At 46.3% G+C, this 144,179-nt stretch overlaps 1 protein-coding gene and 1 non-coding gene across 7 annotated transcripts; both read right to left on the reverse strand.

The window, feature by feature from the left end:
- Positions 1-40,892: 40,892 nt before the first annotated feature.
- LOC119974288 (suppressor of cytokine signaling 5-like) lies at positions 40,893-93,528 on the reverse strand. 6 transcript variants are annotated; one of them, XM_038813075.1, is made up of 4 exons: positions 93,213-93,502; positions 61,197-61,330; positions 57,863-58,000; positions 40,893-49,748 (listed from the first exon to the last, which is right to left on the reverse strand). In XM_038813075.1, the coding sequence occupies exon 4, from the start codon at positions 49,731-49,733 to the stop codon at positions 48,144-48,146; it is 1,590 nt and encodes a 529-aa protein (XP_038669003.1). In that variant the 5' UTR covers positions 49,734-49,748; positions 57,863-58,000; positions 61,197-61,330; positions 93,213-93,502; the 3' UTR covers positions 40,893-48,143. The 6 variants fall into 6 exon arrangements, 5 of the variants coding, with proteins under 5 accessions (XP_038669003.1, XP_038668995.1, XP_038668991.1 ...); XM_038813067.1 differs by lacking the exons at positions 57,863-58,000; positions 93,213-93,502 and adding an exon at positions 93,511-93,528; XM_038813063.1 differs by lacking the exon at positions 57,863-58,000.
- On the reverse strand, positions 42,561-42,722 carry LOC119978778. The gene has a single exon (XR_005463569.1). It is a non-coding gene; the product is annotated as a U1 spliceosomal RNA (small nuclear RNA).
- Positions 93,529-144,179: the final 50,651 nt, after the last annotated feature.

The raw sequence follows: 144,179 nt of genomic DNA on the forward strand, positions 1-144,179 counted from the left end.
AGCTTCAAATTCCTAGGGGTACACATCTCCAAAAATCTGTCCTGGTCCACCCATGTTAACGCTACCACCAAGAAAGCACAACAGTGCCTATACTTCCTCAGGAAACTAAGGAAATTCGACATGTCCACATGAACTCTTACCAACTTTTACAGATGCACCATAGAAAGCATCCTATCGGGCTGCATCACAGCCTGATATGGCAACTGCTCGACCCAAAACCGCAAGAAACATCAGAGAGTCGTGAACACCGCCCAGTCCATCACACGAACCTGCCTCCCATCTATTGACTCCATCTACACCTCCTGCTGCCTGGGGAAAGCGGGTAACATGATCAAAGACTCCTCCCACCCGACTTACTCACTCTTCCAACTTCTTCCATCGGGCAGGGGATACAAAAGTCTGAGAACACGCACAAACATATTCAAAAACAGCTTCTTTCCTGTTGTTCCCAGACTCCGAAACGACCCTCTCATGGACTGACCTCATTAACACTTCACCCCTGTATGCTTCACCCGACGCCGGTGTCTATGTATTTTCTTTTAGTTTATTTTATTTTCATGTACTTAATGATCTGTTGAGCTGCTCGCAGAAAAATACTTTTCACTGTACCTCGGTACACGTGACAATAAACAAATCCAATCCAATGCTGCTGCAAAACCCACTGGCAGGGGTGTGCTGCCAGTGGGAAAAGAGAACCCTCACTGGGGAGAATTCCAGCCGCTGTGTCTTAATGGGAAAGAATAGCTGTAGTCGCTGGCTGTAAAGATCCACGGCCGGCCTCTGATGGCCCTTAACCACCTGGTAGCATGCATTGCAATGTCTCTGCATCTAAGTGATACTTACTTGATGATATTATGGATGGGTGTTGTGCTTGTTTTCGATTCGATCCACTGTCACCAGCGCAGATATACTTTACGTGTCGATCAACAAACTTTTTTCCACAGAGTCTCCTGGTAACCAGAGCCCGCAGTTACATCATGAGAGCTGACAAAGCAAAATTGAATATGAAATGTTGACATCAAAATTTACTATGGTAAATGCCGATAAAATAAGTGACCGCAAAATGGTCCTTATTGTAATAATATCGGTGCCTATATCATTATAAAAACGCAATAGCGATAAAAGGAAGCAATGCTATTTTTGTCAGTACGTTCAGGCCCATTTCAGATATTTAACAATATGTGGACAGATGGGCCGATTTTGTGCCTGTACTAGTCATGGGTGGGGTCAGCGATGTGGGTGGAAAATCTGGAGAGAATTGCATTTCCCAATTCCCCCCACCCCCCCACCTTGTCATTAACAACTCAAGCGAGGTTTACACCCATGTAGGGCATGAACCCCATTTAAATAGATTTTAATGTATTTTAATATCATTATGGGCGAAGGGGTTAATTTATATGTGGCGAGCACGGGGGGGAGGGGTGGTCAGACACTGAGGGGTTGGGGGTAGTGTGGTGGTGGTGGGGGGAAGGGGAAATCCAGTGATGATTGTCGGGGGTGGGGCGAGCCCCCAATACCTTTGTCGGGGGGCTAGGAGCTGTTATGTTTCAGCTCTGATCGGGGAGCCCTTTAAAGATAGCACCCCCACCTCTGTGGAGCCGGTTGCCGGCTCTATCAGGCCCCGCCCTGCCAGAGTAATGGCGAAAACCACGCCCTTCATTTTCTTTCTTTAAAGAGGCTGAATATCTGGAGAGAAAACTGGTCTGTGCACTTGGAGAATTACATGCCAGTTTCTAGTCTGAGCCAAACACTTTGACAAATTCTGATAAGATTCCGCCCATAAAGTGTCATGTTATTCCCTGTTAGACACCTGAAATGAGTGCAGGCAGGTTTCAATCTGATCTCCATTTATCAATCGCACAGTTCAAACCTCCAGTTAGGGTTAAGACAAATATGCAAAAAATGATTCACTAATTTATGCAAAAGTGGGTAGGGCTATCCTGTATAAAGTTTCCCACTGTAGGATCATGCAGACATCAAAGACTAAACATGTCCAATGATGAGGCAACTGAAGTGACTCGGGAGTGGATACAGGCATCAGTTCATTTAAAGGGCATGATGCTGTAAAATGCCTCGGATTATCTATTTTCTATTCTTACTGGCACATTGGCTTTGTCAGATGTTATAAATTAACTAATTATTACCTCAATAATGCCTTGCCACAATGGGTTTCTAATGGGACTCCTGTGAGCTAAGAAAGATGTCAGACAAGTCAGGCTGTATGAAAGGTGCTCTCTGCTGTTGGCTTGTACCTGCAAACCCATCTCTGCAGATGGAAGTGATGATGTGTTATCTGTGCTGGTCTAACATTGACTGCAACTGGATGCAGTAAAACTAGAAACAGGCTTCTGACACAGGAGATGGTCCAACACTGTTTTATTGAACCTGTTGATTGTTGTACATAATCTGCTGTGGGTTGACACTCTATTAACCTAACTGATAAACTCCTACTGGCTTGACCAGACTAGCTCTCTATCACATGGTGATGATGTTCATTGGCCTGTACACTGCGACTATCTCCCTAGCCGTGTCCTCTGAGAGAGGGAGAGCCTTAATGCCCTGTGGGCTTTATAGTGATGGTGTCCTGTCTGGTGATTGGTTGTTCTGTGTTGTGTGTGTTCATTGGTTATCCTGTGTGTCAATCACTGCCTGTCTGCATCTCATGATATACATGAGTGGATATTATGACAAGTGAGATTTCCTCCCTTAACAGATGTGTGTTATGTTCTGTGTGATGGCCGTAATACAGATGCACACAGAACATCTAGTTCTTTGACTAGTAAGATCAGTTATTAACAAGATCAACATGTGGAATGATAACTAGCAAACTATAATACAAACGGTAATTGCATTCTCCTGGAGCTACTTCTAGTGCGACTGTCCTCTAACGCGACTCACTACCGACTGCCAGATCCCTCCAGTCACATGGTGGATCTCTATCGCCACCTGTTGGTCGGAGGTCGTACCGACAACTATATACATTGATAGATCACTATATACATTGATGTATGCATATCACCACAATGTAGTGCTGGGGAATGTTTCTCTTCCCACAGCAAGCTAGAAGGGCAGACCCTTATTATGTCTTATTGAGTTTAATGTTTAGTATTTCCTCAGGAACAACCCACTCATGATATGTCCTGTGCTTTAAAGCAATGCATAAAAGAAAACATCTCGCAGCATGAGAAAAAACGAATGCAACCTCATTGTAGGAAACGGCAAAATGCCACCAACCATTTCTTTAGTCTCTCGCAACTTCCCTGGCACCAACCATGAAGAACTGTCTTTTCAGCATGTTGGTCAGAAAGGAGCTAGATGTGGAGTTGTGTCACTGCTGCCGGGACACATGTAGCTGCAATGCAACAGTTGGCTGGCACATACAGTGATGGCAATAGTCAGCTGCAAACTGGAACGTGGCTACATTTCCTTGCAGGTGTGCTGCAATGTTGAGCTATGAGGATGATATCATAGAGAGGCACATAGGGCAACTCTCTTCACAACCACCACAACCTACCAGCCATCAAACGGGGACTAAGGGTATTGGGCTATTCTATCACTTGCCCAAAGCATCATGTCTGCATGGACTTTTGTCACTGCTGTTTCTTTTGGTTTGTAAAATTCCGCTCACGGTTTGAGATGCCTTTACAGAGTCTGTAATGGTTTTCAGAACTTGTCCTCCTAACATGTCACAGCCCCTTATTTAGCTTCATTCTTTAAATTTTGCTGAGTCAGTTTTTCAATCCTTCCTCTTAGATGCACGTGTAAGTGACCTTTTTTGCCCAAGGAGAGACACAAAAGGTACTGGGGTTGGAAAAGGGTATGAGAATGTGTGCTGTCCAAGGACGCAATGAGGGACGACTTTCTTTTGATTGAGACACTGTATTAAATGGCAAAGTCAAGAAAGCGACATGTGAATGGGTAGGAAAAGGTTAGAAAGGAAAGAAAGGTTGTGAATTTGGAAGAGAGAGACAATGAGAGCTAAGATCAAGAGTGACGACGAACTGCTTGTATAGAGAAGAAGGATATCTCAGTGAGAGGAAGGGTGAAAAAAGATGCTTGAAGGAAGAACAGGTGCGGGTGGAGAGACCCAGGAGTAATTTGGTGATAAGGGCCACTCTGTGATGTCAAGGAATTTTGACCTATTTCTCACAGACTTCTTTTCAATAACCAGTGTGCCATTCTATCATGAAGCAGTATTAATGTAGAATTAAGCCAAATAATCTTAAAGCTCTAAACTACGCTGTGCCAATCTCAGAAGTGAAATGCTGTGAATCATGTGATTACTCAGCTGAAAACTTTCAAAAGCTGCTCAACCTGTGCAAAGTAAGGTCAAGTGACAAGTAATCTTAAGACTCAAACCTGTGACCTTCTAATTGAGAATCAAGTATTTCATTGCATGCACGACAGAAGGAAATGCATTGTGGTTCACACTTGGTACACTTTCATCATTTGAGACATTTTAATTAATTTGTCTATATTTGTTCTCCATTCTGTTCACTCACTTCGGATTCCAAGATGTGCAGCTGCTCAAGGAGGCTAATGATAATAAACATAGAATAATCAAACCTTTAGTAATAAATCTTGTCAGTGCCAGTCTTTGCAAATGGGATCTAAATAAAAAATTGTGTAAACCTGGAATATTCTTTAGCAGATGTAAAATTTCAAATATATTTTGATATTAAATAAATAACATTGAAAAATAATTAGTCCTTCCCGCCTCCTCCTCCTCCAAGTTTATCTAAAGGGCAGCCAATTGCTAATTTTATACAGTAGAATCTTGAGTGAGAACTTGGATACTATTTTAATCAAAGGGCTTATGACAAGTCCACACAGTGAGGTATATTTGGAACAGATTAAGCTGCATCGTTACTGTCACGTCACCGTAACCCTGATTAAAAGTTATCACACACATTCCCCCTTGCTACGATGTTCCATACTGCTCTGTCTCATTACTAAGTGAACATATTTATACTTCAAAATAGCTATTGCAAATGACCACGGTCAAAATAAGTGTCCATAAGTCTGAGTATTTGTGTGGAGCCAGCAAGTGAATAGAGTCTATCAATATGTTAAATGAAAAAATTATATTGGTTACAGTGCAAGCATGCGGCTCAGAATCTTTGACTTGAAAGATATTAAAGGGATTTGTATTATCCCCTTATTAGAAATAGAATCATAAAATCATAGAATTTACAGTGCAGAAGGAGGCCATTTAGCCCATCGAGTCTGCACCGACCCGAGGAAAGAGCAGCCCATTTTAACCCACGCTTCTAACCTATCCATGTAACCCAGTAACCCCATCCAACCTTTTTGAACACTAAGGTCAATTTAGCACGGCCAATCCATCTACTTGCACATCTTTGGACTGTGGGAGGAAACCGGAGCACCCAGAGGAAACCCATGCAGACACAGGGAGAACGTGCAGACTCCAGATAGACATTGACCCAAGCCGGGAATCGAATCTGGGATCCTGGAGCTGTGAAGCAACTGTGCTAACCATTGTGCTACCGCGCTGCCCTGATGCAATTATCCACCAGTAAGGTTTCTCCAATACACATGGCAAGGCACCTTAGTATCCATTAGCGAATAGTGTTGTTTGATTGTTCTCCAGAAATCTTTTTGATTATGTTACAAGAACAAAAAATGCTAGTTTAACTAAAGCTGGAAATATAACTTCAACATGCCTTGGAAAACCAAAAAGCAACAATAAAATTGAGAGCATTATTAATAATTCAAGTTCAAAAGTTTTAGCTCTAATCTTTGGTATTGTTTAATTAAATTGCAAGAGCTATTTTAAATGCAAAAAAAAAAATGCCAATCCTGATCACATATTCAGCATGCCCCATGTGCCATTCCTCATATACCTCCAAGATAGAGGAGACAGGAGGACTGTTTGTGCTTTCATGCTTTACCCTCTCCTGAAATAATATTACCTCATAAGATGGTGAAGATGAGGATTAACACCTTTTTACACAGCAACATCTGAGACATTGTATAAAATGCAACGCTAAGTCCAAAAATGTGCAGGTTAAGTGGATTAGCCATGCTAAATTACCCTTTAATAGCCAGGTCGGATGGGGTTATGGGGTTACGGGGATAGGGCGGGGTAGTGGGCCTCAGTAGAGTGCTTTTTCAGAGAGTCGGTGCAGACTCGATGGGCCAAATAGCCTCCTTCTGCACTGTAGGAATTCTATTGTTCCATGGTTTCCATACAACCAGCACCTTTTTAAAATATATCCATATTCACCTACAAAACTCAAAGGCTTGACAAAAGCAAAGAACGTGTGATTCAATAAAAAGCAATGGTCAAACCTCACAGCTTCAAATCACCTGAATGAGGTAAATTCCGTCATATTTCAGAATTTTTATTTGGGTTTTGGTGATCATATTCCACAATTTAGTTTGTTTTTCTGCGAAAATAAAACCCACTGGCCTCACACAAGCAAAAAATACTTACAATGGGAGTACAGTGAGGTGCAAAGCTCTTATGTTCTAAACTACATCCATACCCATATTTCTAATAGTGAATTATTTTTTAAATCATAAAGATCGATCGTTGTAAACATTTGCATGGCCAGACAACTATTTTACAGCTCCATTTTCATCACAGGTAAGACAGAGTTGGTTTTAAGCAACGATGTACGATGCTCCAGATCTTTCACAATATCCCAAAGTGGTTTAAAGTCAATGAAATATTTTTGAAGTGCAGTTGGAGCAGTCAATTGACAGACAGTATGGTCACACAAGATAACTCCCTTACTCCTCTTCATGATATTACCATGGAATAATTTACATCCACCTGAGAGGGTACTCAGTGCACAGGTTAATGTCTCATCCAAAGATACCAAGCATCCTCTTGGATTTTGTACTAACATCTCTGAGATGACACTTGAACCAAAAGTCTTCTAACATAGAGGTGAGTGTGCTACCATTGAGCTATATGGCAGACACCTGATAGAGGATAGTGGTACCAGGAAAATAGTGCATTACACCTCTCCTAAAACTGACACTGAAATAGGAGAGCAACTACAGACCTTCAAACCTTGCTCTCAGGCCTATATAAAGAAGTTATTGTATTGGTTTGGATCCTTCCTAAGACTTTAACATAAACCAACATTTTTTTTCTTTCAGATGCTCTCTGATTGGCATTGTTCTTTCTAACCTTCTCTTTCTTAATATTGGCAATTAACTTGGAGGTCGGCATTCGGCCCTCCACTATTTGTACAAATTCAGAAAGGCTTGGAACTGCCTGAAGGGCTTAGAAAATCTGACCTGTTTCAGTGTGTGGTGAATTATACTGCATTGTAATTCACACACTGTATTGCATTGCATTGTATTATGTCCTTGTGGGCTCTGTATGTGAGCCGTTGCACGGCTCTGCCCAAAGGGGGCGATGAGGAGCTTGTACAAGGCTCCACCCTTGGCTCCGCCCATGGCTCCACCCATGGCCCCTCCCACTGCCGGAAGTATAAAGTGCTGCAGCCGTAAGCCCTGCTCTCAGTTCCTCTGGTCGCAGGCTGGCTCAGTTGTAAGACTATTAAAACCACAGTTTACTTCCAATCATGTCTCTAGTGAATTGATAGTCAAATCAATTTAATAGTCTTAGAAAACTTGAAGAAAACTACTATGGAATCAGCCCTCAAACCTGATCGACTAGAAATTGACCCGCAGGCTGCTGAGGTGAAGGAAATCTTCCTACACTGGCTTCGATGTTTCAAGGCCTACCTGGCTGAATCAAGCACATCCGAGACTACAGAGGAGCAGAAACTCAGCCTACTGCACGCACGGGTGAGCCATCGTATCTCTACGCAACTAAATTGCACCACCTCATATACTGAGGCCCTGGCTATGCTCGACCGACTGTACGTGCGGCCGATTAACGAGGTCTACGCACGGCACATTTTCACGACTCGCCGCCAGCGCCCCACAGAGTCGTTAGAAGACTTTCTTCGCGATTTAAAAGCCCTTGCTCGGGACTGTAATTTTCAGGCTGTAACAGCCTCCCAGCATATGGAACTCGCTATACGTGATGTATACGTTGCAGGGCTTAGGTCTAACTATGTGCGCCAGCGATTGCTTGAAAAAGGGGCCCAGAACTTGGAGGACACGGTAGAGTTAGCTACAACTATGGAGGTTGCGTTCCGCAGTTTGAACTCATTCCCCGCGGACCAGGCAACCCCATTATGGGCCCCCGACCAGCGACTGCCCCAGGTCTGCGCCGCGCGGCCACCCACCCTCTATGGAGCTCCAGCGTGCCATTTTGGTGGCCAGCCCCAACACCCACGGCAGCACTGCCCGGCCCGCAACGCAACCTGCAGCAGCTGCGGTCGCAAAGGACACTATGCCCGAGTATGCCTCGCAAAATCTGAAACTCCAAACTCCCCCGCAGTCCAGAGCACTTGCCTCCCAAACTCACAGGCCCGCAGGCCCCGTAATGCTGCAGTGTGTCTGCCGACTACGCCCCCACCCGACATGTGTGACTCACGGGGGCCGCCATCTTGGCAACCCGCCTCCACGTGGCCAGCCACGTGCGATTCATGGGGGCCGCCATCTTGGATGCCATCTTTCTCGCCGCCCGCCACGTGCGATCCACGGGGGCGCCCATCTTGGATGCCATCTTCTTCAGCACCCACCACGTGCGATCAACGGGGGCCGCCATCTTGGCCATCAACCGAACATCACCTCGACGACTACGACCTCAGCGGACAGTCATCACGGGGCCACTCCAGCACAGCTGATCGAGCCGCCGACTACCCGCAACTCAACGCAGTCACGTTGGACCAGTCACGTCCGGAACACCTCCAGAGCTCGATGATGTCCGTTAAGATCAATGGGTACAGGACACCATGCCTCTTCGACTCCGGGAGCACCAAGAGCTTCGTACATCCTGACCTGGTAAGACGCTGTTCACTCCCTATCTTCCCTGCACGGCAAACTATCTCCCTCGCCTCGGGCTCACACTCGGTCCACATACAAGGGCGCACCGTCGCGACCCTAACGATTCAGGGTGCCAGCTACTCTAATTTCCAGCTGTACGTACTCCCCGACCTCTGCGCCCCACTCTTACTTGGACTCGACTTCCAATGTAATCTTAAGAGCCTCACACTCAGCTTCAGCAGACCTCTACCTCCACTCACTATCTGCAGTCTAGCGACACTAAAAATCGACCCCCCTCCACTCTTGGCTAATCTCACTTCGAACTGCAAACCCGTAGCCACTCGCAGCAGGCGGTATAGCCTGCAGGACAGGGTATTTATCAGATCCGAGGTCCAACAGCTCCTACATGAGGGAGTCATAGAGGCCAGTAACAGCCCCTGGAGAGCTCAAGTGGTGGTCGTCAAGACTGGGGAAAAGTTCCGAATGGTGGTCGATTGTAGCCAAACCATTAGTCGGTTCACGCACCTCTATGCGTACCCCCTCCCCAGAATTGCAGACATGGTTAACCAGATCTCCCAGTACCGCATATTCTCCACGGTGGATCTGAAGTCTGCTTATCACCAGCTCCCAATCCGCCCGGAGGACCGCCCCTACACGACGTTCAAGGCAGATGGCCGCCTCTTCCACTTCCTCCAGGTCCCCTTTGGCGTCACGAATGGGGTCTCGGTGTTCCAACGAACAATTGACCGAATGGTGGACCAGTACGGGCTGCGGGCCACGTTTCCGTACTTGGACAATGTCACCATCTGCGGCCATGATCAGCAGGACCACGACGCCAACCTCCACCGATTTCTCCAAACCGCCCAGAAACTCAATCTCACCTACAATATGGAGAAATGTGTTTTCCGCACTATCAGACTAGCCATCCTCGGTTATGTCATGGAAAACGGAGTCCTGGGCCCCGACCCGGACTATTACAACTCCCTCTCCCTCATTGTCCCAGGGCCCTAAAGAGGTGCCTGCTATTTTTCTCTTATTATGGCCAGTGGGTCCCCCAGTATGTGGACAAAGACCACCCACTATTTAAGACCACACTCTTTCCACTGTCGGCTGAGGCCCGCCAGTCCTTCAACTGCATTAAGGACATCGCCAAAGCCGCCATGCGAGCGGTGGATGAATCCGTCGCCTTCCAAATGGAGAGCGAAGCCTCAGAGGTCACTCTCGCCGCCACTCTGAATCAGGCAGGGAGACCGGTCGCCTACTTCTCCCGAACCCTCTCCGCTTCGGAACTTCGACACTCCTCAGTCGAAAAGGAAGCACAAGCCATTGTGGAAGCCGTACGGCACTGGAGGCACTACCTCGCAGGTAGGAGGTTTACCCTCATCAACGACCAAAGATCGGTTGCCTTCATGTCTGACAACTCGCAAAGGGGCAAAATTAAAAATGATAAAATCTTGCGATGGAGGATCGAACTCTCCACCTATAATTACGATATCATATATCGTCCGGGGAAGATCAACGAGCCCCCAGATGCCCTGTCCCGCGGCACATGCGCCAGCACGCAAGACGACCGCCTGAAGGCTATCCACAATGACCTCTGCCACCCGGGGGTCACCCAGCTCGCCCACCACGTCAAAGCCCGAAATCTGCCTTTCTCCACCGAGGAGTGCAAACCGCACTTCTATAGACCAGACAAGGCCCACCTGGTAAAGGCATCGCGGCCCTTTGAACACCTGAGCATCGATTTCAAAGGGTCACTCCCCTCGACCAATCAAAATGTGTACTTTCTGAAAGTCATCGATGAGTTCTCCCACTTCCCTTTTGCCATTCCATGCCCCGATATGACCTCCCACACAGTCATTAGGGCCCTGCACAGTGTCTTCACCCTGTTCGGGTTCCCCAGCTACGTACACAGAGACAGGGGTTCGTCCTTTATGAGCGACGAGCTGCGTCAGTACCTGCTCGACATGGGCATCGCCTCGAACAGGACTACCAGCTACAACCCCAGGGGAAACGGGCAGGTGGAGAGGGAGAATGCGACGGTCTGGAAGACCGTCCTACTGACCCTCCGGTCCAGGAATCTCCCGATCTCCCATTGGCAGGAAGTCCTCCACGATGCACTCCATGCAATTAGGTCCCTCCTATGCACCACCACCAACCAGACCCCTCACGAACGACTATTTGTTTTCTCTAGGGGCACTATCACGGGGGATTCGCTCCCATCCTGGTTGAGGACACCGGGCCCGGTTCTCCTCCTGAAGCACGTCCGGAGACACAAAACAGACCCGCTAGTGGAGAGAGTGCTACTGCTTCATTCAAACCCCCACTACGCCTTCATTGAATACCCCGACGGCCGTCAGGACACAGTTTCCCTCCGGGACCTGGCGCCTGCAGGATCCAACACTACCACCACCACCGCCGAGGTACCCCTCACACTACTTCCCACCCAACCCCCCACGCCCTATGCCCCCGCGCCTATAGGTTCTCTGCCTACGCTCGGCGTCCCCGCGCCTATAGGTTTCCTGCCCCCCCCCCCCCCCTCGCCCGTTGCACTGGTCAGGTATGAAGCTCGGACCGAAACACCCCCGGAGTCCGCCTTCGTACCCTCACCGATCGTCACCACCCACTCGAAGAGGCTGCAACCCCGGTGCTCCGCCGATCCCAAAGGACGACTCGGCCACCAGACCGGCTCAACTTGTAGACGCGTCACCCCCGCAGGACTTGATTTTTTACAGGGGGTGAATGTGGTGAATTATACTGTATTGTAATTCACACTGTATTGCATTGCATTGTATTATGTCCTTGTGGGCTCTGTATGTGAGCCGTTGCACGGCTCTGCCCAAAGGGGGCGATGAGGAGCTTGTACAAGGCTCCACCCTTGGCTCCGCCCATGGCCCCACCCATGGCCCCTCCCACTGCCAGAAGTATAAATTGCTGCAGCCGTAAGCCCTACTCTCAGTTCCTCTGGTCGCAGGCTGGCTCAGTTGTAAGACTATTAAAACCACAGTTTATTTCCAATCGTGTCTCTAGTGAATTGATGGTCACATCACAGTGTTGCTGCATAACATGACAAAATAATATCCCTGGAAGAGAGCAACAAAATCATTTTAAGTAAAATACCATTCCAACTGGCATAGAGATATGAGTTTTTGAAGATTATGGTTACGTATACAGCTGTCTAAGAAAGCAACAATAATAAAGTTTTGTATAAAATATAAAATTTATGTTTGCCATAACATTGGTGCTGCTGAAACTGCATATGAATTATACTGTGACCACCATTTAACTATTATGATAACAGCACTCCATCGTGCGTTGAATCTTACATTCAATACCTTAAATTCAATCACACCTCCCATTGCATATTTATCGCTAAAGCCTATGCTGGATTCTATATTTCATATCTCAGACCGTTTACTCATTTTGTCACGTCTCCTGCCTACATTCTAGGTTTTGTGCCAAACCTTCACTTACTCTACATAACTCACTCATGCATTCCTCTATTGCACACACACCAAGATTCTGGGCCCTTGAATGGTAAGCATTGCATGTTTAACCTGATGATATTTGGGCATCTCCCAAATAATTGCTTTCGTTTACGATTTTGCATAAGTGTTGCCTTCATTGATGCTAACCTATTCACATGTTATACATACATGCTGCAGCTGATGCTGTCCTTAACATTTCAAAATAAAAAGGAAAGGGAACAAGATTCTCCATTTTTATGTGCCTGGTGGGTTTAGAATTTAAAAAATTGAAATATGGCAATTCGGACTTTTTTAAAAATGAATAAAATGGTCAAATGCGCCACGTGATGATATGTTCATGCAGGAAGTTGGCAATGAGGCAGGTAACTCTCCAGTGAGGAGTTTTTAACCTTCTTTGCAAATTCAGAAATGATTTAGAATGACATAAGCAGTATAGTTGTCAACACCGATTCCTGCTGCTCCAGACACCACAAAATCTGTAGTCTGACAGCATCAGGAGAGTTCCTTTAAAGAATAAAGACGGCAACAGGCAATTTTAGATTTTGTTCAGGAAAGCTGTGCATGCGCGTGACCTTTATGGAGAGAGGGAGGATGTGTTTAAACAACATTTACTAGAATAGAACCAAACATTAGCTTTAACAATAAACTAATTTATCATTATATATGAGTCATTATAAATTATGCTTACCTCCCATTTTGATTAGATTATAACATGCGAACGTACGAATTAAGAGCAGGAGTAGGTCACTCGGCCCCTTGAGCCTGCTGTGCCATTCAATAAGATCATGGCCGATCTGATTCTAAACCCAACTCCACATTCCCACCGACACCTGATCACCTTTCACCTCTTTGCTCATCAAGAAACTTGCTACCTCTGCCTTAAAATATTCAGACACTGCTTCCACAACCTTTTGAGAAAGAGAATTCCAAGGATACACTACTCCTAATCTTTGTCTCAACTGGGTGACCCCTTAGTTTTAAACAGTGACCCCTAGTTCTATGTGACCCCTAGTTCTATGCTACCGAGGGCCTCAGTAGCATGTCCGACTTGCTGAGCAACATATATCTCCCAGTCCCAGGTGGACCTTTCTGAGGCGCTGCAGAGCATGTTTCAGTCTCAGTTGGGCATCTCCCTCCAGTTTGGGAGACTAAGGGCATGATTTAATGCAAACGTTTCTAAGTGTGGTAGCGAGCGGGAACTGCCGTGAGCTACCCGATGTTTGACCTGGTGAGGCTGTCACCGGTATCAAATGTTAATTTAATGAGACTCCATGGGATTCACGCTGCAGATGATGGTACCGCCGGCGGATTCGCCAGGACCTAATCCCACAGAGCAGACCTCATACAGCTCGCAGCCATGCCAATAAGGAGACCAGCCCCACGATTCAGAGAGGCCGACATGGCCAGATTGTTGGACACGGTTGAGTGCAGATGGGCTCGGAGGGTCAGCCATAGGGCAGCCAGTGTCATCTGGGAGGAAGTGGCAGCAGCCGTCATCTCGCAGAGCATCAGAGGCCCCAGGGACACCAGAGGACGGCCGGCAGGACCATCAAAGGCCAGGCTGCCATTGCTGGGATAAAAATACACATTGAATTGCCAAAAAGGAACATAACTGTTTAAGCCACATTTCAATGAGTCAGCTATCTGAAAAAACTTGTCAGCCTAATCATTTTCCTTTTCATCCATAATGTAATAACGACTGAAACATGTAGGGTGGGATACTCCGTCGGCCAAGACCGATATCGGGAAAAGCGATTAGGCGGAGAATCGGTCAAGAGTCCAAAATCGAGGGTAGCACAGTGGCGCAGTGGTTAGCATTGCTGCCTCATGGCGCCGAGGTCCCAGGTTCGATCCCGGCTCTGGGTCACTGTCCGTGTGAAGTTTGCACATTCTCCTCGTGTTTGCATGGGTTTTGCCCCCACAACCCAAAATATGTGCAGGCTAGGTGGATTGGCCATGCTAAATTGCCCCTGAATTGGAAAACAATTAATTGGCTACTCCAAATTTAAAAAAAGAGCCCAAAATCGTGGCCGGCGCCGGTTGCCCGCCAGAATGCCATGCTCCGGTGCCTCGACAGCGGCCTCAATGCACGGTGGGCCGTGGGGTCGGGGTGGACGGGCACGGGACACCATTGCCGCAACCGGCAAGGCAGCCATGTATCTGCGCATGCCGCTCACTTAGTGCCACGGGTTGTATGGGTGTCCACCCGGGCCATCCCCCTAGTTGGCTTCTTGCCCCAGCCGACCCTCCAACAGGATGGGCGCACTCCACTGCAACCAGTGCCATCCTGTTGGCTGGAATTGGTGTGTGGCGGGGGGAGAGTGCTGATGTGGGAGTTGCAGCTTGTCAGCCTCACGACTGTCAATCCCGACACCGACGAATCAGACACCGTTTTCCATTGGAATGGGTCATGTTTCACATGGCGCCAGTGCTAGCCCATTATCAGTTGTGAAATTGCTCTGGGAATGGTGCCAATTTTTCTATGGTAGAACACCTCCGATTCAGTCCCAGTGTCAACACTTGTTCACTCAAACGGAGAATCCAGCCCGGACTGTTCTTACTTTAATGACTTTGAAGTTACTGTGTAATTTAAACATGTAGACACTGGCATTGGACTATAATGCATTAGAAAGGTACTAATTACAAGTCTTTAATTTGAGGCTTGTATTTCATTGTTAAATATCACCTTTGGTTTGTTTGCTTATGATCCCAGGTGTAATTTAGTCAGCGTCGTCACATTACACATCATTTGATGTATTGCCAGGACTTGCTTTCTTGAGAGGTAAATATTGGCCAGGACACTGGAGCACACTCCTCTGTTCATCTTCAAAGTATTGCTGTGATTGTGTGAGAGACACGCAGCCACAGGGCAGACAGGTTTGTTTAATGTCTCGTCTGAAATATGTCACCTCCAGCAATTCAACACTCAGATGATTTTCTTTGAACCTTGGAGTGGGACTTGAATCCACAACTTTGTGACTCCAGCAATAGTGCTCAGTCAAAGTTAAAATTCAGTGGTTGAAAATGAAATGTTTGTTGCAGAAGACTACACTACCTAACTCGGTATATTGTGGAGATCCATAACAGGGGCAACCACAGCTGCAGCCTGTCTATCCTACCAGATTCTTCCAGGACGGAGCTCTGCTGTGGCTTTTATCCAGAGATTTCATTTCAGTCCTTTCGACTGTGAGCAGCCTCTACCTTCACAGCTAAAGGCTCTTTCAAATGAGGAATTAGCCTTGTTCTATGTGAGAGCACCTCCTCAAGGGCACATGTACCATGCCTCAGAGAATGATTAGTGCATTGCATGTCCAGCAACCTTTGATGCTTGAACAGTGTGCCAATACTCTCGGAGCATCAGCACCATAGAGGCAGCTGCTAACAATCAAGCACAAGAGCAGGACTTCAGCACTGAGGATCCTCGTGTAACCAAAGGGCGAGTGTGTGGATGAACGGAGAGCAGCTGAGCACATCCTCCCTAATCTTCCTGACCGAGGTCTGGGGTCTGAGGTCTCGGAGCTCCTGATGTGACTTGGGAGGGGGGGGGGGGGGGGGGGGGGAGTGTGCAGAGGAAGGCTTGCTAGCACAACAGGCTCGTTGAAAGCCACTCTGTTTTAATAAGGGTGGCAGAGGCTTGGAGAAGTTGAAGGTCTCGGGATGGAAGTCCTAACTGATTGTCGGGCTCTCTCCTTCTCCAATTCCTTCCAGATGTAACTATGTTTGCTGGAGCTGATCCCACGGAGTCATTTAAAGGTGTACTCCAGTAAGAGGACAGATGACACAAATTAGAACTGGAATGTAGAAGTTTGAAGAGTGATTTGAGGAGGGTGAAGAGCGGAGAACATGGGTGACTCACAGGAAACAAGGCAGAGGAATGATAGTTATTCTCACAGCACATTCAATGGATGCCCCTCACAATTTTTTGTTGCACGCAGCAGTGTACCGATTTCTGCCCATTCATTTGAATGGATGGAGAGTTGGTGGCAGCTTGCAACTTTCTGATCTGTGTTCCCTGGGCATGAAGTCACACCATCAGAATGTTAAAAACAAGCAACCAAATTACATCGTCTCCACCATCAAAATCGACAGAAATCTGGCTTCCTTGATGCTTTTTAAGTCTACTCACTGTTACGGCCATATCATTGAATGCCAGCACTTTCTGCAATTGTGGGAAGAAATCCAGGGTTCTCAGCGATGTGAAGTGGTTCACTACGATATTCTGGATAGCTCTCCAGCCTCCTGTGTCTAACAAATCCATGATTGATTGCTTCAGCAGCCTGGCAAATACTATCAACGTCAGCTTGCAACCAATGCCCACCTCTCACAGGCATTTGAGCAGAAGTCAATTGAACCTAGGCAGGTTGCTTGTGCACAGGCGTCATATGTGCCCATGTTAAAAGGTCCTGCAATTTTTCAACATTCCCTCTGTTTGAATCCTGTTTGTGTGTGTGTGTTTTCTATCAGCCCTCCTTTGAAGATATTGGACCTTTGTCTGAAATCCACCATGTTGCATTCCCATTTGGGCGGAAGAAAAACAAGTCCAGAGAGAGATCAGCAGGAGGCCCCATGAATAGAAATACTTCCGAGATCTGGAGGAATTAAGCGGTCACGACAGCGTCAATCAAGCCTGGATATCACTTCTTGGAACATGTTTCCCCCTGAGTTTTCCTGCAACCCACATAGGCAGGTGAGGGATATAAAACATGAATTGCAAGAACTGCTAAAACCTTCATTGCACACCCTGGTCACAGATTAGGCAACCTAACCATAAATTATTCTTGCCTTATATTAAAATAGTGCATTTCCTGTGATGTTTCACGTGGTGAGTTGTGGCATTGTATTATCGGCTTGGTCATCTCTGCCTCAGCCTTGCCACTTTTGCACCATTTTCCTGGAATTCACTGGCTTTGATCAGAGAATAATATAGTGTCAGCTTTAGAAATAGGTGTATTGCATTTGTGGGTGCAATCTAGAGTGTTGGGCTCAAAATCATTGACATTTAATTCAGCGCTGTTTTAATAGAATAATAATTTTTGTAGTCACAAGTAGGCTTACATTGCTGTGAAAAGCCCCTAGTCGCCACATTCCAGTGCCTGTTCGGGTACACAGAGGGAGAATTCAGAATGTCAAAATTACCTAACAGCACGTCTTTCAGGACGAGTGGGAGACACGGGGAAAACGTACAGGCTCCGCACAGACAGTGACTTAGCTGGGAACCGAACCTGAGACTCTGGCGCTGTGAAGCCACAGTGCTAACCACTGTGCTACCGTGCTGCCCTATTGCAGATATTGCATCTGTTATTGACAATTGTTACTGACAATAGGGCGGCACGATGGTTCGCACTTCGGCCTCACAGCTCCAGGGGCCCGGGTTCGATTCCGACCTCGGGTGACAGTGTGTGTAGAGTTTGCACATTCTCCCCCTGCCTATGTGGGTTTCCTCTGGGTGATCTGGTTTCTTCCCACAGTCCAAAGATGTGCAGGTTAGGGTGGACTGACCATGCTAAATTGCCCCTTAGTGTCCAAAGGTTGGGTGGGGCTACGGGGATGGGGCAGAGAATTGGGCCCAAGCAGGGTGCTTTTTCGAAGAGTCTGTGCTGACTCGATGGGCTGAATGGCCTCCTCCTGCACTGCAGGGATTCTATGACTGCAGAAGTGCACTGTTAACCAACCAAGGAGAAAACTTGCGAGCAAGTGCACCAAGCTCAGTCATTAGAGTAATTCCAGATTAATTAGCCACAGGGCTGCCACATGATGCTGCCAAGAGGAACAAACCCTCCTTCCCTACTTCACCCAGTTATGAACTTGGCAAGCCCGAGAAGTTTACATGTCAATCCAAGAAACTAGTAAAATCTGACACTGCCCTTGAAGTGCTGACAAGTTGAGAACAACCCTGATTGGAAGCCTCTGACATGTGAGAACAAATAGTTGCATGGAGTTTGTAACTTAAGCTAATGGTACACCCGCTATTCTTTCACTTGTATGGCAGGGAAAAGAATAGATACACCAGGAACTGGAAATCCAAATCATGAAGGTACTACTTTAGTGTGAGCATGCTCAAATTTTGATAATACACTTTTCATATGAATAAGATTTTTAAAACTAAAAAAGAAAAACTTTTTATGTGACACTTATGTTTTCAACAGGCCAACCAGCGTTTCACATCATAACAATAACTTTACTCATGGTCAGGAGTAGACTGATGGGGCAGTAATTGGCCAGGTTAAATTTGTCCTGCTTTTTGTGTACAGGACATACCTGGGCAATTTTCCACATTGTTGGGTGGATGCTAGTATTGTAGCTGTACTGGACCAGCCTGGCTAGGGTCGTGGCAAATTCTGGAGCACATGTCTTCAGTACTATTGCCGCAATAGTGTCAAGGCTCATAGTCTTTGCAGCATCCTGTGCCTTCAGTCGCTTCCTGATGTCATGTGGAGTGCATCAAACTTGCTAAAGACTGACATCTGTGATGCTGGGACCTCCAGAGGAGGTCAAGATTGATCATCCACTCAGCACTTCTGGCTGCAGATTGTTGCAAATGCCTTATCTTTTGTACTGATTTGCTGGACTCTTCCATCATTGAGGATGGGGATATTTATGGAGTCCCCTCCACCATTGAGTTGTTTAATTGTCTCTTGCCTGGTTCAGACACTGTCCCCCAACCAACTTCCCATCCTTCCACAGGTACACACTCTCCTCCAAACCCTTGGTTCATATTGGTTCTATAGCCCCTCAACTCGATCTGGACCTCCCCCTTTCCAATCTCGGGCTTCACCAGTTGTGCACCAGTTATGTGAGGACTCTAAACAATCCCAATCCAAACTAGAAGTCAAACCACGATCCAAGTTATGTATTTGTCGTAGGATGGTAAATCCCATCTATTGACCATCTTATGAATACACTCCCTTGCACTTCATTCTCAGGAAGGAGGGATGTTTTCGTCAAATTTCCCCACCTTCATTGCAGTAACAGTCATTGACTAAAAGGTCTGGATGATTAGCAGATAAAGGCGGCACGGTGGCACAGTGGTAAGCACAGCTACCTCACAGCACCAAGGACCTGGGTTCAATTCAGGCCTTGGGTGACTCTGTGTGGAGTTTGCACAGTCTCCTCGTGCCAGCGTGGGTTTTCTCCGGGTGCTCCGGTTTCCTTCCCCAGTCCAAAGATGTGCAGGTTAGGTGGATTGACCTTGCTAAATTGTCCCTTAGTGTCCAAAGATGTGCAGTTTAAGTGGGGATACGGGGCTGGAGTGGGCCTAGGTAGAGTACTCTTTCAGAGGGTCAGTGCAGACTCGATGGGCCTAATGGACTCCTTCTGCACTGCAGAGATTCTATGATTCTAAGATGATGGATGGAAGATAATGTTCGTATGACATTTGAGTGACAATCTAGTTGATCTTTCCTCAAACTTAGAAGAATATACGTTTGTTTCACAAAATCTAGTGTAGCGTTTAAAGGAAAAAAAAGAATCCCGAAATGTTGAAGCACCTCCACACATTTTTGTCTCCACTGAATTGCTTAAGTTTGATCATGGTTGTTGATCAATGTGGCATCCAATTGTGTACAGCACTGTTCTAGAGACAGGAACAAAGGTGGCTGACTAGTTGCTCTCTTAACCAGCATCACAAAATAGAAAAACAGAAAAAGACTCGCTGTCCCATCTCAAACATGGTGCAACATGTATGCACCATAAACCCAATAAAAATATTTCTCTGATGGTTGCTTGTAGCCATGCTCAAGAGATTTTCCTTTAATTCCTTGAAGGCCCAGGACAATCCCAGAGGATTCACAATCCTAGTCAAGTTCCAGGGGATTACAACGAATTGTATCACTTGGTGTCCATTAAGCCCAGTACTATAAAAGGTTTCAAATATCTTCCAACCAGGTACTTGACCAGGTCTATTTTGAATATCGCCAGAAAATCCAAAATACACCACAGAATGGCAACCTATTCCAGAGACCAGCCACTCTGTGAAAAGGGTTACCCACCATCGATCCCAACTGCTCGTCTAACATGCACTGGTGCTCCCTGCTCCTCCTCATCTTACCCATCTATCCTAAATAACCTATCCAGCTAGACAGAATCCAAGCTTATTATTTCAAAAGATCCTAATCACACTTCCTCAATGTTTCCTATTCCCACAGTAAGAAGTCCTAGTTTTCTAAGCCTGTCCTTTTAGATAATGACCCGTAACATAGGGACCAATCAAATGGCCTTCCACAGACTCCCAGGGTCTTGATGTTCATCCATATGGCGTGTTTTGAAACAGATCACAGTTGCTCAGAATTTGAGATAGTAAGGATGGTGAAATGGTCAACCTTTCCCTGATAGCGGCACGGGAGCACAGTGTTGCTTCACAGCACCAGCGACCCGGGTTCGATTCCCGGCTTGGGTCACTGTCTGTGCGGAGTCTGCACGCTCTCCCCGTGTCTGCGTTGGTTTCCTCCGGGTGCCCCGGTTTCCCCCCACAAATGTCCCGAACGACATGCTTGTTAAGTGAATTGGATGTTCTGAATTGTCCCTCACTGTACCCGAACAGGCGACGGAGTGTGATGACTAGGGGATTTTCACAGTTACTTCATTGCGGTGTTAATATAAGCCTACTTGTGACACTGATAAAAAGATTATAGCAAGGTCATTACTTCTCTGAAAGTGACAGCAACTTCTGGGAATGGCGCATGCAACGTTAAACACAGAAGTCCAGAAGCTACTGTCAACGATTCCACACTTCCTTACAGGATGCACTGTTGAAGTCCTCTAAGATTGCAATCAGTGAATTGAAAAAAAAATGTCCTTTTAATGCTATTAGTGTCACTGCAAGTTATACTGCCATAGTAGAATTAAATGTGACTTGGATTTTTAAAAGCATAATAAGCTCGTGATTACTGTTGGCCAGCCTTGCTTGCTGAAAACTATTTCTATATTTGTGGAATGTGAAACTTCATGATTAATTTATTTTTATTGATATTTTAGTTTCCAGCTTAATCCTGTGTGTCTTTACCATTAACTCTAACTGGCAGCGAGAAAAAAAGAATGCTTTTTATTGCTCGGTTTGCTCTCTGAAAATACTTTGATGTTTTCTTATGTTACTTGACAGCCTCTTTTTTGTGAAAGATTCTCTCTGACCTGACTCCTGGGAAAAGGAAGCCTATGCCGCAGCAATGGCTGGATCCTGGGGATGAATCCTTGTGGCCACCTTTCCCAGAGATCATACCGAACACCAGCCCTCCACAAAATCCAAGCTTTTATTCTACATGCAACCAGACCAGTCTTACATAGAAAAGGATTCTGCTTCGAATATGAAATCGAGTTATCCTAACTATAAATCTGTAAGCCCTATTCACTTTCACAACAATGATTCAGAAACTTTCTCCACTTAGCTGCCACAATCTTGTATGTGTAAATGCCTGATGTTGTCCTTGCTCATAAGCATCGCACTACTCTTGTCCATATTAAGAGACACCTGCCAGGCATTGTGCCATTCCCCATTTGTATCTACCAAAGTGTTGTTTTCACTCAAGATCCCAAATTCTGATTCTGGGGCTATGTCCCCATGCCGATGTGGGAACGGTGAACAGAGAAACTGGCGCAAAACGGCCACCGATTCCTCGTTTTGCTGGGGGCTGGAAGGGCGGCAGCGTAGAGCACGCGGCTCTAGCCACCAATCTGCCCCGGAGAATTGCCGGGTCCGTGGCCGTGCATGGCGGTGGCTGTTCGCGGACCTGGCCTGCAAAATAGTTCTCCCCCCCCCCCCCCCGCCCTCGGCTGGCTCGCACGCCCCGGGCCAGCCCTCCACAGTGCCCCTAGCCTTGAATAATGTCCCCCCACCGCCCACATATCGGCCCTCCCCCGACTGTGGCTCAAGCTGGACTGAGTCCGCAGCCGCCACACTGAGTTCCCGACAGGTGAGACCACACGTGACCCACGCCGTCGGCAACTCGGCTGGTTGGGGGCGGAGCATCATGGGGGTAGTCCTCAGGTGGTACATGCCATGCGTACTCCTAGAGTATGCCGCTTTGGAGGGGGCGGAGCATCGCGAAAGCGGCGCACCCCAGATTTGGTCGGGAACTTGGATTCTTCGGCCATTCGCCTAATGCGATTTCATTGTTGATGACTGGAGAATCCAGCCCCACATATACGATTTTGGATCCCCTCAATGTCCTTATCTATATGATGAAGAGAAAAACCCTAACACTGATTCTTTTGGGATTCCACTGGTGGCTAAACCCCACCAGAGACATGATTATTTGTCATTCTCAGTCTAAGTGAACAAATACATTGGGCAGAATTCTCCGTCCACTGACGCCAGAATCGGAAAACGCGATTCGGCGGAGAATCAGTTTTGACGCCGAAATCATGGCGGGCGCCAGTTTCACACCAAATCACAATTCTCCGGTGCATCAACACCGGCGTCAACCTGTTCCAGAACGCACGTACAGTAAGCGCTGTTGGCATATCATTAGCAAGCCTGACCCAGTATTCGCTGGGGCCTCCGCAATGCTCCACCTCCACTGGAGCAAATTCCAGATGGCGAGGTTCACTTGTGCTTTTAAAAATTGCGAAACAGGCACTGTGGTTGCTGAAAGAGAGAGAGGGATACAGAAAGTGTCTAATATTGCAATAGTTTTGCTGACAGTCATGCTGCTGGCCGAGGGGGTCTTCTGCCAGGGGGTGGGCTGTGGGGTTGGGGTGTACAGGCCTGGAGTACCATTGCCTCGGCCTTCCAGGCAGCCATGCAGCTGCGCACGCCGCTGACTGCCCACTGTGAACTTAGGGCCACAGGTCGTATGGACACCCCCGTAGGTGTCCTCTGGCCACAGCTGACCCATCAGCTGCATGGGCACGCTCCAGCATAACCAGTGGCATCTTATTGGCTGGGAGGAGTGTGTGTGGGGAGTGTAATGTGTATATGCGGCTGCAACTTGTCAGCCTCCCGAGTGTCAATCATGGTCCCGGCAAATCCTGCACCGTTTCTCATTGGAAACGATTGTGTTCCACGTGGCGTCGGTGCTAGCCCCTCAATAGTTGCTGAATCGGTCCAGACGTGGTGCCAGGTTTGCTGTCATGGAAGTCCATGAATCCTGCCCTAGCATCAACACTTAGTCTCAGGAACAGAGAATCCTGACATTTGTTATCTGACGATCTATCTGCGAATCTCAAAAGTGAAAGCTTTATTTAGTCTTTGGTGCAGCACTTTTTTCAGCAACTTTCAAAATCCATTACATGAGTTTCCATCGCCAACCACCTTGATTAGCTCCTTTGAAGAAATTGAATTGGAGAGACATGTCGCAATTCCCCAATTGCCCTTTCTCTTTCAAGACAATTAGACATGTTTCTAAACCATGCCTTCAAGCAACTTGTCGGTAATGAAATCAAGTCAACAGTTTTCTGGTTATGACTTACTGGCCAAGGAAAGAATATTGGCTAAGATTGAGGAAACTGCTTTTCAAATAGTATTGAAAGATTTTTTCCATCCACTTCACTAAGCAGACACAATTAAGAACTGGCACCTGAACAGTGCAACATTCCAGCCTCCCTGAACAGGCGCCGGAATGTGGCAACTAGGGGCTTTTCACAGTAACTTCATTTGAAGCCTACTCGTGACAATAAGCGATTTTCATTTAATTTTTTTCATTTTTTCCCTCTACATTATAGCGCCTAGATTCTGTAAAGAAGTCTGATATAGTGTTTGAGCCAACAATCCTTGCCTGTGAGGCACACACAGTTATCGGAGTCAATCCCTATAATTATCTCACATGGAAAACAATAATTATTTTGTTAGTTTTGGCTTGCAATAAGTACATTAGAAAACATTGTAGATCAGTTGTATTTAATTTGATATTTTAAAAGGGAAGCATTGAGTTTTTAAACCGAAAGCCACTTCAGTGAACATTGTTACAGGTTAAGGATATCGGGGCATCAATATCTTCACAATTGATTGAAACTGTTCAAACTGTCAAGTGTAATCTGCCATTTATTAAACATTAGTCTCCCCTCTTAAATTGTACCAGTTTGGAATGTGCCCATGGTCTTAGAAGAGAATCTCCAAGCCAAGCTTGACACCTTCGCAGAAGCATACCAAAGAATCGGTCTCAGCCTCAACCTCATGAAGACTTAAGCCCTTTACCAATCTGCCGCAGGGTAAGATCCGGGGCAGGATTCTCAATCCCCATGATGCCCAGAATGTGTTCCTCAATGGGAGGGAGAATCGGGCATTAGGGTAAAATCGTGGGTTGGCGCCCAATGCCATGCTCCGACCCTTCGCTGGCAATGTGAACGGGTTCCATGCCACATGCCAGCGGGAGCATGAAAATAAATGCAAATGGGTAATGACCCATTTGCACCTATTCAGTGGGCCTGGCATCTTATGCTCCACCCTCCTATGATTCTCCGGTCCCCGTGACCGGGAATCACGTGGGCGAGGTTCACAAGTGGTCTCTACAAACGTGGCTCTGATGTGGTGGACCTCGTGGTGCCTCCTTGGCCCACGGCGAGGTTCACCACACCAGGACCATGATGGTAGAGACCATCCGAGGCCAACCCCCCACCCCCGTGACCCAACTCGTCCCCCCCAGGGACTCCTGTAATAGGGGACTTCCTTCCACCCCGGGATCGTCTATCGAGCTGTCCACTCAAGATGGCGGCCCAATATCGGGAATCCCTCATATTCCACGCCATGCATAAATTTGAATGGCGTGGAACACTGAATAGTATCCTGCTTTACGACTACAAGGGATCATAAAGCTAGTGCAATCCGGCGGGGGAACATAGGGCTGGATTCTCCGATCCTGCGGTTATGTCCGCAGGATCCGTCTGGTTTTACAAACAGAAAGTCGGCGGCGCCCCCGCACTGATCCTCCACCTGGTGGGAGACTAGCAGCCACACAGCGTAAAGCCCTCCCCCCCCCTTTACCTGAGGATACGGTCACAGAATGGCCGGGTCCGTGGCCGCACATGCGCACTGTGGCAACCTGTGGCGGCGCCGTGCAACATGGCGCCGGCCACGTCCGGAATGGCCCACCAAATAATGCCCCCTGCAACACCCCCTCGAAATCAATACATGTGATCTAGAGTCTAAGGATCCCACTTCCCGGAAACACCTGCCAATTGTGCAGTTGAAGATGCAGCTCTAGGATAGGGCTCATCAGTCATGCAAGGGAAAAGCAGCCCGCTTGATTGCTCCGTCCTCCACAAACATTCAAACCCTCCACCACCGATGAGCAGTGGTAGCTTTGTGTACTATCTACAAGATGCACTGCAATAACTCACCAAATTTCTTTAGGCAGCACCTTCCAAACCCACGACCACTATGAGCACAATAAGAAGTCTTACAACACCAGGTTAAAGTCCAACATGTTTGTTTCAAACAGTAGCTTTCGAAGCACTGCTCCTTCCTCAGGTGAATGAAGAAGGTCAAGAGCAGCAGATATCTGGGAACCCCACCACCTGGACGCTCCCCTCCAAGTCACTCACCACTCCAACTTGGAAATATATCGCCGTTCCTTCACTATCGCTGGAGCAACATCCTGGATCTCCCTCCCTAACAGCAGAGTGGATGTACTTACACCTAAAGGACTGCAGCGGTTCAAGAAGGCAACTCACCACCTCCTTCTGAAGGGCAACTAGGAATGGGCAATAAATGCTGGCCTAACCAGCCACGCCCACATCCCGTAAATCAATTTAAATAAAACATTTGGCCAGTTCTAAAAATTGTTTCAACTTTTAACTCACTGAACTGTCTATCCATTTCTTCCACCTGCCTTGGCAGTCTATTCCCACTTTACTCCAGGAAACTAGGTAGTCTTTAGGACCAGTTTGTTTGACCCCCCTTCTTTGCAATGGCAAGAAGATCTCCTCCACCTGGCAATCCTCCAAGAACTCCAACACTGGACTCACTCCCACTCTCTTTGCCCCACGTAAAACCACTCTGACCAAATTTTTAGTCACTTGTCCTAAGATTTCCATTCTTGGCTCGCTGTCAATTTCTAAATCTTACTTTGCTTGGAATGTTATCCTACGTTAAAAAATGGTGACATAAATGTCAACTGGTGAAATTCCTGCATTTTCTCATTGGCAATTTAAGTGGTGTGCATGAATAAAGAATTATCAACTTGATTTATTCGTGCATCTTTTGCATTGTGTGGAGGCCCCAAAATGAAACGGTTACGTGCAAAGAATTTGTCGGGAACCAAGGTTGATTTGAAACTTTCAAATATTTCGACTATGATTCCTTTAAGACCATTTATTATATCTGAATAGTGGAAAACAGCATTTAACAAAGCATGAACAATTCTCCCTGAAAACTATGAATATCCTTGATAATTGTAAGCGACTCTCGGTGAAATCCTTCAATCAAAATAAACTGAACTTGGGAAACAATTGGACATCCCACACCACGTAGAAAGAAGGGTTCCTAGATTGCACATCACATGGGACGAATAAATGAGGTAGAGAAAGAACTTGCATTTATATCATAGAATTTCATAGAATTTACAGTGCAGAAGGAGGCCATTTGGCTCTTGGAAAGAGCACACTCCTTCAGTCCATGCCGCCACTCTATCCCTGTAACCTATTAACCCCACATTTTGGACACTAAGGGCAATTTATCATGGCCAATCCACCTAAGTTGCACATCTTTGGACTGTGGGAGGAAACCGGGGCACTCGGAAGAAACCCACGCAGACACAGGGAGAACGTGCAGACTCCACACAGACAGTGACCCAAGACGGGAGTCGAAGCTGGGACCCTGGAACTGTGAAGCAACTGTGCTAACCACTGTGCTAACGTGCTGCCCTAAATATATAATGCTTTTCATAACCATTGGATGTCTTCAAACACTTCAGAATTGTAATGCCTAATTTATGGTTAATTTACATCTGCCCAATTAAACAGACAGGTCCTTAGCTTAATGTCTCATCGAAAAAGTGGTATCTCTGATGTTGCACTGCTCTCTGAGCACTGCACTGAAGTGTTAAGACTCCAGATTGTGACATGAATTTATAACCATCTGATGCAGACTGACATTTAGCTCAGTGATCAGTTCAAGAATACCTCAATGGGTTGACAATCTATGACAAGCATCTAACACATAATATCCTACTGCAACATATATTGGTCCTGATTTGTAGAAGGGAATCCATGAATGCTGCCATGATACAGCAGAACAAGTCGATGGCCAAGGTAAGTGCAGGACAAGAGTTTGAAATGCTATAGTGTAATAGACATTTTCTTCTGTAACTGTAAGTGCCAAATAGTTTTTTTGTCTCCAACGTGCCAGGTTTAGGAACAAAGAAAAAAAGGTGCGCTGTGCAAAACCTCAAGTCACTTCCCCTCATCTGCCATACCAACCCACTTCATGCTAAAAAAAAGATTTTACTTCCCTTAACATGCAGAGTCTCCAGTTGTTTCTCACGTTCAAAGGAGAGGTGCTAAAGTTATGCTTCAGGTCAGAACCAAAAAAACTGGGGTAAAATAGGTGCTGTGAAGAGTGGTCCCAGATATTATCTCAAAGATTATTAGTGCAACAGTATGTATTAGGAGGAAAATGCATGGTTATACATATATAACCAAGGAGGAAAAACAAGTTCCTTGAAGCATTATGATTAGTAATGAATTTTTATGACAGGACAGTTATGGTGAGTAGAACTGAATCCAAGGCCCTGAAAAGTTATCTCTGTATATCAATATACATGATCAGTATATGTAATGCCATTACAGGCAATTGAACACTAGAGGTCTCACCATCAGGACCTATATTAATGGTTTTCCCGCTCTTTCTGAAGAGTGTATCAGAAGTGAAGAGAGAACAGTCATAGTAAAGCTAGAGAGAGAAGTTATTTGTTTTCAAAGTATTGCACTGTATAATGTAATTAGTTATCTCAACAATTATTTCTTTATTTTACTAGTTGAGTATTAAGTAAAAGAATTCACAATATTTATTTATATTACTCAATAAATTAGTTTATATTTATAAGACTACTGCTCATTTCAACAACTCGGCTGATTCAAAAGAGTAATATATATATATGTTACATGAGGTAATATAACAGAGTTGTCAGACACAGTTCAAAATAATAAAACAGGAGGATAAAGCATGAACATAAAACAGGAGGATAAAGCAACAACATAGGCACTAATTGATAATGAGCGGTCAAGAGTCGAAGCATGGGAAGTTAAAATGAAGGGAATCAAAAATTACAAAGTCACTGTTTGAAAAAGGAATCTATGACATTGCAGCAACATTTCAAAGTGCAACTGGATCAGCATTCACAGTTGACCTGTGCATTATTTTTGGGAGAGGGTAAACAAAATTGGAAAGATGTCACAAGAGTGCATGCAAGAAAGAGAGTGCAAGAGCGAGAGGCGCAGACGCGATTGGGGACCGGAGTGTGCTCCAGTCTAAGAAGATGACAAAGAAAAACAATGAAATCGAGACCACAGCAAGGCGAAAAGTTGATTGGTTTTAAGTACTTGATTCTCCCCAGATGCACAGCCGAATTTTCAAACCAGTTTTTTTGGCATTTGTGCAAAAATAAAATCCGGGGCCTGAGATCTGAGATGTGATTCTCCGCCACGCTGTGCCACATTTCTGCCTCACCCTGCCGGTGGAATGCTCCGGTCAATGGGCGAAGAATCCCGCCCAGATCTTTGTCAGGACTCCTCATCCCTCACTTTGATGTTCACTTCCTTTCAGTTTTTGATTCTGGAGAATCATGCGGCCAGTCGAGTTGGCTCGAGTTCTTATGATTGCCAGCAGCAGTAACATCGACATGCTGATGCATGTGGCCAGGACCACTGCCTTGCCGAGGAAAGGTAGGCTGGGCCCATTGCTCTCCCAGGAGCAGGGCATAAGATAGCAGAGCCTTGGAGGAGACACTGCAGGCCATGGGTGCTCCAATGTAGAACTTCCCATCTCCAGATGTCAGAGGGCCAGTGCTCGAGATGACTGCATTTGGCCTAGGGGGTGACTGACCACCTGCAGCAGGTGATGCAAGATTTGGCACCACATGGACTGGGATGTCACCCATTGCCTTGGCCCTGAGAGTCACTGCTGCTCTGAACCTCTATGCCAGCAACTCGTTTCAGGGCTGCACGGATGACCAATGCAGCATTTCCCAGTCAGCAGTGCATGAGTGCATAAGGGAGCTTTGCAGGCATCCCCTGGGGGCTGGGTCATGGGGGGGGGGGGGGGGGGGGGGGGGGGTTCTGGCCTGCCTTTGGGCAGCACAGGTGTTGTGGTGATGCCCTCTTTGGTCTGCAGGGCTGGAGGTGTGTCATTCACGGTGAAGGGGTGGGGGGGTGACAGATGGGCTGGACACCTACAGGGTTTCCTGGGTGGATGGATCTGGGTTTCACTCCTGCTGATCCTCTTCCCTTCAGATGCCCAGGGGCCCGTATGGTCCTCCATGGGATAGAGGGGCAGCAGGATTGAGATTTAAAGCCCCATTATCCTTTGCCGATGACACTTGTGGATTTGCACTAGTACCTGTACCAGACAGTTGAAACCCAGCAACATGGAGTTCATGCCCTCAGCCATGGAGTGGAGGTCATGAGCTGAATCATGTAGTTGACATCCCCCGCCATGGGGTGCACCTCCTACACCAAGATCTCCTCTGTGGAGGCCACCCTTGCGACATTGGCCTCGCTGCCTCGGACGGATGGCACCATTTCCTCGGATAGAAGATGGGACTTCTGTAGTTGGCCTTTCAGTCCGGTGAGCGATGCGGTCATCACTTCCTGATGTTCGCGACTCTGCCTTTACAGGTCCAGCAGCTCTGGGCCGACACGACTCAGGGGCCGTCCTCGGCCTGACGTTCAGCCGAGTCCTGGGCTCCAGAATCCCTCCAGGTCCTGGACCCCAGAGACGCCCCTGTTTCCGCCTGCTGTGGCTCATCATATTCAAGGTGCTTACTAGTGAGTAAACCAGAAGCCTGCCGACTAAATCATACTGAAGTGCAAGTTTCTGCGTTGGTGGAGGATGTGTGTAACCGGTGTGATTCCTCTTCAATGCTGGTCTCATGTCTGTCGCGGAAATGCTTGGGGCCATGGTGTCCAGCGGCTGCAAGGATGATCTGTGCTGGAATGCACAGTGACCTGCAGGACATGGGAACACGGATTGGAGAAAGGTAACTTACATGAGGTTTGAGCCATGCCTGATTGCGTCATTTGTGTCTTTGGCCCCAGCCACGCTCCAAGCTCTAGAGCCCGTTCCTCAAAGGGGTTAGGGTCTTGAGTTCTGACATCACTCTGGCCTGTTGTGCTCGGGTTTTTCCATCTGTTTCATTGCATTCAGTGTCGCCAGGAGTCATGCCAAATTATACGGGGATGAAATGTGGTAGGTGAAAGGGAGCAGGAAGGTTGAGGGTATTGGAGCTACTGGGAGGACAGGCCAGCCGGCACAAGACAAATCTGTGACCCCCAAAAGATGGGTGGAAGTGAGATCATCGTGGAGGGGTGTTGAAGTGAGACCACTGTGGAGGGGTGTTGAAGTGAGATCATCGTGGAGAGGTGTTGAAGTGAGATCACCGTAGAGGGGTGTTGAAGTGAGATCATCGTGGAGAGGTGTTGAAGTGAGATCACCGTGGAGGGGTGCTGAAGTGAGGTCACCGTGGAGGGGTGCTGAAGTGAGATCATCGTGGAGAGGTGTTGAAGTGAGACCGCCGTGGAGGGGTGTAGAAGTGGGGTCACCATGGAGGGGTGCTGAAGTGAGATCACCGTGGAGAGGTGTTGAAGTGAGATCACCATGGAGAGGTGTTGAAGTGGGGTCACCATGGAGGGTGCTGAAGTGAGATCACCATGAAGAGGTGTTGAAGTGGGGTCACCATGGAGGGGTGTTGAAGTGAGGTCACCATGGAGAGGTGCTGAAGTGAGATCATTGTGGAGGGGTGTTGAAGTGAGATCATCGTGGAGGGGTGAAGTGAGATCATCGTGGAGGGGTGTTGAAGTGAGATCATCGTGGAGAGGTGTTGAAGTGAGATCACCGTGGAGAGGTGTTGAAGTGAGATCACCGTGGAGGGGTGTTGAAGTGAGATCACCGTGGAGGGGTGTTGAAGTGAGATCATCGTGGAGAGGTGTTGAAGTGAGATCACCATGGAGGGGTGTTGAAGTGAGATCACCGTGGAGGGGTGTTGAAGTGAGATCATCGTGGAGAGGTGTTGAAGTGAGATGACCGTAGAGGGGTGTTGAAGTGAGATCACCGTGGAGAGGTGTTGAAGTGAGATCACAATGGAGGGGTGTTGAAGTGAGATCATTGTGGAGAGGTGTTGAAGTGAGATCACCATGGAGGGGTGTTGAAGTGAGATCATCGTGGAGAGGTGTTGAAGTGAGATCATCGTGGAGGGGTGTTGAAGTCAGATCATTGTGGAGAGGTGTTGAAGTGAGATCACCGTGGAGGGGTGTTGAAGTCAGATCATTGTGGAGAGGTGTTGAAGTGAGATCACCATGGAGGGGTGTTGAAGTGAGATCATCGTGGAGAGGTGTTGAAGTGAGATCACCATGGAGAGGTGCTGAGGGAGACATGAGGAAGTGGACATATCCTGGGTACACGAAGGTCATTATTCATCTTCTTAGGACACTGTACTCCAGTCCTCTTTTGGAATGAGCTGGCACTCATACTTACGGCCACAGCCTCCCGGGCAGAGTTGCAGTCACTTTGCTGGGTAGACGCCTGCCCAATTGTGGGTAGGAGGTTTCCTAACTCTGCTTGATCCAATTGGGAACTTTGGCGTGGGCTCCCTCCGTAAAACGTGGTGCAGTCTTTCTGGCAGCCACAAACCCCTCCCCCCCAGCCCCTCATTGGTGGGGAGGTGTTTAAAAAGAGCAGCCCATTGATTGCAGAGATTAGGTTTCCCCAAGGCAAGCACCCAAAAGTGCAGCATGGTTCACGTGGAAAGAAAACTTTGGGCACGATTCTCCGGAAAAATTCTAAGTATGGTAGCGAGCAGGAATTGCTGCGAATTTCCCGGCGCTTAGCCCAGCAAGGCCGGCAAAGCAACTTAGCGTTAATTGGTCCACTTAACGAGGCTTCACTGGCTTCTCGCCGCAAATGAAGGCTCGCCAGCTGCTTTGCCGAGACTGTGCTCGCCAGCCCCCACTAACAAGGTCGGGTAGCACTTGCTCAGCCAACCGCAGCCAGTTCACAATAATAGCGCTGAGGAGACCAGCCCAGCCCCAAGATTTGGGGGCACTGACCTCGAGAGCAGTCAAGGCCAGGAGGGGATGTCCTGTTCCCTGGAGGGTCATGGAGGGTAAGTCATAAGGCAGCCAGTGCTGCCTGGGATGTGGTGGCGGAAGCTATGAGTTTGGGGAGTGTGACCAGGAGGACTGGCCTCCAGTACTTTAAGAAGGTCAACGACCTACACCGGGCAGCATGAGTGAATAGATACCCATGCCCCTCCCACCAGCCAAGAGAGCATCCACTCCCCCCAACTCTCCACGCAACCCTCAACTTTCCCTCCACCACCCTTCCCAATACTGTGAACCACACATGTGGCTAACAATGCCCCCTCGGTGTCTCCTCAGGAAATGCTCTCCCATAATCATCGGGAGAGAGCCCAGACTGGCAGAGGACTTAAGAATCCTCACCTCCTTCAAGGAACATGCCCTGGAGGTGACTTGGGTGGCCAAAGACAGATCAGTCACCCACACGGAGGCTGGCGGATGCCACAGAGGTGAGGAATCACCAGGCTCCACCTGGAAGCACTGTCAAACGCGAGTTGTTGTCTTAACTGACTGATCCGTCCCTCCCACTGACCACATGTCCATTCTCCCGCAGGTCCTCCAGCCAATAGCTCCAGCCGATCCCGGGCGGCTCCCTCTCCTGCCTCCCAGGAGACCACCTCAGAGGAGAGCTCCAAAGATGCAACTGTTATAGTCACGGTGCAGCAGTCATCCCCATCTTCCACCTGCGCAGAAACACGCACCTTGGTGGAACATGTTAGTGGACAGGTTTCGGGGCACAATCTGGTCAGCAACACACTGCTGATGATGCAGATCAGGTGCAGGCAGGAACCCCCGAGTAGATGGCTGGATTCCAGGACCCAGCTTGGTCCCAGCCTGATGCTGAGCCTGTGGTACAGAGTTAGCCGGAGCTGATGGAGACGATAGGGAGCGGCCAGGACATTCAGAAGTGGATGGAGCGCCACTCCAGCAGATCCATAGCCACTTGGAGGTGTCCCAGCAGCTATGAATGCAAGAGGTGTCACCAGCAATGCGTGGCACCAAGGCCAACACTGCTAGAGTGGCTACAGAAGTGGAGAGCCTGGTGCACGACCTCTGCACCATTAGTGAAGGTGTCTAAGGCATCACATAGTCGGTGATGGGCCATGGCTGAGGATCTTGGCAGAATTCCCGCCTCGCTGTGGGATGTCACCCCCATACCAGACCTTGATGAGGTTCTACAGCAAATGTCCCACTCTCAGATGGGCATGGCGATGTGCTGCAGAGCTTGTCCCAATCGCAGATGGGCATGGCTAAGGCGCTGCAGAGCTTGTCCCAGTCACTGAGGAACATCGCTGAGGGCGTTGACGCAATGGTGCAGACCAGGGCTGGAAGAGCCAGATGATGCAGGGGCAGACGGGGCTCAAACCAGCTGCCCGTCTGGCCCAAGTTGAACCCCAGGGGCCTATGGGTAACAAGCGGAAAGAGGGGGCATTTAGTGCCAACCCAGACCCAACCCATGGAGTAGTGCCGGTGGCCACCAGCTCCCCCAAATTCCACCCCTCTGATCAGACCGCATCTCGAAGTCAGCGCACGGGATAGGACAGCACGGCTGTGCATGTGCCACCTATGGTGATAAGCACAGAAACATATATAGAATCATCGGCCATCCAGCCCTTGGAAAGAGCATCCCACTTAAAACCACACCTCCACCCTATTCCTGTAACCCCACCTAACCTTTTCTTTGGACACTTAGGGCAATTTAGCATGGCGAATCCACCTAACCTGCACATCTTTGGACTGTGGGAGGAAACCCACGCAGACACGAGAATTCGTTTTTAAAATAAATTTAGAGTGCTCAATTCATTTTTTCCAATTAAACGGCAATTTAGCATGGCGAATCCACCTATCCTGCACATCTTTGGGTTGTGGGGGCAAAACCCACGAAAACACGGGGAGAATGTGCAAACTCCACATGGACATGAGGAGAATGTACAGACTCTGCACAGACAGTGACCAAGCTGGGAATCGAACCTGGGACTCTGGAGCTGGGAAGCAACAGTGCTAACCCATGTGCTACTGTGCTGCTTGTATAGTTGGATGTATGACCTCCAACTAGCAGGTGGAGATGGTGATTCACCATGTGACTCTACAGATCAGTACTTGGTTGTAAGTCGTACTAGAGGACAGTTGCATTAGAAGTAGCCGAAGAATTCACTTATTCGTTACCGTTTTTCTTATAGTTCTTTAGCTATCTTTCCACGTGTTCATTTTGCCAATGAACTATCTTACCAGTAAAGAACTAGATGTTCTGTGGACATCTTTACCATGGCCACAACACAGTACATGACACCGCCGTCAAGTGAGGCGGGACCTCCGGCTTTGGAGGGCGCCCGCCTCAGCATCGAAGGCCACGGGACGAGGTAAGCAGCTGGCTGCCTCCACCTCAGATGTGCATCCTGGGGAGATGCCTAGACGCAGCGCTAGATCTAGCAGGGGCAAGCACGTTGAGGATCACTGAGGTCGGGGGCAGCGCGGCACCATCAGGAGAATGGGAACTTGTATTACACATTAAATACCCTTGTATACAACCGGTATGATGCCTCTGTCACTTTCTTCCACAATGCAGGTCGATCTCCGATTCCTTGGCCCATCTCTCCAGTCATCTCTCCATCCCCATGGTACCCGCCCACCTTCCAGCCGTGGACATGTGCCTGCCACAGTGTCCCATCCCCAGCGTGTTTAGATGTCGGTTGTTTGTGTGGTGTTGCCTCCTGCAGTGTTCAAGCACAGTGTCCAGGCATCAAGGTGTGACTGGGATGCTAGACAATGACTCCCACATGCTACATGGCTCGCCCACCCATGGGAATGTAGGGAGTGCTCACTTAACCACGATTTCCAATTTCCAATTAGGGATAGCCTTCAGCCGGAGTCCTCGGCTGGATGTGGGGGTAATGGGTGGTCTGTGGGGCAGGCAGGCACGGGAAAGAGTTGCCCCAGAATGGGTAAACATAATCTAGTGGTGTCGCCCCCAGAGCCGGGTGGCCCACCCCCGCGGAGGGTCCCCCACATCCGACCGAGCACTGGAACAGCAAACTCAGCTTCCCCGACTCTTGGCCTGTGAGCAAAGATGGCTACTCACTTCCTTGGCTGCCCACAGAAGCCTTTTCGCCAGATTCAAGAGGTACTAATCGGCGCCACTTGCCTGGGAGGTCACAAGAGACCATTGGATATGGGGTGGCTCTTGTTAATTGCATGGAAATTGGGCTTAAGGGTTAGAATTGGTTTCTCACCACGCAACAGCGAGATCCCGATTTCACCTATGGGATTGAGGCGGTTGCATCGCAAACTGTTTGCCACCTGGCACGGTTCTCGATTTAGCCTTTCCCATTATTCAACTGCATTGTTTCGCTTGCACCAAGACTGGAGAATCGCGCCCATTGAAGAGGCTGTATATGTGGTGAGATTTCCCACCATTGGATTCCACCCATAGAGGGACAAATCTGCAAGGAGATGAGACAGAAGTGCAAGAATTATAGAGTAGATATAATGGAAGACTTTAATTCTCCAAATACAAGAGGCGGGAGCCTCCAAATTTATGAAGCAGTTAGAAAAAGCCATAGCATACAAGGATCAAGGGCCTGGAAATGGGATTCGGATAGGTGCTCGATGGCCGGCACAGACACGATGGTCCAAAGGGTCTCTTTCTGTGTTGCAGAACTCTGACCTTATGGGGCGCGATTTACCGGCTGCGTCCCGTCAGAAAGGGAGCGGGTCACGGCCGGGAGAGGCCTCTCCCGGGATGCCTGACTGTCTTCGCATGGGACGTGATCAGGATCCCACTGGGCAGGACCTTGTCTCAAACACTTAAACCCACTTAACCGTGCTGACGCCAGATCTAACCACCATCTAACGGCCTCCCCAGGGAGATCCCAGCCAGGCGGCAATTGGTAGTGGCCCCCACAAATGTGGACCACGGAGAACGACACCAGGGGTGTCTCCCAGGCCGAGTGGTCAGGGACAGGGCAGTGGTCCTGACTCTCCGCACGGCACCTGAGCACAGCCAAGCTAGCACAGTGCTGCCAAGATGCCCAGGTAGCACTGTCAAGCTGGCAGAAGTACTACCCTGAGGGGAGCCATGCCCATGAAAGGAGTGATGAGAGAGCAAAGGGTGGATGTAAAGGAGTCTCTGAAATGTTTGGGGGGGGGGGGGGGAAGAGATAAAGGGTGGGGGTTTTGAAATGGGGTGCAGGAAGGCCTGAAAAGCAGGACCGCTCAAGGATCCCATAGCAGGATGAAATCACTTGGGGGTGTGGGATAATGCCCATGTGTGTGTGTGTGTGTGGGGAGGGGGGGGGGGGGGGACCACTGAATGTGGGCGAGGGGGACCTGCAAACTCACTTCGAGATCGCAGCACCCTTTCAAAGCAGTGGCCCGATCTAGAGGAGCTGGTCTGGCCAATGGGCTCAGCAACCCAGTGATGATGGAAGTGTGGTTAGATAGCAGCGGGGAACTTGCCAACAGAGGTAGAGGAACTCTCAGCCAAACCCACCTAAAATGATACTTGGAAACTTTTCTGTTAAATCACATCCATGTATACACATGCTGGGGTAGCAGTCGTGTAATGGGCGAAGAGCTTTCCTGGATGACAAAAGATAAAAATTAAGTTTAAAAAAAAAGTGTGCTTCTGGCAGATGTCAGGTGGATAACACAATTAAAACCAGGTTGAATCAAGAAACTTCAGAGCGAATGTGAAAAAACAGCTATTAATTGGATTTAATGGTGGTGGGATTTGAACCCATGTCCCCAGAGGATTAGCTTGTGCCTCTGGATCATTAGGCTAGAGACATTACCACTATGCCATCATAACTCCAATAATTATGGAATAAAAGGAACAGTAGCAACCGGCATACAAACTTGGCAGAGTGACAGGAAACAGTTGTGGCTAATGGCTTTTTCCCACCAGACTGGAGGAAGATTTATAGTGGAGTTCCTTGGGTTGATAAGACCGCCGTTCTCCCTGATGTATATTATTGACCTCGACCTTCGTATACAGGACACAGTTTTAAAGTTTATGGACAATACAAAGCTTGGAAGTATTGCAACTGTGAGGATAGTGCAGAACCTCAAAAAGACAGTTTAATGGAGCATGAGAGATGGCAGAAAGATTTGTATTTGATTGTCACACGTACCAAGGTACAGTAAAAAGTACTGTTCTGTGTAAAGTCCGACAGATCATTCCATACATGAAAACATAGGACATACATAAATACACAATGTAAATACATAAGTATTGGATAAGCATACGGAGTGCAATACTACTCAGTAGAGAAGACGTGTGAAGAGATCTGTTCAGCCTATGACGGTCATTCAGGAGTCTGGTAACAGCGGGAATGAAGCTGTTTTTTGAACCCATTAGTGCGTGTTCTCAGGCAGATCTCCGATGGAATAATGACCCAGTTGGGAGGGGTCTTTATACTGCCTGATTTCCCAAGGTAGCGGGAGATGTAGACAGAATGAATGGATGGGAAGCTATTATGTGTGAAGGCTGTGTTCACGACTGTAGTTTCTTACGGTCTTGGGCTTAGCAGTTGCCTACCAGGCTGTGATGCAAAGATAGTGTGTGAAGTGATTCATTTTGGTGGAAAGAACATGGACAGGCAATATCAAGAATACAATTTTAAATAGAGTGCAGGAGCACAGCCACCTAGGTGTATATGTGCATAATTCACTGAAGGTGGCAGGACAAGTTAGATCGTTAATATATCACATGCATTCTAGATTTGATCAAAGGGGCCATATGAGTACAAGAAGGAAGTTATGCTAAACTTGCCTAAAATATCAGTTCAGCCTCAACTGGAGTGTTGCAGCCAGTTCTGGGCACCACAATTTATGTGAAGGAGTTAGGGAGTGCTGTAAATTCACAAGCCTGATTCCATGGATGAGGAACTTGGGTACGTCGATAGATTGGAGAAGTGGGGAGTGTTTTCCTCTCAGAGGTGGGGATTTGACTGAGGTATTCAAAATAAGGCAGCGAGACAGACAAGGATAAACTGTTCCCACTGGTGGCAGGATTACAAACCAGAGGCCACAGCCCAGATAGATAGGCATGAGAGAAAGTGGTTAGGATCTGGAATGCACAGCCTGAGTGTGTGGTGGAGGCAAGTTGAATTGAGGCATTAATCTGATCATTATCAAAGGAGGAAGTGCAGGCAGCAGAAGAGGGCAGCAACAATATGTAAATTTCCCCTTGCAGCACAGACACACCACCTTCTATTCAGTAACTATTCTATGGTTTTGCAAACTACACAATATCTGGAGTAGAAACATGATTGGAGCAATGTAGCAGTGTTCTTCAAAGTGGGGGACGCAACCCACGGGCAGGTCGCGGAGCCTCTGTCCGTGGCGCTCCCAATCGCGCAAATCCCCGTGCAGCGGCTGGCTTTTCATAACGCCGGCTACAAGCTGCCGCGAATATGTTTTTAAAAAAAATTTGGCCACATTCATGCATACGATGATCGCTCGCGCATGCACATTCCGCGAACATGTTAAAAAAATTAGGCCGCATTGCGCATGCGTGCCAATAATCGGGCACACATGCGCAATGCACCGGCTATTTCTTTTTAAACAGTTGCAGCTTTTTGTTTTACAAGTTCTGTAGTGGTTTTTATTTATTTATTTTTTACAAGTTCAGTGTGTGTGTGTGGGGGGGGGGGGGGGTGGTTTATTTCTTTTTTCATTTATTTACTCTTTTTTTTAAAAACAAGTTTGGGGGGGGCGGGGGGTTTATTTGATAAATTTTACAAGAAAAAAATTCAGAACTTTGGACAGATGGAGACTCCATACTTTCTGACACCGGAAGGCTTCACCTTCCGGGCCACCACCTACAAGGGCCAAAGGGACCCAAAATCATTTCCTCCATTTTTGCCAGCAGCAAACAAGGAAAAAGAAAATGGTGGGTCACGCAGGTCGGCTGGCGTGGGTCAGGAAGGGCGGTTGATAAAAATGTTTGAAGAACACTGTCCTAGCGTGTTCATGTAGAGGAAGAAAATCTTATTCCATACTTCAATAATCCATCCAACACGGGAAGAAGTTTCATCCAAAACATATAGGTTGTTACAAAAGAAAGGATCGGGGTTTCTTAGCAAGGATGGCCAGGGAGTGGGGGGGGAAGAGACCTGAAATACACAGGTTGTTTTAAGGTTAGTAGGATTGTTATTGGTGGACCACCACAAGTACAATGTTGAGGCCATAGCCATTTACAATCTATTTTAATGACTTGCTCAAAAGGGACTGAATGTAATGTATTCAAGTTTTTCTGATTACATAAACAAAGTTGGTTAAGCAAGCCGAGGACCTCTCAAGAGGCTTCAAAAGGTTTTTGACAGGCTAAGAGTGGGCAATGTGACCGATGAGAAAAAGTTTTTGACCGGCTAACAGTGACCAATGTGTGAAATTATTCATTTTTGTATGAGTAAAATTAGTTTTTCAAAATGTTGAATGACTATTAAATGTTGGGTGGTCAGAGGTATTTTGGTGTACACAAGTTAACATGGAGGGAAAGCAAGAAATTAGGAAAGTCACATTGGCGTACCATGTGCAGTTTTGGTCCAGCCTTTTAGCAACTAAGGATCACAAAGCCGACTCCTGGGATGAGGGGTCCAATGAGAAAATGAGTAGAATGGGTCTATAACTATAATTGGTGTTACGGAGGAGATATCTCATTAAAACAGGAGATCAAGGGTAGATGCTGAGAGGTTATTTTCCTGAGCTGGAGTATCAAGAGTAAAGTATCAGAATAGGGATGGACCATTTAGACCGGTGACAAATTTCTTCAAGTAGTTGTGAATCTTCGGAATTCTTAGGCTGTGGATATTTGGGTCTGGAGTATTCAAAGCGGAAACAATAGATTTTTGGATACTAAACAAATCAAAGGATAGTGCAGGAAAAGTAAATTTGAGGGGTTCAGCCATACCCTAATGGAATGATGGGGCAGGCACAAGGGGCCATAAAGCCCCTTTTATGTTCTTACAGTAGGAGGTCTGAGATTTGTGCAATAGAAGTACCTAACAAAGTTCTACCTTATTTCCATCATAATTGCATGTGTGCACACTTAACTAATAATTTTGATTGAGACAGACTACGTACTGAGAGTGCAGCCTTAAGGTATTCTCTACTCAAAGCTAATTATAGTTCAATTAAACCCATGGTTTCCCATCTTTGATTTTAAAAAAAAAATCAAAAACTAGATTTGCATAATTTTCCTGATTGAACTGCGCAACCTCTTTCTCGTTTTTGAGAAGCAGCAGCATCATAGCATTGATTCTGTACAATGGTCCCCAATGAAGAAAGGCACAGCTACAAAAGGCATTTAGTGTGTGTAGTCTTTATTCCATATTAAGACAATTAAGCCAGAGTGAACACCAAGGACGTCTTCAGGGTGTAGAGAAAGGAAAAGATGGCTGCAATATTATAGCAAGTGAAAAGAGCTGATAATACAAATACACTGTATTGTACAACACACCAGAATGAGCTTTGATCTACAGCTAAGAGAATCATACATTATATTTATATGCAACATAAACAATACCCTAAACAGGTATTCCGAGTATAACATAATACATATTACAATAAATGCATTTATTGGCCATGTGTAAAAGCTGGATCTCTCGGAAAAGTAAATGTAGCCAGTTTTTATTTGAATTCAGAAGCACGAACATTTAGTTATAAACAAAGCATTACATATAAACTATACATATTATAGCAAGTAGCTTATGTCAAAGCATTTGAAAAGCTGATAGGCACACACACTTGGCCCTCAAAAAAGTAGATTTTTACAAATCTCAAAGTGCACAAATGTATTTGTTTGAGGGGTTGAACATATATGCAAATAATTACTTTCAGCTAAGCTGCAAAAATACTGTTTGACAGCACAAAAAGCTTTAATACAATATAAAGCACAATTAGAAGTGACCAGGTTATACTACCATATAATATGGGCTCTCATGCCCCAAGTCGTCGTTCCCACACAAAAAAGCTGTACATTTCCGTTGAAATTAAAAATATTTTTTCTGGTAACAGTCATAACAGATGGAAGTCAAAACCATGAATGTACTACATAGGTTAAGTAGCAGTTATTGTAACAAATGGACCTAGTCACCACCTTGCTCAAAATTGTTCTCTAAAAACAAAACACATTGGAAAGATGATCCAGCTATTAATTTCTTTAAATTAAATAAACAGTTTGCAACAAGCTTAAAATGTCATGAGACATGCCATGTACTTACTGCTCACATTTGTGGTGCAAATTTGATATTTTTTGACAATTGCTTTGCAAATAAATCAGGTTAAAACCTTCTCCACTAAGCTTTGGCTCTTCCTCTTGAAGAGACAATGAAATAGAAGTTCTAGCTCACGTCTCAATCCCTACAGTTTACTCAGCATTGGGGTGTTTTGGTGAAAAATAAAGGAACACTGGAACCCAATATTTATATAGCTTTAGAAACCTTGCAAATTTCTTCAGAATCCACGAAGCAAATTAGACCACAGCACACAAAAAAAGTGTTGAAAACGGCAAGATATTTTCCACCTACGTGCACACAAATAGACAACATTCATTCTGGCAGCATTCATATACAGCAGACATTAAAAGCATTCAGGAGAAATGGCAAAACAATTAAATTGTACCTTTTTGAGGTATAAAATAAGAGTTTTATTTTAATTTAAAGTGCCAATTCATTTTTTTCCAATTAAGGGGCAATCTTGCACATCTTTGGGTTGTGGGAGTGAGACCCACACAGGCAGGGGAGAATCAGCAAACACGAAGTGTGACCCGGGGACAGATTGCCCGGGTCCTCTGTGCAGTGAGGCAGCAGTATTAACCACTGCGCCTCCACGCCACCCTCAAGGTTCATAAGCATTAAGGTGTCTTATGGAAGTGCCAAAAATTGAAAGCAGTGTAATATTTTGCTCGAGTTTGAATTCATAATCAGGAATTCAGCTTCCACATCAGCCACCTTTATGGCCAGTGTACACCAGTTCAGGGACAGTATTGCGCTGAAGACCCACAAATTATGAAGTAGAGTATCCCGCATTTGGGGACGTTGCAGCCGACAACAGACCCGAAGTGCAATGGGCTAGCCTCGTCCTGGGCGAACCACCTTCTTGATCATGGTTTGAGATTGTCCTAGTTCTAAGTTTACAAAGGTGATTGAAAACAGGTGGTTTATTTTCAATCCAATCATTATGGGCATGATTCAGAGGTTAAAGGCTAGTGCGTGTTAACTCCATATTGAATTTCTATGATCTTACCTGCCCCCATCCAAGGCAATATTAAAATCACAGAATTAAGCTAACGTAAACACTGCCATTAACTTATTAAAAAAATTATCCTTTACGTTTGATGATACATGAACTTTGTTTCAAAGAGGAAGGAAATGCTCCATGGAACTTGGTTGACATTCACTTGTGGATCTATTCAACTGTATCAAATTAGTTGAATTATTTTTGATTTAAAACGTATTAAGTTCATTATATACCCAGATAAGCAAATAAATTAGGACACCACCTCTTTAAAAACAGTTTGAAAATTGTTTATGCAAAACACAAAAGTGCAATACATGGGCTAGATAACTGTATTTGGCTTAACTTTAGGCCAGAAAGAACAAGTAAGGTGGGGCAAGTTGCAAATTTGAGCAAACTCTCAACATGAGTACATCAAAATACATTACTGCAGCAATTTAGGCTTGGGAATCTTAGCGGACGTCACGGAAGTGTTCAAATGCTGTTCGATTTGCATGCACATATAAGACACCAGGTATCGCACTACGAGAATCAATCGGTACCACATCATTTTAGAAATTTGTAATTTGGATGGTCAAGTGATCTCCATTCCAGTATGAAGTAAGTGGCTCTGTGCCAAGCATCTTGGAGATCCAAAAGTTACAGGAGTACGAAATACAAAAAATAAAAATTGAAACCACCTCAAGAGACATGGGGGGTAGATTAGGATGGAGCTTAGTGTGAGAAGGTTGACAATATAAAAACATCCCTTACTTAAACTGATTTAATTTGCCCATTTGTTTAATCTCCACAAATATTAGAGCTTCAAATTCTGAAAAATTGTACAATAATGAAGGCACAAAAGACATTTCAAGAGTCTATTAGAAAAGATCCATTGGCAACCAATTTTGTTTTTAAGGAACTCGCACCAATTAGAAACCAGTGCAATGTGACTGGTGCAGGCCCCAACAGACCACTACTCATGACTGCATTGGTGTAAATATTACCAGAACATTGCAGATGGAAAGTAAATATTTACATTTATAATGCCTTTCAAGTCAAAATATCTTCAAACATTTATACAAGTTGTTTCTTGAAGTATAACACATACCCAGCAACCATTCTGCATTAGCACCATTTCACAAACACGCAGTAGATCAATGGCCAGTTAATCAGGTTCAGATAGTATTGAATAAAGAGGCATGTTGAGGACGCCAAGAGAATCCCCAATTTTTTGAATGTCGTAGAATCTGTAATATCCAGCTAAGGATGCACATCTTGTTTGAATCTACCTGTACAGCACCTTTTGAAAATTATTCTCCAACCAAACAGAGCAAGAGTGTCTTAATGGAACAATATCCTATTGATTTTTCTCTTTTGGATGAGCAATATCCTATTTGAACATGAAGGTTTCATTAATTAAAAACTGCTTTAAAATTATATTTCAGCTACGTTTTAAATTGATGAAAAGTCGACGGAGAAATTTTCCATCAGATTTATCTTTTCCTTTAAAGTCAAAGATTCCAAGCAGATTTAAACAGTTTGGGAGGAAAAGTTAATTATTAATTCTAGATAAGGGGTTTTAGACTGCTATCATCACCATGCCACCCTCAACAACCTGAGTAAAAAGATCAACTAGAAATTGAGAATCTGTCAATAAGATTTCTTTGAGCTGGAAAAAATAGTGTTGGAAAATATAATGCTTCAAGTTTCAGGATCATTAAAGAACATCTGACAGGCATGCTCTTTAAACAAGTTATTGCTTTCAAAAAGCACCTCATGTAAATCAGTTGCATGTGTTGATCAGAGGCCTATTTCAATTAACAATTACAGACACTCTGGAGAGAACAAATTTACATGGTTGAACCAATTCTATTACTTGGAGTATGCACCACTAGGGCTCAACAAAGCTGGTTGTTTTAATTAACAATCTTGCACTGGTACATAAATGAAAATAAAAACCAGGTGCAGTTGGAATATATGAATAATTGTGGGAGGTTAACTATGCTGGTGACACAAATGGTTACAGTCTGTGCAAATTCTACACATTTCATAAGACATTAACTGAACTACATTATCATATCTATGGCAAGAATCAGACCTCGACACTAATAATGGGAACAGACTATTAGAACAAACGTGAAAGTGGTTGCAAGCTTACTGAATAGTTCAGTTATCAGTTGAAATAAGCTAAGTCAGAATTATTTTTGATGCAATGAAGCTGAAGTTCAGCTTCACAGCACTTGTGGACAACATATCAAAACTAAGCATACAACTCTTTTATAAAGGTTATTCAGTGTTTAAGGATTTTCTAGGGTGCACTTGCGGAACACGGTAGAAAAATATCATGCTATTAAAGCAACCATTGCAAAAAGGTGATCACACCTTGAAAACTATAATAAGGAATAAAATAATTGCTGATGTTAATTTTTGAAACTGATTTCACAGAATCCCTACAGTGCAGGAGGCAATTCAGCCCATTGTGTCTGCTTTGACCTTCTGAAAGAGCACTCCACCCAATCCCACTTCCCCGCCCCACCCCAGTAACCTCTTAATCTACACATCCCTGGACAGCAAGGGGAAACTTCATAGTCACCCAAGGCTGGAATTTAACCCGGTCTCTGGAGCCGTGAGGCAGCAGTGCTAACCACTGTGACATGTCATCCATTTCACACGATAACACTATTTATTGACCTGGAAACGGTTTCTAGTATAGATTGAATTGTATAAGTTGGCACCTTCCAAAATAGTCAAGAGTTTTTACAGCACAGAAATAGGCCTTCTGACCCATCAAACAGTCCATTAAAAACTTAAAAAGCTAAAATCCTGGTTGCTTGAAGATTTTAAAATCAGCACAAGGACATGAAACAATTTGATTTAACAGAATAAGTTTGCACCTTGTTTTTTTTCCTAAAAAGCAACTCTGCCAGATGCTTTCTTTGTCACAGAGGATAGATGCACAGCATGCGATACAGAAGCTGCAGTACACATAGGACCAAATGATCTAGTCTTGGATAGGAATGGATAACCAAAATTGCAGTAGCTGCCGAGCATGGTTATTTTACAAAAAACAGATAAGAATCACATGGCATTTTATACAGCAACTATTGAGCTTCTAGTCACTGTCACAGCAATTTCAGTTGTGTTACAAGAACAGGACTAGATTTAAGAAATATCAGTTAATTCTTTTTGGAACTAATACATAAAACATTTTCTTTACATCCTGGATATTTTAAAAGATTTAATCCAAGAGAACGTGAAAATCAAACACGTCTCTGCGTGTTATCATTTGAAATTAAAAAGTAAAACTGGCCCTACAGTGAAAAAGTGGGCTAATCAAAAGGCTAAATGTGGTGAGATTATGGTTTTCACTTTTCTAGTAAAACGTTACTCCCTTCACAAGGTGTTCACTTAAATGCTTAGTCCATACTTGAAATTTAAATAATGCTTGGTTTTAGGTCCCAAATAATCTAATGGTCACTTTAAAAATGGGAACATATTCCCTGCAAAACCTTCACCTAAAACTCACATTAATACACAGCATAAAGCCACATAACTGTAATTAGTACAAATATGAAAAATTATCGACCTTACTCCCTGACCATATATTTGGAAGTGGCCCCATATTCAGCAAAAAAAGCGATACTAGGAGGGGAAATTAATTTGCACAAAGAGAGAAAGATAGTTAATTATCCGGTGTTTTGTGATGCCTCAGTTAAACAATAGCGGCAATATCGTTATTGTTGTCGTTAATTTGCAGCAAAAACTACTGTTAGAACTGCAGAAAAATTATCAGGGCATTGAATTTCCCAATCATAATCAAAACACAGGAAGTGAAATCTGCCCACCGAAGTTCATCCCTCCTCTACATTAACATCGGACCCAGCTGCAGTTTTGCAATTCCCCACTGTTTGAGTGTTTACTTTCGATCAAATTATTCCAAACATGACCCCTTGAAGTTTTTCAACCTGTTTTAAATGTACTCCTCAATCATTGAAATTTATATTCTCTGGTCCTATATACCCACCCCCGCCAAAGTAAACAGCTATAATCTGACTGCACAACTGTTAGCCTGGATTCCTGCTCACAGGCTGAAAAACATACCATTTGTATACTCTACCTGGATTTCTGAACTCAATATACGGATTTCTCCACTCAAATCTTATAGTTAACTGTTCAGACAGATTTTGCATTGGCAATCAGAAAGTAACAGCCACCAAGTGATAATCTAGTTGGTCACTCATTAATATCAATTAGCATTTCATTGGAGGACGTGGTGCAAAAACTGCAAGGCCCATCTTTGCCAATGTCCAGCATGACACCCAAGAAAAGAACAAAATAGCTGTCCATCCCCTTCAAAAGAAAATGCTTGGAAATGATTTCAAGGTAGTAATCTCAAGGGCCAGACAATGGTCATCAAAGAAAAAGACTTACAATTATATTAGTGCCGTTGTGAATCTCAGGACATCCTAAAGTGCTGTACTGCAAGAAACGTGGCAGCCAATTGTGTGCAGCAAGCTCCCACAAGCAGCAGTGTGATATTGACTACATCAATCTGTTTTTACTGACGTTAACTGAAGGGCAGATATTGGCAATGAGACTGGGGATAACTCCCCTATTATTCAAAATAGTGTTATGGGATCTTTATGTACACATGAGGGAGCAGTTACTCAATTTAACATCTCTTCTCAAAGAAAGCACCTCTAAGTGCAGAATTCTCTCAGTCAAACACTCAGGCTACACTGTATCATCTGGTACCCAATTATCCTGAAATTACTTCGCAGAATCTATTTTTTGAAAAAATGAACTTTGCAGATATCCAAATAAAAATACAATCCTTCCAGTTTGGCTACCATCCAGGTTAAATGCCAGAATGGTAATCCAACACAAATGGTGTTTAATCTCCAAATGGTGGTCTCATTAAAATTTGGTTTGAATTCCAACACATGATTTCCAAGATTCTATAGTGAATGTGCGTACGTTGTAGATTCTGCATCAGTTCCAGAGCCCCAAAGTTGCCCCGAACCAATGATCCTTTTTGACCATATCTTGCGCACACAACTTCAAAAGCTATCCCTAAATGCCAACATAATAAATACATGCACATTAATTTGTAGGTGGATTTGCAGTATCCACTGAAAATCAGACACCACAAAGTGCTCAAGTACCTGAAAGAGAAACCACACACTAAGTCAATTCAAGCCTTGAATAATTCAGAAAGGATTAATTCTTTCTGAAAAAATTTGCAACCATCATAATATCCCATGACTAAGCAACTTTGCGGCAACTTAAAAAGCGAAGAATCATTGGGTGCAATTCTCACTTGACCGTTGATGGTTCTCACTCCAACCATCGCACCCTTACTTTCTGCTTGTAGTGGTACTCTTTCAGATACTCTTGTAAAGGCGGGGGAAGTGGAAGTGCATCTATCCCATCATATGTTGTACAGTTGCAGATAGCTGCACGGCAGATGTACTGCAGACTGAAAGGAAGGGTCCTGGTCAGTGGAACAGTAAGCAATGGTTCAAAAAACATGCACGAGCTGGGATCCTTATAGTGTTCCAGAAGGCCGGTTACTGTGGTGGAGTGAAAAACACAGGGGTCATGGGCATCAAAACTAAAATTGTGATTCCACTGCTCGATCCTGGCATGCAAAGAGCGGTTATAACGGCGGAAGCTTACGGAGAAGAGGTAGTCCTCTTGTGCCGAGTCCCTGAGCAAAAAGGTGCCTTCACGCTTGCCATCAAGGAGAGCCTCAGCTTCGTAACGGTCCATCACTCCCCAGTAACATGAGTTACTTGTAATTTGAAGCAAATCTGGCACCAGGCAATGAATGTAATCTATTTGTGTGTGCACTTTCCAGGGCCCAGGTCTGGTAGAGTGACCAAGGTTTTCTCCTGGCATATGTCGTGGTTTCTGTTTGCGTGCCTGGAGACAGAGAGTTGTGGTGTCCTCTTCAGAGTCCCAGTCTCCATTTGTCATTGCTCGATTGTCACCGGAAATCTCACTCATCCCAGGTGCCAACTTTGGTCCCAACTTGTATGCCTGATTAATTTGAGCAGTGGATTCAAAAGTGTGTATAAGGGCATTGGGAGGGGGATCCACCCCTTCTTCGATGCTGAGCCTTCGTCTTTCTCGAAGCCGATCTTCTTCATCTTCCGCAGAAGCAAAAGTTGGGTCAAATGTCTCAAGCCAGCAGGCTGATTGTGAGCTAACAGGAGCAGTGTGTTGCTTAATAAGATGCCATTTTTGGGCTAAGTCTGACCCAGCTGGAAAAGGACATTTTTCAAGCATCAGCTCAGAGAGCAATATTTTTCTCCTGCTCGAGGATAAGTTCTTAGATTGTTTATTATGTGCTCGCAGTGGAAAACACAGACCTACAGTTTCTTGGAAACGCTGGCGTATAGATTGTCGTGTCATAGTTCGATTCGACAAATTATCCATATCATGTATGGAACTTACACCATATCGTCTTTCCCGTCTCTGTAACCCATACCGTGTCCGATTAAAGCGTTTATCTGTATCAAAAGACATTTGCATTTTTGCAGAGCAAGAATGTTTCTTCTTCCCACCCCATGGAGCATGACGAGAGTAAGAGTCTCTTCTAACAAGACGAGACTCTGGTACAGCACCCAAATTTTCATTCTCTTTATCTAAATCAGCTTCAACAATCTCTGGGGCATCAGAAACACAGTTCCTATTTCTTCTGTCTGCTTTTAGATGTGTGTCTGCAACCAATGGGATAGCTGCATGTCTATTTAATGGACTTGAACGTTGCGGAGGCAGATCACCAACTTGTGCACTTGCATTTTTACCCACTGAACTTTTTGGACAGTTTAAGTCATTTTCATTTCGGCCTCCATCTTCATTAACAAAAAGGTTCTGACATCTGTATTTTAAATTGCTCCACATCTTTCCAACTTTCTCCATAGGTTAAACACGTATCTAAGGATACAAGAAAAAATATTAAAACAAACAGAAATAACAGTTCAGAAATAAGGTTATATCCAATCCTGCACCACACTTAATAAACCAGAAATTAATACAGCCCATTTGCTTACATATCTAAAACAAAATGCAATTTTGCCAATGATTGAATAGAATTCCTGGAAAAGATTAAAAGATCATTAGATTTAGTTAGCACAGTGGCAAACCCCAGTAAATTTTGATTACTCCCTACATTAATTAATTGAATTATCTTTATTGTCACAAGTAGGCTCACATTAACATTGCAATGAAGTTACTGTGAAAAGCCATTGGCTGCATAACCAAAATTAAGCCACCAGTAAACCAAATTTGCATTCATTTGGTGTTACATCAAATCATGCCATTTTAAATTGCTCCAGGTGCAACAATTACTTTTGAAATGCAGTTAATTATGTTTTTAAACATAGCCACTAACTTGCAAACAGCAAGACCAGATAAACTAAAAATGGGAGGAACAGAGGTAGCTTATTTCTATTTGGGTTGATCGAGACAGGAACATTGGCAAGGTACTTTGAGAGTTCTCTACCCCTTTTCAGCTAGTACAAGGAGATACTTTATATCCACTTGAACTATTGGAACAGGCAGATAGGCACTGGGTATACTGGAGGACTTGTAAATTTTACTCACTTCTAAAACCAAATCACTGACAATGTGACTGGCCTGTAAAAGTTTGCAGGAGGTCAATTTGAATACCTCAATAAATAGGTGTTACACCTCCAAATCATTGCCCATCTTTCACTAAAATTGGTATTCTAAGTTTGTGAAATGCAGGCACAACTATTGAATCAAACCTTCAGACTGAATAAGTATCCTAGAACCTCAAGCCACAATATACATTCCTTTTACAGAAAGCCTTCCTTCAGCTAAACTTTTAAAGTTTGCAAGACAGTTCTAATTCATGAAATGAAACGAAGGAACGAGGGCAGCAGAGCAGAGCTACTGATCATCTGTTCTGGGGAAATTTGCATACGTGCAGTGCGGTCAGCCTAATTTGAAGGTGGTTTGTGGAGGGGCTGTTGTCAAGTGACAGTTAAACCCAAAACACTTCGTCAGTGTTTCCCACCCCACCTCCTTCTCTAACCAAAAAAAAACCACGGTCGTTGGGAAGCGGGAGCAGGGGCCTGTCGTGAAGGTGAGCGAGTGCCTTTAAATTTGCTTACCTTTCAGCGGGAGCAGGGTTTGAGGGAATATCAGGTAAGCTCTTCCTTTCTTTTTCTTGTTTTGTTTTTAATCTAGAGGTGATGTCAGGGAAGGCAGTACAAAGCTCCTCCTGCAAGATGTTTGAGGTGAGGGACGCCGTCAGTGTCCCTGCTGATTTCATCTGTGGGAAGTGCACCCAAGTCCAGCTCCTCAAAAACCATGTTAGGGACCTGGAGCTTGAGCTGGATGAACTTCGGATCATTCGGGAGGCAGAGGGGGTCATAGATAGAAACTTCAGGGAGGTAGTTACGCCAAAGAATAAAGATAGATGGGTGACGGTGAGAGGGGCTGGGGGTAAGCAGTCAGTACAGGGATCCCCTGTGGTCGTTCCCCTTAGTAACAAGTATGCCGTTTTGGATACTTGTGGGGGAGGATGACTTACCAGGGGTAAGCCATGGGGTACGGGCCTCTGGCACGGAGTCTGTCCCTGTTGCTCAGAAGGGAAGGGGGGAAAGGAGTAGAACATTAGTAATTGGGGACTCAATAGTCAGGGGCACAGATAGGAGATTTTGTGGGAGCGAGAGAGACTCACGTTTGGTATGTTGCCTCCCAGGTGCAAGGGTACGTGATGTCTCGGATCGTGTTTTCCGGGTCCTTAAGGGGGAGGGGGAGCATCCCAAGTCGTAGTCCACATTGGCACTAACGACATAGGTAGGAAAGGGGACAAGGATGTCAGGCAGGCCTTTAGGGAGCTAGGATGGAAGCTAGAGCGAGAACAGAGTTGTTATCTCTGGGTTGTTGCCCGTGCCACATGATAGTGAGACGAGGAATAGGGAGAGAGAGCAATTAAACACGTGGCTACAGGGATGGTGCAGGCGGGAGGGATTCAGATTTCTGGATAACTGGGGCTCTTTCTGGGGAAGGTGGGACCTCAGACAGGATGGTCTACATCTGAACCTGAGGGGCACCAATATCCTGGGGGGGGGGGGGGGGGAGATTTGTTAGTGCTCTTTGGGGGGGGGTTTAAACTAATTCAGCAGGGGCATGGTAACCTGGATTGTAGTTTTGGGGTAAGGGAGATTGAGAGTACATAGAGGTCAGGAGCCCAGATTTGACTTCGCAGGAGGGTGCCAGTGTTCAGGTAGGTGGTTTGAAGTGTGTCTACACATGGGTTGGTACCTGGGACTTCGATGTTGTGGCCATTTCAGAGACATGGATAGAGCAGGGACAGGAATGGTTGTTGCAGGTTCCAGGGTTTAGGTGTTTTAGTAAGCTCAGAGAAGGGGGCAAAAGAGGGGGAGGTGTGGCGCTGCTAGTCAAGGACAGTATTACGGTGGCGGAAAGGATGCTAGATGGGGACTCTTCTTCCGAGGTAGTATGGGCTGAGGTTAGAAACAGGAAAGGAGAGGTCACCCTGTTGGGAGTTTTCTATAGGCCACCTAATAGTTCTAGGGATGTAGAGGAAAGGATGGCGAAGATGATTCTGGAAAAGAGCAAAAGTAACAGGGTAGTTGTTATGGGAGACTTTAACTTTCCAAATATTGACTGGAAAAGATATAGTTCGAGTACATTAGATGGGTCGTTCTTTGTACAATGTGTGCAGGAGGGTTTCCTGACACAATATGTTGACAGGCCAACAAGAGGCGAGGCCACATTGGATTTGGTTTTGGGTAATGAACCAGGCCAGGTGTTAGATCTGGAGGTAGGTGAGCACTTTGGAGACAGTGACCACAATTCGGTGACCTTTACGTTAGTGATGGAAAGGGATAAGTCTTCCCCGCAGGGCAAGAGTTATAGCTGGGGGAAGGGCAATTATGATGCCATCAGACATGACTTAGGATGTGTAGGTTGGAGAAGTAGGCTGCAAGGGTTGGGCACACTGGATATGTGGAGCTTGTTCAAGGAACAGCTATTGCGTGTTCTTGATAAGTACGTACCAGTCAGGCAGGGAGGAAGGGGTCGAGCGAGGGAACCGTGGTTTACCAAAGAAGTGGAATCTCTTGTTAAGAGGAAGAAGGAGGTGGCCACGAATAGGAGGAGGTCGGAGTACTTCCGGCTTTACCGAGGGACCAGGCAGGGTTGCCCCCTGTCCCCCTTGTTGTTTGCACTGGCAATCGAGCCGCTGGCGATGGCGTTGAGGGATTCAGAGAGATGGAGAGGCTTGGTGCGAGGTGGAGAGGAACATAGGGTGTCGTTGTATGCCGATGACCTGTTACTGTATGTGGCGGACCCGGTGGGAGGGATGCCAGGGGTGATGGAGTTGCTAGCTGAGTTTGGGACCTTTTCAGGTTATAAATTAAATTTAGGCAAGAGCGAGGTGTTTGTGGTGAACCCTGGAGACCAGGAGGAAGGAATTGGTAGGCTCCCGCTTAGGTGGGCAGGGGAGAGCTTTAGGTACCTGGGGGTGCAGGTAGCCAGGGACTGGAAGACTCTTCACAAGCATAACTTCACCAGACTTGTAGATCAGATGGAGGAGGAGTTCAAGAGGTGGGACATGCTGCCATTATCGTTGGCGGGGAGGGTACAGTCCGTCAAAATAACGGTGCTTCTGAGGTTCTTGTTCCTCTTTCAGTGCCTGCCCATCTTTATCCCCAGGGCCTTCTTTAGGAGAGTGACTAGCAGTATTTTGAGCTTTGTGTGGGCACATGGGACTCCGAGAGTGAAGAGGGTGTTCCTGGAGCGAGGGAGGGATAGAGGCGGGCTGGCGTTGCCCAGCCTTCTGGGGTACTATTGGGCAGCCAATGTGTCAATGGTGCGTAAATGGGTGATGGAGGGGGGAGGGGCGGCGTGGAAAAGAATGGAGATGGCGTCATGTAGAGGTACGAGCCTGGGTGCCATGGTAACGGCACCGTTGCCGCTCTCCCCTAAGAGGTTTACCATGAGCCCGGTGGTGGCGGCGACCCTAAGAATCTGGGGACAGTGGAGACGGCATCGGGGGGAAACAGGGGGCTCGATGGAGGCTCCACTGGGTGGCAACCATCGGTTCATCCCGGGGAACAAGGATGGGGCATTTAGGGGGTGGCAAAGGGCGGGCATCAGCAAATTGAGGGACCTGTTTATTGGCGGGAGGTTTGCGGGCCTGGGGGAACTGGAAGATAAATTTGGCCTTCCCCAAGGGAACATGTTCAGATACTTGCAGGTAAAGGCGTTTGCTAGGCGACAGGTAGAGGGATTCCCTTTGCTGCTGTCACGGGGGACGATGGACAGAGTGCTTTCGGGGGTGTGGGTCGGAGAGGGGAAGGTGTCTGACATCTATAAAGGTAATGCAGGAGGTGGAGGAGTCGTCAGTGGAAGAGCTGAAGGCTAAATGGGAGGAGGAACTTGGGGAGCAGATAGAGGACGGGACTTGGGCGGATGCCTTGGAGAGAGTCAACTCTTCCTCATGTGCGAGGCTTAGTCTCATCCAATTTAAGGTGCTGCACCAGGCCCACATGTCCGGGACTAGGATGAGTAGGTTCTTTGGGGGTGAGGACAGGTGCACCAGATGTTCGGGGAGTCCAGCGAACCACGCCCATATGTTCTGGGCATGCCCAGCACTGGAAGAATTCTGGACGGGGGTGGCGGGGACGGTGTCGAGGGTGGTTGGATCCAGGGTCAAACCAGGGTGGGGACTCGCGATTTTTGGAGTTGCGGTAGAGCCGGGAGTGCAGGAGGCGAAAGAGGCCGGTGTCCTGGCCTTTGCGTCCCTAGTAGCCCGACGAAGGATTCTGCTACAGTGGAAGGATGCACTTGGGGAAGTGTGAGACCTGGATCAGTGACATGGCAGGATTTATAAAATTGGAAAGGGTCAAATTTGCCCTGAGAGGATCAATACAAGGGTTCTATAAACGATGGCAGCCTTTTCTGGACTTCCTGGCTCAAAGATAGGTAACTTTGTCAATAGCATAGGCAACCTTGGGGGGGGGGGTGTTCCTTATTGTAGTGTCTATTATGTAACTTTATATTGTGTTAATTTGCATTGTTGTTAAAATGCTGTGTTGTTCATGGAGGTGGGGCGAATGTTTATGATTGTTAATATTATTGTTATTTTTGGTATTTTACTATGGTGTGTTATTGTTGTGTAAATTCAAAATTTTTCAATAAAAATTATTTTTAAAAAAAAGAGGAAGAAGGAGGCCTATGTGAAGATGAGGCGTGAAGTTTCAGTTGGGGCGCTTGATAGTTACAAGGAAGCGAGGAAGGATCTAAAGAGAGAGCTAAGACGAGCAAGGAGAGGACATGAGAAGTCTTTGGCAGGTAAGATCAAGGAAAACCCAAAAGCTTTCTATAGGTATGTCAGGAATAAGAGGGTAAGAGTAGGACCAGTCAAGGACAGTGGTGGGAAGTTGTGTGTGGAGTCTGAGGAGATAAGCGAGATACTAAATGCTCACTGAGCTAAATCGCTGGCTTTTAAAGTAGACCAAGCAGGCCAGCAGCACAGTTCGATTCCCGTACCAGCCTCCCCAGACAGGCGCCGGAATGTGGCGACTAGGGGCTTTTCACAGTAACTTCATTGAAGCCTACTCGTGACAATAAGCGATTTTCATTTCATTTCAAATGAATACTTTTCGTCAGTATTCACTCAGGAAAAAGATAATGTTGTGGAGGAGAATGCGGAGACCCAGGCTATTAGAATAGATGGCATTGAGGTGCATAGGGAAGAAGTGTTGGCAATTCTGGACAAGGTGAAAATAGATAAGTCCCCGGTGCCTGATGGGATTTATCCTAGGATTCTCTGGGAAGCCAGGGAAGAGATTGCTGAGCCTTTGGCTTAGATTTTTATGTCATCATTGGCTACAGGAATAGTGCCAGAGGACTGGAGGATAGCAAATGTGGTCCCTTTGTTCAAGAAGGGGAGTAGAGATAACCCCGGTAACTATAGGCCGGTGAGCCTAACATCTGTGGTGGGTAAAGTCTTGGAGAGGATTATAAAAGATACAATTTATAATCATCTAGATAGGAATAATATGATTAGGGATAGCCAGCATGGTTTTGTGAAGGGTAGGTCATGCCTCACAAACCTTATCCAGTTCTTTGAGAAGGTGACTGAACAGGTAGACGAGGGTAGAGCAGTTGATGTGGTGTATATGGATTTCAGTAAAGCGTTTGATAAGGTTCCCCACGGTCGGCTATAGCAGAAAATACGGAGGCTGGGAATTGAGGGTGATTTAGAGATGTGGATCAGAAATTGGCTAGTTGAAAGAAGACAGAGGGTGGTGGTTGATGGCAAATGTTCAGAATGGAGTTCAGTTACGAGTGGCGTACCACAAGGATCTGTTCTGGGGCCGTTGCTGTTTGTCATTTTTATAAATGACCTAGAGGAGGGCACAGAAGGTTGGGTGAGTAAATTTGCAGACGACACTAAAGTCGGTGGAGTTGTAGACAGTGTGGAAGGATGTTGCAGGTTACAGAGGGACATAGATAAGCTGCAGAGCTGGGCTGAGAGGTGGCAAATGGAGTTTAATGTAGAGAAGTGTGAGGTGATTCACTTTGGAAAGAATAACAGGAATGCGGAATATTTGGCTAATGGTAAAATTCTTGGTAGTGTGGATGAGCAGAGGGATCTCGGTGTCCATGTACATAGATCCCTGAAAGTTGCCACCCAGGTTGATAGGGTTGTGAAGAAGGCCTATGGTGTGTTGGCCTTTATTGGTAGAGGGATTGAGTTCCGGAGCCATGAGGTCATGTTGCAGCTGTACAAAACTCTGGTACGGCCGCATTTGGAGTATTGCATACAGTTCTGGTCGCCTCATTATAGGATAGACGTGGAAGCTTTGGAACGGGTGCAGAGGAGATTTACCAGGATGTTGCCTGGTATGGAGGGAAAATCTTATGAGGAAAGGCTGATGGACTTGAGGTTGTTTTCGTTAGAGAGAAGAAGGTTAAGAGGTGACTTAATAGAGGCATACAAAATGATCAGAGGGTTAGATAGGGTGGACAGTGAGAGCCTTCTCCCGCAGATGGAGGTGGCTAGCACGAGGGGACATAGCCTTAAATTGAGGGGTAATAGATATAGGACAGAGGTCAGAGGTAGGTTTTTTACGCAAAGAGTGGTGAGGCCGTGGAATGCCCTACCTGCAACAGTAGTGAACTTGCCAACATTGAGGGCATTTAAAAGTTTATTGGATAAGCATATGGATGATAATGGCATAGTGTAGGTTAGAAGGCCTTTTAGTTTTTGACTTCCCATGTCGGTGCAACATCGTGGGCCGAAGGGCCTGTACTGCGCTGTATTGTTCTATGTTCTATGAAAATCACTTGTCACAAGTAGGCTTCAAATGAAGTACTGTGAAAAGCCCACAGTAATTATTCAGTTGGAGCTGCCTTGCTGCTGACCCAATCCATTAAACCAAAAATGTTTAACATGCCCGTTAGTGTTAACATGGCAACTTAGCTCAGTGATTAGATATCTCCCTATAAAGGACGTCCTTGCAAAATCTGCTATGGCGTTTAACACTTATGTACAAAAGAGTGCTTAGTTGCTATTAATTTGCAAATACCATAATACCATCTCATTTCGAATGGCTCAGTGATCAAAAGTAAATGCAGTGGGTTCCTTACAATGTAACCTTCATCTACAGCTCCTAAAGATAGCTGTGTAAAAATACACACCTTCAACAGTCATCCATTCACAATACATGTACAATATTGGAACTAAAATTTAAAGAATGGGAAATCAATAGGTTTTAATCCTAAACTATATTTTGCTTGAAAGTGCAAGATTTTATTTTAAAAGTGCATTTTTAGCTTCATGTTTGGAATCTCAAATTGCAGACAAAAGCAATCACCAGCTTAAAACAGGATACTAGATATTTGTATATAGGATAGTCTCTTATGCCCATGTCATAACATATCAAACAAGTTTCAAATGATGTACACAATTCAAGGTGAAAACTCACTCAATAAAACAGTATAGAAGGGCAAACAAATGAATGAAAATTAATTTAATTTACCTTGGGCTTTTGTCAATTGTACACGTACTGTACACAAAGTTGATTGCGCCGATAATTTAGTGCACAATAAATCACACCTTGATTGTATGCAGTATTTAATACTTGGTCATGTACATACTTTCCCCAACAATTTGTTAGCTGAAACCAAAATTTCGACAAAGCTACACTTAAAAGTCTTGTTTATTCAACTATGGACACATGTAGACTGGCCGCACTGTTGTAGAGCTTCAGATTAACTGCAAGATTCCAAGTAAAATTCCTCTAGGAAAACACAGAACTGTTGTTGAAAGGTCGTGTCAACAGATCAACAATACAGATATTTATTGCCAATACAAGTTCACATCAAGCTAACTGCAGTGTAATTTTGGTTTCTAATGGAAATAGAATTTTTGGTTAAAATTGATATTGAAACAAATATTCAAACAAAAATAAATCTAAAATCAATTTGGGAAATATTTTAAATAATGCTTGGAACCATCACACAAGCTTTTGTGGATGCAAAAATCAGCATTTTATATGATAGTATCATCATTCAGTTTCTGAAAGTGAAAACAGCTTTGCATTTCAGCAGTGGTTGTCTTTTTTCTCCCAAAAGCGCAGAAAAAGCAAAGCATGTCATATTCACAGAAAGACTAAATTTCAAAATTCTGCAGCTATGCATGCTCAGAATGTACATATACTTTTACTTTAAATTTTAAAAAAGTTATGTGCATTTTTGGGAAGTGTCTGAGCAACAAAACAGTGCACAAAGTAATATTGTCTCTTGAAAACGTTTAAAATTGAAGCCATTGTCTTCACCATAGGTTGGGTGTCACTGCGTGAACTTAGCAAGGCGCACTTTAAAATGTATCTAAATCAATATGAAACTACAATTTATTGGGACAACGGCAGATTGCCAAGTTAATAAGTCAGTCATTGAAATAATAAGGGGGAACAATAGGGGAGTGGATATTGTTTCAACTGCTTGCAATCATTGAGACTTTAGCACTGAGTTTTGCCTGAAGTCACGTTAGAGGTTTGGGTGGGTGGGCGGCGGATGAGAAAGTGTATGGTGCAGGCTTGTTTGGTAGTTATACTGACTAAACCGGTAGACAAGGACGAAAAGAAAACACAGTTTGGATAAATGGGTCATTTCCAGTTGGAAAACTGAAACTAATAGGGTTCCATGGGGATGTGCTGGGGCCTCATAGAACATACAGTGCAGAAGGAGGCCATTCGGCCCATCGAGTCCGCACCAACCCACTTAAGCTCTCACTTCCACCCTATCCCCGTAACCCAATAACCCTTCCTAACCTTTTTGTTTTGACACTAAGGGCAATTTATCGTGGCCAATCCACCTAACCTGCACATCTTTGGACTGTGGGAGGAAACCGGAGCACCTGGAGGAAACCTATGCAGATACGGGGAGAACGTGCAGACTCCGCACAGTGACCCAGTGGGAAATTGAACCTGGGACCCTGGCGCTGTGAAGCCACAGTGCTAATCACTTGTGCTCATCTATTCAAAATCTATATTATTGACTTTTATGAAGAGACCAAATATATTGCAGCCACATTTGCTGTCTTTACAAAGATACGTGGGAAAGTTAAGTTGTGAGGAGGGCAAAAATGCAAAGAGATATAGATAGGTTAAGTGAAATGAGTCAAATTCTGCCAGATGGAGTGTAATGTGGGAAAGAAGGAAAGAAATAGGAGGTTACCAATTGGTAGGAATAATAAAGTAAAATATTATTTCAATGGATCGAGACTATAGAATGCTGCAATAGAGAAATTTGGGTAGCCTTGCACATGAAACATATGCAGATACAGCAAGTGGGAAAGCAAATGGAAACTTGACCCTTGCAAGGGGGATAAGAGTATATAAAGTAGGGATATCTTGCTACAATTGCACAAGGCATTGTAAGACCAACATTGAATATAGTGTACAGTTGTGGTCTTCTTAATTAAGGGATATGTCTGCAGTGGATGCAGTTCAGAGAACTGCACACCCATCCTTGAATCAGACTTCACGCAAAATTCATTCAAAGTGTGAACTCGAGGCATCTGAAACAATACCCACTACCCTACTGTCCCCACTGGAAAATATTTTAATGTTTGACTTATTAACATAACAATTTGGGGGCAGCACGGTGTCGCAGTGGTTAGCACTTCAGGCTCACGGCACAGAGGTCCCAGGTTTGATCCCGGCTCTGAATCACTGTCCATGTGAAGTTTGCACATTCTCCCCGTGTTTGTGTGGGTTTCGCCCCCACAACCCAAAGGAAGTGCAGGCTAGGTGGATTGGCCATGCTAAATTGCCGCTTAATTGGAAAAAATTAATTGGGTACTCAATTGTTTTTAAAATCATACCAATTTGCCATTGTCCCAATCCCAATGGTTCCCACATATGGCTGTGAGGAGGATATCTAATTTTGATCATTAGAATTTGAAATTCAATACATGAGCATTAATCGCATCTAAATAATTTCTACGCAAAGTAGTCAGCAACCCAATTTTTAAAAATATAGACGGAGAAATAAACTACTAAAAGTATACAGTCGCTAGGTGCAGCCACTATTTTTTGAAATGGTGGACAGAGTGGGTTTATTTGAAATGCTACTAGGAATAGGTATGCTTTCCGTAGATTTGTCTTTGTTCCAATAAATTATTGATCCCTATGATGAACGGCCTGCCATAAGAGGAAAAAGGTGGAGCAAGTTGGGCCGATGTACATTGAAATTTACAAGAATGAGAAGTGGAGAAGTGATTGTATTCAAATATAAGATCCCGAGTGGGCTTGTCAGGATAGATGCTGATAGGATGTTCCCTCTCGTGGGAAATTCAGAACTGGGGGGGAATCTCAGGAGAAAGGGTTGACCATTTAAGATGGAGATAAGAAGACATTTCTTCTACGGGTTATAACTCTCTGGAGTTTTCTTCGAAAGAGCTGTGAAGGCTGAGCCATTGAATATACTCAATGCTGAGATTGACGCACTTTTGAAGTCAAAGTCTATGGGAGTGCGGGAGAGTGGTGTTGAAGCCAGGATCAATTTAGCCATATTCATATTGAATGGTAGAGCCGGCCGCATAGCCTACTCCCGCCCCCATTTCCTACATTCTTTTTAGGTGGGGTGGGGGGGAAATTAGGAGATTCAGGGACCAGGAGAACAACAATCTACACATGGGGACGTGAGGTCCAAAGGCTTCAAATGACATGGTAAAGATATAGCCAATTTTATAGCAGAGACTGACCGAAAGGAAAACAAAAATATAAAAACACTAGAATTGGTATTTAGAATGGTATTGTTACATGTTATGAAAGAATTAAAGTTTAAAACAAATAAGGAATTACTAACCTTATCACCTGCTGCCTGCAAATGAACTAAATTCGTAATTTTACACTGGCATGGTCCTAGAGTGCTCATCAATTCCCCCTGCTGGAAGACTTAAGTACACACAGGGGATCATCCTGGGAATTGACATCCAGTTCCTGTTATAGGGAGAGGGCATCATTATACAATTATCTAGTTAAGCAGTAAGCTGGGTGTAAGTGCTAGTGAATGACTGCATTTTAGAGCAGGACGATGAGGAGATAAAGAATAACAATGGCAAACTCAAACTGTTCTTGTTGAATAAACATGCTTCAGAAGCTCATGCCTGTTCCATGTAAATTAATTTGTTTTTGCTTCTATACAAGCAAAATGTGTCAAAATGTGTTCATAGTTAAATAACTCTTGCGGTTTATTTTTTTTAAAGAAGGGGGTCAAGGTGTGGACCTAAAATACAACCATGATCTTTAAGTTCTGATCTAGAAAAACTGAAACACGAAGTTAAAACATGCGAACGTTTAAAGAACAAGCATATGGCTTCATGTATGCGAGGTTCTGTTTAAACTGAACTACTGCAGGTTTTTTTGAAAATATTAGCAATATGGCATCTAAAGGAAACAGCTGGACAAACACTTGGATTCCAAAAAGATTTCCACAAAGGTTCTACATCGCCAATCAATGGAAAAGGTAATGAAGTCATGGAACAGGATGCAAAAGTAGGGCACTCAATGTAAAATTAACCAAGAAATATCTGAAGGATAGTTCAGGTGGATCTTTTCCGGCTGAAAAGAAAATACAAAAAGGGTAACCCAGAGGGGCAGTGTCAAGATCCTGGTTTTTAAATAAACAATTGTCAAATTACCTACATCCTTGCAGTGTCCCCAAAACTACATTGGTTACTGTGGCTGCTAGTTCTTTATTCATCTGAACAGTCTAGCAGCAGTCAACTCCAACGACCCTAGCAGTAAAGTAAGCCGAGGCACTGAATTCATTCCGTTCTCCGTTTCACCACCTATGACGTCAACTAATTAAAAAAATATCAGCAGCTCTAACGAGATCAGTACTTCAGAAAACATTAATGAGATTGCAGGAAGTGAGTAGATGCTGTCAATGGTGTTAGCCTCTGCAACCTGTGTCCCCACATTGGAGATCAGGGACGGTTTGCACAGATCTGGCAGCATAAATCAAGCAGACCTACCCGTGTTGTGATTCATTGTGCAGGACCAGTAAATTGTTGCCAGCATCAAAAAGGATGCTGAAAATAGCACCTTGCTTCCCATTCTTAGATACTCAAGATTCCATTATATATCGGCTTAATGGGACGTAAATATAAATATTCAGAATATACAAGAAATAGCTGACATGGCAAATAGTGAGCAATACAACTGGAGGCACTTTGGAGAAATTTGTGAATAACTGTCCAGTGTATTTCAATATGGATAGACAAAACATAGGTGAATAAGGAAGAAAAGCAAGTTACATGTTAAATGGAACAGTGATATTTTGCTGATCCAGAAACAATTTGGGACAGATAATGGTTAAATCTACTTGTACACAAAATTGGGAATGTAGGCAATGTCTACATTTTTGCAGTTCAGCTATCAAGGAGTGCTCCCCAACAGCTCTGTAGCTAGTTCCTTGGCATCCTGCATTCTTCAAGGTGCTTCAGCTCATATCTGTTGTGTAAATTTATTTGTTTTGCCTCCATACATGTTGCTCTATTTTCTTTAATCTAAACATACACTTACAACTCATCTTACCATTGGAAGAGAGTGTGCTAAAATCTGTTCATCATTAAATAACTCTACTCTTTTTATTATAAAGGGCCAAAATCCTTTTAGGACTGAGAATAGGAGAAATTTCTTCAACCAGACCTGTGAAATTCATGACCACACGAAGCAGTTGAGGCCAAAACATAGTAGGTTTTCAAACAGGAGTTAGATACAGCTCTTGGGGCGAAGGGGATCAAAGGATATGAGTTGAAGGCAGGGTCAGGTTAATGAGTTGGACGATCAGCCATGATCAAAATGAATGGTGGAGCAGGCTCGAAGAGTCGAATGGCCTCCTTCTGCTCTTATTTTCTATGTTAAGTTCTAATCCAGAAAAACTGAAATGTGAGATATAGCAAGTAAACATTTATCAAATAGACACATGGCTTCACGTAAGTGATGTCTTGTTTAAACTGATCTGTTTAGGGTCAGGGACTTGCACTTGCAGACTGTCTTGGGACAGGGGAGAAGAGAGCGTGCAAGAGAACCATGGAATAGGAAAGCAAGCAAAACGTTAAGCTGAGTTTCAGCAGCACTGTAGGCAAGATACAGAGGTCGTATAATTAGGGCTTGTTTGGATGATTTAGCGTTATCCAATTTGAATTTATATAGTATTTCTTATATTCAGACATTCATGTCATTTTGCTAGTGATTCCAGCTAGGAATGCTGAGTGCCACATGTAGGGTAAAGTATTTCAACTTCCATGTTGTTTCTTTCTAATATTCAGCACCCCGATATCCCCATACAACCTGGGAGCTGCAACTTGGGCAACTGCAAATGAGGCTTCTTTTTATTCCATACGAACGAGCTGATCACTCCATTGATCTCCTTTCAGACCGTAGCAGTGTTTTCCAACTTTTTTGTCCGGGACCCATTTTTACCAACCAGCCATCCTTCGTGACCCATCCCGATTAATCTTCGTGACCCACCATTTTTGCTTATCTTTAATATGACAGGTGAGCCTGCTTGGTCCTCATGATCTCACTTGCTTTGTCATTCAATGTTACATTTATGCGAAGGACTTTAAGATCTCACTGCATCCATTGAAACAAAATCAAGGGATTAGTCCTCAAACTCGCCATGTTTAGTCTTGAAAGCCTTTGAAGTTCTGATGGTTTGCCAGTACTTTCCCTGCATTAACACACATGAAGTTTGGATCCCGATTTGCAGTAGGAAAATGAATAAACCCATACCTCAAGAAATCATCTTCATACTGCTTTGTTCCTGTTTTCAGCTTTGTAATGGATTGTTCACCAGAGGCCCTGGAGCTCACGCCAGCACCGCTGGCAACTAGAAAATGGAGAATCGCTCTTGCATGATGTCAGTATATGAGGCATGCGACCAGCTCTCTACTGCTGCTTAGAGAGAGAAAACTTCCATCGATTTTTTTTAAAGAACCTTCTCCTGGGTCAACATGCTGACATCAGGGTGAGGCAGTGTGTGGGACTTAAGAGGCTGTGCACTGCTGAGCGGGCACACATGTATAGGATGGCTGGCATTCTGAAAGCCGGTCACAGCCGGTATTTTTAAAAACTGGTTGCGGCCATTGTGCACTTCTTCCAGTGATCAGGAATGCCGTGACCTTGCGACCCCCCCAAAACCCTTTGAAAGCGAAGGATCCAAACCCCACTCGAGGATCAGGTCGCCACAGTGAGAAGACTGCTCCACCCCGTTGCATCCGACGGCTCCGGCTTGGAGGGCCGAAGGGCCTGTTCCTGTGCTGTAATTTTTCTTTGTTCTTTCTTTTATCGCCAGCTTTCTTAGGATTCCTCGGCACATTTCCTCCAACACTCAGCCAAAAATCTTCAAGGAGCATTAACCCCCGGGGTTTCGCAAGCATGTGCCAGGCAAACAGGATAAAAGGATTAGAAAATGAGTAGCGCCCGAGCCTGCGGAAAAGCTGCGATGCCCAGGCTCACATCACATGCTGCAAGGCCAATTTTAATTCAGGAAGTGAATTCAATTTCAAATCAAAAATCTAACCCAGTTTTAAAAATGCAAATTAATGCTAATTACCATTAATTGTAAATAGACTACGAGAATGAAGTATAGCTTCTACAGTTAGGTTACAAAAAACTTTGCAGTCGAAATACAATTTTAGTATAAAGGTGCATAAACCTTCCTTTTAAAAAAAGGTATTTTATTCCAAACACACGCAACAACAGCAAAATACACAGTCCATAAAATCACAGTCCACAGTTTCTACAATTTCCCCTTTTTTATCCCGTCCTTCACAACCACACGACAAACAACTCCTCAAATATCATGAACAGCCCCCACCACAGCCCTAAGCTCTCCTCTGACCCCCTCAACTCGAACTTAATCTTCTCCAACTGGAGAAAGTCGTACACCCTCCCAGCCAAGCTGCCACCCCCAGTAGGGTACCTGACCCCCACTTAAACAGGACCCTTTGCCGCACATTAGAGAGGCGAAGGCCACAACATCGGACCCCTTCCCTTCCAGAAGCTCTGGCATTTCTAATACCCCAAAAAACTCCACTATAGGGTGTGACTTGACCCCCAACCCCACTATCTTAGATAGCGACCCAAACATAGCCTCCCAGTATCTCTCCAGCTTCTCACAGCCCCAGACATGTGCATGATTCGCTGGCCCCTGCCCACACTTCCCACACTCTTTGGTCACCCGTGGAAGAACCCACTCATCCTTGCGCGAGTCCTGTATACCCTATGCACCACCTTGAACTGAATCAAGCTCATCCTTGTGCAGGAGGAGGTTGAGCTCAGTTGCCGCATCACCTCGCACCATAGCCCCCAACCTATTTCCCTCCCCAATTCCTCCCATTTGTTCTTGATCCTCACCACTTACTCCCCCAATCCTGCCCTTCCCCCAACTCTTCCGGGAGAAGCAGTTGCTCCAACAGTGTACTCCGGCAGCTTGGGAAACTTCCTCCACTCTTTTTTTTTTTGCGCAAAGTCCTGCACCTGCATATACCCAAACTCACTGCCCCTCAGCAGCTCAAACCACCCCCCCAACTCATCCAGTCCCGCAAACTTCCCTTCTGAGAAAAGGTCTTCAGTGCTACCTCCCTCCATTTCCCATAAATCTTGTCCAGCTCCCCGGGTTTGAACCTGTGGTTCCCACAGAGTGGGGTCAGCATCGACATCCTTTCCAACATTAAATGCCTCCTGAACTAGTTCCACACCGTGACCATCGATTGCACCACCGGGTTCCCCATATACTTCCCCGAAGCTAACGGCAGCGGACCCGTCACCATGGCCCTCAGATTGCATCCCCTCATCCAACCTTTTTAAAAATATTTTTCCAATTAAGGGGCAATTTAGCGTGGCCAATCCACCTACCGTGAACATTTTTGAGTCGCGGGCGGTGAGACTCACACAGACACAGGGAGAATGAGCAAATGCCACACGGACAGTGACCCAGGGCCGGGATCGAACCTGGGTCCTCGGCGCAGTGCTAGCTACTATGACACTGTGCTGCCCAACTCCTCTTCCAACCTGACCCACTCCACCCTCTCCTCTCCTCCCCCCATGATTGCCTCAGCTTCTCCACATTTGCCACCCAAAAATAATACAGCAGGTTTAGGGGCGCCAATCCCCCTTTCTGTCTCTGCACCAGAACTACGCACGGCACCTTCCCCACCCATATGAACTCGGAGATCAATGCCTCCACCCTCCGGAAGGCGCCCTCTGGGAGAAAGATTGGAAGATTCTGAAAGACAAACAGGAACCTTGGCAGCACGTTCATCTTCACCACCTGCACCCTCTCTGCTAGCGCCAAATGTAAAGTGTCGCACCTCTTAAAATCCCCCTTAACCTCTTCCATTAAAGCTGTCAAATACCACTTGTGCATCGTGGCACACTCTCATGTCACCTGAATCCCCAAATACCTAAACTCTTTCTAGCTGCCTTAAATGGCAGTGCCCCATATTGGCCTCCCGCCCCATCACATTCACTGGAAACACTTCATTTTTCCCAACCATCGACTTGTATCCAGAGAAGGCCCCAAACGTCTCTAACAGTCCCATGATCCTGCCCATACTCTCCAGAGGGTCCGATACAAACAACAGCAGGTCGTCTGCTTACAATGACACCCAATGCTCCCTGTCCCCTCACAATCCCTTGCCACTCAGCAGACCCCCAAAGGGCCATCGCCAAGAGTTCAATGCCAATGCGAATAATAGCTCGGCCTCAGCACTTGCCCCGAGCCAAGCCTCATCTTCCAGCCAATGCGGCGCAGCACAGTAGCATGGTGGTTAGCATAAATGCTTCACAGCTCCAGGGTCCCAGGTTCGATTCCCGGCTGGGTCACTGTCTGTGCGGAGTCTGCACGTCCTCCCTGTGTGTGCGTGGGTTTCCTCCAGGTGCTCCGGTTTCCTCCCACAGTCCAAAGATGTGCGGGTTAGGTGGATTGGCCATGCTAAATTGGGGGGGTTGTTGGGTTACGGGTATAGGGTGGATACGTGGGTTTGAGTAGGGTGATCATTGCTCGGCACAACATAGAGGGCCGAAGGGCCTGTTCTGTGCTGTACTGTTCTATGTTCTATGTTCTAAGTCACAATTCCAACATACTCCGTCCCCACCATACTCATCAGCACCGCCTGACTCACCACAAAGAAATAGATTCTAGAATACACCTTATACACGTGCGAGAAGCAGGAATATCTAAATTCCTAAAATTTCACAGCATACATAAACGCAGATATGTGGATGAAACCTATAAACCAGCGCACTCTCTGAAATTATTGCTGTGTACTAAGAATTTATATCAGAATACACAGATTATTTTTTGGCCGTCTACATTTTGCTTTTTCCCTCAATCTTGTTACAACCATGATTTTGACAGACTGTTTTTCCCAAGAAGAGTGAATGGATTTATATTTTAAAAAAATTAAAATCAAGATACTTCACATTATGAACCTTCAATTTGGTGAGTATGTACAATTATGGTCCAGGAAAATAACAACAGTGTTGAAGACCAACGAGGGGTGTGTTGGAATAACAGAGTCCAAGGAAACAAAAGGCACGGATGTGCTTAGATGGGGCGAAGTTGAGAGATGTTATGGAGGTTGAAACAGGCAGTCTTAGAGATGTTGCAAATGAGGTGGGAAGTTCACCCCGGGATCAAAACTGACACCAAAATTGCAAACAGACTTGACTTAATTGAAACCAGCCTTTCATCTCTGGGATTGGTTTACAGCTGACCACTGTAATGATTGCTCTTTCCCCAACTGGTAAGGCAGGCCTAAATAAAATGATGCAGAGCAGAGTAAGTTTTATGCTGTAATTGGTAGTACTGTTCTTAACCTGGGGAGTGTGCAGTGCAGATACTGGGAGTTCTATTTCCCAGGACCACTTTCCATGCAGAGCACTGAAAAGTTATTTTTTTTAAAAAGATTTAGAAACAGAGCCAAAATTAATCAAAAGTTTCTATTAGAAGAAAATCAAATGTTTCAACCTGTGTGTGCAAAATGTCTTGCGAAGGGAATTCAGAAGAACCGACCTACATATTTAAATTTATACATGTAAAGCTTTCCTTCCTCAATCTTACCAGCAAGAGCAGAAAACGGTACCCTCCTGATAAACTACAGTCGTATTCAGTTTCCTTTCTAATGACAATCTTGACAATTAACTATCATGCTAATTTGTTTCTTTCAAATCTGTACAAATTTGCTTTTATAACAATTCTTCACTCAACAAATGAACTATTCTAGTGTCTGCTATGCCGGATTGATGCTGGATGTATTAAACAGAATTCAACAGTACTGAATGAAGTCATTCTGCAGAGCTCATGCATTGACAAAAATCAAAGACTTTTATTATATTTTATCTGCACATACAGTACAATGTGGGTGGGACAGTGTTGTGTATTTCAATTCTGAATTGCTAATTAAATTGATTGAACAGTTGGTAAAAACAAGTAAATGTGCTTGGAATGGATAGCTCCATCACAGAGCTAGTTTAAGCACAATAGATCAAGTGGCCTGCTTTGATGACAATTCTATTTTAATGATTTCATAGAACAGCATCAGTGTTGTTTCTAGAGACAACTGGTTGCTTTACGATTTGTCACTGAAGGAATGGAATTAAATGTTTTTTTTTAAATGTTGGCTCTAGAAATAATCCATTAAAAAAAATACAACCCTTCAGTGACAAATCAAAGAACCCCATGGTTCACTTATTTAACAGTATTAATTGTGCAATCCCACAATTCAAAATCAGAACCTCAGGACAAAAATACAGGCACACAAACAGCCCAATCCTAGAAGTAATCTTTAGGCAACAGTGAGCATCGTTTTGCTACAAGAATAAGGTGTCCATATGACATTTCTCTAGCATTTCATAAAATAGCACAAAACTCTTTTACAAAAGCACGATTGCAAAGTCAGAAGAACACAATCATAAACTCACAATCCAAAGAATATATTCATTCCTGAAAGATGTGCTGGCACTAAACTATTCCATTATTTTTTTCCATAAATGATCAATTCCTGATATTGAGCAACAGGTGAACGTCTGCACAATTATCAGAGTAAATGGAGGTGAATTTTGGAAGTAAAGACCCTCGAGCCTCACAGGGAACATTTTTAGCTTTGGTCAGAATATATGTTGGCCAGCTTTTCTTTCTGGATCATTCAACCTTTGGTACAAAAGCGAGCCAGAAGAAACAGGACAGAGGTTGAAATCAGCAGCGAACCATCATAATCTTTCACACTGCTGCATAAATTTCCCCCTTCCTCTTAAATTGATGCAAGATATGTTGCACCTCTCCACAGGCCCCTCACAACCGCAACTGAACTGATCAGGTTCATTTCATGGTGGAGGCGAGCATAATTAGATATTACAGCATGAGAGAAGTTAACCATACCCAGGCTAGGACTAGCCCAAATCAGAGCAACCTACTTCAATCCCATTTTCCAGTTTTTACATCTTTATATTTTTTTCAAATATCTGTGCAACTGCATTTTAAATTATGTTGTTTCTGCCAAGTTTCCTGTAGGTAAAATATTTATGCTGGTGTCCCTCCTGATGAATAGTTTATCTCTGGTAGCATTCATGATTTAATGCCCTTTCTACGATGTGGCACAAAATACAGGCGGCACAGTAGTACAGTGGTTAGCACTGTTGCTTCACAGCACCAGGATCCCAGGTTTGGTTCCCGGCTTGGGTCACTGTCTGTGCAGAGTCTGCACGTTCTCCTCATGTCTGCGTGGGTTTCGTCCGGGTGCTCCGGCTTCTTCCCAGAAGTCCCGAAAGATGTGCTTGTTTGGTGAATTGGACATTCTGAATTCTCCCTCTTGTGTACCCGAACAGGCGCCGGAATGTGGCAACAAGGGGCTTTTCCCAGTAACTTCATTGCAGTGTTAATTTAAGTCTACTTGTGACAATAAAAATTATTAGATTTTATTATTTCAAATACTCAACTGCAGTTTTAATATTGCTTTGAACATGTATAAAGGCTTAGTTCTGGTCTTCTCTCTACCCGCAGTTTCAAATTATTTGAACTCCAAAATCTCAGTTCCTCAATACCCTTCAACGTCGTTTTATTGAGTTTTGACTTGTATTCCTCGTTTCCCCTCTTTTATGCAATGAAAAGGCCAAAACAGCTGATAGGCAACAGGAGGGGTACATAAACGATCAGACTTGAATAAGGATCAGGATCCAGAAGGGCACAAAGAAGAGAGAAGTAGGAAAAAAGGCAAGATGAGGCCATGAAAGAAATAAAGGTCAGGGCAAGGAGTTTAAATTCCAATGTTGGGGTACAACAAACTGTAGATCAATCAAGTCAGGGGCAATGGGTGCACGAATGAGGAGATGAACAGCTAAGTTGAAACACAGCAAAGTTCATATTAGGAGAAGCATTCGAGGCCAGCAAGAAAGCCACTGGAGAAATTAAGGTTTGGGGCAACAGAAACATACACAAGGATTTCTGTTACAATGAGGATAGATGGGAACTGTGGGAAACACAAGTTCAGGTGTGGAATGAAGTTTCAAACCTCACCAAGATTACTTAAACCGAAGGTCCACAAGACCGGACTCAGCCTGAGCCATCGTTGGCTGTCCCTCAATTCGAGGATGACATCTACTCAGGGTCAACTCTGCCATGGGTCTTTAGGTGACTGAAAAGGCTGATTTTCAACCTGCAGATTTTTGGGTACATGGGCGTGATGGATCTGGATTGCAGGATTTGCTGCCTCTTCTTTCTCGGTCACTACTCTGCCTCATCACTGAAACATTAAGACTCAAAGTAGGAGGGTGGCACAGTATTTAGCACTGCTGCCTCAGTGGCATGGTCACGTTCGATTCCAGCTTTGGGTCACTGTCTGAGTGGAGTTTGCACATTCTCCCCATATCTGCACAATTTCCTCCAGGTGCTCCGGTTTCCTCCCACATTCTAAAGATGTTCTAAAAAAAATGCCCCTTAGCATCCAAAGATATGCAGGTTTGGTGGGGTAATCGGGATAGGGCGGGGGGTGTGGGTCTAGATAGGTTGCTCTTTCAGAGGACAGGTGCAGACTTGATGGGCCAAATGACCCCCTTCAGCACTGCAAGGATTCTATGATACAGCTTGATGGACAAATTGCTGCCATTCTGAATGATTGGTTATAAATTACTCTCAATAGTTCATGTCAATGCTGCCACGCTTCAAGGAAAGTTTAAGAGTGATTTTGAAGTGTTTTTCTTGTCCCCAGCTGTAACATTGGCCATTTGAGAGTTGAGTCAACCTAAGAAAATGCTTTGGGAACAGTGAAAAGTATGGGATGAGAGCAGGGTTTATGTTGGAGGCCAGAAACGGTAACTTCAATCAGCCTGATGTTCAGTCCAAGAATTTGACTCATTCAAAACTTAATGTCAGTAAGATACTCCAAAAGCTGGTGGATAGCTGCATTGACAAGGGAAGCAGTGTTGAAAGGAAGCACTAGAAACAGTCAGCATGAATTTAGAAGCTGGTCCCATGCTCACCAATGATGTCACTGAGGCAAAAACCTGCTGATCAGGAAGATAAAGGAGCCAATGACACTGGAGTGGACTGTGAAAGGCAAGTTTTAAAAAAAGCCATTCCTAAAGCCACAAAGGAAAATATAGCAATGGAAAAATGCATGCAGTGCCACAGAACTTGGAGACAGGAAAGAAGATGCAGAAGGAGGTCAAGGAAAAGAAGAAAGGGTAAAAGCACTGTAACAGAGGATATTATGCAACTCTACCCAGTGCAGTCTCCGATATGAACAGAGCTGTAGCAAGATAAGACAAAGGATTTATACAGGGCGCCTCTGGAGTAATACATAGAGCTGATAAATTACATATTTAAAGATCTTACAAAATAAAGGAGGTTAGAGATGAGATGGTATTTAGAGGTTTCAAAAGTACAGGGTAGATTTTTTTTTTTAATTAAAAAAAAATTAGAGTACCAAATTCATTGTTTCCAATTAAGGGGCAATTTAGCATGGCCAATCCACCTACCCAGCACATTTTTTGGGTTGTGGGGGCGAAACCCACGCAGCCACAGGGAGAATGTGTAAACTCCACAATAACAGTGACCCAGAGCCGGGATCGAACCTCGGACTTCGGCTCCATGAGCAGCAGTGCAAACCACTGCACAACCGTGCTGCCCCAGGTACTTTTCTGACATGCAGGCGATGACAGCAGCAGTTCTGAAAGCAGGCAGGTGCTGCCCGAACATATGGGAATTAATAGTCAACAAGTGCGGCAACTGGGAAAGGTGATTCTTTTACAGATGAGTGCAAGATGTCACCCCCCCACAAAAAAAACTATTAATTAAACTGTAGAAATAGCTGTTAGATGGACAGATTGGCGATGGAGTGCATGCTATCAGAATTTGACAATCAGATAAAATTACTGGCATGTCACATTTCACTTTGTAGAAGCTGTGACCCTCACATGTATAGGCACAGTGGCTTAGTATTTTTTTTAATATTCTGGAGAACTGCAATACTGCTGAACCCCTACATTAATCCACTCAAAAACAAGGAGTTATTATAACCACTGCAACAGTATCTTACTTAAGATACCATTTTCCAGGCCCAATTTTTGGTGAAATAAAAAATTTGATGGCTCATTCAAAAAGCAGAAAGACAATCTGAGATAGCTATTACAGTTACATGGAAAAGTACCTTACTTTGGTGTTTGATAAGAAACCAGTTTTTGAAATTACATGTGTTTGCAGTGAACAAACCAGAACTCAAAGGGTTAATATTGTGATTACTGGATTCTGGAGAAGGAATTTAGTTATTCTTCAATGCCTGCCTTCTCTTCAAAGAAAGCCAAGAGTATATTTGGACACGCTCAGTTCTATTTGACATTCCCATATTATGGCAAATGACGGTACTCCATGGAGCTGAAGCGCCCACGTAACATTCCTTAGAGTAAGCCCATGTAAAACAAATACAACCAGCTCTTTGCTGGATTTAAGGCCAAACAACTCATTTAGGCAAAACAATTAATGCTGTAGTTTAATTTGTGGTACCGCCCTCCACAAGACTCCCTGGGAGAAAATTAGAACTTTAAAAAAAAAACGCATCCAACTGAATTCTTCTCGAAATGAGATGCTTTTATGCCTAAATTACAGCAAAGAACAGAACAGAAAATTAATTTGAAGCCCCCATCGTTTACAGATATCCACTGCCAATGATACCTCCCGATTTAACTTACTTTACCTCCAATTGACTTTAGAACAGTTTACATTTTCATACATACAATTCCTGCAGTGCACAATCCCTGAAGTGCAGGAGACCATTCGGCCCATCGAGTCTACGTTTGGCACATCGAGTCCTTCAAAGCACCACTCTACCTACGCCCACTTCCCTACCCAACCTTTGGACATTAGCGCGGCTAATCCACCTAACCTGCACATCTTTGGACTGTGGGAGGAAACCGGAGCACCCGGAAGAAACCCACACAGACACGGGGAGAACATGCAAACACCACACGGACACTCAGCCAAGTTGGAATCGAACCTGGGCCCCTGGCGCTGTGAGGCAGCATGGCTAACCACTGTGCAATTGGGCCGCCTAATAAACTGCGGTGCCAAATTCTACCTTACTGAACAATGTTCAGAAATTCTCTTTACCAGCTCAGAATGAAGTTATTCAGAGGTCATTCAGCCTACCAGGTCTTTGCCAGCTCCTTTGAAAAGCATTTCAGTTAGTCCAAACGCTCTGGTACTCTCCCCATAACCCTGCATTTTTTTCCTTCTTCAGGTATTTATCCAATTCCTCTTTTGAAGGTTACGATTGGACTATTTTCATCATCCTACCAGACAATGCATTCCAAATGCCAACCTCTTGTGAAAAAGGTTTTCCCCATGCCTCCTCTGGTTCTTTTATCAATCACATTAATTCAGGTGTCCTCTATCAACATTTCAGCCACTAGAAACAGCTTTCCATTATTTTTTTCTTTATTTACTCTATTGAAACCCTTCACAGTTTTAAATACCTCAAATCAAATCTCTTTAACCTTATCTCCGAGCAGATAAACTCCAGGTCCCCAATCTATTCACTTAATTCTAATCTCCTATCCTGGAAACTTTTTCTGTACCCATTCCAAAGCCTTCATATCCTTCCCATGCCCAGAATTGACACACAACTCCAAGCTGGAGAAGAATGGTTTTATATATGTTTAGCACAACTTCCTGTTTTTGTATGCTTCCATTTAGAAAACCCAGGATCCCATATACTTTATCAACAACTTTGTGAACTTGTCCTGCCAGCTTCAAAAGTTATACACACAAACAGGAGGTTTCTATCTTGCACCCCACAATTTATATTGTCTCGTCTCACCTAAAACCTATCACTTCACACTTTTGTGCATTGAATTTAATATGCAACATATAATGATTGTAAAGTTACACCAACTTTTGCTAGTTACTTTAAAATTAATTATCTTAAATCATACTGAATACAAGGGGTGGGGAGGGGGAAAGAGAGAGACAGAGAGAGAGAGAGAGAAAGAGAGACAAAGACAGAGAGACAGACAGACAGAGAGACAGAGAGAGACAGAGAGAGAGAGAGAGAGAGAGAAAAAGTACCATATCTGTATGGAGTGGAACTCATGCTGCCAACATTGATCATTGATTCCATACCCTTAACACATAGCACAACTGGGCTTGAGGCCAGCAAGAATGGAAGAGGTGCCAATAATAATGCCCACAAACTTGTCCATCTAAATGAGGCTTCTATATCAGACCATGCCCACTTCCATTCCATCTCCACATTCGTTGCCCAGTAATAATTCAGCAAACTCGGCAGTGCCAACCCTTCTCAACCTGCCTCTCTCCAAAAACACCCTCCTAATCCGGGCACCTTACCTGCCCATATAAACTCTGAGATCATCCTATTGACCCTACCAAAAAAGGATTTAGGCACAGAAATCGAGAGATTAGAGAAGCCCAACAGAAACTTTAGCAACACCGTAATTTTAACTGTCTGGGCCCTTCCAGCAAAACATCCCAGCTCTTAAAATCTTCTATGCACCAGTTGCATCCCCAAGTATTGGAAATTCGACCCGACCAGCCAAAACGACAACTTCTCCGAGCCCTTCCCTTGCACCCATACATTGATCAGGAAAAGCTAGCTCTTTCGCATGTTGACCTTATACCCTGAGAATGAGCCAAACTCCACCAATATCCTCATGATCCTATCAAAGGGGCTGCACAGTAGCACAGGGGGTGGCACCGTTCCTTCACAGCTCCAGGTTCGATTCACGGCTTGGGTCACTGTGGGTGTGGTGTCTGCACATTCTCCGTGTCTGCGTGGGTTTCTTCTAGGTGCTCCGGTTTCCTCTCCCAAATCCCGAAAGGCGTGCTTGTTAGGTAATTTGGACATTTTGAATTCTCGGTGTACCCGAGCAGGCGCCGGAATGTGGCCACTCGTGACTTTTCACAGTAACTTCATTGCAGTGTTAATGTAAGCCTATTTGTGACAATAAAAGATTATTAAAAGCTCGCCACCGGGTTTGTAACATACAACAAGAGGTAATCCGTGTACATTCAACAACCTTCTAATATCAGCCGACAACTTCCGCTCTTTCACGAACCTTGTTAATTCCTCACCAATCACCCCCAACATATAGTCCTCTATACCCACTGCGGGCACCTTCCCGTCCATATGTAGCAGCAATATCAGATGGTATGATCCACATTCCTCTGGGTCCTTATTCTTTTTTAAAAATGAGCGAACTTCAAGCCTGAGATAATGTGGGCGGAAACTCCCCCTTACCGATCAACTCATTTCTCATTTTACGTCTCCACTAGTAGGGGTCCCCATGCCAGGAACATGTCCTGACCAGGGGTCGTCCCAGACTGCATTGAACCCATGCACCCAGTTACTTCCGAGGCCGATCGGCGCACCCAACCCTGGACCTCTCCCTCCTTGACCATCTGGAAATCCAGTCCATCCAAAAACCACCTCATGCCTTCATCCCCCATCAGAGGCTGTACAGTCTATGGTAAAAGAGCTCAAATAGCCTTTTACCTCCCACGCCTCAAGTGAAAACCTCCCCACCACCCCCAACCAGATCTTTCATCTGACCAATGCTTCTTGCCGCTGCCTCAACTGAGCATCCTACTGGCTTCCCCCCCACCCCCCTCCAAATCCCCCATGTTCATACATCGCCGCACCCCCCCCCCCCCCCCACACACCCCCTTCCTCGTACACATAAGCTCAAACCCCATCCGGAGCTTCTTCCTTTCCAGCGCCTCCTGTGGGGTTGCCAAGCATCTCCAATCCACCTCCAGAATGGCCTCCAATCTTTGCCTTTCTAACCGCTCCACCTTCTCCCTATATGCCCGAATAGAGATAAACTCCACTTTAACGTCCCTCTATCACTGCCTCCAACAATACGGAGGTGGAAACCTTGTACGTCCCATAAAGCTCCACAGAGTTTTCGATAGTGTTACTTTATTTATTTATCTCTGAATCACAAGCCTTCCCTTATATCGATCAAATGACCACACAACCAGTTAGTTAGTTCAAAAGATGGTTTATTTACATACACAAGAGTTATCTGAACATGCAAACACAATATCTATTACAAGTTAAACTACACCTATCAGCTACAATAACCTATACTTAACTTCAGGGCGACCGACACTCTGTAAATGGATAAAGGCCTTTATCTGGATTTCACTTGGCTGGTTCGAAGAAAGTGGCTCTGTCTCTGCTGGGCTCATCCGTCGGGTAGCGATCATTGGTCTTGAACTTAGCTGGCTGTTCCTGCTGCAATTAGGGAGGCACAGGCCAGATCCAAGAGAGACAGAACACATGGTTGCGCCCTCTTTTATCCCCTGGGATTTTGCGCTCTTTGGGGCGGTCCTTAACCTTGGACCCAATAGTTCGACAGGACTCTGATTCCTCTCTTCGATTTTGGTCTTGGCAGCTGGGCGGGTCCTTAGCTGTCATTGACCTTGGCAGTTGTGCTTTCTGAGGGGTGGCACCAATCAGTCTGCGGCTGTACCGGTTGCTTGATTGGAGTTCTATTGTCCTGGGAAAATGGGCCATTGAAATGTAAATGAGTGGGGGTTTCGGTCAGGTCTGGTGACCGTTGTTTTAGATACACATTGGTTGTGTATCTGCCCGAGTCCTGGGTTGGCCATAATTCCCATGGTCCTTTGCAGGTGGCCATCTTAGATGGCTACAATAGCCACTCCAATCTTTTTGCAGATCCCGTTATCAGCCAATAGGCCCACATGTAGCCTCCACTGCGGCTGCTGGGAACCCCCGCTTTCCACACACAGGTCCACTAGATGTGGCACATGGTCTGATACCAAGGTCGCCGAATATTCTGTCCCAACTACCCCCACCAGTAACATCTTGTTCAGAAAGAAAAGTTTAAAAATTGATCTGGGAATACACCCGCTGAACATGAAAAAAAAAAACGCTTCGCCCTCTGCCTCCCATACCGCCATGGGTCCACCCCTCCCACTCACTCCATGGCCGCCACAAGAGAAGACTGATTCTTCATAATGGCAATCCTAGTACAGTAGTCCCCAGTTATACCGCGCTCCGCAATATACGGCGGGGGGGGGCTTATGGACCCCAACTTACTTGACTCATTTTAAACTCTTTTTGAAACAGCACCTTTTTTAGCTGGGATGATTAGCCGCGATGATTAGACCGATTAGCCGCGATGATTAGACCGATTAGCCGCGATGATTAGACCGATTAGCAGCGATGATTACCCGCGATGATTAGACCGATTAGCAGCGATGATTACTGTAGAACGATTAGCCGCAATGAGTAGCCGCGACCGATTACCCAGCCATAAAAGGGATACCTTTTCCAGTGCAGGTATCTTAGAGTTCAGTTACTGTCGTTCAAAATGTTTAAGCGCAAGTCTTACACAGTAAAGCAAAAGATACATTTGATAGACCGGCTTCGAAACGGGGAAACAAAGGCAAAATTATCCAGAGAGACTGGTGTACCAGAGTCAGCCCTCCGTGGGTGGGTGAAAGATGAGCCCAATTTAAGAACATATGTTGGGACAGTTTCTCAGAGTGAAGGGCTTACCAGGAAAAAGGCAAGGAACGCTAGTGACATTAACTTGGAGAAGGCTGTGTTCACCTGGTTTGTCCAGGAACAGTCTGGTGGCACCCCCTATCTGGACCTATCATCAGGACTCAGGCTGAGAAGTTCCATCACCAGCTCCACCCAGAGGACAGCAATTTCGTAGCCAGCAAGGGTTGGCTCCATCGGTTCCAGAAAAGACATGGGATAGGTGCAGTTACCATCAGTGGTGAACAGAGATCCGCCGACTCAGGAGCAGCAGCAGCCTTTCCCGACATCCTCAAGAACTACATGGTGCAAGAGGAGCTGACCCCAGAGCAACTCTACAATGCAGATGAGTCAGGGCTCTACTGGAAGATGCTGCCTGACAAGACCCTAGCTGTCAAGGATGATGCCCACAAGACTCTGGGGTACAAGCAAGCCAAGAACAGGCTCACCATCCTGTTTGCCAGCAATGCCACACACAAGCTGAAGCCATTGATTGTGGGCAAATTCAAGTCTCCTAGATGCTTTCACCACATCAACATGGAGAACCTACCCATTACCTACCGGAACTCTGGCAAAGCCTGGATGACAGCTTCCTTATTTGAGGAGTGGTTCTTCAAGTTCTTCGTACCCAGTGTCAGGGACCACCTTAGTCCCGCAACTTACCGCAGAAGGCAACACTCCTACTTGACAACTGCTCAGCCCACCCTCAGGGAGATGTTCTCAAGACCAGGGATGGGCAGATCCAAGTGCTCTATCTCCCATAGAACACCACCAGCAAGATCCAGCCATGTGATGCTGGCATCATTCAGACCTTCAAGTCTGTGTACAAAAAGGAACTGATTGACTCTCCTCTCACTGTCCCAGATTACCTGAAAGCCATCACCATCAAGGATGCCTGTTATCTGGCAGGGAAGGCCTGGAGAGCTGTGACGGAGAAGACCATCGCCAACTGCTGGAACAAGGCCCTAGGAGCAGCACTCCCACGACCCCAACATTACCCGGATGAAGAGGACTTTGTAGGCTTTACTGAAGCAGAGACCAGGGCAGCTGAGGAGAGGCTAGAGGACCACCTGGATGAGAACCTAACACTCCAGGATTGGGTGAACAGGTGGTCAGCAGCAGAGGACGACATGGCACCCACAGAAACATTCACAGAGGAAGAGATCATCGACCAGGTCACCCAAGAGGAGGCAGCAGAAGAAGAAGAACAACCCCAGCCCACAGTGGCAAAGAGCCACTCGGATGCCATCACGCACCTGAAGTGGCTCATAGCATACACAGAGCAACAGGACTGCGACCCCATATACATCTACACCTGAAGAACCTCCAGAGGCAAGCACAAGTCAAGATGAGGAAGGGGATGTGCCAGAAGAAACTCAGACTTTTTAAAATGATTTTTAAAAATATGCTTGTAAGTACAATTTTAAGTATATTATTGTATGTATATATTATTGTATATATTTTAATAAATTTAAAACTTGATTTAAGACTTGAACGAACTTTGATGTTTTTTTATTTAAAACGCCCTTCCATTCAGCAATGTTCAGCAGTCAGCGATGTTTCCTCTCGTTCATTCATTCGGATATCCGCCATCTTGGATATCCGCGGCTCGGATACAACGCGGGTGGCTGTCTTGGACCCGAACACCCGCGGTATAACGGGGGACTACTGTAGTACAATGTAACCTTCACAGAACCAATTCCTGGGTTTGCTGAAAAGATTTTAAAAACGGCAGCAGAAGTTAAGAGCTGTGCCCACCTAACCACTGACCAACCCACCACAAACAAAGAAGTTTTGCAAATCTCTTATGTCAACTAGAGAAGATCAGCCATGTCGAATGTCAAAACTAACCATAACTACAATTAACCCGTCTTATCTGTGTGGCCAATTGCCTTCTTCACAACTGTTAGCTGGGCAAAAATGTTGTATGCAGAGCTGTTACTTTTACCCAGCAATTAACTAGATAAAAAGTAAGCACACAAAGATTCCCTCACAAATAGGTTCTGCGCCCATGCACCTAATTTTTACTCTTACTGAATGGGAAACTTTGAGGGAGAAAACAAATCGATTTACACAGCTACCTTTGTTAGCCCGAGTGTCTGGAGAGATATGGGGACAATATAGAACCTATTTAACCTCCCACACAGATCCTACAGAAACTTTCACAGACGACATTAACTGAAACTCAACAAATATTGATCGAAGGTATCTAAATAGTGTGCACTAACAATGCAGAGTAAACAAAATGATCCTACAATGTCCTTCGGTGTTGGACCACATTAAATATGGATTTCCCAGCCCAGATTTATTCATAGGTGTCATCACTCCCAAGCAGTAAATACCTTTCAATTTTTCTTATGTGAGTAGGCAGAGTGCACACACTGGTGGAGCTCAATTCCTTGCTGGTCGGAGTGCAATGAAATCAAAAAGAAGTGTTAATAACACTTTCCAATTTTCAGAAAGCTGCATACAAGGCAATAAAAAATTGCCTCGAGTTTCAACATTAATCAACTAGTTTTTAAGTAGGGCAAGTGAGGGATGGCTGCTCTATCAACTTGACTGCCCACACACAGGAACAAGTTCTTTGCAAAAGGTGACGAATGCCAAGCCATTAATTTTACAAGACATCAGCAGGTAAATGCGAAAAGCAGCTTCACTTCCTGCCAAGATTGTCAATTCCAACTGACAAGGGTCGAAGTCCTTTAGATAATACAAAAAAACACACAATGATGGAGACATGAAATTAGATGGGTGGGGTGGGGGGGACAACCCATGGCTCAGGTGTTATGTTCACACAATTCAAACTAGCATTAGGAAACACTGTCCCTGATGTTCATTGGGTTGATGGTTACAGTACCCACAAGTGCAGATTTCCCAAGGTCCATGGAGTTTTAATTCCATGGGGCATGCAATTTTTCTTTCCAAGTGTACCACACAGAAGCTAGCCTAATTGCCAGGCTGCCTGTCAAATAAGGATGGCTCCAGAAAAAAAAACACATCCAGGAGCAGGTAGGTTCAGTGGTTAGGGGCCAGAGGGGCAACACGTCGGCACAGTGGCTAGCACTGCTGCCTCACAGTGCCAGGACCCCGGGTACAATTTCAGCCTTGGATGACTGTGTGTGTAGACATTGTACATTCTCCCAGTGTCTGCGTTGATTTCCTCTGGGTGCTCCACTTTCCTCCCTCAGTACAAAGGAATGCTGGCGTGCAGGGTCGAAGGATTGGCCATGCTAATTTTCCCCTTAATGTCAAAAGCATGAGCAGGTTTGCTGGGATTATGGGGTATAGGGTGCAAGAGTGGGTCTGGGTGAGTTGCTCTTTTGGAGTTCGAATGACCTCCTTCTGCACAGTACAGATTCTATGAATTCTGAGGGGAGGTTTACAAAACAAGCTCATCAGGCTTGGAGGAAATCATCTTGCTCCTCCTAGTCCTCAAGCACTTGCCTCCTTTTACCTGCCATTTTTCTAAGGTAGAAGAAACCTAACCATCAAGTTAAAATGGAAACCTTGTTAAAATGTAGGTACCTAGCCATCTTAAAAAGCTTTCAATAGCCATCCCGAACTCCTAAAAAAGTAGATTGGTCATCAGTCTCTATTAGAACAGGAAGAGAGTAGGTTCAAAGAGAATTGGGTTCCCATTTGTATTTTGACATTTTCACTTTTCCACTTGACCCAAAACGTACCCATTTTTTGAGCCAGAAATCAAATGTAAGGGCTAACATGACTTGCAACCAATAAAGGTGAAGAACATACAAGGTCCATGTTTTCTTAGCAGCCATGGAGACTAACACAGATGGAGATTTAATGATTATGGTGACCTTGCCTGTAACATACTGTGGATAAGATCAACTTGCACACCCCAAATGGTTTCTTAAATTAGCCTTGCAATTTTGCGCAGGCAAATTAAGAGTTCTAATTTTTGAGATAGCTGACAAAATTCCAGAATTATTTAGCATTAAAAAAATTAAGGCATTTCGGATACAACATTATCAGTCATGTTCCAGCAGCAGTGTAAAATAACTAGATTTGTACATGTCTTAACGGATGAAACAGTCTGTTTTTTCTTTCCTTCCAGTCTTCTTGGTCCTGCATGCATAGGCTATGTAGCAAACAAAGAAACAGTAAGAAGTCTTACAACACCAGGTTAAAGTCCAACAGGTTTGTTTCAAACATGAGCTTTCGGAGCACGGCTCCTTCTTCAGGTGAATGGAAAGGCTTGTTCCAGAAATGTTTATATAGACACAGTCAGAGATGCCCCGGAATGCGAGCACCTGCAGGCAATCAAATCATCAAAGATGCAGAGAGAGAGGTAACTCCAGGTTAAAGAGGTGTGAATTGTCCCAAGCCAGTTCAGTCGGTAGGCCTCTGCAAGTCCAGGCTTGTTGGTGGGGGGTGCTCCGAAAGCTCGTGTTTGAAACAAACCTGTTGGACTTTAACCTGGTGTTGTAAGACTTCTTACTGTGCTCACCCCAGTCCAACGCCGGCATCTCCACATCAAACAAAGAAAGGCAACCTTTCAGCTTGGTAGCTGGAATGAGAGCTCGGAGGACATGAACAACAACCCAGATTCCACAGCAAATGTATGCAAGGCGGCCCTAATTCTCCATGAGCTAACATAAGCTGGGTGTTGACATTGCTGCTCTAGAAGAAACCAGACTCTAATTACGCCATTCATTGGCATGAAAATGGCACAGAAGACCAATGTCAGCAAGGTGCAGGCTTCCCAATGAGCAACAGGCTGACAAAGACAATTGAGTCGCCAGTAGCAACTGTGGAGTGCCTCATCTCATCCCATCTCATTCAATGCTAACACACCAACTCTAAATGCTAACGCCTCAGACAAAAGAGCATTTCTAGGACTCCCTCAGTGGCATTATGAAGAACATCCCAAATGACGAGAGGCTATTCAGCCTGAGTGGCATCAGTGCAGGTTTTGGGAAGATAATGATTTAATGCTAACGTGCCTCGGTTATCACGGGGTGGGAAAGATCAATGATAATGTACAATTTCTTCTTGTGTTTTGTGACTTGAATGAACTCCATCACCGACACCTTTCAGGGCAGACATCACCACAAGGAATTATGGCATCATCCAAGGTCCTGGGATTGTAACTAACTAGAGCTGGTTTGTGATGAGGGAACACAATCCGCCCAGTGTTCTCTGCACTTAGCACAGTACAGAGAAAATGGCAACAGTGACCACTCATCAGTAGCAGAGCGAAAAGTTTCATATTTTCAAACATGACAGCCCTTCGTCACAGGTCAAAACCCCTTATACTCACCAGTACAAGTATTGATAAAAGCTTGAGTCACCAATTTCAATAATTTACGAAGCAACAGAAGCATCATTTTGTAATGATCGAATGCGCAACAAGGACTCATTTGCGACTGACTCAGCCATATGTCATTGATGGCAAAACCAAAGTTGACAAAACATAGCCAAGAAGGCCATGCAAAAAATATGGAGATGCTGTGCAAACATATACTGGATCAACTTATGTCAAGAAATTCAAACCAACTTCATTAATGGAAATCTATAAACCATATATGAAGGGATCCTTACAACCAAAGTTGTCTTCAGATGGTGACACCTGCCTACAGAAGTAAACATATGACCCATTAGGCTGAACACAAGCTGTATTCCTGAGATGAGCATCTCCCAGTCTGCACACTTGGCATTAGGAACATAGAACATAAGAACACAGAACATACAGAAGGTGGCCATTTGGCCCATCGAGTCTGCACCAACTCACTTAAGCCCTCAATTCTACCCTATCCCCGAAACCCAATAACCCCTCCTTTGGTCACTAATTTATCATGGCCAATCCACCGAACCTGCACGTCTTTGGACTGTGGGAGGAAAGTGGAGCACCCGGAGGAAACCCATGCAGACACGGCGAGAACGTGCAGACTCCGCACAGACAGTGACCCAGCAGGTAATCGAACCTGGGACCCTGGCGCTGTGAAGCCACAGTGCTAATCATTTATGCTACTGTGCTGCCCACTGCCCATTCTCAGTTTTCTGTCATGGGTAAATTAGATGAAGAAGTCTCATCACTTAGCTCGAGAAGATCATAGGCTGTTGAGTAAACAAAGACACCTGGTACTGTCAGCATCCCAGTTGAACTGCTCAAGCATGGAAAATCAAATCTATCACAACAGCTTTATGGCCTTCTCCTTTTCTGTTGGAAATTAGGCTACATACCAAGATCCAAACATCACCACACTATTACAAAAACAAAGGAAACAGAGGAGACTACAATAACAATGGGGGGGGGGGGGGGGGGGGTCTGACTCCTTACCATCAGTAAAGGTCTTTACTCAGGCCATTGTTAAAAAGGGTTTCATAACTTGCAGACAAGTCTATGTGGAAGCACAGTGTAGTTCCGTCCCAACATATATGGACATTATCTTCTCCATACGCCAGCTATAACAGAAGTGGAGGGAACAAGATACCCTCTTTACCTTACTCTCACAGATCTCACAAAGGCATTTGATACAGTCAGTAGTGCAGCATTGCATGATTTGGGGGCAAATTAGTTGTCCACCAAAATTCCTCCGTCTCACCCACTCTTTGTAGGACAACATGGATCCACTTCCAACAGGATTGAGTTGAAGTGAAACAAGGCTGTGTCTTTGTCCCCACTCGGGTTGGCATTAGAACATAGAACATAGAACAGTACAGCACAGAACAGGCCCTTCGGCCCTCAATGTTGTGCCGAGCCATGATCACCCTACTCAAACCCACGTAGCCACCCTATACCCGTAACCCAACAACCCCCCCTTAACCTTACTTTTATTAGGACACTACGGGCAATTTAGCATGGCCAATCCACCTAACCCGCACATCTTTGGACTGTGGGAGGAAACCGGAGCACCCGGAGGAAACCCACGCACACAGGGGGAGGACGTGCAGACTCCACACAGACAGTGACCCAGCCGGGAATCGAACCTGGGACCCTGGAGCTGTGAAGCATTTATGCTAACCACCATGCTACCCTGCTGCCCCTATTGCTGCCTGTGCTCCTATTTCTGATCCTCGCCTTCCCTTCAATATAGAGGCAAACTATTTGCGCAGTAGGTCTGACAGCAAGCTCTACAATCTATCGAAATTGAAAGATTAAACACATTTCATCCTGATCAGTGAATTCCTCTATGCTGATGCTACTCCCCTGATCACTCATGAAACTCAGCAACAAAGGCTCAGACTGCCTCTCCCTTGCCAGTAACCTGCTCTCCCTGACAAGTGTGCGCAATGTTACACTGTTGAAAGTGAAGACGAGCAAGACTGGGCCAAACCTGTCTGGTTTATTTGGATTCAAGACTGGACAGGTTGAAGTAGTTTCTTACACCAAATCAAACAAAAATATATGTATTACTTTGGATGAGGACACACTCAGGATTTACCTGAAAAATCCAAAGAAATATATCCCAGGAACAAAAATGATCTTTGTAGGTCTAAAAAAAAGAGTTGAGCGTGAAGACTTGATGGTTTATCTCAAATCTACCATGGTCAAATAATCCAAGTGTTACGAAAATTGCAGTCATGGGACAAGACGTTACATCTCTGTCCCTGATCACACTAAATCCCCCCCATTGAACGCAATTAGAAAATTCTGCTACCTTGGGTTCATGGTGACTGACAATCTGTCCCTTGATTAAGAACTTCATACATGCATAGGAAAGCAGCTATTACCTTTGGTTGACTCATGAAATACTCGGAATATCAAGCTCACCCTCAGGACCAAGCTGACTGTTTATAATGCCTTTGTTCTCAGCACCGTGCTGTAGGACTCTGAAGCATGGACAACTTTAGAGTTAGCAGGAAAAGCTCAATTTCCATTTTTGCCATATATGTAGCACATTATGGGTATACTCTGGCAAGACAGAAATTATAAGTGCAACAGTCCTCTCAAAAGACAGAGTTTCCAATTTTGTTAGCACTCAGTTGGCTTGGTTAGCTCAGTGTGAAAGGCGGTTGCAAACCCAAGGGCTTTCTGTGTGGCAGGGCAGCCGGATGACCAAAGCTCTACTTCAAGGGGACTTGCAAGTGTGACACAAAGGCTTCAATTATTGCACCTTGGAATCACTAGCTGACAGAGGAAAATGGCAACATCTGCTGTGGGTTGATGTACACCACCATGATATCCAGTGACTACAATGGTTTGGAAACAGATGCCAATACTGAAAACATCAATCCACAACAACACTTGGAAGCTTCAGGCGTAGTACTTGCGGCAGAACCTGCCTCGCCTGGATTGGCCTCTTCAGCCAAGGGTGTTGCATGTGAAGATATCTGAAATGGGTTTGTTTGCTGCATATCTATTATCTTTCACAGATGCGCGGGGCTCTTTGGTCTAGGGGTATGATTCACGCTTCGGGTGTGTCGCTGTCGGAATTTGCGAGAGGTCCCGGGTTCAAATCCCGGACGAGCCCTTCGATGAGTTCGGGGGCCTCACGGTAGCATGGTGGTTAGCATCAATGCTTCACAGCTCCAGGGTCCCAGGTTCGATTCCCGGCTGGGTCACTGTCTGTGTGGAGTCTGCACGTCCTCCCAGTGTGTCCGTGGGTTTCCTCCGGGTGCTCCGGTTTCCTCCCACAGTCCAAAGATGTGCGGGTTAGGTGGATTGGCCATGCTAAATTGCCCGTAGTGTAAGGTTAATGGGGGGATTGTTGGGTTACGGGTTACGTGGGTTTAAGTAGGGTGATCATTGCTCGGCACAACATCGAGGGCCGAAGGGCCTGTTCTGTGCTGTAATGTTCTATGTTCTATGTATGAAGGCTGAACTGTATATGTAACATTAAGAAATGAGGAAGACAAGCAAAGTGCTATGGACTTTTACAACCATGTTAATAGACGGCTGGAGCTTCAATTCAACATCTCATCCAAATGATGGCAACTTCAATATTACAACACTCCTAAGATGGTACTGAAAGTATGCTTGGTTTATGTGTTATTTTGAGGTAATGTTCTTAAGTGAATGGCACCAAATTTGTGATTTGGACATTGTTTTACACTATGGCCATTTCTGTGGCTGATTAATAGATCTCAAGTACATATTAACTTCAAAGCTCTGAAATTAGGAACAGAAAATACTCTCCTATTCTAGTTACTTTATATTTTAATTAATTTGAATTTGGAATGATTTAAATAAATGCCCGAGGTTGATATTTTCAAATATCAACAGAGGATAAATATACAGCAGAAAACTGCAGATCTGTTTAAAATGTTACTGAGCTCAGGTTGTGTAGCTGATTAAATTTCCAATGAGTGCAGGGCAGCCTTCTAAAAAGAAATATTAGTTTGTGGGATAGGTACTTTGCCTGTGCCCCTGAGCAACTCTCCCCCACTAAGGGGGGACGCAAAACAGCTAATCCAACAATTGCAGCAATAAAAATCAATGTTGAATAGACACTATATCAATGTGTTTAGTTGTTCAACCACTACATTATCCATGGCAGCTAAGCTGACAGCGACCTGGTCATTTACAAACTCCCCCAGCAGAAAACCTTTGTATGTTTGTTCAGAAAATTAATTCACAAATTTTTAGCAGTATCACTGAATTGTGATTTTAACCACAATTCATTCTAACATAAAAGCTACCTAATCCTTGGATTGCTGACTGGTTGGGACCAATTCATCCAAATGGCCCTTAACGTTACCCATATTAATATTAACGTTACCCATATTAATCTTATTCATGTGTGGATTTTTCACAAGTCTGATTGGAGCATGTGGAACAGGAATTAAGAGGATTGAGAAATTGGAGTTACTTCTCTCCAGAAATATAAATGCTCACGATTGCTGCAAAAACACACAAAATAAATTACATATAAAAGGAAAGTTTAACAATCCTTGTAATTGATGATACAAAGGAGTCTAAACAATACCTTGAGTTACTTTGTTAGCAGTAAACAAACTTATAAGTATTTAGGTGTTGTGACCAGTTGAAGGATCTCCAGAATATCTGGAATAAACTGGTAAACCTTCTTTCTTGAATTGTGAAACTAACCAATAATTTGGAGAGAAACATTGCAGCCCCAGGATATCACTGCAGGACTGCTAGAACCAGGTCAACTCCAGGCTGGAGGATGTTAAATGGCGGATAACATTCATATAAAAAAATATTTTTATTCGAACAATTTTTTTCAATATTACAAAAAATAACCCCACACAACACATACCAACCAAATAGAATATCAAACCTCCCCCAGCAGGTAACATTCATAACAAGTGATTGGTGATGTCTACTTCCAACACGAAAGAGTCCAACCACAGCCCACCATATGATTGAAAACACAGTAGAACATAGAACATAGAACAGTACACCACAGAACAGGCCCTTCGGCCCTCGATGTTGTGCCGAGCAATGATCACCCTACTTAAACCCACGTAACCCGTATACCCATAACCCAACAATCCCCCCATTAACCTTACACTACGGGCAATTTAGCATGGCATAACAGTCATAACATCACCCAAGCAGCTCAACAGGGGTTTGCTTAAATCACCACCATCTTTTCCACTGGACTGTCAGTGGGACATGATTGCAGTACATACTAGTTACAGGCTGAAGTGCTGCAAATGATCTAATTTCAGCATTACACCCCAACCAACAGACTCCATCACCTAGACAGACAAGAGAAAACCAACATTTGAAGACTACCACCTGAAAGATTCCTTCTAAATCACACACCACCTGGACTTGGAACATAAAACATAATTCCTCCATCATCACTGGGTCAATATTCATCAGCACTGAGGGAGCACCATCACTAACTACTAGAACTTCAACATTACAAGACTGCTGTCCACCATAATCCCTGCAGGTAATTAAGTTAATAAATGGACAAGTTCAGCTTCGCTATGATGCCACACCTGTTTCCAACATAATAAAGTTAAATTAACAATTTAAATGAATTACCTACAAGTAATATAGGAATTATAAGCAGAGGTAGGCAATTCAGCCCTTCGAGCCTGCCCCGCTATTCAATCAGATCATGGCTGATCTCTTTCTGGTCTCAAATCCACCTAACCACCTGTTCCCCATATCCCTTTAACCCATTTTTAAAAAATCAGAAATATATCGATGTGCTTCTTGAAACCATTTAATGACTCAAATTCCACTGCACTATGGGATAGTGAGTGCCACAAACACACCACCTTCTACGAAAAGTAGTTTCTCCTCATCTCAGTTCGAAAACTACTGCCTCTTAACCTATATTTGTGACCCCTCGTTCTAGATTGCTCTACAAAGGGGAACATTTGGTGTACATTTACTTTAGCAATCCTTCTTAGTATTTATATACCTTGATCACATCCCCTCTCATCCTTCTAAACTCCAGCGAGTACATGCCCAAGCTCATTAATCTCTCCTCATACAGCAACCATTTCATCCTCAGAATCAATCAACTCCTCTGAACTGCCTCTAATGCCACCACATTGTTCCTCAAATAAGGAGATCAAAACTGGACCCAAAACTCCAGATGTGGTCTCAGCAACATCCTATACAATTGCAACAAAACTTCTCTACTCAACAGTCCTTATGCAATAAACGTCAACATACCATTTGCCTTTTTAATTACATGCTGTACCTGCATACCGACTTTCTGCGATTCATGAACAAAGACACCCAGATCCCTCTAGCCAGACACATTCCGAACCTGCTTTCCATTTAAATAACTTGCCTTTCTGTTTTTTCAGCCATAATGGATAACCTCACACTTATCTACTTTAAACTCCATCGGCCAATTTTTGGCCCAATCGCCTAGCCTATCGATAGTCATCTGTAAAATTTTGATCTCCTCTTCACTGCCTGTGTTCCCACCTATTTAGTATTATCCGCAAATTTTGCTAAGTTACACACTCTGTCCCTGCTTGCAGATCATTTATATAGCAAGTTAGGGTAATGACCAAATTTCTGCTGATGTACATTCAGCTTTTCACATCCCATTAGGGACCAAATTTCTGCTGATGTACATTCAGCTTTTCACATCCCATTAGGGTCTATGATTTGAGAGGTTTACCTGATGTACAGTACCATTTAACATACCATAATTATTCTAAATCATGATTCTCGCCTGTTGATTTTTAAGCAATTAATTATTCTTTGTTTGCATCAAGCAAGCATAGTCCTGGAATCGTTGCATAGATTTGGGGAATGAGATGCTGAAATTACACAAATATGGTTAGGTTTACTGAACATCAGTACGTGTAGACCATCACGTATTCTTAGAATTTGGAAATAGGTTGGACAATTAAGAGCTGATCCAATTTGGGTAGTTTTCAAATTTGTCAAACAGGACACTGTCATAAGCTAATGACAAAAAGCTTCCCCTCCTATTCATGCCAGGAAAATGAAGGATACAGTAACACAGCAACATTGACAAGTATAGAGCAATTTAATTGTTTATTGCACTATATAGCAAATGGTTAAAACATTAAGTCAGGTGAATAATTGCCACCGAGAACAAAAGAATGTAGGAATGAGGCCTTTCAGCCCAGCTATTTCACTCAAATTGGAGCCTGTCTCAGTGCTAGCCTTGACTTAGTGATATTACACTTTTGAATCATGAGCTCAAGTTCCAGAGACTTAGCACATAACCCATGCAGTCGGACACTTTAGGAACTTTCAAGCGGTTATTGGATAGGCATATGGAGTACACTAGAATGATTGGGAGTAGGTTGATTTGGTCTTAGTTTCAGACTAGTTGGGCACAACATCGTGGGCCGAAGGGCCTGTACTGTGCTGTACAGTTCTATGTGCTAACGATACTGGAAGACCACCTGGTCTCTGGTCAACATTTATCGCTCATTCAACATCATTACAGATGTTCAGTGCATTATTTCATTGCTGCTGGCCTGCCATGTTTCTTATATTTTACTTAAAAGTAAAGCACTTTAGGATATCCCAAGGTTACGAAAGGTGCTGCATAAATGCAAGTTTGGTTCCTTCTTACGATGTACCTACTTACAAAGCAGGAAAAAATTAGCAGGTTCCTCGACAAGTAATATTACATTCCCACAGTTAAATTTAAATATTTGTACTTATTGGACAAAGCATTTGGGAATTGCAGCAATATTTTTCCAGACTACCCCACGCTTTAAGATATACACACATATCTAGTAAATATAACTTTGTGCATGTAAGAGATACAAGATTAATTAGAAATTTGAAATTGATTCACTGTTCACCAACCCAATCATGAGTTATTTACCATTTCTCAGAGTAAAGACGAGCACAGGTTATTTTTAATTTTAAAAAGTTTTGCTTAGTTTTATAGACACTCGTTAAGGATGGCAAACATAACTTTAATAATCAAATTAAGAAATACATATTTTGCTACAATACTTTAGTGTCAGTCGTTACAAAGACACAAATTTCCATTTTAGCTAAAGGAAAACTTCAAATACTCTAAATCAGGGTATGCATTATTTGCCAAATTCTTAAAGCCAAGTTTCAAATCATTGGTCTCATCTCATCTAAGGCACGTATTCGATCTCGACCAACCACCGGACATAAAGTAAAAGGGCAGAACATGAAGAAACTTATTTCTAATACCATCACAAGTAATTCAACTGCACAGAGCATATTTCAACCCACACATTCAACTGTGCTGAAATGACAGGAAATTGACCAATAAATTCAGAGACAAAGCGAACAGGTTTATACAGAGAAATAGAATCATAGTTCCTATTTTTGGCTGATCAGGTGTAATTCGTTTTTGATCAGCCATCTGGAGAGCAAAGGAAATGAACTTGACCTATTTATATCAGGAATATTCACAAGTCACATTCTTCAGTTCAAGAAAATAACAGCGTTTTTAAAAAAAAATGACTTCATAGATTCATAGAATCCTTATAGTGCGGAAGCAGGCCATTCAGCCCACTGAGCCTGCCCGACCCCCGGAAAGGGCACTCCACCCAGATACTCCGCCGCCCATCCCACTCTAATGTCGTAATCTGCACATCCCTGGACATACTGGGGAAATTTAGCAAGGCCTATCCACCTAACCTGCACATCTTTGGGGGGAGAATCAGAGCAGGGAGGACACCGGCAGGGACAGGGAGAACGTGCAAACTCCACAGTCACCCGAGAGCAGAATCGAACCCGGATCCCACCGTGCCACCGACTTCTCAAATTTCTCAGATTTTTATTTAATTTAATCCCTCTTTTATGGGATTCCAAACGTTAACCCTTCCTCTCCCCACAGATGCTGCCAGGCCAGAGTCCCTCCACCCCCCCGCACCCTTTTTGCATTTATTGTAAGTGATACTGATTCAGGAATAGACAAACACTGGCCAGAACAAAAGGGACAGTTCTAGGCAAGGGGGATAAAAAAGCTGTATGCAAACAGGGGGGGATATATAATATACAGCTGGGCCACATACGTACAATAAATAGACGTTGAAACTCAGTGCATGCCCTGCATGTAAAAGACAGTAAGTTTCCCTGCTGGGGGCTGAGGGAGCTGATCGGAGCTCAGCAATAAAATTTCGGTTCCTTGTACCCCCCTCCCCTCCCCTCTCACCTCCTCCTCTCTCCCCTCCGACAAAAAAAATCCACACGTAGAGGTTGATGGGAGAAAACACTTGGGCGATTTGCACAAATGTCGAGTTTTAAAACACGCTGTAATTGTACACAGGCATCAGTTATTTCATCAGGAGGTAGTGAGCCCTGGACCTTTTCTTCTCTCCCCCCCCCCCCCCAAAAAAAAACCAACCCGCCGCCGGCGAGAGGTATCCACACCAACCCCCTCCCCCCCCATCCTCCGAAAGGCACTTACCTCAACTCCCCCGCAAACCCCTCGCTTTCAGAAACATCTCAACTCGCAACGCTGCGAAGAAAAAAAGATTGGGAGGGATGGGGGGTGCTGCTCCGGCGGAAGGCTCGACTCAAACTCCGACCAACCGAGGGGTGGGGAAGGGGCCCAAGCGTCAGGTCCCCTGGAGGGTTTTCCTAACGGGAAAAGCGTCAGACCGGCAGCGCCATAGCTCTCACTGGCTTCCCCGGACGGTTAATGGTGATCGGGCGAACATTTGGAGGAGGAGAAAGATGGGGGGGGGGGGGGGGAACACCCTAACCTGCTGGCGGAAACTCCACGACGACCGATGATTGACAGCGGGACCCGACCAGTCGCGCGGGAGGCGCCCGTGGCTGAGGCTCCTGGCAACCAGCGGGCCAATGGGAGGTGGCCAATTGGGGCGGGGCGGGGCCTTTTGGGGGGGGGGGGAGCTCGAGGAGCAGGCGGTGAGTCACTCCAGCCCGCCTGGGTCACTCGCTCGCGCCATCGAAGCGATGTCTGTAGAAATCGTCTAGCGTCTGCAAAAAAAAGGGGGAGAAAAATAAAATCTGGGGGGCGCTGATGGTGAAAAAAAAATTCGGATCGCACTTTGCATCATGCAAAGGAAATCAGACAGGGCCAACGATGACAATACCAATTGGGCAACAGCAGTCATAAAATATTCACCGTGCGCAGAAGCCTGTCAGAAAATCGTATTTACAGCATTTTCTGCTTTTATCTCAAAAATCAGACGCTTGGCAGGAATTATAGAAGGATTACAGCACAGATGGAGGCTTGTCAGCTCATCGGATACGTTCCAACCCTTTGCAAGGACAGCTTACCTCGTCCCATTCCCCAATCTTTGCCCTGTCAGCCCGCGGTTCTTTTTCTGTTCAGGTGCAAGAGCAATTAATTCCCATTGGAAAAGAATCTGCCCCCACAACCCTTTCAGGCAGTTCACTCCAGATCACAGCTGCACACCAAAAATCGCTTCTGCGTTCACTTTTGGCTCTTTTGCCAATCATCCAGTGGCAGAAGTGTCTCCCTATTCTATCTAGGTCTCTCATAATTTTGAACATTTCTATCATATCCTCTCAACTTCTCTGAGGAGAACAAGCCCGGTTTCTCGACTCTAACCAGGTAACTGAAGTCCCTTTGCATTCTCTATAAAGCCTCCAAATCTAGCATAAAGTGTGGTGCCCAGAATTGAACACCATGCCCCAGTTGAAGCTGAACCAGTGCTTTATAAATGTTCATTATAATTTATTTGCTTTTGCACTCTATGCCTCACTTTAACATAGATAACATAGAACATACAGTGCAGAAGAAGGCCATTTGGCCCAGTGAGTCTGCATCGACCCACTTAAGCCCTCCCATCCACCCGATCCTCCTAAACCTTTTGGACACCAAGGGCAATTTAGTGTAGCCAATCCACCTAACCTGCGCGTCTTTGAACTGGGAGGAAACCAGAGCACCCGGAGGAAACCTATGCAGACACAGGGAAAACGTGCAAACTCCACACAGACAGTGACCCGGGGCCAGGATCGAACCCGAGTCCTCAGCGTGTGAGCAGCAGTGCGAACCACTGCGCCACCATGCCCCCCCCCCCCCCCCCACCACCTAAATGGCCTTTTAACCATTTTCTCAACCTGCCCTGCACCTTCAGCAATTTATTTGCATATAATCCCAGGTCTCTCTGCTCCTGCACCATCTTTAGAATTGTACTCTTTAGTTAATTTGGGGTGCAATTTAACGGGAAATAAACAGTCCCATTTCTCAAACCCTGCAGCTCCAAGAATGACCCTACTATCGAACGGGACCTTTTTGGCATGGGTGAAGAATGCCCCACCGAGACCGCGCTTACCTTCATTTCCTGCACTGATGGCTCATCAGCGCAGGACAAGATCGGGGTGCCATTTTTAAATGTCACCCAATCTCTCAATACCACACCTCGGCCTCCGGGTCTCTCCCCCCCCCCCCCCCCCCCCCCCCACAATGCCCCAATTTACTTGTTAGGGGATCCTCAAGTCCCTCTCACCCTACCTCATATGGGCAGGGCATCCCCTGGCCTGATCATTGGCATGGGCAACCTGCCACCCAGGCACCTTGGCACTGCCAGGCTAGCAAAGGCACTTTCAGGCTGGCAGTGTCCAAGTGGCAGGTTGCCTGTGTTTAGGATCGGGGGAGGGGGGGGGGGGGGGGGTCGAGAGATTGGGGCGGCATTTAAAAATGGCGCCCTGATCTCTTCCTGCATTGATGGAAATTAAAGTAAGTGCGGCCACGGCGGGGCATTCCTGGCACAGCCACGGGGCTACGCGGCCACCCTTGCAGCGGGAGTGCCAGGATATTATCCTGCCCAGAGCCCAACCTCCCAATAGCCTGAAAGACCACCCAAAATTCCTCCTTATCTCATTTAAATGGGAGAACCATATACTTAAGTCTTCAAAAACTGTACCCTCCTAGTTCTTGTCTCCAAGAGGGGAAATATTTTCTGAGCAGTTATGCTGCAACTGTACGTGACCCTGGTGAGACCACATTTGGAGTACTGCGTGCAGTTCTGGTCACCTCACTACAGGAAGGATGTAGAAGCATTGGAAAATGTGCAAAGGAGATTTACCAGGATGCTGCCTGGTTTGGAGGATAGGTCTTATGAGGAAAGGTTTTCTTTTTGGAGCGGAGGAGGATGAGAGATGACTTAATAGAAGTTTATAAGATGATGAGGGGGATAGATAGAGTGGACGTTCAGAGACTATTTCGGGTGGATGAAGCTGTTCCAAGGGGGCATAACTATAAGGTTCAGGGTGGGAGATGTCCGAGGTAGGTTCTTTACTCAGAGAGTGGTTAGGGTGTGGAATGGACTGCCTGCTGTGATAGTGGAGTGGGACACTTTAGGAACTTTCAAGCGGTTATTGGATAGGCACATGGAGCACAGCAGATTGACAGAGTGGGATAGCTTGATCTTGGTTTTGGACAAGGCTTGGCACAACATCGAGGGCCGAAGGGCCTGTTCTGTGCTGTACTGTTCTATGTTTTCGGTGCCGTTACGCCTGGTCCATGTTTGTGTGGACCAGTGCTAAACTGTGCCTGGCGAGGTCTTCCAAGCGCGGACATTCAATCCTGGTCCTTGGGAGACTCTAGCACAGACATTTTTTTTTAATAAACATTTTATTGAGGTATTTTTGGTATTGTAACAACAACAAAATAAACAATGTACATGAAACTATAAACATAGTGCAAAAGCCGTCTCCCTTCCTTACAGGTCCCACCTTTATTAACCCCCTACTCTAAGCTAAACGACCACCCCTTCTGATGACGATTAATTTTCCAAGAAGAAGTCGCCGAACAGTTGCCACCTCCGGGTGAACCCTAACAGTGACCCTCTCAAGGCGAACTTTATTTTCTCCAAACAGAGAAAGCTAGCCATGTCCGATAGCCAGGTCTCCGACTTCGGGGGCTTTGGGTCCGTCCAAGCTAATAGTATCCATCTCCGGGCTACCAGGAAGCAAAGGCTAGAATGTCTGCCTCTTTCTCCTCCTGGATTCCCGTGTCTTCCGACACCCCGAAAATCGCCGCCTCTGGACTCAGTGCCAGCCTTGTTTTTAACACCGTGGACATGACATCTGCAAACCACTGCCAAAATCCCTTAAGCTTCGGACATGCCCAAAACATGTGGACATGTTCGCTGGTTCTCCCGCACATTTTGCACACCTGTCTTCTACACCAAAGAACCTGCTCATCCGGGCCACTGTCATGTGAGCCCTGTTAACAATCTTAAATTGTATCAGGCTGAGTCTGGCACATGTTGCGGACGCATTGACTCTACTCAATGCGTCCGTCCATAGACCATCCTCTATCTCTCCTCCCAGCTCCTCCTCCCACTTGCGCTTCAGCTCCTCGGTCTGCGTCTCTTCTGACCCCATAAGTTCCTTGTAAATGTCAGAGACGCTCCCTTCTCCTACCCACTCTCTGGAAACTACCCTATCCTGAATCCCCCTTAGCGGTAGGAGCGAGAAGGTTGACACCTGTTTACGTAGGAAGTCCCACACCTGCAGATAGCTGAATTTGTTTCCCCTCGCCACCCAAACTTCTCCTCCAGCGCCCTCACACTCGGAAAGCTCCCCTCTATAAACATATTCCCCATCCTCTCAATCCCTGCTCTCCTCCATATCCAGAACCCCCCATCCATACTTCCCAGTGCAAACCAGTGATTATTACAAATTGGGGACCAGACCGATGCTCCCTCTGCTCCCACATGTCTCCTCCATTGCACCCAGACTCTCAGGGCCACCACCACCACAGGGCTGGTGGAGTACCATGCCAGCGGGAACGGCAGAGGCGCAGTTATCAATGTCCCCACACTGGTGTCCTTGCATGAAGCCGCCTCCATACGTTCCCATGCCTACCCCTCCCCCACCACCCACTTCCTGATCATGGCTGTATTCACCATCCAGTAATAGTTACTAAAATTTGGCAGCGCCAGCCTGCCCTCTCCCGACTCCGCTCAAGCATTACCTTCCTTACTCGCGGGGTTACTTGCCCGCCCAAATGAAGTCAGTGATCACTTTGTTGACCCGTTTAAAAAAGGACCGCGGAATAAAGATGGGGCGACACTGAAATACAAACAGGAATCTTGGGAGGACCATCAGCTACACTGTCTGCACCCTCCGAGCTAATGACAACGGGAGCACGTCCCATCTCCAAAAATCGTCCTTCGTTTGGTTTACTAGCTGGGTCAGATTTGATTTATGCAGCCGGTCCCATTCCCGCGCCACTTGAATTCCTAGGTACCTAAAGCTTCCCCCTACTAATCTAAATGGCAGCTCCTCCAATCACCTCTCCTGTCCCCTCACCTGGACCGCAAACATCTCACTTTTCCCCATATTTAGCTTATACCCTGAAAACCGGCCAAATTCCCCTAGAATCCTCATGATTTCTTCCATCCCCTCTATTGGGTCCGATACATACAGAAGCAGGTCGTCTGCATAGAGCGAGACTCTGTGCTCCACCCCATCCCGGACCATAGCAGAGACATTTAAGTGAGGCTAACTGCTCACCAGTAAGGGCGAGATCCAAATCGCAATGTCTCATTAGATCTCGTGAGGCGTTCCGTGTGCGCCACGAGATTTAACGGCCTCGTCCCATCCTGATTCGGGTGCGATCGCCCAATGTCTCTCCTCATTTATCCTACCAAAATGTGTCACTTCACACTTCTCTGCATTTTAAATTTACTCTGCCATAGGTCTGCCCATTCAACCAGAATTCAATGTCAATTCTATTACTATCTTCCTCATTACTATTACTATCTTACACTTGAGATCACCACCCACCAGGTACGTGGTACATACTTGTGCAACTCAGCCAATGTTGTCTACCTCAGATGCTGCAGGAAAGGATGTCCTGAAGCGTGCTACATTGGCAAGACCATGCAGACGCTGCGACAACAGATGAACGGACATCGTGCGACAATCGCCAAGCAGGAAAGTTCCCTTCCATTTGGGGAACATTTCAGCAGTCAAGGGCATTTGCCTCTGATCTCCGGGTAAGCGTCCTCCAAGGTGGCCTTCAAGACACGCGACAATGCAGTATCGCCGAACAGAAACGTATAGCCAAGTTCCGCACACATGTGTACGGCCTCAACCGGGACCTTGGATTCATGTCGCATTACATTCATCCCCCACCATCTGCCCTGGGCTTGCAAAATCCTACCAACTGTCCTGGCTTGAGACAATTCACACCTCTTTAACCTGGGATTACCCCTTTCTCTGGATCTGTAAAGACTTAATTACCTGCAAATGCTCCCATTCAAAGCATTATCTTTGACTTTGTCTATATAAATATTTCTGGAACCTGCCTCTTCATTCACCTGAGGGAGGAGCAGTGCTCCGAAAGCTAGTGATTTGAAACAAACCTGTTGGACCTGGTGTTGTAAGACTTCTTACTATCTTCCTCACAGTTCACTATAGAACATAGAACAGCTTCCCAGTTTTGTAACATCCGCAATTTTGAAATTGTGCTCTGTACACCCAAGCCCAAGTTATTAACAAATATATCATGGAAAGAAGAAATCCAAGTACCAGCCCCTGCGGAGTGTGCTGCATACCTTTCTGCAGTCCAAGACATAGCAGTTCACGACAGCTCTCTACTTCCTGTCACTTAGCCAGCTACTTATCTATGCAGCTATTGCCCATGTTATTCCCCGGGCTTCAACTTTGCTGGCAAGCCTAGTATGTGGGTTTTTGTCTTTATCTTTTGGAAGGCCACATTAGCTACGTCAACCACATTACCCTCAATTAACCCTCTATGTTACATTGTCAAAAAGCAGTCAATCTAATTAACTACAATTTGCCTTTAACAAACCCATGCTGGCTTTTCTTAATGAAGCCACATTTGTCCAATTTGCGATTATTATTGCCCGGATTATTGTTTCGAACAATGTTTCCTTTTTCACAGTTAAATTGACTGGCTTGTTGATGCTGGTTCATCCTTACACCCCTTTTTGAACATGTTTTTTTTCTATAGCAATAATTCAAACCAAATGAATAATTGAAATAAACCAAACATCTGCTTTCAAATATAACTCACCTGCCGTCTCCAGCATTTGCTAATGTATTTGGAAGAAATGGCGGTGTGCAATTATTTATTTCAGCTGTTAGCACATTTGAAATAAATTGGATTATTTGCATTAATGCCATTATTGAAAATGAACAAGGTAATTCTGCTTTTAAAATGTTTTTCAAGATAATGTTCCCCGTAAAGAAAGACTTGCATGTAGAAAACCAGTCTTTCAGTCAAGATATTTAAGCTCTTAAGTGAGGCGTGGGATGATTCTCATCCTAGTTGTCCGGCAGAAGCTTGAAATCTGAAAATGAAACTAAAATGTTGTGGAGGCGCAACAGCAACATCAGCATCTAAAAATAGAAAAGAAAGGATAGATATTCCAAGAAAGGCTATTTATTAATCAGATCTGAAAAGAGAAGACAAGGAAGTTCTCTTGATCAAAACAGAGGAGAAGGCAGGTAGTAACAGCTAGGTGGCCAGATATACTGCATAATAATATAAAGTGACAGTTATGATGTGCAGAATAGCTTGTGAATGTTTTCTCTAAAAGTTGGACGAGCTTATACGTTCTGGATGATTCATCAAAGTATCTCGATAGCTTTGAAAAGGTGTTAGAAAGGCAGAAATTGAACAACAGCTCACCAAATAGTAAATAAAGTTGAATGTGATTGAAAGAAACTGACCAAGAAATAGAACAGATGGCTAGGGTCTGGAAGTGCTAACTGAAGTGTCAGAACAGGGGGGTTGCTGGTGGATACTATTTTCATGAAGTTAGCTTTCAGATTGGTGCTATTGTATACTGTTCCATCAAGCTCAACACACCTCACTTCATCCATCGCCTGTTGACAGTTATGCACAACCCGATTTTGGTGTTCACTTCCTGAGACGTGCTGATTGACTGATTTATTGTCATATGTACTGAAGTACAGTGAAAAGTATTTTTCTGCGGCCAAGGGGACATACGCAGTACGTACGCAATAGACAAAAAGAATAATCGACAAAGTGCATCGATAAACAAGTAATTGGTTGCAGTGCGGAACAAGGGCCAAACAAAACAAATACATGAGCAAGAGCAGCATAGGACATCATGAATATAGTGTCTTACACGGAGCAGATCTGTCCCAGGGAGACATGTTGAGGAGTCTAGTAGCTGAAATCTACTGCTAATTGTTCTAGTAACAGTGTTTAGTTTTATAAAAGTACTTTTATGTCAACATCGGCATAAACAAAAACGGGGACAATTGATTAATCAATTTCCAATTCTGAGCATGCAAAGTATTTATTGTAGGTTGACTTGCTTTTTTTTCCAATTGTAGCTATTTAATTTCCCTTTTAAAATGTTTAAGAATACATATTTTAAAAATGAACAATATTACTTCCTCCTCCCAATAATGCCATACAGCTGATTTCTCCTCCCCAATATTCTTCTCCAATCCACCCCCCTCATTTTATATTTTGAGTGGATCATGAGGTTATTTACAGCATGCCTCAGACTGATTGTTCACACTATTGGAGAACATTAGTGTACCCAAGTTCCCATGGTTGCTGAGAAACAGAAAGGGATTAGCAGGAAGTAATAACAGCTTTTAGTCTATAAGTGCTCAAACTGCTACTGAGTGTTTCTTCCCTCAGTGTTAATGGTATTTTTTTTTCATAGAATTTCGCAGAAGGAGGCCATTCAGCCCATCGAGTCTGCACCGGCTCTTGGAAAGAGCACCCTACCCAAGGTCAACACCTCCACCCTATCCCAATAACCCAGTAACCCCACCCAACACTAAGGGCAATTTTGGACACTAAGGGCAATTTATCATGACCAATCCACCTAACCTGCACATCTTTGGACTGTGGGAGGAAACCGGAGCACCCGGAGGAAACCCACGCACACACGGGGAGGTTGTGCAGACTCTGTACAGACAGTGACCCAAGCCAGAATTGAACCTGGAACCCTGGAGCTGTGAAGCGATTGTGCTATCCACAATGCTACCGTGCTGCATAAATCATAAAATATTACAGCACAGAAACAGGTTGTCTATCCCATCAAGTCTATACTGGAGTTCTACTCCACGAGCCATCTAGTCCAATACCACTCTCTTGTTTCTTTTCCCCACTCTTTAACCTTCCTATTTTTAAAGCAACCATCTGCTTTAACAATCGTCTCTGCAGTGCAATGGGTTGTAGCAGAAAGTTCTATACTATAATCTTTGTTTCTAAAGATTTAAAAAAAATCCCTTGCAATTCTTTTTATGATTATCTTAAATTTATGTCAAATTATTGTCATGTCACTAACAAGTGGAAATAATCAACCACTATTTATATTATCATGATTCTTTGTAATCTTCTGGTCATTTCTTAACCTTCTCAGCTCTAGTGTTCTTGTCTCCAATTGTACTTGCTTGAACTTAAAACCAAAGGACGCAAGCAACACCAGCACCAACATCGACCTGTTAGGTGAATGTTCTGTTTTGTTCTCCAAATTGCATGTTATACTATGTAATAGCTGAAGAGGACATAAGACAATGATCTCGACTGTAAATTCCAGAAAATGGTCACACCACAGGTAGAGAAATAAGATGAGCAGGAGGAGGGGCAGTGGATGGCCGTTCATTGTGAGCACAGACAGAATCAGTCTTCTTTGGGTCTGGAATTGGTTAACAAGTATATATTGCTGGATACCTGTGATATGCGTATAGGATCAGTGAAAATAGAAGGAATAACCATGCGCAGTACTACAGCACCGAAAACCACCGAGTAACATAGAACAGGAACATTGTAGTTGTTAAATTAGTGGAACCGATAGCCATTTTGTAGCAATGACAGGAGATCCTTAATTGCATATTACCACTCAAAGTGACAGAGTACTCCTGTACATTTCAGACTCTGTGGAGGGAATGGGGGAGGTTCTGCGGATCCTGAGGGATTTTGGTAGTTTTTCAGGGTACAAACTGAACATGGAAAAAAGCGAGTTGTTTGTGATCCAGGCCAAGGGGCAGGAGGAGAGACTGAAAGAGCTGCCACTCAGGATGGTAGAGAAAAGTTTACGTTACCTGGGTATACAGGTGGCCAGGAAATGGGATGCCCTGCACAGGCTCAGCCTGACCTGGTTGGTGGAAGAAATGGAAGGGGACTTTAAAAGGTGGGACATGCTCCCGTTGTCACTGGCAGGGAGGGTGCAGACTGTGAAAATGACTGTCCTCCCCAGATTTTTGTTTGTCTTTCAGTGCCTCCCCATCTTCATCCCTAAGGCCTTTTTTAAGCGGGTGAGTAGGATCATTACGGGCTTTGTGTGGGTGAATAAGACCCCGCGAGTAAGGAGATCTCTTTTGGAGCGCAGTTGGGGAGGGGGGATATACTGGGAGGCCAATATAGCTATGATTAGGAAGTGGGCGATTTTGGGGGGGGGGGAGGGTGCGGCGTGGAAGCAGCTGGAGGCAGCATCATGTAAAGGTACCAGCCTCCACGGACAGGCGCCGGAATGTGGCGACTAGGGGCTTTTCACAGTAACTTCATTGAAGCCTACTCGTGACAATAAGCGATTTTCATTTAATTTCATTACTAGTCTGGGAGCTTTGATAACGGCTCCTTTGCCGTTCTCGCTGACCAGTTACTCCACAAGTCCAGTGGTGGCGGCGACACTGCCGATCTGGGGACAGTGGAGGAGGTACAAGAAGGTGGAGGGACCGTTGGTCTGGATCCCGATATGCAACAACCACAGGTTTGTCCCGGGTAGGAGGGATGGTGGGTTCCAGAGCTAGCAGAGGGTAAGCATCAGAAGGATGGGAGATCTGTTCATAGATGGAAGGTTTCCCAGTTTGAAGGTGCTAGAGGACTGTAGCCACCTGGGTTGGTCACTTCCTCACACAAAATGGAAGAACGAAAAGGTTACAGGGGAAAATGGACAGTTGCAAAGAGACAAGCAGTTTGCAGAATCCCCGTGTATTCTAGCTGCTAAAGAAACCAGACAGCATTGTAACTAACGAGCTGCGCATATTAAGTGAGCGATTCCCGGTGATTCCAGGCACAATGGACACAACAATTAGAAGAGATTGAAACATTCTATAGAAGGTCAGACATCCCGGCGCCAGTGGAGTCTGAAACAAAGGACACAAATAAGGTGGAAGGAACCACCCGGTGATCGAGGAACAGCCCCGTTATTGGGGAAATTCAAATCAATCGATTGGGAAGAGACCCAATCGATTGCAAGTTTATAGAGGGTCCGCCCAGAAGGACGCGAAGCCCCTGGGACCTATAAAAGTCGGGTCCCAGGACTGATTCTTTCTTCTTGACCAGCCGGCCCACCCAGCAGAACACCTTTGCAGCAGAAGACCTTGAGAAGGAGAGGCCTGGTCAGCAGCCACCATCAAGTAAGTGTCATACAACGCACGCTACGAGAGTAGACACTCCTGACCCCTTTATTCCACACCAACTGGAAGCCTGCGGATCCAGGACAAAGCAAGAGGCCATTGCTCCCTGATCCGGCAGTTCCCTTATTCCAGATAAGTATTGGCCTGTTAGTGGCAGGAATTGCCTAGTCTTTTAGTGTTATATGCATGAGTAGTAAATAACTGTGTTATAATAAGCGTGTCTTGTTTTGAACTTACTAACTGGTGTATTGAGTCATTGGTCTGAACTTGAACTTGAATCTTGTGGCGGTATCATAATGATACCTGGCGACTCTAGAGCTAAGGAATAAAACAGAGCCAATTGAGTGTAAAGCACACTCACCCAGAACAAGCAACATTTAGTGGCGAACTCTAATGGGACTTGACTAGAAGTGGCCCCCCACTCCGAGAGAACCCAGCAATTTGAATCAGAAATCCAATTGGGAAAAGGAAAAACCACAAGTGTTCAAGTAGTTCACATCAATCCTCATAATTCAGAAGTGTGTTTTTGCATGCGTAACTAACAGGGTTATAAGGTAAAACCGAGAGATTTTTGTTGCGACAAACTGTCGGGAGTTTATAATTCGGAAAATAGCGAAAGCCGTACCCGTATTTTACAGCACCACCTTAAGATCCCTCGTTCCAAATTTAAAAGAGATCATAAGATAGGAGAAATGGCCATGCAGGCAATGGAACGCTTCATGCACCCCCAAGAGTTTGTGTTGCAGCGACCAGCAGAGTAGGACAGTGTCTTGTTTGGGAGCTGGAACTCAGAAAGTACCTCAAAGGGCCCTTTTGGAGTGAGTTTTGTTCGAATGAGGAGACAGGTCCCGGGAGTATAGGGCATACTTGGTGGGAGAACTTGTCTGAAATTCATAAGAATGGTTTGAGGGGGCAGCACGGTAGCATGGTGGTTAGCATAAATGCTTCACAGCTCCAGGGTCCCAGGTTCGGTTCCCGGCTGGGTCACTGTCTGTGCGGAGTCTGCACGTCCTCCCCGTGTGTGCGTGGGTTTCCTCCGGGTGCTCCGGTTTCCTCCCACAGTCCAAAGATGTGCGGGTTAGGTGGATTGGCCATGCTAAATTGCCCGTAGTGTCCTAAAAAAAAGTGAGGGGGCAGCACGGTAGCATGGTGGTTAGCATAAATGCTTCACAGCTCCAGGGTCCCAGGTTCGGTTCCCGGCTGGGTCACTGTCTGTGCGGAGTCTGCACGTCCTCCCCGTGTGTGCGTGGGTTTCCTCCGGGTGCTCCGGTTTCCTCCCACAGTCCAAAGATGTGCGGGTTAGGTGGATTGACCATGCTAAATTGCCCGTAGTGTCCTAAAAAAAAGTAAGGTTAGGGGGGGGGGGGGGGGTTGTTGGATTACGGGTATAGGGTGGATACGTGGGTTCGAGTAGGGTGATCATTGGCACAACATCGAGGGCTGAAGGGCCTGTTCTGTGCTGTACTGTTCTATGTTCTATGTAAGCCGATGGCAATTGTGTCCTGCTTGGCATAACTGCGAGGCACAGAAGAGGTCGTCAGGACGCTCCGAGCAGATTTAGAGGAGAGAAATAGAATGAGCAAAGTGGATGTCAGGGACATCGAAAGAGAGAATTTAGAATTAAGGCAAAAGTTGACAGATAAGGATAGAGAGGTGGATGATGCCAAGAGGGCACACCAGTCTTGTCTAGCCCATCTGAGCAGCTCCCAGGTACAATACGAAAAAGCCTATCAGGATGTGCAGCGTGCAGTCTTGATAAGACAAGAATCAGAGAAGCAGGTAGAGACACTGAAAAAGCAGTGTAGCGACCTGAAGGCAGCTTTAAGGGCACTCCATGCTGCCACCACTGAGCAAAGGCAAAGCACCGTGGACCATGCTAAGTGTAGGAAGCAGATTGCAGAGCTGCAATCTCTGCTTTCTGTGCAGAATGGCTTCCAAGAAACCTTTGGAACGCAATTGGAGGAAGAGAATGCACCAGATTGGCAGGAGTTAAGCGAGACAGCGCAGCGATATGTTCAGGGAACATGTGCGCTAGAAACGCAGCAGAAAAGAAAAGCGCCCCAACCCCCCACAGATCAGATAGCACCCGCACCAATGAACCCAGTCACCACCCAACGAAAAGCAACCGCAGACGGCGCACCCGAGATCACTTACACCACCCCCTTAACCGTGACTCAACTAAGGGACGGGTGTGAGAAAATCACCCCGTTCCTCCCCACTTCAGACCCCCACCAATTCTTTGCAAAAGTTAAACATCAGGCGACCATGTACGGCCTTGATGCGCGAGAGCAGGTTAAGCTCACAGTTTTGAGTTTAGACTCGACAGTAGTAGCAGCCCTCCCCGACCCACAGAACGTTGGAGGAGGCACCCTCGAAGAAATGCATACAGCTATTTTGGATGCAATAGGGTATAACAGAGGAGACCCAGTTGAAGACCTAAACAAGTGTAGGCAGAAAAAGACCGAGCACCCCACAGCATTTGCAGGAAGACTCTGGATTCACTTCACTGCAGTTTTCGGTGAATTAGACCACGCACATTTGACCCAAGATAACATGGTTAAATAGACCCGCACTATTATCTCCCACGCCACAGAGGCAGGACAGAAAGCCTGCTCTAATTACGACCCCTCAGAAGAGGCCCATAATGAAAAATGGGTCTTGAAAAGATTGTCCCGCGCCTGGGAGCAATCTATTCATGGTAAGACAGCATTTAAGAAGCCCGAGGAGGCGTAAACCGAGATAGACATCCAAGCAGTAAGAGCGAACCAAAACCCCGCATGGGTAAATGAGGAACAAAACAGCCCCCCACAGAAGTCACAGGAATGTTTTAACTGCGGACAGTTAGGGCATTTTGCTAGGGAATGCAATGCACCACATAAATCTCAGAGAGGCCAGCAGACAGGCACTCTGAACAGGAACAGAGCGAAGCTCTGACCGGTAGTCACAGCGAAAATTCGGGGACAGCCCATAGAATTACTCTGGGACACAGGAGGGTCCCGCACGACCATTAATTCCTCCACTACACCACAGGCAAACACGTGGCCCACTACAGCCACAATAACACTCAGCGGCTATACAGGACACTCACAGCAAGGAACCATTACAGCCCCTGTACCAATTCAGCTAGGGAATATCTCCACCAGACACCCCGTTGTTTTAGTGGATCTGCCCCACACAGCAGAACACATACTTGGCATTGATTTTATGAATGCACACAGCCTGTCGTTCGACCCAGTCAATCAGTGTGTCTGGCGAATGGCAAAATCAGACAGAGCACCCGCAACACTCACAGTAGGTGAGTATGAAAATAGGATTAGCGCAGTAGGCGACTATTGTTTCGACCCGACCACGCTCAGCATGGACAAACAGGTTAGTGCAGTTTTAAACAAACACAGGACAGCATTTGCCAGTCACCGGCACGACTGCGGAGGACCTGACCCGAGACCACAAAGACAGTATAGATTTCCCTGGAAGCGGAGGGAGAAATCGGAAAGGTAATAGAGAGCTTATTAGAGCAGGGCGTACTGAGGACAGTAACTTCCATTAATAATGCCCCTATTTGGCCAGTGAGGAAGCCCGACGGATCATGGCGCCTGGCCATTTATTATCGGGAACTCAACAGTTACCCCAGCAGTAGCCCCCATGGTAGCAACGAGTCCTGAGACCATGCTCAAGCAGGAACTCAACTCCAAGTATTTTATGGTTTTGGACATTAGCAACGGCTTCTGGTCAATCCCATTGGCAAAGGCGTGCCAGTACAAATTCGCATTCACTTTTATAGGTCAGCAGTACACGTGGACATGCCTCCCACAAGGATTCCACAACTCCCCCTCCATTTTCCACCGACAGCTGGCAAATGGACTAGCAAAATGTTCCCAACCCGAATGTCTGGTACAGTATGTGGACCACCTATTACTGGAGACAGACACCAAGGCAGAGCACATCATGCTTCTGTCTGAACTCCTACAACTCTTACAGTCAATCGGATATAAAGTAAATCCCAGAAAGGCCCAACTATTGGAGAATAAAGTGATGTATTTGGGTACAGTCATCACGCATGGCAAATGCGAGATCGAGTACAAACGAATTGACTCGATTGTCAAATTGCCCCTTCCACAGAACGTTTCAGCCCTCCGGTAATTTTTAGGACTAGTCGGTTACTGTCGGAACCATATCGATGGTTTTGCGACATAGGCAGCCCCACTTTCAGACCTCCTTAAGAAAGGAGCCACTTGGGAATGGCTTCCGCAGCATACAGAGGCTGTGGACAATTTAAAGAAAGCCCTTAGCGCAGCCCCTGCACTACAAGTTCCAGACCCGCTTTCCCCCTATGCGATTGAGGTAGCAAGCACAGATCTGACCCTCTCGGCCGTGCTCCTTCAGGAACGGCACGAGCAGCTACGACCAGTGGCTTATGCCTCCCAACTTTTAGACCCAGTAGAACAAGGATTTTCAGCCTGCGAAAGGCACCTACTTGCAGTATTCTGGGCAGTACAGTACTTTTCGTACATTACCGGACTAAACCCCATAACGATTCTGACCGAACACACCCCCACACAGCTTCTATTGGACGGACGACTGAAGGACGGTTCAGTTAGCCAAATTAGAGCAGCTAGGTGGACACTTCTTTTACAGGGATGGGACATCACAGTTAAACGAACTAAGACACACACCTTCTTAGCAGACAACCTCCAATACCCAGGACAACCCCATGATTGCGAGATAGTAGCCCCCCTCCACAACACAGGACCCTTCATTGCAAAGATGCCCCCCAGGAAGATAGGAAGTTCAACTCAAAGCCCCCAGCACACAGACACGTGTGCCCCCTTGAAGATTTATGTGGATGGTTCATCCACTGTTTTAAATGGTGAGCGCATTACAGGATGCAGCATCTATGTAGAGGATGCGCAAGGACGCGCATTAGAAGAGATATCTTTAAAGATACCCGGTCACTTAGGCGCACAGGCAGCAGAGCTCGCGGCCATAGCTTACATAGTGGACCACCCAGATTCATTCCCCAGCCCAGTAGATATATATTTTGATAGTCTATACGTCTGCAACAGATTGACGGATTTTCTACACCAGTGGAAGACAAAAGGTTTTGTTTCCGCAGATGGAAAGCCCCTTCCATCAGCCCCATTGCTCCGTCATATCCTGGAAAAGGCAAAGGATAGGATTTACGGAATAATTAAAGTAAGGAGTCACCATCGGTCATCCCCCCCTGGAAATGTGAAAGCCGACGCACTGGCAAAAGCAGGTTCCAGGCACGGACATTTTTGGACACCCCCAGCTAGCGCCCCTGTGAGTTCAGTTCAGGTCTCACAGACAAACATTGAGGACCTAGTACAGGCACAAAAACAGGACAGCAATCTCAGGGAGATTAGTTGAGGAAAGTTTTTGGCCCTGTATGACAAGTTTAAACACGCTCTGACCACACATGATGGTGTGGATCTCAAAGATAAACTGTATGTGGTTCCTGAGAAGGACAGGAATCAAATGATTGCCTTATTCCATGACAGTCATGGACATCAAGGGATAGACCCCACCACAGCCCACCTGAGTCAGCTCTGTTGGTGGCCAGATTTGAGAGAGGATGTAACACATTACATCGAAAATTGTTTGATTTGTGCACAGAATAACCCAGAGAGGTATTCGAAGAAGGCACAGCTCAGTCACACTCACCCCGTTAATGGCCCCTGGACTAACCCCCAGATCGATTTTATAGGTCCATTGCCCCCATGCAGGAATGGCTATAAATACGTTTTGGTGGTCATTGATACATTTACGAAATGGGTAGAGGCTTTCCCATCTCGAACTAACACAGCCAAAACAACCGCAAAGATCCTGACACACCACATCTTTACTAGATGGAGACTCCCCAGAAGTATTGAGCCGGACCAGGGATCTAATTTTATAGGACGGGTCATGAAGAACGTCCTGACCATATTCGGCATTAAACAAAATTTCCACATTGCGTACCACTCCCAGTCCAGCGGTGTAGTGGAACGCATGAATCAGACTCTAAAATAGACCCTTAGAAAGATGGTCCAGGAAAACAATATGACTTGGGATTCGGTGTTCCCATTCGCACTTATGTTTTTAAGGAATACTGTTTCAGCTTCAACAGGTTTCACCCCACACACACTCATGACCGGACGCCCATGAAAGGTTCTGAATTCCTTTTAGGACTCGACATGACCAGCCCAGAAGTGACGGCCCTCACACACGAGACAGCAGTAAAGCAATTACTGGAAAATGTAAGATCGGCTCAGTTAACAGCCGCAGTTAAATTGGGAAAGAAAAAGAAACAGAGCAAGGCTTGTTTCGACAGAACAGTACATTCCACAGAATTTCAGGTTGGACAACAGGTAATGTTGTCTGTTTATAATCCCAGCACGCTTTTGGCCCCAAAATTTTCAGGTCCGTACTCAATTGCGGACAAAGTCAGCCCTTCAGTATATAAAATAAAGTACCCTAACGGGAAGACTGCCTGGTTCCATGTCAACCAGTTAAAAGCATATGGAACACAGTCCAACCACACACACCATGTCCTGCTAGACGCAGCAGAACACCACGCCCCGCCCACAAGAGACGCATTTCCACCCTCCCCCTCACAGACCAGCACCTCATCGGACTCGACCACGACTCCGCCCATTGACTTCAGACCACGTCCCGAAACGCCCACAAGCTGCCACAGCAGAGACAGCGACTGTGACTTTGACGACAGCCACAGCACGCCTCTCTACTGCCCTGATACAACAGACCCCACACACACCAACTACGACCCCAACTCCAGTGATTTGGAGATCGCTTACATTAAAACACCAGACCCACACCCAGACCCACCGCCCAACTATGATGACCCCGACAACGTTCACACAAATTTGGACACGACCATTTGGCACGAAGACAACTCTTACAGGCTCGTCCGGAATGACGAGAGAGACCCTCGGTCACACAACTCACTCATAACATGCCTGATCCATACAAGGATATGGGATCCGGGAGAAGAGGATGACTTTAAGTCTGACTCCCGACACGGCAACCCCTTTGCGACCCTGTTCGCAGAAGATAATGATTGAGGTGTCCAGATGATGTAAAAAGAGAGATAAACGGTGTCCTTTTCTGATGGAACCTGCAGTATGTTTGTTGCATGTTTGTTTGTTTGTGTTTTGTTTGTTTTCCAGCAACAGTAGCTCTGCGGCCACACGCACAGTTTGTCCGCTGATACCTATGGGAACTTGCCAGGCTTTTTGGTCAGCTAGGACAGCTGAGAGTTTGCCCGGACCCCATCTCATAACTGCTCTTCTGTTTGGAGGACAGAAGAGGCAACCCCCATGATGACTACATTCTTGCCCGTTCGTTTCAGGTCGCTCAGGCAGTGGAGAAACGGCATTGAGGACCCACCCTGTCTGAGGACCACCCCACTGGTCAGCTAAGCTTGGGTACAGCACAGCACGCCCTACCCGGGGATTCTATCCAAATCTTACCCGTTGCGGCCCATATGCAACTCATTTGAAAGTCTTATTTCTAAAAAGTTTGGTTCTGTTTCCTTTGTTTTAGGTAGCCCTTTGGTTGCCATTTCACAAGCTATTTACATCCAGGAACATTGGGATGGTAAATTGCAAAGCCTACGCGATGGCTCGCAGTGGTACAGTATTTGAGTATATGCCTGATCCTAAATTCGTTTTCAAAAAAAAAAAATGAGGGGAGTCACAGGGAGTGACTTGACCATTCATAAAGGGGACAATTGGCACAAGAGGACAGATATACTATCATTCGAGGTATTAAGCAGAACACTAACAGACACTATGCTTGATCCCATAGCTTTCGGACGTTCGAAGGAGGGACCAAAGCAGGATCAGAGCAAGATCAAAGCACGAAAAGAGAACAGGAAAAGAGAATAGAAAGAAGATGAAGACCCCAGTTGTTGTTGGACTCTTCATTATGGGATCCATGTGGTTTCGCGCGGACGCGAACCCCCTTACCCCCACTCCACCGGCCGTAAATGCTTCCCCTCAACAGTTTACCCAGAGCCCAGTAACAAGCAGCAATACCCCGACCTGGTGTGCCAGATTTCTAACTTGGTACTCCTTGTCATATGTCGTAGAATCGCTTTTGGCGCTGGCGATTGTCTTCATCATAGTACAGACTTTTATGATGAGGAAATGGCGAAGGAGAGCATACCGCTCTCGTACCTTGACGGTATATAGGATGAGATGCCCTATCTTCGCTTTCCATCAGTCCTCCGAACCCCTTGAAATGTAAATAAAGGATTTTCTTTTCGTTGTTGCCATGCCATGTAAATAAAGGAATGTGTTTTGAATGATTATGTATCTCTGAGCTCGACTGCCGAGTCAGAGAAGTATATAATGAATATTGTTCTAATCTGTACTGATAGGAAGATAGAATGATGAAATGTTTGAGTGAGTTTATTTAAGGTGAGTTAGAGGTTCCCGTTGTGATTTTGATAATGCATGTCCCGTATGACATAGCGCCAAATAGAGATTGTAGGTAAGAATTTTCTACATAGTTGAGGAAAGTGCGGTGGCCATGGAACTCGCTGAGGTCAGGGAATGAAGACACCGTACTTAGGTGATCCTTCACGCTTTCGCGTCAGGATGACAAGGAGGGAGTGTAGCCACCTGGGTTGGCCACTTCAGCACACAAAATGGAAGAACGCAAAGGTTACAGGGAAAAATGGACAGTTGCAAAGAGACAAGCAGTTTGCAGAATCCCCGTGTATCTAGCTGCTAAAGAAACCAGACAGCATTGTAACTAACGAGCTGCACATATTAAGTGAGCGATTCCCGGTGATTCCCAGGCACAATGGACACAACAATTAGAAGAGATTGAAACATTCTATAGAAGGTCAAACATCCCGGCGCCAGTGGAGTCTGAAACAAAGGACACAAATAAGAACATAAGAACTAGGAGCAGGAGTAGGCCATCTGGCCCCTTGAGCCTGCTCCGCCATTCAATTAGATCATGGCTGATCTTTTGTGGACTCAGCTCCACTTTCCAGCCCGAACACCATAACCCTTAATCCCTTTATTCTTCAAAAAACTATCTATCTTTACCTTAAAAACATGTAATGAAGGAGCCTCAACTGCTTCACTGGGCAAGGAATTCCATAGATTCACAACCCTTTGGGTGAAGAAGTTCCTCCTAAACTCAGTTCTAAATCTACTTCCCCTTATTTTGAGGCTATGTCCCCTAGTTCTGCTGTCACCCGCCAGTGGAAACAACCTGCCCGCATCTATCCTATCTATTCCCTTCATAATTTTAAATGTTTCTATAAGATCCCCCCTCATCCTTCTAAATTCCAATGAGTACAGTCCCAGTATACTCAACCTCTCCTCATAATCCAACCCCTTCAGCTCTGGGATTAACCTAGTGAATCTCCTCTGCACACCCTCCAGCGCCAGTACGTCCTTTCTCAAGTAAGGAGACCAAAACTGAACATAATACTCCAGGTGTGGCCTCACTAACACCTTATACAATTGCAACATAACCTCCCTAGTCTTAAACTCCATCCCTCTAGCAATGAAGGACAAAATTCCATTTGCCTTCTTAATCACCTGTTGCACTTGTAAACCAACCTTCTGTGACTCATGCACTAGCACACCCAAGTCTCTGAACAGCGGCATGCTTTAATATTTTATCGTTTAAATAATAATCCCGTTTGCTGTTATTCCTACCAAAATGGATAACCTCACATTTGTCAACATTGTATTCCATCTGCCAGACCCTAGCCCATTCACTTAACCTATCCAAATCCCTCTGCAGACTTCCAGTATCCTCTGCACTTTTCGCTTTACCACTCATCTTAGTGTCATCTGCAAACTTGGACACATTGCCCTTGGTCCCCAACTCCAAATCATCTATGTAAATTGTGAACAATTGTGGGCCCAACACGGATCCCTGAGGGACACCACTAGCTACTGATTGCCAACCAGAGAAACACCCATTAATCCCAACTCTTTGCTTTCTATTAATTAACCAATCCTCTATCCATGCTACTACTTTACCCTTAATGCCATGCATCTTTATCTTATGCAGCAAATAAGGTGGAAAGAACCGCCCAGTGATCGAGGAACAGCCCCGTTATTGGGGAAATTCAAATCAATCGATTGGGAAGAGACCCAATCGATTGCACGTTTATAGAGGGTCCGCCCAGAAGGACGCAAAGCCCCTGGGACCTATAAAAGTCGGGTCCCAGGACTGATTCTTTCTTCTTGACCAGCCGGTCCTCCCAGCAGAACACCTTTGCAGCAGAAGACCTTGAGAAGGAGAGGCCTGATCAGCAGCCACCATCAAGTAAGTGTCATACAACGGACGCTACGAGAGTAGACACTCCTGACCCCTTTAGTCCACACCAACTGGAAGCCTGCGGATCCAGGACAAAGCAAGAGGCCATTGTTCCCTGATCCGGCAGTTCCCTTATTCCAGATAAGTATTGGCCTGTTAGTGGTAGGAATAGCCTAGTCTTTTAGTGTTATATGCATGAGTAGTAAATAACTGTGTTATAATAAACGTGTCTTGTTTTGAACTTACTAACTGGTGTATTGCGTCATTGGTCTGAACTTGAACTTGAATCTTGTGGCGGTATCATAACGTTACCTGGCGACTCTAGAGCTATGGAATAAAGCAGAGCCAATTGAGTGTAAAGCACACTCACCCAGAACGAGCAACAGGACAAATTCAATCTGCCGCAGGAAACGCCGTTAAATATCTGCAAGTACGAGCCTTCCTGCAAAAACAGGTAGTGGCCTTTCCGCCGCTGCCGCCACTGAGGATACAGGACAGGGCGGTCACCGGCACCAGGGTGGGGGAGGGGAAGTAGTCTGATATCTACCAGGAACTACAGGAGGCGGACGAAACCCCGGTGGAGGAGCTCAAGAGCAAGTGGGAGGAAGAGCTAGGGGAGGAGTTGGAAGCGGGTCTGTGGGCAGAGGTTCTGGGCAGGGTTAATTCCTCCTCATCATGTGCCTGGCTCAGTCTAATTCAATTTAAGGTGGTCCATCGGGCACACATGACGGCAGCGAGAATGAGCAAGTTTTTTGGGGTAGAAGACAGTTGTATGAGGTGCAAGGGCAGCCCTGCAAACCATGTCCACATGTTTTGGGCATGCCTGGAGCTTAGAGTGTTCTGGCAAGGGTTCGTGAGGGCAATGTCCAAGGTGCTTAACACACGGGTGGTGCCGAGTCCAGAGATAGCGATCTTTGGAGTGTAGAAGACCCGGGGGTTCAGGGGGCAAAAGAGGCCGACATCTTGGCCTTTGCCTCCCTAGTAGCCTGGAGATGGATTAATGTGGAGGGACTTGAAGCCCCCGAGTGTGGAGACCTGGGGTACCGACATGGCTGGGTTTCTCAGCCTCGAGAAAATAAAGTTTGCCTTCAGAGGGTCTACGCTAGGGTTCTCACGGAGGTGACAGCCGTTCATCGACTTTCTTGGAGAAAATTAAAATGTCAGCAGCAGCAGCAATCCGTGGGGGTCGGTGGGGGGGGGGGTGGGGGGGGGGGGGGTGAATGCTTAATTGGGATGGTATGGGAAGACTGGGTCGCGTGGGGTAATGTCTATTTAATTGTTATTGTATATTCTCTTTTGCACTATGTTAATGTTCACTCTAGTTTGTTTTGTTATTATGGTTACTACTGTTTTATTATGAAAAATTCTGCAAAATCTTAATAAAAATACTTTTTTTTAAAAAGTGACAGAGTAAGGGAAATAGTTGTGTTAATTGGGAAACCAGTAGAAAAAAAGAGGGAGAATGGCCAGAACTTGTGGATCACACGGAAGTCAATAACTGAGGGAAGAGTACGATGAAGGTCTTCTGAAGAGAAACATTGGGAAGCAAATTTTAAATTAAAGAGAAGGAAACGAGACTTTAAAAACATTCATGGGCTGTGGGCTAGGCCAGCATTCATTGCCCATTCCTAATTTGCCTTGTTTAGAGGGCATTGAAGTTTCTGTGGATCTGGAGTCACATGTATGCTAGACCAGGTAAAGGCAGCACATTTATTTCCCCAAAAGACATTGACCAGATGGGTTTTTATAACAATAGGCACTAGTTTCCTGCTCATCATTAGTCTTTTTCATGCCAGATTTTTAATGAATTCAAATTTCATCATCTGCTGTGGTGGGATTTGAACCTGAATCCCCAGAGGATTGCTCTGGGTCTACCAGATTACTAGACGAGTGACAATACCACTATCCCCCTTACTAATGTAAGGATTACTCTTGGGGCCACATGCTTGATCAGCTAGAGGGCTACATCAGGCACAACAAAGCACCATTTGGCTGATTATATGGGAAGGAAAGTTTCAGATTTCTGGGACTTTAGAGCCATATCTGGGAAGCTGCAAAGGTCACACCGTGGTGCCTTGCGCCTCGTTGTTGCTGGCCTGCCTTGGTTGAGTTGCAAACCTGCTCACCCCACCTGCTCCACTTGGTGGCTGGCCTCACCTTGCGGTGGATTTCGGCACTCTGCGCATCACTGTTGCTGCTCTTTCAGAAAAGTGTCTGACTTTGTTGAGCACTGCCTTGGGCCTATCAGCAAATGCAGAGTAATCAGGCTCTGATTGGATGCCCAGTGCATTGGCTGGCGGGGGCTCTCGAAACTAGAGGGCACAGATTCAAAATAATGGAGTAGAAGTGATGTGAGGAAACAAATGTTTACCCAGAGAGTAACTGGAGTCTGAAATGACCTTCCTGAAAGGGTGGTGGAGGCAGGTTTGAGCAAGGTATTCAGAAGGGAATTGGATTTCAACCCGAAAAGAGATAATGTGCAAGGTTATGGAAAATAAGACAGGGGAGCAGGATTGGGTAAAATGCTCCTTCACCAAGCCGAATGGCATTCACGTAATGGACCGACGAGCCTCCTTCTGCACTGTAAAGATTCTGTGATTAAATACAGGTTGTTGTTGAATTGACACCGTGGTTGACCTCACCTCATGGTGGCTTGATTTTGGTGCCTGCTCTGGTTGAGTTGCAAACCTGCTCGCCTCGCTTGCTCCGCTTGGTGGCTGGCCTCACCTTGTGATAAACCACTGTTGCACCTATATTAGGTGATGTTTGGTAGGACCTGTACTACAGGTACGTCGGTAGTCCCTGCCTGCTGGCTCCGGAGTATAAATGTGTGTGTCCTCCATGCTGCAGCCATTTTGCCAGCTGCTGTGGGAGGCCACACATCTTAGAGCAATAAAGCCTCAGTTGTATCCAACTCTCGTATTTGTGCAATTGATCGTGCATCACACCTTGTGGTGGATTTTGGCGCTTTGTGTCTCGCTGTTACTGCTCTTTCAGACTCAGAGTCTGATTTTGCTTTGCTCAAAAGCCTATCAGCAAATGCATTTGGCTTACTATAAGAGCATTCTATCCAATCTTGCTCCTCTTCCAGTCTAACAGGTCTGTGCCGGTATTCATTCTCCACACAGGTTGTCTCCCAGGCTATTTCGTCTTGCCCTAACTGCACAACCTTCTATTCCTTTCTCCCTCATACACCCATCCTGCATTCTCTTCACTAAATCTATGATATTTGTATCAATTGCTTCATGTGTGAATAAATAAATTATTGATGACTTTAGCTAGCATTAAGGAACAGAAGTTAGTGAAATGCTAGTTAGAGTATTTTATACACCTCCTAACTGTAATGATTTTTAACAGGAAAGCATGTATGTGCTGACCAGGGAGGACTGGAAGAAGAAGAAAACTGGGAGGTAAATCAGCAGGAAGTATTCTTCTGTTTACATTCCTAACTGACTCTTAATTCCTTTGAGTTTGGCAATAAAAACATGGGATTATGGAATTGCCCCTTGTAGAAATAATTGAAGATTTTAATCCACATATAGATTGTGAGAGAAGTAGCAGCACTGTAGGAAAGGGAAAATGTTTGTTGAACAAATGGATTATCGTTCCCTAAAATATATATATATTTTTTTTAAATAATTTTTATTGGAATTTTTTACAGAAAATATAAAAATATAACAACAAGTATAGTAACAAGCAGTAATATGCAACTAACAGCCCCATAACACCCACAATTCCCCCCAAACCGTAACATCACATGTATCACACTCCCCCCACCCCCCACCCCCCCCCCAACAAGAGAACTTAACCATAAATTTAAATTAAATAAATCAAATTTAAATAAAATAAGCAAACATAATCAACGTCCCCCCCACCCCCCCGGGTTGCTGCTGCTACTGTCCCAGTACCCTATCGTTGAGCCAGAAAGTCGAGGAAAGGTTGCCACCGTTTAAAGAACCCTTGCACCGATCCTCTCAGGGCGAATTTGACCTTCTCAAGCTTAATGAAGCCCGCCATGTCATTGATCCAGGTCTCCACGCTTGGAGGCCTCGCGTCCTTCCATTGTAGCAAAATCCTTCACCGGGCTACTAGGGCGCAAAGGCCAGCACACCGGCCTCTTTCGCCTCCTGCACTCCCGGCTCTACCCCAACCACAAAGATCGCGAGTCCCCATCCTGGCTTGACCCTGGATCCCACCACCCTTGACACCGTCCTCGCCACCCCCTTCCAGAACTCCTCCAATGCCGGGCATGCCCAGAACATATGGGCATGGTTCGCTGGACTCCCCGAGCACCTGACACACCTATCTTCACCCCCAAAGAACCTACTCATCCTCGTCCCAGTCATGTGGGCCCTATGCAGCACCTTGAATTGAATGAGGCTAAGCCACGCACACGAGGAGGAAGAATTTACCCTCTCCAGGGCATCAGCTCATGTCCCGTCTTCGATCTGTTCCCCCAGTTCCCCCTCCCACTTCGTTTTCAGCTCCTCTACTGACGCCTCTTCCACCTCCTGCATAAGCTTGTAGATATCGGATATCTTCCCCTCCCCGACCCAGACCCCCGAGAGCACCCTGTCACTCACCCCCCTCGCGGGGAGCGCAGGGAATCCCTCCACCTGCCGTCTAGCAAATGCCTTTACCTGCAGATATCTAAACATGTTTCCCGGCGGGAGCCCAAATTTCTCCTCCAACTCCCCCAGGCTCGCAAACCTTCCGTCGATAAACAGGTCCCTCAGCTGTCTAATGCCCGCTCTGTACCATCCCTGAAATCCCCCATCCATGTTCCCCGGGACGAACCTATGGTTCCCCCTTAACGGAGCCTCCATCGAGCCCCCCACTTCTCCCCTATGTCGCCTCCACTGCCCCCAAATCTTGAGGGTAGCCACCACCACCGGACTCGTGGTATACCTCGTGGGAGGGAGCGGCCACGGCGCCGTTACCAGGGCCCCCAGGCTTGTATCCTGGGGACACAAGGCCCACAGGACGCTCTCTCCATCCGTTTCCATGCTGCCCCCTCCCCCTCCATCACCCACTTATGCACCATCGACACGTTGGCCGCCCAGTAGTACCCCGAGAGGTTGGGCAACACCAGCCCCCCCCATCTCTACTCCGCTCCAAGAAGACCCTCTTCACCCTCGGGGTGTCATGCGCCCAAACAAATCCAATGATGCTGCTGGTCACCCTTTTAAAAAAGGCCCTAGGGATAAAGATGGGCAAGCACTGGAAGAGGAACAAGAACCTCGGGAGAACCGTCATTTTGACGGATTGCACTCTGCCCGCCAGCGATAGCGGCACCATGTCCCACCTTTTAAATTCCTCCTCCATCTGTTCCACTAGTCTGGTGAAGTTAAGCTTATGAAGAGCCCCCCAACTCCTGGCCACCTGCACCCCCAGGTACCTGAAACTCTTCACTGCCCTCCTGAAGGGGAGCCTCCCAATTCCCTCCTCCTGATCTCCCGGGTGCACTACAAATACCTCGCTCTTTCCTAAGTTTAGCTAATAGCCCGAGAAGCCCCCAAATTCCGCTAACAGCTCCATCACCCCCGGCATTCCCCCCTCTGGGTCCGCCACATATAACAGCAGGTTGTCCGCATACAGCGATACCCGGTGCTCCTCCCCACCCCGCACCAGACCCCTCCATTTCCCTGACTCCCTCAACGCCATGGCCAGCGGTTCAATCGCCGGTGCAAAGAGCAGGGGGGACAGGGGACACCCCTGCCTGGTCCCACGATAGAGCCTAAAATACTCCGATCTCCTTCCATTTGTGACTACACTCGCCATTGGCGGCGCGTAGAGCAGCCTCACCCATTTGATGAATCCCTCCCCAAATCCAAACCTCTCCAGCACCTCCCACAGGTACCCCCACTCAACTCTATCAAATGCTTTCTCTGCGTCCAGCGCCACCACTATCTCCGCCTCCCCCTCCACTGCCGGCATCATGATAACATTGAGCAGTCTCTGCACATTCGTGTTGATCTGCCGCCCCTTGACAAATCCTGTCTGATCTTCATGAATTACCTCTGGCACACAATCCTCTATCCTGGTAGCCAGGATCTTCGCCAGCAACTTAGCGTCTACGTTAAGGAACGAGATAGGCCTATATGATCCGCACTGCAAGGGGTCCTTATCCCGTTTTAGGATCAAAGAGATCCGTTCCCGCGACATCGTCGGGGGCAAAGCCCCCCCCTCTCCCACGCCTCATTGAAAGTTCGCACCAGCAGGGGACCCACCAGGTCCGCATATTTTTTGTAAAATTCTGCCGGGAACCCGTCCGGCCCCGGGGCCTTACCTGACTGCATTTGCCCGATCCCCCTGACTAGCTCCTCCAACTCTATCACCGCCCCCAGCCCCTCTACCAGCCTCTCTTGAACCCTTGGGAAACATAGCCTGTTCATGAAGCTCTCCATCCCCTCTCTCCCCCTCGGAGGTTCCAACCGGTACTCCCTCGTAAAAGTCCCTAAAGACCCCGTTTACTTCTGTCCCCTTCTGAACTACATTTCCACCCCCATCCTTCACTCCCCCAATTTCCCTAGCCGCATCTCGCCTACGGAGCTGATGCGCCAACATCCTGCTCGCCTTCTCTCCATACTCATATATAGAACATAGAACATAGAACAGTACAGCACAGAACAGGCCCTTCGGCCCTCGATGTTGTGCCGAGCAATGATCACCCTACTTAAACCCACGTAACCCGTATACCCGTAACCCAACAATCCACCCATTAACCTTACACTACGGGCAATTTAGCATGGCCAATCCACCTAACCCGCACATCTTTGGACTGTGGGAGGAAACCGGAGCACCCGGAGGAAACCCACGCACACACGGGGAGGACGTGCAGACTCCACACAGACAGTGACCCAGCCGGGAATCGAACCTGGGACCCTGGAGCTGTGAAGCATTGATGCTAACCACCATGCTACCGTGAGGCCCAAAATGATAGAACATAGAATGGGATATACCGCGCCCTGCGCCCTCCTCCACTGTGTCTCCGCCTTTCTGATGGTCAACAAGTCAAAATTGGCCTGCAACCTGCGCCGTTCTCCCAGCAACCCTTCCTCCGGTGCCTCCGCCTATCTCTTGTCCACCTCCAGAAGCTCTCCCACCAGTCTCTCCCTCTCTTTCCTCTCCCTCCTTTCCCTGTGGGCCAGATGGAGATCAGCTCCCCCCGGATCACTGCTTTCAGAGCCTCCCAGACCATCCCCACCTGGACCTCCCCCGTATCGGGGCAGCAGGGTAGCATGGTGGTTAGCATAAATGCTTCACAGCTCCAGGGTCCCAGGTTCGATTCCCGGCTGGGTCACTGTCTGTGTGGAGTCTGCACGTCCTCCCCCTGTGTGCGTGGGTTTCCTCCGGGTGCTCCGGTTTCCTCCCACAGTCCAAAGATGTGCGGGTTAGGTGGATTGGCCATGCTAAATTGCCCGTAGTGTCCTAATAAAAAAAGTAAGGTTAAGGGGGGGTTGTTGGGTTACGGTTATAGGGTGGATACGTGGGTTTGAGTAGGGTGATCATGGCTCGGCACAACATTGAGGGCCGAAGGGCCTGTTCTGTGCTGTACTGTTCTATGTTCTATGTTCTATCATTGGTATCCAGATACCCCTCAATGCTTCTCCAAACCCTCTTACACACCTCCTCCTCCGCCAGCATCCCCACATCCAGGCGCCAAAGCGGGCGCTGGTCCTGCGCCTCTCCCATCTCTAGATCAACCCAGTGCGGGGCATGGTCCGAAATCACTATGGCCGAGTACTCGGCATCCTGCACCCTCGGAATCAATCCCCTGCTCAGGACAAAAAAATCTATCCGGGAATAAACCCTATGGACGTGAGAGAAAAAGGAATACTCCCGCGCTCTCGGTCTCCCGAACCTCCAGGGATCCACCCCTCCCATCTGGTCCATGTATCCCCTCAGCACTTTGGCCGCCGCCGGTCTCCTACCCGTCCTTGAACTGGACCGGTCCAGTGTGGGATCCAGCACTGTGTTAAAATCTCCCCCCATGATCAGGCCCCCTGCCTCCAGGTCCGGGATGCGGCCCAACAATCGCCTCATGAAGCCAGCATCATCCCAATTCGGGGCATATACGTTCACCAGCACCACCTTCTCTCCCTGCAGCCTACCCCTCACCATGATATATCTGCCCTCCTTGTCTGACACCACCTCAGCCGCCTCAAACGCCACCCTCTTCCCCACTAGAATCGCCACCCCCCCCCGGTTCTTCGCGTCCAATCCTGAATGATAAACCTGCCCCACCCACCCATTCCTCAGACGGACCTGGTCCGCCACCTTCAGGTGGGTCTGTTCCCTAAAATATTAAGGCCCCAAAATTGCTCGTTGTTCTGACAAATTCCTGCCATATATTTGACAAGAGTGAAACAACCATGAACGAGGGTCTGGATATGCTGAGTCATCACCTTCAGTCAAAATGCCATGTACGACCTTGTAGACGTGGGTGTCTCAATTCAGGGCCATTGAATAAAGGGTTCAAATCAGGTTTAGTACGGGGCTATATAGCTGTCTTTTAAAGCAGACCATGCCAGGCCAGCAGTGCAGGTTCAATTCCTGTACCAGCCTCCCTGAACAGGCACCGGAATGTGGTGACTAGGGGCTTGTCACAGTAACTTCATTTGAAGCCTACTTGTGACAATAAGCGATTTTCATTTCATTTCATTTCATGTTACTGTACTAGGCTGCAATTTCCCATGCCATGGCCCTCAGTTAGGGGACGGGATTCTCCCAGCCCTGCGCCAGGCCGGAGAATCCCCGTGAATGGGCCATGCCGTCCCAATGCCAGCACGCGATTCTCTGCAGTGCGGTTGGTGCGGCGCCGGTCGCAGGCCGCTCTATGTGGCCGGCCCGCCGATTCTCCGGCCCGAATGGACCGAGTAGCCGTATGAAAAGGTGCCGAGTCCTGCCGCCACTGTTCTAACCTGCTCTGGGCCAGCGTGTAAGGGTCGGGTGGCGGCCTGTGGGGAGGGAGGTGGGGTCCGACTCGGGTGAGGCCCGACCCTAGGGGAGGCCTCCACTGTCGCCTGGCCCACGATCGATCCCACCGATTGGCGGGCCGGCCTCTGTGGCCGGGGGCCTCCTTTCCTACGCGCCGGCCCCCGTAGCCCTGCGCCATGTTGCGTCGGGGTCGATGCATTGAAGGAGGCCACTGTGCATGCGCGTGATGGTACCAGTGCCACTGTGCATGTCCTTGTTGGCGCCGGCGCAACTGCGCATGGGCGGATCCCACGGCACACAGTTCACGCCGGGATCTGCAGCTGGAGCGGCGCGAACCGTGCTGGCCCGCTGTAGGGGCCAGAATTAGACGTGGGAGCGGGCCGTTCACGCCGTCGTAAAACGCGACCGTGTTTACGACAGCGTGGACACTCTGCCACGGGCTTGGGGAATCCCGCCCAGGACCTTTTTATGGCATGAATTCTGGAATACCACCAAAACTGGCAGAAGCAGTGCCCATCAGGCACCTTGGGTGAGATTGTGGCCAGTTGGGTGCAATTATGTTGTACCTTTTAAAGTACGGGAATCAGAGGGGACTACCAGGTTGTTCTTCCGAGGGAGGGAGATCCAGATACCCTCTATGCTGGTTGTCATCTGCCAATGCTTCTGGTGTCTTCGACTGCTGGAGCACACCAGTGCTTCAGCTGTGCATTCAAACTGCTGAAAAAGCCCATTCCTGGAGGCCTGTCCACGGATGTTGTTAAAGTGAGTCACAGTGTTCTGTAACAGTCGAGAACCTGGTATATTTTCCGTGATTGTGTCCTCGCAGTTCCTTTGGGCCCACTCTTCAATCAAGAACAAAGCAGGCAATTTAATTATGAATACCAACACTCTGATGACAAAGGAGAGTTTTGTGATTAGTGATTTTGTGATTCCTGAATTCAGTGACTATAATATGACTGAAAGAGATATAAACCAATGCTTTCTTTGGAAACAAACAAATTAGATGTAATCCTTCAAAAACTTGATGGTTTCAGGAATAGTACCAAAGTGTTGTCAAGCATTATAACTTTTGTTACATCGTATAAAAATCGAAGAAAAAAGGAAATAGCAAGAATAGGCTTTTTAGCCACATTAGTCTTCTTCACCATTCAATAAGATCATGGTTGATCTTTTACGTCAATTCCACTTTCCTACCCAAATGTCATGACCCCAAGTTCCCTGAGTGTGCCAACAATCTACTTGAATATATTCAACAACCAAGCAAACAACTGTCTGGGGCAGAGAATTCCAAAGGTTCTCAACCCTGAGAAAATTGTCAAAGAAATTTCTCTTCATCTTAGCCCAAAATAACGGACCCCCCTTATCAAGAGACTTTGCCCCAAGTTCTAGAATCTCCAAATAGCAAGCTGCAAAGCTTCATGAAATTGAATTTCCTGGAGCTTGGTCATGAGGTTAGAGCAGGTTGGGGTGTGGCCTTGTCTTGGTTAGGAGTTCCCACCTTCAAGGGTTCCTGGTTATTATATTGGCTGTTTCGATGGCTTACAGCTACGTGAATAGCTTTTGGTGGAACACTTTCTGCAGAACAGCTTCTGATGTTTTCAAACGCAAACATAAAGTATGGCTTTCTCATCACATGACCTTTTACAAGTCCAAAGTCCTTTTCCAAATAAGCTGAGTGGTTAAGTCAATTATACCATCTGGATGAGGGATTTCACAACATTAGCGTGTCTTTGTGTTTGACTGATCTATTCAATTAGTTCAGGAAAGGACATTGATACCACAGCAGTCTGGTAAGGTCCTTTTATTCCCTCTTGAGACTGGGGTGTGGCGACAATCCACAAAATAAGACTCGGACAGCCATCTTATTACAACCTTTTGTGGTCAGTTTTGAAATATAAAAATAGTTTGAAGTTCAGGATGTACCAGGATATGAAAGTAAATAAATTAGAGAGATATAATGTATTCTTCAGTTTTCAGTAAAGATCACTATTGCATTCAAAGTCCGAAGTTCTAGAACATAGAACATAGAACGATACAGCGCAGTACAGGCCCTTCGGCCCTCAATGTTGCACCGACATGGAAAAAATCTAAAGGCCATCTAACCTACACTATGCCCTTATCATCCATATGCTTATCCAATAAATTTTTAAATGCCCTCAATGTTGGCGTGTTCACTACTGTTGCAGGTAGGGCATTCCACGGCCTCACCACTCTTTGCGTAAAAAACCCACCTCTGACCTCTGTCCTATATCTATTACCCCTCAATTTAAGGCTATGTCCCCTCGTGCTAGCCACCTCCATCCGCGGGAGAAGGCTCTCGCTGTCCACCCTATCTAACCCTCTGATCATTTTGTATGCCTCTATTAAGTCACCTCTTAACCTTCTTCTCTCTAACGAAAACAACCTCAAGTCCATCAGCCTTTCCTCATAAGATTTTCCCTCCATACCAGGCAACATCCTGGTAAATCTCCTCTGCACCCGTTCCAAAGCTTCCACGTCCTTCCTATAATGAGGCGACCAGAACTGTACGCAATACTCCAAATGCGGCCGTACTAGAGTTTTGTACAACTGCAACATGACCTCATGGCTCCGGAACTCAATCCCTCTACCAATAAAGGCCAACACACCATAGGCCTTCTTCACAACCCTATCAACCTGGGTGGCAACTTTCAGGGATCTATGTACATGGACACCGAGATCCCTCTGCTCATCCACACTACCAAGAATTTTACCATTAGCCAAATATTCCGCATTTCTGTTATTCTTTCCAAAGTGAATCACCTCACACTTCTCCACATTAAACTCCATTTGCCACCTCTCAGCCCAGCTCTGCAGCTTATCTATGTCCCTCTGTAACCTGCAACATCCTTCCGCACTGTCTACAACTCCACCGACTTTAGTGTCGTCTGCAAATTTACTCACCCATCCTTCTGCGCCCTCCTCTAGGTCATTTATAAAAATGACAAACAGCAACGGCCCCAGAACAGATCCTTGTGGTACGCCACTCGTAACTGAACTCCATTCTGAACATTTCCCATCAACTACCACTCTCTGTCTTTCAACTAGCCAATTTCTGATCCACATCTCTAAATCACCCTCAATCCCCAGCCTCCGTATTTTCTGCAATAGACGACCGTGGGGAACCTTATCAAACGCTTTACTGAAATCCATATACACCACATCAACTGCTCTACCCTCGTCTACCTGTTCAGTCACCTTCTCAAAGAACTCGATAAGGTTTGTGAGGCATGACCTACCCTTCACAAAACCATGCTGACTGTCCCTAATCATATTATTCCCATCTAGATGATTATAAATCGTATCTTTTATAATCCTCTCCAAGACTTTACCCACCACAGACGTTAGGCTCACCGGCCTATAGTTACCGGGGTTATCTCTACTCCCCTTCTTGAACAAAGGGACCACATTTGCTATCCTCCAGTCCTCTGGCACTATTCCTGTAGCCAATGATGACCTAAAAATCAAAGCCAAAGGCTCAGCAATCTCTTCCCTGGCTTCCCAGAGAATCCTAGGATAAATCCCATCCGGCCCCGGGGACTTATCTATTTTCACCTTGTCCAGAATTGCCAACACTTCTTCCCTACGCACCTCAATGCCATCTATTCTAATAGCCTGGGTCTCAGCATTCTCCTCCACAATATTATCTTTTTCTTGAGTGAATACTGACGAAAAGTATTCATTTAGTATCTCGCTTATCTCCTCAGCCTCCACACACAACTTCCCACCACTGTCCTTGACTGGCCCTACTCTTACCCTAGTCATTCTTTTATTCCTGACATACCTATAGAAAGCTTTTGGGTTTTCCTTGATCCTACCTGCCAAAGACTTCTCATGTCCCCTCCTTGCTCGTCTCAGCTCTCTCTTTAGATCCTTCCTCGCTTCCTTGTAAATATCAAGCGCCCCAACTGAAACTTCACGCCTCATCTTCACATAGGCCTCCTTCTTCCTCTTAACAAGAGATTCCACTTCTTTGGTAAACCACGGTTCCCTCGCTCGACCCCTTCCTCCCTGCCTGACTGGTACGTACTTATCAAGAACATGCAATAGCTGTTCCTTGAACAAGCTCCACATATCCAGTGTGCCCAACCCTTGCAGCCTACTTCTCCAACCAACACATCCTAAGTCATGTCTAATGGCATCATAATTGCCCTTCCCCCAGCTATAACTCTTGCCCTGCGGGGTATACTTATCCCTTTCCATCACTAACGTAAAGGTCTCTTTACGTCTCTGTCTCTGTCTCTGTCTCTTTATAAAAGTGAAGTTTTACCTTTCCACATACCTTTTCCAATTATGCTAATGTCAATTTCTGCAAGAGTTTACACATTTACTCACATGTAGAGAATCAAACCAACGATTGGGATTTTCTGCTTCGATTTCAGAGGCGGGAATGGCGGCGGGGTGTAATTCTCGCAGGAGTAACTAAACATCTTTTCTGCCAGCTGGATGTCTTGGATCAATTGTCTCCACCCCCCACCTGTGATGTAACAGGAATCCCAACTTTCAATGTCGCGATCCTCAATTGAATAGATTTAAATATCATTGTCAGGCCTTTGTGCCTGATAATTCCCCCCCCCCCCCCTTGTAGAACTGTTCGTTCACGTTGGCGTGAGGGCACACTGGTGTGATTAATGACAGGTCATGAATGACATGCACCTGACAAGCAGAACCCACCCGAGGCATACAGGTGAGTTCAGCCCCCAGAGGGTGAGAGGGTTATGCTTGGACAGCACCCTGGCACTGCCCCGGCACCGCATGGACTCTGCTCCTTGAGAATGCCCAGGGACTGCCAGAGGGTAGAGCCACAGGGGTGTTCTATGGTGGGGTGAGGGGAGTTAATTTGTGGGCAGAGCATTTGTGAATCGGTTGGTTGGTGTGGGGGCGGGGTTCTATTTTTCTTAAACTGGGGCACCATTTTAAAATCTTTTCAAAATAACCAGTGACACCCGGCCTAACCAGCGACACCCGGCCTAACCAGCGACAACCGGCCTAACCAGCGACACCCGACCTAACCAGCGACACCCGGCCTAACCAGCGACAACCGGCCTAACTAGCGACACCCGGCCTAACCAGCGACACCCGGCCTAACCAGTGACACCCGGCCTAACCAGCGACACCCGGCCTAACCAGCGACCACCGGCCTAACCAGCGACAACCGGCCTAACCAGTGACACCCGGCCTAAACATCAACACCCAGCCTGACCAGTGACACCCGGCCTAACCAGCGACACCCGGCCTAACCAGCGACACCCGGCCTAACCAGCGACACCCGGCCTAACCAGCGACAACCGGCCTAACCAGCGAAACCCGGCCTAACCAGCGACAACCGGCCTAACCAGCGACACCCGGCCTAACCAGTGACACCCGGCCTAAACATCGACACCCGGCCTGACCAGGGACACCCGGCCTAACCAGCGATACCCGGCCTAAACATCGACACCAGCGACATCCGTCTCCGGGTCATCAGGGAAGCACAGGCCGGAACGTCTGCCTCTTCCCAGATCTTCCGACACTCTGTAAATCGCCACCTCTTGGACTTGGTGCCACCCTTGTTTTTAACACCGTGTTCATGACATCCGCAAACTCCTGCCAGAATGCCCTAAGCTTTGGGCATGTCGAGAACATGTGGACTTGGTTCACTGGCCCTCCCACACACCTTGCACACCTATCTTCTACCCAAAAGAACCTGCTCATCCGGGCCACTGTCATGTAGGCCCGGCGAACAAACTTGAATTGTGTCAGGCTGAGCCTGGCACATGTTGTGGACTCGTTGACTCTATTCAACGCGTCCGCCCAGAGACCATCCTCTATTTCTCCTCCCAACTCCTCTTCCCACTTGCGCTTCAGCTCCTCAGTCTGCGACTCCTCCGACCCCATGAGTTCCTTGTAAATTTCAGAGACCCTCTGTTCTCCCACCCACATTCTGGAAACTACCCTGTCCTGTATTCCCCTTGGTGGTAGGAGCGGGAAGGTTGAAGCCTGCCTACGTAGGAAGTCCCGCACCTGCACGTACCTAAATTTGTTCTTCCTCGCCAATCTAAATTTCTCCTCCAGCTCCCTCAGGCTAGGAAAGCTCCCCTCTCTAAACATACCCCCCATCCTCTCAATCCCTGCTCTTTGCCATCTCCGAAACCCTCCATCCATCCTTCCTGCGGCAAACCGGTGATTATTACAGACTGAAGACGACACAATGCTCCCTCCGCTCCCTCATGCCTCCTCCATTGTCCCCAGACCCTCAGGGCCGCCACCATCACGGGGCTGGTAGAGTACCATGCCGTCGGGAATGGCGGAGGCGCTGTTGTCAACGCCCCCAAATTGGTGCCCTTGCATGAAGCCGCCTCCACACGCTCACATACCGACCCTCCCCCCACCATCCACTTCCTGATCATGGCTATATTCGCCGCCCAATAGTAATTACTGAAGTTTGACAGCGCCAGACCGCCCTCCCCCCCCGGCTCTGCTCAAGCATCCCCTTTTTTACTCGCGGGGTCTTACCCGCCCATACAAAGCCAGTGACCACCTTATTGACCTGTTTAAAGAAGGACCGCAGAATAAAGATGGGGAGACACTGAAACACAAACAGTAATCTTGGGTGGACTGTCATTTTCATTGTCTGCACCCTCCCAGCTAGTGTCAACGGGAGCACGTCCCACCTCCGGAAATCGTCCTTCATTTGGTCCACTAGTCGGGCCAAATTTAGCTTGTGCAGCCGTTCCCTTTCCCGCAACACCTGGATGCCTAGGTATCGAAATCTACCCCCTACCACTCTAAACGGCAGTTCCCCCAGTCGCCTCTCCTGCCCCCTTGCCTGGACCACAAACATCTCACTTTTCCCCAAATTTAGTTTATACCCTGAAAACCGGCTGAACTCCCCCAGAATCCTCATAATTTCTTCCATCCCCTCTAAAATGGGTCCGATTCATACAGGAGTAGGTCGTCTGCGTAAAGCGAGACTCTGTGTTCCACTTCCCTCCGACCAGCTCCTTCCAGCCCCAGGGGGCTCTCAATGCATTTGCCAGCGGCTCTATGGCTAGTGCGAACAACAGTGGGGAGAGGAGGAATTCCTGTCTCGTCTCCCGATGCAGCCTTAAATAGTCCGATGTTGTCCTATTCGTCCTTACGCTTGCCCCAGGAGCCTGATACAACAACCTGACCCAGTCAATAAAGCCCCGCCCAAATCCGAACCGTCCCAGTACCTCCCACAGATATTCCCACCCTACTCAATCAAAAGCCTTCTCTGCATCCATTGCGACCACTAACTCCACCTCCCTACCTTCCGGGGGCATCATGAACACATTTAACAACCTACTTACATTAGCCACCAACTGCCTTCCCTTAACAAACCCCGTCTGATATTCCCCAATAACATCCGGAACACAATCCTCAATCTTAGAGGACAAGATTTTGGCCAGCAGTTTGGCATCCACATTCAATAGGGATATCGGCCTGTAGGACCCACACAGCTCCGGGTCTTTGTCCCGCTTCAGGATCAATGAAATCGTGAGCTGTGACATCGTCGGAAGAAGCACCCCACGCTCCCTTGCCTCATCAACAGCGGCCCCAATATCCCAGAGAACTTTTTATTGATCTCCACTGGGTACCCGTCCGGCTCTGGAGCTTTACCTGACTGCATGGCCTTTAGACTCCCCGCTATCTCTTCCAACCCGATTAGGGCCCCCAGCCCTTCTACCAGCATCCCCCCCCGCCCCCCCCCCCCCCCCCCCCCCCCCCCCCCCGTCCACCTTCGGGAAATTCAGCCCCCCTAAGAAGTGCCTCATCTCCTTCGGCTCAGCTGGGGGTTCCGACCCATACAGCCTACTGTAGAACTCCTTGAACGCCTTATTCACCCCCGCTGAGTCTCCAACGAGGCTCCCATCCCCATCCTTTACTTTCCCAATCTCCCTGGCTGTCTCCCTCTTTCTAAGCTGCTGTGCGAGCATTCTGCTGGCCTTCTCTCCATGCTCAGCTGCTCTACTGCCCTCCCTGTAGTTAACAAGCCAAACTCCGCCTGTAGCCTCTGCTGTTTCCTTAGAACCCTACCTCTGGGGTCTCCGCATACCTCCTGTCGACTTGCAATATCTCCTTCACCAGTCGGCCCATCACTGCCCTGTCTACCTTCTCCTTGTCGGCCCATATCGAGATCAGCTCCCCTCTAACCACCACCTTCAATGCTTCCCAGACCACCGCTGCTGAAACCTCCCCTGTGCCGTTGACTTCCAGGTAGTTCTGAATACATTCCCTCAGCCGCCTGCACACCACTTCGTCAGCTAAAAGTCCCACGTCCAGCCTTCAGTGCGGGCGCTGGCTACTGTTCTTGCTAACCTGTAGGTCAACCCAGTGCGGGGCATGATCTGAGTTTGTCAACACCGAGTACCCCGTGTCCACCACCCCCTCAGTGGAGCCCTGCTCAAAATTTTAAAAATCAATCCGGGAATACACTTTATGCACGTGTGAGTAGAAGGAGAAGTCCTTCACCTCGGCTGCCCAAATCTCCATGGATCCCCCCCCCCCCCCCCCCATCTGCTCCATGAACCCTTTAAGCTCCTCCGCCATTGCTGGCACCCTACCCATCTTTGAGCTTGACCGGTCTAAACCAGGGTCAATAACTGTGTTGAAGACCCCTCCCATGACCAACGTATGCGAATCCAGGTCTGGTATCTTACCCAACATCCTCTTTATAAACTCCACATCATCCCAATTTGGCGCGTACACAGTTACTAATACTACCTGCACCCCCTCCAGCTTCCCACTGATCATAATGTACCCCCGAATGGGGGCCACCAAATGTGCGACCTACTTCTTCATAGCCGCCACCGGAAGTCGGCAATGTAGGCTTAATCAGAGTCCGTTCCGCCAGTATGACATTTACTATTTCTTTGCCTCAGTGGCTAAATAAGGCAGAGGAAGCCATCCTTGGGGCCGACGGATTCCACCTGCTGCACCATTCTGCCTAACAACCTTATTTTACATAATATCTTTAACACAGTGAACTATCCTGATGTGGATCATATGCGCATTATAAAGCACTATTAAGTGACACCAAGCCACTTAAGACAATGGGCACGATTCAGCAAGCGTGTGCACGCTCCACGCCGGGCATGAAACGTTGTGCAGATCACCTGACTCGCTCCGCCTAGCTCGATCTGTGTCTTGCTCATTTAAATACCCGGACACCGGATTCATCCAACGCCTGAGACTCAACAGCCGTACCGACGAGACCTTGCCAGAGTGCTGTTTAATACTGGTCAATACAAACGTGGACCAGGCATAATGGCACCTCGGTGGGGGGGTTTCCCAGGACATTTTGGCCCCTTGGGTGGTTGGGGACTAGGCAGGGTGGCACTCTGGCACTGCCAACCTGACACCTGTACATTTTGGCATCGCCAAACTGGCACCCTGGAACTGCCAGGGTGCCTGGGTGACATTGCCAGGGTGCCAGGATGTTAGTGCCAGGGTTTGCATGTGTCAGGTTGGCACTACCAGGGGTCGGGTCCAGGAAGGCCTTGCCAGGTAGAGAGGGTTGAGGCAGGCTTCCTGAGAATCTCACAAAGGTTGTCAGGGTAAGGGGGGGGGGGATCAAAACCATGGGGGACGCAACTGAAGGGAAGATCAGGGCTGCAGGATAAAATGACACGCTGATCTGTGAGGAGCCTTTCCAACTGGTGGGCTTCTAAGTGCGGCCTTGGTGGGGAGAAATTCCCTGAGGCACAAAGAAACGGCAAGGTACTGTTGGATAGCGGGATGTTTCTTGGCACTGCAGAGCCAGGGGAAGTGCCAGGGGGCAGTGACCAAAGGGGCATTGCGTGGGTTGGTGCAGGAGGATTACATTTTTACTTTTGTGTACTGGAGCAGCCTTTACAAATGGTGCCCCAACTTAAGTTGCTGGTAGGGTTGGTTCTTCCACAAGTTTCACATCGTGGGACCCACCATTTGGCTTTTGTTTCTAAGACACTAGCAGTACAGCGGAGAAAGCTGCTTTTGGGCCCGGCGGCTTCTACTCTGCTTTTCCTGCCCACTGCGACACTCTAGCCCCAAAAAAGAAAGATTCCATCCAATAACCTTAGTCACCCTAATATTTCATTGGAAGAAGTTTCTGGTCATCCTGTATTGGATCTTTAGAGACAATGGAGAGGTCGAGAGAGATGGTGTTGAGATAGAGCTGGGTGTCATCAGTGTTCGTGTGAAAACTGACAATGGGTTTTCAGGTGATGTTGCCAAGGTGTATCATGTTATTGAGAAACAAAAAGGTGTCAAGGATCGATCCTTGGGAACTACGCAGGAAGACAAGGTGATTCTCTGGTTATAATTAGATATCTATGAATGAAACCAACAAGTGCAGTTCCACCCAGCTAGACAATGGGTGTTGGAGGAGGATGGTGCGGAAACTGAGTCGAAAGTTGCAGACAGGTTGAGAAGGGTGAGCAGCTTACCTTTGTCACAGTTACCGTGTCATTTTTGGTTTTGACAAGGCCTGTTTAAGCACTATGGCAGATGTGGAAACCAGATTGGAGATAGTCAAACATTGTATTCTTCAATGCATGAGCAGGGATTTCGGAGAGGGCAAAATGCTTGAGAAAAATGGGGGTTGGAGATGGGACAATAGTTTGCAAGGACGGGAGGTGGGGGTCAAAGGTTAGTTTTTGATGAGCTGCGGCTGATTATGGGAGATTTGAAGGAGTAAGGAAGAAGAAAGGGAACCATTAATGATACCACCTAACGTATGGAACAAGCATGAGGAGGTGAGTGGTGGACAGTCCAATGAGAAGAGGACCAAGGAGGCAGGAGTTGGGTCACCTGGACAGGAAAAGCTTGGAGTGGGCGTGAAACAAAATAAGAGAGAAACAAGCTAACAATGTGCATTCAGATCTAGGGAAAGACAAGACCTTAGAGGAAGTTCGGTCCATGGAGGAAGGAAGTGAAGGCAGAGGCAGCTAATCAAATGGTCCCACTCAAGGTGACAAAGAGGTCAATGAGCTCCTCATACTTGAGGATGGAGGGGATGGGTAGAGGAGTTTAAGATGACAGTTTTATCCAGGCAAGCGACCTTGAGGAAGCAATAGCGGATGGGAACAAAAAGGTTGCATGGATGAGATGTACATGTCTGGGTCATGGGTAGAATTGGGAGAGAAACAGGAGTGAAATGGAGGTTCCCGAATAGAGCAGGAAGTCGTGGGGGGAGGCTCAGCTTGGCGGACAAGAGGAAGGGATGAGAAGCAACAGAAACAGCTGGACAGGTGATGTATACTTGGCAATGAAGAAGCCCATGCTCTTTTTGCTCTTGTTATTGTAGTTGAGGATTTTTTCAACAAATACCTTAAACTTGGGTGGGATATTTGTTGAAAGGATCAGTGCCACTGCTTTCCATAAGACTGACCACTTATTACTGCAGCTTCTGTGGGTAATCTGGGAAAGAAATATCTGGTCTATGCCCAGCAAAATAATCCTTTCTAGTGTGAGGACTTGGCAGCGGAGAAGTCGCATGCCTTTGTGTTTTCCCAGCTCCGGTGGGTGTTTTGTGTATTGTTTGCTCTGAATGGCAAAAGGTGGAGAGATTCTGTTGTGCCAAAACTAAAGAATGCCAGGAAAAGAAGCTGGGCAACCCTTTGAATAAAAGATATTCCTTATTCTGCTGGCAGTAGGTTGAATAGGAGTTTGATTGGGAAATGGTGAGGTTAGCCATGACGTTGGTAGCTGCAAGATTTCTGCCAAAGAAGGGAACAGAACCGGAATGTATACTGGAAATTATATTTTCATGTTACGGTAACAGCAGTGGAGTTGAAATCTTATACGATGACTCATCGACTGAGTGTACCGATAATTCCATTGAGGACAAAAACTATCAGACATGGTTAAAGAGCTGACTTTAATTGGGAACCCAGAGGACACAGAAATAGTCTGTTGGAGAACAGGCAGGAGTGCCCATATTTTTGTCACTGCTTTTAGCTATTTTTGTTGCCTCAACGTAATGCTTGTTAGCAACCCTGCCAAAATGTCTTGTTTTCCAAAAGCACCATAAATGATTGGTGTAAACAACACTCCAAATCTTTAGTGTACCAGAGTTTCCCATCAATTTCTAGGCTCTATGCAAACAATAATAATAATAATCTTTATTGGCACAAATAGGCTGACATTAAGACTGCTATAAAGTTACTGTGAAAAGGCCATAGTCGCCGCATTCTGGCGCCTATTCACGTACACGAAGGGAGAATTCAGAATGTCCAAATTACCTAACAACAGGGGCTGGTTTTCCCAAAATGGGGCTATGTCCCCTCGCCAGTGTAAAAGTGCTGCCGTTGCACTCCTGAGTTTCATCATAAAAACAACAGTCGATTCACTCACCTTCAAGGAGCTAGGAAGGGCCCGGAAGTGCTTTATGCAGCTTTAGCTGTGGATACGGGCCCCCGCCCTTCCTGTCTTGAGTCTCTGCATGTGCACGGCGGCGGTTTCCAGCGCCGAGCGCCATGGCGGACTTGGACCGTGGATGCAGCTGGAAGATGTAGCCCCCCCCCCCCCCCCCCCCCGATCGGCCGAGCGCCCGAAAATCTGACCGCCCACAAGCACTCCCTGGCCACCCATAAGGACCCCCCCCCTCCGGTACCCGATACCCCCGCCCCCCACCAGGCGGCCACGGACTGAGTCCGCAGCCGCCACGCGAGCATCCCGACCGGCAATACCATGCTAGTTTCACGCCATCGGGAACTCGGCCGGTTGGGAGCGGAGGATCGCTGGGCGGGCCTCTGACAATGGCCCCCCCAGCCGCGCAGAATACTACGCAAATGTGCCAATTTACAGGGCCCAGAGAATCGCCGGACCGGCACCGGGCCTGATTTTGGAGTGAAAGTGGATTCTCCGCCCCCGCGCCAAACGTGATTTTGGCATAGAGCTGTGGAGAATCCAGCCCCATGTCTTTCAGAACATGTAGGAGGAAACCGAAGCACCCGGAGGAAACTCATCCAGACACAGGGAGAACCTGCAGCCTCCACACAGACAGTGACCCATGCTGGGAATCGAACCTGGGACCCTGGCTCTCTGAAGAAACAGTGCTAACCACTGTGCTACTATGCGACCCAATATTCTAGCAAACTCAGTTTATGAACAGTCAGTCAACAAGAATATTCTAATTGCAAAAGGAAAATAAGCCATGAATGTCTAACATTAAATCCTCACCCATAAATGCACCCTTTGCAAATTTCCCCGAGGCATGATATTCGTGGCTGACAGAACCAGTTGGATTACTGACCACCCGATGCATAAGTTTATTAAAATATTCTCTCATGTTCTACAGGTTATTTCTGTGCCTTAGTCTAAGGTTTACCACTCAAGATGAACAGCAGAATAAAACAAGTTTTCAGGAATTCTTAATAGCTTACGTCAGGTAAGAATACATTTAAACAATTGTGTCCCGAATTTGCTTGATGTCTTTGGCTAGTTCCTGCCATCCAATCAATACAGCAAGAATTTTGCGTATGCATGCTGGGGATGAATTCTCCCAACCAGATTTCTGATGGCAGTTCTCCAGGTGTTTTGCGGTCTTCCCTGTATGTGCTTATCCATGCTATTGGAATCTTGTCGTCATATATTAAAATGAGAAGAAATTCGTTTGGAGTTTCTAAAATCCATGACTTGAACTCTCATTGTCCCATGGGTGAATTAGAATGACATAGAAGTGAAATAGAACTGCTGCTGAAACCACTGATGGCAGTGCTTTACTTTTCGATCCGGAAACAAGCAGAAATTTTCAAGAGAGATTGCAGGAGTTGTAAAGAAAACTTTTATATCGTGGTAATTTTTGCTTTGCACTTCAATAGAGCTAACATGCTGCGGTCTGTGATGTATATTTTTGCCTCTACTCACTGTAAGACAGCAAGAGATACCGAGGGCCAGATAGCAGGGGCGAGATTCTTCGTTAGCCGACGGCAAAATCAGGAAAAATGATTGGACGAAGATTCTGTTCCGACGCCAAATTGCAATTCACCGTCACCTTGATATCGGCGTCAATGCGTTCCGGAACACATACAGCAATTACGTTTGCATGGCATTAGCGGGCCCGACCCAGTATTCTCCAGGGCCTCCGCCTCTGATGGGCCGAGTTCCCAACGGCATGGTTCACTTGTGCTTTTAAAAATTGTGAAAACGGCGTGGTGGCTGCTGAGGGAGAGAAAGGGGGTCCCGAACGTGTCATAGTCACCATAGTGTGCTGAAGTTGCAGCTGGCTGGGGAGCTTCTGCCAGGGCTGGGGGGAGTAGTTCGAGGTGGCCAAGAAGTGGACTGTGGGGTCGGGGATGAACTGGCATGGAACACCATTGCCGCAGCTGGCAAGGCAGCCATGCAGCTGTGCACACCGCTAGCACTTTGAACTTTGTGTCACGGGTCGTATAGCGTCTCCCCAGGACACCCCCCTGACCCCAGCCGACCCATGAGCTGTATGGGCGTGCTCCAGCACAACCAGTGCCACCTTGTTGGCTGGGATGAGTAGGTGTGGGGAGTGTAATGTGTGTATGCTGCTGCAGCTTGTCAGCCTCCCGAGTGTCAATCACAGATCCGGTGAATCCCACACCGGTTTTTATTGGAATTGAATCTGTTCCACGTGGCACCTCTGCTAGCCCATTAATAGTAGTGGAATCGACCCAGTTGTGGCTCCAGTTTTTCTGTCGTGAAAGTCCACAAATTCTGCATTGGCACCAACACTTCGTCTCAGAAACAGAGAATCCCGTCTCAGATTTCCAATTGGTTTTCCCTGGATTGTAATTTAAAGGAAGGAGAGAGAAAAGCAGTGCATAATGGAAAAGTGAAGAGTGAGCCAGTGTTGGGAAAGAATGTGCCCTGCAAGATATTACCCTCTTTGAAGGATTTACATGCCACACAAATAGTATGAAGACCTGAGCGAGGAGCATTACATTAGAAGATTATACTTTACCAGAAAGGCAATAGATGAGCTGTGCCAACTACTGTATGAAGATTGGGGCCAATTTGTCCAGTTAACTTTGTTTGTGACTGTTAAATTGTTGTATGTGTTTAATATTAATGCCATTGGCTTATATGAAGCTGCCTCAGGAGTTCAGCAGAGGGACCATCTGACTGCAGCGGTCAGGTAACTGAATGACTTTTACGTTACTTGGGAAATTCATCCAATTTGGGACACCAACAATTATGTAGCTGTCCAACGTTATTGTGTTTCTGGGTTCCTGTGCACAGTACACAAATTACAACCATGTACCATTATGAGGCTGTTAACCCCCTCAATTTCCTTCACAAAAATGGATACTACTTGCCCAATGTCCAGATTATGTATAGCCAGAAGAAAATAATTCTTTGCATGAGTGTCAGCTTTGCTGAAAGTACCCCAATGTTTTCTGCATCAACAATTCTGTCCAGGAAAATAGCTAAATGAACAGCTGTACAAAACCTTGGTCAGGCCACATTTGGAGTACTGTGTGCAGTTCTGGTCACCTCATTTTAGGAAGGATGTGGAAGCTTTGGAAAAGGTGCAAAGGAGATTTACCAGGATGTTGCCTGGAATGGAGAGTAGGTCATACGAGGAAAGATTGAGGGTGCTAGGCCTTTTCTCATTAGAACGGAGAAGGATGAGGGGCGACTTGATAGAGGTTTATAAGATGATCAGGGGAATAGATAGAGTAGACAGTCAGAGACTTTTTCCCCGGGTGGAACACACCATTACAAGGGGACATAAATTTAAGATAAATGGTGGAAGATATAGAGGGGATGTCAGAGGTAGGTTCTTTACCCAGAGAGTAGTGGGGGCATGGAATGCACTGCCTGTGGTAGTAGTTGAGTCGGAAAATTTATGGACCTTCAAGCGGCTATTGGATAGGTACTTGGATTAGGGTAGAATAAGGGAGTGTAGGTTAACTTCTTAAGGGCAGCACGGTAGCATTGTGGATAGCACAATTGCTTCACAGCTCCAGGGTCCCAAGTTCGATTTCGACTTGGGTCACTGTCTGTGTGGAGTCTGCACATCCTCCCCGTGACTGCGTGGGTTTCCTCCGGGTACTCCGGTTTCCTCCCACAGTCCAAAGATGTGCAGGTTGGGTGGATTGGCCATGACAAATTGTCCATAATTCTATGATTAACCTAGGACAAAAGTTCGGCGCAACATCGTGGGCCGAAGCGCCTGTTCTGTGCTGTATTTCTCTATATCTATATAACTTGTGGATATGCCATGGGTTGTTACTCTTCTAATTGCAGGAACAGCAGCTTAAGAGTGTCACAGCACACCATGTACCTCTATCTAAATGGTCAGTGAGAGGGTGATTGGATCTTAAAGGTCTATTTGGCTGTAGTAATAGATCAGTAGAGGCTTGACAATATGCTACTGATCATGTCCTGCATAGTTACCCCGCGCACTCTTTCTCCCTCCGCCGCCCCAATGGATCCATCCGCGGGGCTCCTGCGAGGCATAACGGCCCACGCATGCGCGTGTTTCACGCACAAGCGCGATGATGTCAGCCGCGCATACGCGGGTTGGAGTCGTCCAATCCGCGCATGCGCGGCTGACATCATCTGACGCGTCAGCCGTCGCCAACTCTGGCTAGCGGGCTTAACGAAATTCGTTAAGCCAGCGATGCTGGAGTTCACGGCCGCGCGATACTAGCCCTGACCGGGGAGCTGAATCGGTTCCTGGTCGGGGGGGGGCGGAGGCTGGCGTCAAACGCGCCCATTTCTGACGCCAGCTTCCCGAGTTTTCGTAACTCGGCAGAATCGCGCCCTAAAAGTTTCTATAGATATGTGAAGAGAAACAGATTGGTAAAGACAAGTGTAGACCCCCTACAGACAGAAACAGGGGAATGCATAATAAGGGACAAAGAAATGTCTAAGAAATTGAATACATACTTTGGTTCTGTCTTCACAAAAGAGGACACAAATCAGATATCAGAAATACTGGAAAATGAAAGGTTTAGTGAGAGGGAAGAACTGAGGGAGATCAACTTTAGTAGAGAAATGGTGCTGGGAAAATTGATGGGATTGAAGGTGGATAAATCCCCAGGGTCTGAGAATCTGCATCCCAGAGTGCTTAAGGAGGTGGCTCTGGAAATAGTGGATGTATTGGTGGTTATTTTCTGGGATTCTATAGACTCTGGAACTGTCCCTGCAGATTGGAGGGTAGCTCACATCACTCTGATATTCAAAAAGGGAGGTAGAGAGAAAGCAGGGAATTAGAGACTAGTAAGGCTAACATCGGTAATGGGGAAAATGCTGGAATCCATTATCAAGGACTTTATAGCGGAACATTTAGAAAACAGTGGTAGCATCAGTCAGAGTCAGCATGGATTTATGAAGGGAAAATCATGCTTGACAAATCTGTTGGAATTCTTTGAAGGTGTAACCAGTACAGTTGACAAGAGGGAGCCAGTCGATGTGGTATATTTGGACTATCAGAAGGCCTGCATAACAGATTATTGTGTAAAATTAAAGCGCATGGGTTGGGGGAAATGTATTGAGGTGGATAGAAAACTGGTTGGCAGAGAGGAAACAGAGTAAGGATTAATGGGTCCTTTTCAAATTGGCAGGCAGTAACTAGTGGTGTACCACAGGGATTGGTCCTGGGACCCCCAGCTATTCACAAGATATATTAATGATTTGGATGAGGGAACAAAGTGTTACATCTCAGTTTGCAGATGATACCAAGTTGGGTGGGAGGTTGAACTATGACAAGGATGCAGGGATCCAACAGTAAGATCTGGACGACAGGTTGGGCGAGTGGGCAAATCAATGGCAGATGCAGTATAATTTGGATAAGTGTGAGGTTATTCATTTTGGAAGCAAAAACAGGAAGGCAGATTACTACCTGAATGGTTGTAAATTGGGAGAGGGGAGTGTGCTGCGGGACCTGGGTATCCTTGTGCACCAGTCACTGAAGGTAAGCATGCAGGTGCAGCAGGCGGTAAAGAAGGCTAATGGTATGTTGGCCTTCATTGGCCTTCTGGGGCTGGTTTAGCACACTGGGCTAAATAGCTGGCTTTTAAAGCAGACCAAGGCAGGCCAGCAGCACGGTTCAATTCCCGTACCAGCCTCCCCGAACAGGCGCCGAAATGTGGTGACTAGGGGCTTTTCACAGTAACTTCATTTGAAGCCTACTTGTGACAATAAGCGATTTTCATTTCATTGCGATAGGTTTCGAGTATAGAAGCAGGGATATCTTGCTGCAATTATACAGGGCCTTGGTGAGGCCACACCTGGGGTATTATGTGCAGTTTTGGTCTCTCAGGAAGGATGTTCTTGCTCTCGAGGGAGTGCAGCGAAGGTTTACCAGACTGATTCCAGGGATGGCGGGACTGTCATATGAGGAGAGATTGACTAGGTTGGAACTTTTCTCGCTGGAGTTCAGAAGAATGAGGGGGTATCGCATAGAGACTTATAAAATTTTAACGGGATTGGACAGGGTAGATGCAGGGAAGAAGGGAATGATGGGTGTGTCCAGACCCAAGGTCACAGTCTGAAGATTCAGGGTAAACCATTTCGGACAGATATAAGGAGACATTTCTTCACACAAAGAGTGGTGAACCTGTGGAATTCACTACCACACGAAGTAGTTGATGCTAAAACTAATAATAATAATAATAGCTTATTGTCACAAGTAGGCTTCAATGAAGCTGCTGTGAAAAGCCCCTAGTCACCACATTCCGGCCCCTGTTCGGGGAGGCCGGTAAGCGAATTGAACCCGTGCCGCTGCCTTGTTCTGCATTACAGTTTAGCCCACTGTGTTAAACCAGCCTCTATATTCAAGAGACAGCTAGATATAGCACTTGGGGAAAAAGGGATCAAAGGGTATGGGGAGAAAGCAGGATTAGGCTATTTAGTTGAATGATCAGCCATGATCATGATGAATGGCGGAGCAGGCTCGAAAGGCCTGCTCTTATCCTGCTCTTATCCTCTATGTATCTATGACCACTTATCCTAATCTAAGATCAACCTATCCTACACCCCTTCAATTTACTGCTGTCCATGTGCCTGTCCAAGTGTTGCTTAAATGTCTCTAATGACTCTGACTCCACCACCTCCGCTGGCAGTGCATTCCACGCACCCACCGCTCTGTGTAAAGAACCGACCTCTGACATCTCCCCTATAACTTCCTCCAATCACCTTAAAATTATGTCTCCTCGTGACAGCCATTTCCGCCCTGGGGAAAAGTCTTTGGCTACCCACTCTATCCACGCCTCTCATCACCTTGTACACCTCTATCAAGTAACCTATCTTCCTTCTTCGCTCCAGTGAGAAAAGCCCTAGCTCCCTCAACCTTTCTTCATAAGACATTCCCTCCAGTCCAGGCAGAATCCTGGTAAATCTCCTCCGCACCCTCTCCAAAGCATCCATAGCCTTCCTATAGTGAGGCGACCAGAACTGGACACCATATTCCAAGTGTGGGCTAACCAGGGTTTTAGAAAGCTGCAGCAAAACCTCAAAGCTCTTAAACTTAATCTCCCTGTTAATGAAAGTCAACACACCATGGGTGCGATTCTCCAAAATGGAGACTATGTGTTCGCGCCGTCGTGAACGCCGTCGCATTTCACGATGGCGCGCAACGGGCGCGGGGACAACCGAACCCCCACAGGGGGCCAGCACGGCGCTGGAGCAGTTGACGGCGCTCCAGCCTCCCCTCCCAGCGCCAAATGGGTGTCGCACCAACCCGCGCATGTGCAGTTGGGCCGCGCCAACCCACATATGCGCGGAGGACTTCTTCAGCGTGCCGGCCCCTACGCAACATGCCATGGGGGTTCAGGGGCCAGCCGCGCAACAATGTAGACCCCGGGGGGGGAGAGGCCGGCCCGCCGATTGGTGGGCCCCGTTCGTGGGCCAAACCCCATCGGAGGCCACCTCAGGGATGGAGCCCCCCCCCCCCCCCACACCCACCACAGGCTGTCCCCCGAGCCTTCGCGCAGAGTTCCCACTAGCAGTGACCAGGGGTGAATGGCGCCGGCGGAACTCTGCCCTTTCCATGCAGCCGCTCGGCCCATCCGGGCCGGAGAATCGGCGGCCCAGCAGTGGACAGCGGCCCGCGACCGGCGCCGCACCAAACGCGACGATTCTCCGCACCTCGGAGAATCGCGCGCCGGTGTCAGGGTGGCATGGCGCGGTTGCGGCGTTTCTCCGGCCCGGCGTGGGGCTCGGAGAATCGTGCCCCATATGCCTTCTTAACAACCCTATCAATCTGGGTGGCAACTTTGAGGGAACTATGTACGTGAACCCCAAGATCCCTCTGTTCCTCCACACTTCCAAGAATCCTTCCGTTAACCCTGTATTCAGCATTCAAATTCGACCTTCCAAAATGAATCAGTTCACATTTATCTAGGTTGAACTCCATCTGCCACTTCTCAGCCCAGCTCTGCATCCTGTCAATGTCCTGTTGTAACCTGCAACAGCCCTCAGCACTATCAACAACTCTACCAACCTTCGTGTCATCGGCAAACTTACTAACCCACTCTTACACTTCCTCATCCATTTAGAAAAAACACAAAGATAAGGGGCGCAATTCTCCCAACGGGAGACTAAGGGCGCAATTCTCCGCACTCACGACGGTGCGGAGAATAGCGGGGGTCATAAAATTTTACGGCCACGCTAGTCCGACGCCCTCCCGCTATTCTCCCCCCCCCCACGCCCGACTCCCGATACGAATTGCTGCCGCCGTTTTTTTGCGGCCAGCAGCGATTCTCAGCTGGCCGATGGGCCGAGTTCTAAGCCCTTTACGGCTGTTTTTACGAACGGCAAACACACCTGGTCTGGCCATTCGTAAAAACGGCCGTAAAGTGCCGATTTTTAAACCATG

This window comes from Scyliorhinus canicula, chromosome 1 (assembly GCF_902713615.1).
Source record: "Scyliorhinus canicula chromosome 1, sScyCan1.1, whole genome shotgun sequence".
NCBI classification, from domain to species: domain Eukaryota; kingdom Metazoa; phylum Chordata; class Chondrichthyes; order Carcharhiniformes; family Scyliorhinidae; genus Scyliorhinus; species Scyliorhinus canicula.

Coding starts and splice junctions, on each gene's coding strand:
- LOC119974288 (XM_038813067.1), bottom strand. CDS start 49,733: ATGGAGAAAGTTGGAAAGATGTGGAGCAATTTAAAATACAGATGTCAG.